We start from the raw sequence: 144,179 nt of genomic DNA, 5'->3' as shown, positions 1-144,179 counted from the left end.
GGTTGTGTTGTCAGAGCCTTCATCAGTCTCAGTTTTGGTAGCAGAACCAGGGTTTAAATTCAACTGGAGCTGTTAAACCCAGCAAGTTTTCATAGCATGTTGGGGGTGAGGACATACAGGGCTATGGGAAATACTCTATCAGAATTTAAGCCTTGGGCAGAACCCTCTGCCACTGTTAGGGCCCTGGACTGAGACCCAGTGAGTAGGGTGGGCCCGGGTCCCCCTACCCCCTGCAGCCAACCCCATCCCTACCTACCTTAGGCCAAGAGGCCTGTGTTTGCCTGAGTTGGGAGACCAGGCAAAGAACTATTGATTGCTCTACCCCACTCAGAGGGTCAGGATACTAGACTGTGGATTGTTGCCTTCCTCAGCCAGGAGGCCAGGCCATAGACAGTTGTGCTGCTCTGCCCTGACCGGAGAACCAGAGCTGTAGCCTGTTAATAGACCCCTCCCCTCCTTTTGTGTGATGTAGTGAGGTGACATGCCCTCCCTCTGAGCCTGATGGGGAGGGATGGCACAGAACCACTACACTTGGTGGAGAATGCAGGCAGCAACCCCACCCCTAAGAAAAGCGGTCAAGCTCAATACTGCAGCCCCATGGTCAACGAGCACCAGGATGGAAGTGGAGAAGCTTATTCAGTGGTTGGCTGAAAGCCAGCAGCAACAGCATGTGGCTCAGCCCCAGCAGCTGCAGCGGCTTGTGCAGCAACTGGGGATGCAGCAGCAGCAGCTGATCTGGGTGCTAGGGGTCCACCATCAGGAACAACAACAGCAGTGCTTCCAGTAGCTGGCATCCCTGCTGTCCCACACCTGTTTCTCCTGCAGCTGCTTCCTAGTATGATATATGGCCACCTTGGCCAGTGCCAGGAGGAGGTTGATGAGGAGATCTTGCAACATCCTGGGGCCACAGATGGGGTGTGCATAAATCAGGAAGTGCAGGGAAGTGTCATCAGAACGTAAGGAGAAGCTTCTGGAGGAGCCAGAAAAGGAGCTGCAACCTCATGCACTCAAGATAGACATGTGCCAGAATCTCCCTCTGAGCGGGGCAGAGGAATGAACAATCTCTAGCCCAGCTTCCTGGCTAGAGCAGACAACAGATAGTCTACAATGGGCTCTGATCCCCTAGGTGGGGCTTAGCAATGAATGGTCCCGCCTGGTCTCCTAGCTCAGGAAGACAGCAGGCAAACATAGGCCTCTTGGTCTAAGATAAGTAGAAGGCCACCCCAGGGTGGGGTTGGTTGCAAGGGGAAGGGAGACTAGGGCCCATCCTACTCCACCAGGTCCCAGGCCAGAGTCATAACAGTAGCAGAGGGTTCTGCCAGTGGGTCAGCAGGAGGCCCACTGAAACATGCTGACCTAGACTCTGACAACCCAACCAGACTATTATCTGGTTTCCCTGGGCCACTTCCTACTACCCCTTCTAACTCTGAGCAGTCTTTAGCACTCAGCCCCTTATACAGCCCAGGTGCCCTTCTCTTAATCAATCAGTTAATAAATCTAGATGTACTGGCCCCAGTTCCCTTTTGAGGGGCCATTAATCCTATGACCACCTTATATAAAACTCTTTCCACAGTAACTTGGATCCCAAAACCTAGTTGCAATTATATGAAGACAAGTGACAAGAATGTCCACAAATTTCTCCAAAAGCTCAAATTCAAATGGCAGAGAACTTGTAGCTCTGAAATTAGGCAAGCTCCCAATATCCAAAGATAGTTTTGTAAACAAAGAGATGATTGCAGCCATTTTTAGCTCTAGTATAAAAGCTGTCTAGTAAGAAGCCAAAAACAGGATAGATGAAAGAAAAAAGTCTAGCTTAAATTTTGTAGAAATGCCAAAATGAGCACTAGGAATTGATGTGGAAATAGCATCTTGTACATCTGAAACAAACATTTCAACAAAGATTTTAAGTAGCAAATTGACCAGTTAAATAAAACAATTTGAAAACATTTGGACAATCTCTGTCTCTTCAGCAGTCATGTATGGTACTAAAAATAAAAAGAAAGAATTGTAAGAAGAAAAAAAGGTGTGCCACAGGACTAGAGAGCCATAGCATTCTGTTCATGAACATTCCTATGAAATTATGCTTTTCCGTTCTCCATAAATAGGGCTGGTTCTGGACAGCAAGAGAACCTCAGGTTACCTCTACCCAGCAATGCAGGGAATGGGAGTAACTTAAATGGGCAGACCTCCCAAAGCCATTCAATCACCAAGTGGGTGCACACCAAAAACTGGCTGCCCATTTGAAAAATTGGGCTTTACTCTCAAACTCATATACATGTGACACATACAAGAATTAGAGATGACTCCTATTACACTACTTTTTAGAGTTAGGGCCACTGCCATTCACTGTACCCACATTTCATACACGTACCCGGATTGCCAGCACGGTTTGGCACACTCATATTGCCAGCCCAGCACAATTCAATTCACTGAAAAATGTATGATGTTTCTTCCCAACATCAGTCTGAAATAATAGGTTTTTCAGTCTTCCTTTGACTGACTTCCTCTGGACATTTCTCACCCTTCCAAAATAAGCCATCAGTGGCAGCTAAGTGGATGGTGAATACTTTTTTGCCCTATCAAAAGGGCTTGTATAAAAATATTGGTCTGTGCAATTATAAATCTGTCCTATATGGCAGGAATGATGTAAATGCATTTAAAGATTGCAAATGCCATGGTCTCTTCTACTGGATAACAAATCCAGGTGTACAAAAAAAGATCCTGTATGATGAGGTCATAATATCGCTGTGTATGTTACTTCTTTGCTAGCTGAATTCTTTCTCCATCTTTCTACTACATTCCAGACAGTATTCAGCCAGCTGCATGTGTCTCCTCTTGGCATGTTGTACAGGATATGGATACACATGAAAATATTGCGCACTTTCCATGGCTCCATCAGAACAATTCCACAACTAGTGCCCAGTCACCATGTCCTGCCTATCTCTCTGTCAGTCTGTCTGTTAATCTGTCTTTGTAGACACTTGTATATAGCACATTACTGCATTATCTGAGCATCCTACAGAAATATATGGGTCCACACTATACTTTGGGTGGAATTTTCAAAAGTGCCTAATGGCCAGATTTTCAAAGGCATTTAGGTGCCTAAAGTTGCAGACAACTTCCTAGTGGGAGTAACTCATCTAACCTGCTTAGGTGATCTTGAAAATCCCTCTGTGTGCCTACGGATGCAGGAAGGCACATATCTGAATCTTAAGGCACCAAAATATCTTTGAAAATATGGCCCTAAGTGACCTAGAAGCACAAATCCTATTTAAAATCAATAGGACGTGTGCTCCTAAATTACTTAGTTGCTTTTGAAAATTCTCTCTCTCTCTCTCTAAACAATGGCAATAGTTTGATTTTCCTGGCTCATTCTAGATCACCTCTGTAGAAATCCCAAGTGGTTGCTCTGTTATTACTCATAGATTTGTGAAGGCTTCCATATAAATCATTTTGAGGAAACACATATGGTGTCACTGATATGCTGTATAGTTTCTCTGCCTTATTTTTACTTATTGTGGGGATTTTATTCACCTCATAAAGCCTCCTAAACTGAAGGGAAAAGATGGAGTATTTTAATCATCACTTACTGTTCGCTTACCAAACACATTATAAATGTCAGCCTTTCTAGTATTTCCATTTTGTCAACTCTCAATGCTGAAGAAACACGCATCAGTTCCCAGCAGCTTAGGACCACCTGGAGCAAATTAGCATCAGAGTGTTTTAACAATTAGATGAGAACTTTTTCAAATAACTAGTGGGATTTGAAACCGAAGACCATCTTGCCAAACCTTTTAAAGTACATGAATTTCTGAAGACTCACCATTTTCTGCACTCCATCATTTCTAGATTTATGAGTAAGTTGGGTGCAATATATCTCAGTCGTTTTGACCAGTAGTGCTGAAAAGTGTCAGTAATCATAATGGTACTGTAAGAAGAGTGCTACCTGTTTGTTGCCAAATTGTGTCTGAACTGAATCAAAGGAAGGGGCGTACCCTTTGCAGGAGGCCACGGGAGTATCCCATCCTAGGGAAATTAGGGCTTGATCCAAAGTCTGTGAAACTTTAATTCAACCTCCTTGTGCATACGTCTGATGACACAGTCTCTAATTACATGATTAACAAGCTATGGTCACCTTGATGCAGAAATTATCAGCGAGGTTCTTTGGACTGTGTTATGTAGGAGGTCAGATTAGATCGTGATAATGGGCACTTCTGTCCTTAAAATCAATTTGTCTGTGATAACATATTTTTTTCCATAGGACCATCACTCTTACCCCCATCTTCTGCACCCTCTCTCTCCTCCTAGCTCTATCTTTTAGTCCCCTCCACCCCAGTCTATGGACCCTGTGCAGGGCCAGCTCCAGGTTTTCTGCCATCTCAAGTGGCAAAAAAAAAAAAAACAAAAAAAAAACGGCGGCAGCGCGATCGTGCCGCTCCACTCTTCAGCGGCAACTCAGCAGCAGGTCCTTTACTCCGAGAGGGACTGAGGGACTTGCCACCAAATTGCTGCCGAAGACCCAGACGTGCTGCCCCAATAGTGGCCAGAGTGCCGCCCCTTGGAATTGGCCACCCCAAGCACCTGCTTCTTTAGCTGGTGCCTGGAGCCAGCCCTGCCCCTGTGCTTCCACCTTGCAGCTAGCGCTTCCCCACTCACATTTGTCTCCATTCTGCGGTGGTTCTCGAAGCATGGGGTACATCCCCTTAAGGATCAGAGAAAAATATTCAGTGGGGGGAGGAAATGCCACACTTGCAGACCTGCTCTGCCCCCCACATGCCAGCTCTGCCTCCAACCACATGCCGCCCCCCAGTCCTGCTCCACCTCCACCCTCACTCCCTCTCCATCCCCAAACCAGCTCCAATCCCAGTTGCAGCTTCACTCCATCCCCAGACCAGATCTTCCCTCACTCCCTTTCTGTCCCCAAACCAGCTCCATCCCCAGCCAACACTCCACTCCGCCCCCTGCCTGGCTCTGCCCTCATTCCCCTTTCTGCCCCCAGACCAGCTCTGTCCACAGCCAATGCTCCACTCCGCCCTCTGCCTGGCTCTTCCCTCATTCCCTTTCTGCCCCCAGACCAGCTCCGTCCCCAGCCAATGCTCCACTCCGCCCTCATTCCCTTTCTGCCCCCAGACCAGCTCTGTCCCCAGCCAACGCTCCACTCTGCCCCCTGCCTGGCTCTGCCCTCATTCCCTTTCTGCCCCCAGACCAGCTCTGTCCCCAGCCAACGCTCCACTCTGCCCCCTGCCTGGCTCTGCCCTCATTCCCCTTCTGCCCCCAGACCAGCTCTGTCCCCAACCAATGCTCCACTCCGCCCTCTGCCTGGCTCTGCCCTCATTCCCTTTCTGCCCCCAGACCAGCTCCGTCCCCAGCCAATGCTCCACTCCACCCTCTGCCTGGCTCCAACCTCATTCCCTTTCTGCCCCCAGACCAGCTCCACCTCTAGCCCCAGCTCCTCCCTCATCCCCTGTTCTGCCTCCAACTCCACCTTCAGCCCAAGCTCCACTACTGAGGAAGCTTTAGTTGTGCAGTAATGGAGGGGGGCGGGCATGGACAGATTCCGTTACTGGCAAGAGAGAGCATGACTGGAAAAGTCTGAGCACCACTGACCTTCTGCATTACAGTAAGGTAGCTTCTTCCTTCACCTCCAGTTGCTTGGGCAGCAGCATGGGGAATATTATGTCCACAGAAGAGAGAGTGTCCCAGTTCTCAGTTCCTGTGCCTGGTGCCACAGTGGCCTCTGGCACATAGAAGAAGCAATTGCAGAGAAAAACCCTTTCAGCCTCTGCAGCCCTGAGGCAGAAAATGCTCATCGGGAGGATGACACATGCACAAGCCAGTTGGCACATAGGTGCTGTGAGGGGATGCAGCATGCTCAGTGCAGACAGAACCTCTGGATAATTTAGCTGCCAATGCCATGCTGTCTGGAATGGCTCACAACTGTGAGTGCCAACCTCATGGCAGACTGTCAAAAAGCAGGGTAGACACTCCAAACTGGTGGTATGTTCTGTAAGTAGATTTCACCAACCCGGTAACAAGTGTGAACTCCTGAAGCACTATACCAGTCTTACTATGGACTCACAGACAGTCCCTTTGGGCACTCCAGTATATCTTACCACTCAGGCAAATTGGACTAAGTGATAGTCAATTGCCATACACCAAAGATCACAAAAGAATCAAGTTCTTTCCAATCTCAAGAGATCAGTCCACTTACCCCAGATTAATTTGTACATCTGATCTCACATGAAAACTAATGCTTGTAGACAATCCTATAGAAAACTAACTAAGGATTTATTAACTAGAAAAAAGAAATAAATGAAATGCATGTTGAAGCCAGTCCAAACACCTTATATCTATACTTTAACCCACACCTCAAAGACTTGAATCAAACTTCTAGTTCCTAAAAGCAGTATTTTGTGTGTGTAGACAGATTGGCAAAATCTGCAAATTTGGCTCTCAACCCAAACTAAAGGCATAGTTTCCTTTTCATTTCTTTTTTAGTTGAAAGATTATTTAACTTAACTAACAATTTTTTCCCCAAAAAAGGAAGTAGATAGGTCACACCAATGGATCACACTTAATGGTATCATTTATAATAATTGTTTCTGAATACTTTGTTTGCTTGCAGTATCTGAACCCCAGGAATGAAGGAAGATTCCTTTGGAACCCTAGAATAAAAATCTCACATTTCAGAGATTAGCAAATAGATAATATATATTTCCCCTCATCCTTTAATTACATTCTCTGAGCTCTTATTTTTTTCCCTCATGTTTTTTTTTGTTGGACATAATTTCTGATAGCCCAGTCTTATGCCATTTATGTGGCTGCAACAGTCTACAATTCTTGTTATAAGTACAAGATCCTAAGGCTGGGTAAATTATACCACCACTGTGTCAGACCATTACTAAGATTCTGGCTACACTATGGACAGTGACACAATGGGTATCCCGGCAGCATAATTAAACCACCGTCAGCAAGCAGCAGTAGCTATGTCGGCAGGAGAGTGTCTCCCGCATAGTGCTGTGCACACTGGTGCTTTTGTCAGCAAAACTTATGTTGATCAGCAGTGTGTTTTTTTCCCACACCTCTGACTGACAAAAGTGCTAGTGTAGACAAAGCCTTAATCTTGGTCAGTAGTTTTGGGACAGGATGACCCTCAGATGTATTTCAAATTATAACACAATAACCTTATTCTGAGAGGTCTGTTTACACTACCCTAAGAAGATAAACGCACTGAAGACTTGAACATAAGCCTGTGGTCGTGTTATCCAGAATTTCATCAGTTAAAATTATTACAATTCAAGATGGGTTGGACCACTTGGGAGGGCCCCAGAGTTCCCTGTAATGATTATACTTCCCTGTAAGACTATCGTGAGGCTGAATCATCCATTACATATGTACCATAGATACTGCAAATGAAAAAGAATGATAAACAAACAGCTACGCCTCTTGGGAAATGATGCCCACTAAATGGCTTTTCCCATTGCTTAGAATAAAAGCATAACTACAGGATTGTTTGGATTAGACAGGCTGCTTGAAATTAATGATTTTTATCACATTTTCAGTCACTCTTTCGGAAAGGCATGGTAGCATCTCACTGAAACTTAGAAGATGGTTTTATGTTTATATTTTAAAGATATATGCCTCACAGAACCTTACAGTGCCACATGCAGACCAGCTTAAGTGCATATACATAGCTAGAATACAATATTTTTTCTCAAAAGAATATCTAATGCAGTACATGACTGTTTCTGTAATTTCTGTTTCCAAAGAAACTTGCAAATAATTTGTATTGGTTTCAATATGCAGTAAATCATCATAAACACAAGACGTCTGACTACAGAAATCCATGGCTTCTGTTACTATACATTTTAAATAGATTTTTAATATTTGAAGGGATTTTTAAACTGCAGTAAATGTTACTCTACATATCCTTTCAGTATTTAATTTTTCTCTTATGACGAATTCACAGAAGTTGTTACTGAGCAATAATTCCTGGGTTTTTATCTCAGTTTATACATTCTAAGCATGCAATAACTGAAGGATGTGAATGCTAAAACATGATATTGTTTTGGTCCATAATTTTGTTGATGTGTTATACTGTGCTACCAAGGGTTTAAGGATCATACCATATGAAATTAAATACTACTTTCACCTTCATTTGTAATATTGAAAGTCTAAACTCATTCTTCTTCTTGACTTTTAGAAATACTGGACTGTGATCTCATGATTTGCCATAGGCCAAGCACATTGGGTCTGATCAATAAAAGGCCAGAAGGCCTCTATGAAAAACAATGGCATGGCAGGAAATGGAACTGGTGATTCAGTTCATGACATTCTTCCTCCAAGTCAGTGTTGAACCAATGTCCCATCATGGCATTAGCTGTCTTAGTGCACCTTGAGACACCAGTGTGAAATGAGATGGGCAGTGGTATAGAGGCAAATGAGATGCTCCAGTTTCCCTCCCAGCCTTGGAACCAGAGCAAGTTAGAGCACCCTCAAGACGGTTCTAACTTGCACCTGGCTTCAGTGGCCTCCAAGGAGCTTTTCTGGCAGTCAGGAATCACTGGAGCACAAAGGGACACTGGCCACACCTCCCTCTTTCAGCTGGCATCTGCAAGTATGATAGAATCATCTATGCCAGTCCTATCATATCTGGGTGTTCCCCTAAAGAAGGCAAGATTAGGGATCATGGTTAAAATATAATATGCAATACACAGAAGATATTATTAAAGTATTAGTAAACCACATGGGAAAATGGCTACCATTAATTAGTTTCAGAGGTGCGCAGACGGGTAGAACTTGCTCACAGGGTTTTTGTGTATATATTTTGTCTACTCATTGTCTGAATTATATTCTGCAGTGCTAGTCTGTGTCAAATTTATCATTACTATTCATACAATATATATTGCCGGGTTTGATACACATATATCCATAGATACTAACTAAATATTGAATTTAAGAGGATAATTCAGAATTGTTTGGCATTTTACTCAACTATCCTAAGTTATTACTAAGATATTTATTATTTATTGTTCTTTGCAAACATTTATAAGGCTGCCTAACCAGGGTATTTGGACACATTTGAAATGGGGGCAGTTCTCATTATATTTCGGTAAAGTTTAAATACATCACTACCCACACCCCCCTCTCGTCCCCTGCTCCCGCACTTCAACTATCAAAAGCAATGATTCAAACAAACCTAGCAGCTTTAAGTTTACACTGGACATGCTCAGAAACTTAATATAGTCACTCCCTCATTAACATTATATCATCGCTTTAAGTGTATTCACTCCCACACTAATAACATAATACCCTTTCTTACATCTTTCGGTGCGCAAAGCACAGCCCTGCTCTTTTCTCAAATATTTCCCTGGAGTGTATGAGGAAGCATAGGTACAGAAAGAATCATGAATCTGTAGACACAGAAGGGATGATTAGCTTTTTTGGTTCACTTTTCAAACATATGGAGCAGTATAAAATCGTGTGTTTATTTAATTTTGTACATACTCAGCACAGATAATATTAACAGCAAGGGGTAGGAATGCAAGCCAAAATAGGGAAAAAACAGCTTAAAGAATATTTAAATAAGTTAGATGTACTCAAGTTGGCAGGACTTGATGAAATTCATCCTAGGGTACATAACGATCTAGCTGAAGCAATCTCAGAACCATTTGCAATTATCTTTAAGAACTCCTGGAGGAAGAGTGATGTCCCAGAGGACTGGACAAGGGCAAACATAGTACCCACTTTTAAAAGGGGGAACAAAGAGGATACCAGGAATTATAGACCAGTCAGCCTAACTTTGAAACCTTGAAAGATACTGGAACAAATTATTAATGAATCAGTTTGTAAGCACCTAGAGGATAATAGGGCTACAAGGAATATCCAGCATGTGTAACGCTGACAGACCCTGGTTGTCAGCGGGATCAAACCAAGGACTTCTGGAACTTAGTGCATGAGCCTCTACAGCCTGAGCTAAAAGCCAGCTGGCTGTTAGCTAGGGCTGTAGAGTGACTTATTTAACTCTCTCTAAGTCGGGGGTTCTCAAACTCGGGGTCAGGACCCCTCGGGGTAGTGAGGTCATTACATGAGGGGTCACTAGGTGTCAACCTCCACCCCAAACCCCCGTTGATGCCAGCATTTATAATGGTGTTAAATATATTTAAAAGTGTGTTTAATTTATTGGGGGAGGGGTTGCACTCAGAGGCTTGCTACGTGAAAGGGGTCACCAGTAAAAAAGTTTGAGACCCACGACTCTAAGTGGTCTCAGTGCCACTAGGTGGGGCAACACACCACACCCAGGAGATGTGTGGGTTACACATGGATATATCAAGAACAAATCATGCCAAACCAACCTAATTTCCTTCTTTGATGGGTTTACTGGCCTAATGGATGAAGCTGTAGACATGATATATCTTGATTTTAGTATGGCTTTTTACACAGTCTCTTGTGACATTCTCATAAGCAAACTTGGGAAATGCAGTCTAGATGAAATTTCTGTAAGGTAGGTACACAACTGCTTGAAAGCATAGTTATCAGTGGTTCACTGTCAAACTGGGGTGATGTAACTAGTGGCATCCCACAGGGGTCAGTTCTGGGCCTGGTACTATTCAATATTTTCACTAATGACTTGGATGAAGTGGCAAGCATGCTTAGAAAATTTGTGGATAATACCAACCTTGGAGAACAGCACTTTGGAGGACAGCATTAAAATTCAAAATAATCTTGACAAGTTGGAGAATCAGTCTGAATGCAACATGGTGACATTCAGTAAAGATAAAAGCAAAGTATTTCACTTAGGAAGGAAAAAAACAAATGTGCAACTACAGGATGGGGAAAAACTAGCTAAGTAGTTTTACTTCTGAAAAGCATCTGTGATTATAGTGGATCACAAATTGAATATGAGTCAACAATGTCAGGCAGTTGTGAAAAAGGCTAATATCATTTTGGGGTGTATTAACAGGAATGTTGCATGCAGGCTGACCAGATAGCAAGTGTGAAAAATTGGAACGGGGGTGGGGGTAATAGGAGCCTGTATAGGAAAATGCCCCAAATATCAGAACTGTTCCTATAAAATCGGGACATCTGGTGACCCTAGTTGCATTTAGGACATGGGAACTAACTTTCCTGCTCTACTTGGCACTGGTAAGACCTCAGCTGGAGTACTGTGTCCAATTCTGGGTTCCACCCTTTAGCAAAGATGTGGACAAATTAGAAAGAGCCTAGAAGTGAGCAACAGAATTGAAAAAAAGTTTAGAAAAACCTGACCTATGAGGAAATGTTAAAAAAACCTGGATATATTTAGTCTTGAGAGAAAAAAAAAAGACTGAGGTGGGACCTGATGCCAGTCTTCAAATAGGACTGTTAGAAAGAGGAGGCTGATCAATTGTTCTTGATGTCCACTGAAGGTAGAACAAGAAGTAATGGGCTTAATCTGCAGCAAGGGAGAATTAGGTAAGATATTAGGCAAAACTTTCTAACTAAAACGATAGTTAAGTATTGGACTAGGTTTCCAAGGGAGGTTGTGGAATCCCCATCATTGGAAACTGGGTTGGACAAATATCTGACAGGGATGGTTCAGCTTTACATGCTCCTGCCTCAGTGCAGGGGGCTGGACTTGATTACTTCTTGAGGTCCCTTTGTGATGTCCTGTGCCTTTAAATATTTGAGCATTCTTCCCCGCCTCAGTGAAATGCATCAGTTTCCTGCTGGTTTCAGTTTTGCTGTGTGAACAATTAACATTTCCACAGCAGGTAGCTGTGCTTAAATGAGCTCCTCTCTGTCTGTATCACCTTCTCTACTGGAACCAGAGAGAACAACTTCCATCCAGAGGTGAAAGTAAGCCAGTACGGTCCGGTACAGAGTACCGGCAAGAGCCAGTACGCCGTGCCAGACCACACCGGATTCGGGTTCCCCACAGCCGCGGGAGCTCCGGGCCCTTTAAATCCCCTCCCAAGCCCGGCTGCCGGAGCTCCGCAGCGGCCGGAGCCCTGAGCCCTTTAATTTGCCCCGGAGCCCCGGGGGCTCCCAGCCACCTCTGCAGCTAGGAGCCCCGAGGTGATTTAAAGGCCCTGGGGCTCCTAGCCACAGCCAGTGCCCCAGGGCCTCTAAATCTTGAAAGGCCCGCCTCTTCCGGTTGTGGCCCCAACCCCCTCAGGACTCCGGCAGTACCGGTAAATCCTGTAAGGTACTTTCACCACTGCTTCCATCCCTACATTTCTATGATTTACATGGAGCTTCATGGAAGTGACTCATTATATAGAGGAATAATGTTCTTATGATGGAGACACTCAGCTTGGACTTAGGAGAGGTGTGTTCAAGGCCTAACTCCTCTATAGAATTCCTATGTGATCTTGGGCAAATCATTTAATCCCTTGGTGACTAATTTTCCCTGTATATCATAGGGATATATTAATATCCCCATTCTCTGTCTTGTCTATTCAGACTGTAACTTCTTTAGGAGAGGGATTGTCTTGCTATGCAGAGGTACAATGCCTGGTATACTGGGGAGCCAATCTTGTTTATGACCTCTAGGCACTACAATAATAATTATTCTTATTTATCTTATAAATAAAAAATATAGAAGTAGTGACAGATACACATGATGAACAGAGGGGTAAATATTGATTGCATCCACAGGAAATCACGCAGTGAAATCAGACATTAAGAATCATGAAAAGCTACAGTTTCAGATGGGTTTCACTAAAGTCATGATTTGCACGCTCCATTTCAAGTAAACTTTTTGCAACCCCCTAATTTTGTTGATACATTTGTGTGTGCGTGTGTGTGTGCGCATGTGCGTGTGTGTGCAAGTGAATTCCAAGCACAAACACTAAGCATTGAATAGCTAAGTACAGTACGTTATTTAGCTAATACTTGAGTCTGTACATTTTGTGGGTGGCAAAAAGCATGGGTTCAAATTCTGGTTACAATAGAAAGGCCATTAAAACTAGTAGAAAAATTCTGAATTTAAAAATTCTTTAACAAATAAAGGGCTTTTTTTTTTTTTTTTGGCCAAAATCTCACAACTCGCTCTCTGGAGGCTAACCTTTTGAAAATGTAGGCTGAGATGTCATATTAGGGTGAAAGTGAGCAAAAAATTACAATGACCATCTTGTGCACAATGCATGAGGACTTACTATGGTCATCTAGACTCTATAAATGACTAAATATAAGGAAAACAAAGAAAACCCTGAGCCCAACTGCGAAGATTATTCATGATGATTTATTCATTTCAGATGTAGCTTCTATATGCACCTACATCAGTCTAACCTGCAAACCTGATGCTTTATTATTTGTATCAGTTCTGCTCATTAAAACAAGGCCAGTGTGAAAGATGCTTTGAAGATAACAAGGAAGAAGAGTCTGCTTATCATGGAGGACTCGTGTGGGCTGCAGAAATGAAAAAGCTACAGAACCTGTCCAGGCTTCAGTCACTTTGAGGAAAACTGGGACAATTGTATCATGGCAAAATGGGACTAAGTGCAAATAAATAAAATACAATACTTTCTTTGTAGTGGAAATACCTTAGAGTGACAAACTGAATCTAACCTTAGTAAATTAGGAATGTTTTGCTCATTAGACAGTTTATAGACATAATACCAAACAGAAGTTAAACAAGGCCTCCTAAAAGAGTAATAGCACACAAAAGAAAGTTGTTAATATTGCTGGCATGCTCTAGGGAAAAAGGTGAGATACTGCACTGGTAACCTGTGCTGTTAATTGAAACATCCTATGCCCTGAAAGCAGAGAAGTTGATATTTGCTATGGATATTGCTCCATCGCTTTGAGTTCTGTTAATGCTTTCTCACCTTTTGAAGCATTAGTGCAGAAGACTCATATCTTCTGTTTGCAATTGTTCCATACAAGATAATGGATATATAATAAAAAAATATTCAGTAAGAAACCTGGCTCAACTGCATGTCTATCAACCACAGGACTCCTTTGGGAGAGGGAAAAACTGTGTGTAAAATGACAGTTAAGAAAAGAAAAGTATGTTTATCTTCTCTGGACAGAAATTTGATAAAACAGCCAAAATGGTTTCATTACACTTAGCTTCAAAGACACACAGTAGCTGGCTGCTTTCAGATTGTTATACTGTTGTACCCATACTGGGTGAAAAAGTCTGATTTTCAAAGGACATGGTGAAGTATTTGAAGCCCAGACTGAATATATTTTCCAAGTTGCATAGTTTAAAGGATTTTTCTGTTTGTCATATTACACTTTGATGATGATGTTTTTAAGTCCATTGATCCAGCAGGAAACAAGCTGGTCGTTTGCAGCAGTGAAATTTCTCCCCACATTACCCCTACCACAGGCCTTACAAAGCTGGTTAGGCTCTCCGAAAGCAGGCTTTGCTTTTCTCTGAGGAATCTGTCTTTGTGCTTGTACAGCCCCCTATTTGAGTAGAATCCCAACACCTGAAAAGTGGTCATGAATTTTGCCTCTCAACACCCCATGTGAGGTAGGGAACTTTTGTTATCTCTGCAGATGGTGAACCAGGGCACAAAGAGAATTCCTGGCATGCCCAAGATCACATAGGAAGTGTGTGATAGAGCCAGGAATTGAACTGCCATCTCCTGAGTCCTAGTGTAGTGCCTTAACTGCAAGATCCTCCTTCCTTTGCATTAGTTACTGGTTACTACCTAGATATTTGATTCGCTGGAGCAAATCTCTGATCCAACAAGGCACTTAATAAAAATTAAGAAACTTTAAACAAAAATGTGTGCACATAGCACCACATTTTCAATAGCGCTCAGGGCCACATTTTCAAGCACTCAGCAGTCATCACTGGGGACACCTTCAGCTTTACTATTATATATTATAAAATAGCTTAACTTAAAAATAATCAGTTAAAACAACATTGCTTTAGATTGAAGCTAATTTACCTTGGAATATAGCAGGTCCTGTGGGGGTATCATAAACTCCCCTGGATGACACACTTACAGTTTCAACCATTCTAGTCTCTGAGTCTCAACCCAGGATCATTTCTTAATTCCCTGAAGCCAAGTGAGGACAAGCAGCAGCCAATATTGTTCAAATGATGAGTTCTTCAGTGCCCAAACTATTCTGGCGTGCTCGTGGAATCCCACTGAAGCAAAGTTGCCTCTGCTGCATACTGGAGCTGTATCTGGCCCTTCCATGGGTCTGGATCTTGAAACATCTAGTACTTCAAGTTCCTGAACCTCACTACTAAAACCATTAACTTCCTGCCTCCTACTGCTCCTGCCTCCTACAGTTCTTATCATACCCAAATTCTGAAGCTTCTGATTTTGATTGATTGCTGAATTGTTCTCGTTCAAACACCCTTCTTAGTTCATGTTGTGTTTCTTTCAGCCCCCACCTCAAATGACAATAAATGCTCCTTTACAGGTATGTTAATTTCTGCTTAAGTAATACAGACTCTTATACTCATAAGGAATAAAGTCCTTTTAAAAACATTTCAGATGAATGTAAGTATATGAAAACATTATATCGCAAATACAATAATCATAAATCATTATTAAAATTATATTTTCCTTAAACCAAAGTTAAATTGCTCAGGACTGCCATCTAGTGACACTAAGGGGTGCATTTGACATACAATCAAACTTCCAAAGCTGCAACAATAACTGTTATAACTATCCTTATAGATAGCATGCACACTTAGCTTTGTGTTTGGAATAAATGTTTGCGGAATGATCCTGTCCTATGATACACAGCACTAACCAAATCTTTCATGGTACATGCCTGTGCAGGGATGGAGCCTTAAGTGTCTTTTGAGGAGTTATTGATGTTGCTTTTTGAAGTGTATTTACTTCTGCAGCATGGTAAAACTGAAACCTGCAAAATCTAGAGTTAAACAACCATTTCTTATTTCAATGTGTAGATATAAAGGCAAAATATGTTTGAGGCCTTAATACCAGGCACATTGGGTATATGACTTTGCCGGAAAATAAAAATTTTAAATATCTTTAAATAATTCAGTAAATTCATAAGCTGGTGGCTTTATATAAACACAAATGTGTTACAGAAATAAACGCATCTGCGAAGTAGATATATATATAACAGACGTGTCAGTAGGGATGATGAGTTATTACTATGTCTTTTTTCTGTTATATGATGCTGTGGGATGTAAAAATAATGCATCTGAATAACAAACTGACAGAAGTAAGGCTGTCACATTTAGGTTTGCCTCCAATATTGCCTGGCATTATAGGAAAATGGAGTTGTCACTTAGTGCCATCTAACTACTGTAATTCATTTTGTTCCGATTTGGGGCCAGATTCTTCAGTGTAGTGGATTGGAGTTATTTTTAATTTATGCTGGTGTAGCTGAATGGCCAGGATATATATGTATGTATGTATGTATGTATGTGTGTGTGTGTGTGTGTGTGTGAGATGAGAGAAACGGGAAAAATCATAGCTAATGCAAATATCTATGTTTGGATACAGTCAATGCTAGGTCACGTCTCTCAAGCCTTATACTAAAACCACAGAGATTAATGCTGTTTCGGTTCTTCTGTTTTTGTCCTTTTCCACAACTCTCCCAGGGACTTTTTGTGCTGGTGAAACTGAATCTTCAAGTGTAGGAAAGGAAAGTAATAAATGTAACTGAAGTTGCCCCTCATGCTTTCCCTTGGAGCTTTCATACAAGACCAAAAGGATGTGAATTCACAACACACTTATCTCATTTTAATGGCCCAGATTTTCTCACCAACATTACCCTCATGGAGAATCCTCTCCCCCCGCCTACTACCCAAGGATCCCATCTTCCCACACAGAATATATTTGGTGGGGAAGAGAGTCCCCTATGGCACCATTCCCTTGCCCTGGATGTCACAGAGTTACCGACAGTGTGACAGAGGAATAGGTGGGGCATAAAGTGTAAGGCTGGGTTGTGCTAATGGAACATGCATTCCCAAGGTCCTCAGAAAAGTCAGCAGAGACTCAGTGCTGCTTGGGGTTTCATTAACAGTTCCACAGCCCTCCGCACTGGGGAAACCTTTACAGAGGTGTGTGTGTCTTGCACAGTGGCAGCTAGGGGAAGGACCAGAAATCTCATGCCATTGGAACTATGTTCTTAGGGTGCCAAGGAGAGCCACATAGGGTTTTGGAGATAGTGGGGAAAGCCCCTGTGATGTATGACAGAATCACTGCCCATTTTTCAAGAGGGAGGGGCAGAACCCATCCTCACCCCTCTCCGGAAGAAAATACTCAAGACAAATTCTATGATGGAATCTTCCCAGATATTTCTTCTCCCATGCATACTTCCATGGCAGGGTGTGACCAGTTCACTTTGATTAGCCACGAACTCATAATAACTTTCCAAATCCCATTCCTTTTCCTCCTATTCCTTCCATTAGAAAGGGACCCAATGAAATCCACCGCCAGCAGCAGCACTCTGGTATTAGCCTGTGATGAACTTTCTCTAGTTCTTATATTAATGAGTCATTTTTGATACTGCTAAATTTCCAGATGTATCCTGCCCTCTTGTGGTACTTTGTTTCATTAATCCTGCATAAGTCCTTAATGATTCTGTAACGGCAGCAGAAGTTTTAAAAATGCATATAGAACCAACTCTAAGCTATATTTGTGTGCACAGGGGAAATGGATCATTGACCATTCCCACTGTCCTTTGAGAACATTGCTTTGAAAGGCTCTGTAAGAGGGAGTAGGCTGTTAGAAACCACATTTTTTTTATTCCTGCCTCCAGGCCCAGCATCTCATCATTTCCATCAACAGCTTCAAACAGGGAAATCCAAAATTGTGAGGATGGCCTTTAAAATAAAAATTAAAACCTTCTTTCTGGCATCTGAAAATCCGCTGTGTTCCAACTTCCACCCAGTCAGAACCTACTTCTCTTGAACATCTACTCTATCTATGAGTCAGGACAGAGAGTCACCTGAAAAAAACTACTGGCATGGACCACAAAACAATGCCGATCTGAGTAAGGTCATACAATCTAGCCCTTCCATGTGAAGTTGAGTGGTATCAACTCTACAACAGTCACAGGACAAAACCATCCTACTGATGCTGGGCAGAATGGCTCAAGATGAACAGCTGCAGCACACAGTGAGCATTCGCTGCTGGTAGAGCTGGGAGAGAAATGGTTTTCCCATCCCACAAAACTTTTCAAGATTTCAAAAATTTTCCCACTGCACATCAGGACAAAAACTTAACACCTTCCAAAGTTTTCCACCAATACACACCCACTCCAGAATAGCCAACAACCCATTGGTTATGCACTCCACTAGGATAATTAAATATTCATTGGGTCAAAGAGCTAAGACAACTGACTCTATAGCCCAGTGGTTAGGGCACTCATTTACGATGTAGGAAACCTAGGGTCAAGTTCCTGCTCCAAATAACATTTATTTATACAAAGTAGAATAGCTCCACCAGGGAAGACTGAAAAAGCACCCACCCCAGAATAGCCAATAGTCTGGTGGTTAGGTCACTGTGACCCAAAGACTTCTTGGCCACAGAGGGCACAGCAGGGCGGTGAAAAAGTTACAGGGATCCTCTGGGTCTTGCATCTACATACTAGTTCACCAAAGGATGTCATGTAAGGTCTGTACTGAAAGCCTGTGTCACACTGGTCCTCATAATCACTGTGAAATGTACATATAAACATGTGTGAGGAGTTATGATTATATACAAAAAATTATGTTCTCTAGGTCTGTGAGCTAGGCAAGTCACCAAAAGGTGATCCACATACTCCTGTCAGGCCAGGGTGGGAGGGTGCTTATCTCTCTTTGGCTTTTCCTGGGCAAATGAAGTACAGTAGAATCTCAGAGTTACAAACACTTCGGAAATGGAGGTTGTACCTTATTCTGTATTGTTTGTTAACTCTGAACAAAACATTATGGTTGTTCTTTCAAAAGTTTATAACCAAACATTAACTTACTACAGCTTTGAAACTTTACTATGCAGAAGAAAAATTCTGCTTTTAACCATATTAATTTAAATGAAACACTCACAGTTTCCTCAGTACAATTTTGACCTATCAATTTCTCTTACAACTCTAGGTTTTTATTTGGCTCAAGTGCATTTTTTGTGAGCATTCTTTCTTCATTTTCACTCCTTTATACCGTTTTGTAAATGTTAGATATTGCATCTTTTTACTGCTCTTTTATTTAGAATTACACTGTTATTCCATACACTTCAGGAGAGTTATTCTGCACTGTGTCCTCTTTATGCATAGCTGATATAAGGTTGGGTAGTGCTTAGGGTTTGATTTTATAGAGGCCCATAATTATTTCTCACTCTCATGTCAAGTATTTCAATGTGTAGTTCATTATTTCAGTCTATTTATCCTTTATTTTGGTATAGAATCATAGAACCACGGGGTTAGAAGGGACCACAAGGCTCATCTTGTCTAACTTCCTGTCAAGATGCAGGATTGGCTACATCTAAACCAGTGATACTCAGACCTCAGTGGTTTAGGAGCCAAATTAACAATCCACTTTAACCAAAAGAGCCACAGTCATGTGAATTCATTGTTTCATTAATTATAGTACAATATATTCAATTTTATACAGTATGACGGGAAATATTTAGTTATATATAATTCTCACAGCAAAATGACTGACCAAGTATTATTATTTTATCAACTTTATAACACAGTAAAAGCACACTGATTGGTTAATCACTTAAATTGGTTAATAATTAAGTCACATAGTGTTTTAATATCATGTGCTGCAAAGAGCCACAGGAGACAAAGAACCATTTGCAGCTCCCGAGCCTCAATTTGAGTATCCCTGGTCTAAACCAGCCAAGACAGATGGCTAACCAGCCTCTTTTTGAAAACCTCCGGTGAAGGAGCTTCCATGACTTGCCTAGGCAGTTTGTTCCATTGTCCTACTGTTCTTACAGTTAAGAAGCTTTTCCTGAGATTTAATCTAAATCTGCTATGCTGTAGTTTGAACCCACTGCCTCCTGTCCTGCCCTATGTGGCAAGAGAGAACATTTTTTCTCCGTCTTTTTAATGGCAGCCTTTCAAGTGTTTGAAGACCTCTATCATGTCCACCCTTAATCTCCTCTTTCCCAAACTAAACATATCCAGCTCCTTCAGCCTTTGTTCATATGGCTTGCATTCCATCCCTTTGATCATCTTTGTGTCTCACCTCTGGATCTTTTCATAGAATCACAGAATATGAGGGTTGGAAGGGACCTCAGGAAGTCTTCTAGTCCAACCCCCGCTCAAAGCAGGACCAATCCCCAACTAAATCATCCCAGCCAAGGCTTTGTCAAGCTGGGCCTTAAAAACTTCTATGGAAGGAGATTCCTCCACCTCCCTAGGTAACCCACTCCAGAGTTTCACTACCCTCCTAAAGAAAAAGTTTTTCCTAATGTCCAACCTAAACCTCACCCACTGCAACTTGAGACCACTGCTCCTTGTTCTGTCATCTGCTACCAATGAGAACTGTCTAGATCCATCCTCTTTGGAACCCCCTTTCAGGTAGTTGAAAGCAGCTATCAAATTCCACCTCATTCTTCTCTTCTGCAGACTAAATAATCCCAGTTCCCTCAGCCTCTCCTCATAAGTCATGTGCTCCAGCCCCCTAATCATTTTTGTTGGCTCCACTGGACTCTTTCCAATTTTTCCACATCCTTTTTGTAGTGTTGGTCCCAAAACTGGACATAGCACTCCAGATGAGGCCTCACCAATGCCGAATAGAGGGGAATGATCACATCCCTCGATCTGCTGGCAATACTCATACAGCCCAAAATGCCGTTAGCCTTCTTGGCAACAAGGGCACGCTGTTGACTCATATCCAACTTCTCGTCCACTGTAACCCCTAGGTCCTTTTCTGCAGAACTGCTGCCTAGCCACTCAGTCCCTAGTCTGTAGCAGTGCATGGGATGCATCCGTCCTAAGTGCAGGACTCTGCACTTGTCCTTGTTGAACCTCATTAGATTCCTTTTGGCCCAATCTTCTAATTTGTCTAGGTCCCTCTGTATCCTATCCCTACCCTCCAACATATATACCACTCCTCCCAGTTTAGTGTCATCTGCAAGCTTGCTGAGGGTGCAGTCCACGCCATCCTCCAGATCATTAATGAAGATATTGAACAAAACCGGCCCCAGGACGGACCCTTGGGGCATGCTGTTGTCTTATTTTCCTCTTTATTTATTTTATACTAGTTTATCTTCATGCATATTTTATGGTAGTATGATTTTTTTTAATCTAACCTTTTTTTTTTTTGGATTTGTAACTCAATGTCCCATTAAAGGTGGTTTCTTGAGCCCCAGCTATGATCTCATTTGGCAGAATGACCAGACTGAATCCCAGAAACTTGTAGCATGTTCATTTTAGCCAGATTTTGGATACTGCATGAGGAGGAGGATCTGAAGGGGCAATAGCGAGTTGGCTAGATTTGATTCATGGTTGAAGTAAGAAGTAGCTACAAGTGGGTGTCACCCTAAGGATAGGATTGAGATGACAAAATTATGGAGAGAAATAAGTATATAAATAACTCTGACCCTTTGCATGGCTCCTTCCATATCAGAATTTCAAAAGGTTAGGTTGAAAACTATAGAGAATTTTAAAAAAGTAATTGTTAACATTACTGCAAATTTTGACTACTGTACAAACTGGAAAAAACAAAACAAAAAAAAAGGGAGGGGAATGTTATAAAATATTTTGAATTTTTTCCCACAAATAATTTGTTTGAAGCTCCAAAAATCTGAGAACTTTTGACCAGCTCAGCTCTTTGCAAACAATAATCAATTGGGACTCACAATACCCCAGGATATAGGTAACCCCAACTATCTGATGGTCTCTGGGGAAATCCAAACATTTTAGGCAATGATGGGAACTGACGAACAGGTTTTAAGTCTGACCTCTCAGAGTTTCATTTCCCCTGGAGCTCACCCTTCAAATCCTGTTTGCTGGCTCCCTTGATAATACATCTTGTGAGATAACTTCTTCAAGGCCACAAGTAGCAAGGCTGTGAGAAGCCCCCTAGCTTGGAGTTCAGCAAAAAGGATCCGCTGCAGCCATCTAGCAATGCTGGTTGTCTCTGCTGGATGAGACTGGAACTGTGCTGTGGGAAGTGTGGAGCACAGTCGAGGCAGGATATATTGGCTTGGGAAGTAAAACCACCACCAAGATGCATAATCACGCTCTGGTTCACCACGTTGGTTTTGTATTAAACCCTTTTTCAAGGGATAAAGAGATTAGGTAATTTACCCAAAATCACAAAGAGAGGAAATCCATGACAGCTGGGAATAGAAATTTTGAAAATCTTGAGAACTAGGGCTGGTCTACACTGGGGGGGTATCGATCTAAGATATGCAACTTCAGCTACGTGAATAGCCTAGCTGAAGTCGAAGTATCTTAGATTGACTTACCTCTGGTCCTTATGGCGCGGGATCGACGTCCGCGGCTCCCCGCGTCAACTCCGCTACAGCCGCTCGCTCCGGTGCAGTTCTGGACTCGACAGGAGCGCGTTCAGGGTTCGATATATCGTGTCTAGATGAGACACGATATATCGATCCCCGAAAAATTGATCGGTACCCGCCGATACGGCGGGTAGTCTGGACATACCCCATGTCTCTTGCTCTAATCACTAGATGATACTGCAGCATAAGATAAGTGAGGATGGGGGAGAGCATGGTCTGGCAGAGAAGAATCATATACAAATATGTGGGCAACACCTGAAATTCACACAGGTAGTATTCTCACAAGTCACCATTTCTGTGTGTTATTAAGGCCTGATTCGAAGCCACTGAAGTCAATGGAAAGATCCCAGTTGATTTTAAATAGACCTTGATCAGGGCTCATAGCCTAAACAAACGCCATAGGAGTTATTGTCACATCACAGCACTGGCTCTCTGATGCCAACCCCTTCCCATCCAACTTCAAATGCAATGCTGCCCCTTCTTAACATAGACGAAAAAAATTTTAAAAGTGTGCAGCGCCTCAAATGTACTTCATTTAAAGAGAGCATGTGACTTAAACCATATTATTTTGTGACACTAAGAAGCAATGTTCACTAATGGCTCATCTGTATTTTTCTTTTAAAAGGTGTCATGTATAGGGTGACCAGACAGCAAGTGGGAAAAATCGGAACGGGGGTGGGGAGTAATAAGAGCCTATATAAGAAAAATACCCAAAAATCAGGACTGTCCCTATAAAATTAGGCCATCCGGTCACCCGAGCCATGTACCACAGCTCTCAGATGCCACAAGTGCCATGTGATGAGTTACCACAGCAACTGCTACTTTGGTAACAAATAGCAGCCTGAAAGCTCTTGTCGTTTGTACATGCTCTTTCATCATTTTCTCCCTAGATTTCCATGTCTGTTATGCATAATCAAAAAGTGGCCACATACTGTACCATATAAGAGGGTCGGGGAGAAGGAATTGGTAAACTTCAGGAAATAGTAAATTGTGTTTACAGCACACGTTCTGTGCTCTCTAAGCTTCCCCCTCTCCATTTCTGCAATCTACATACAAAATAATAAAATGATCTATGCATAAATACAGGTCTGAGAGAATTGTTGCTTTTTTAAAATCTGACTTCAAAGGTTCAAACTCAGATGGAATGATACTATTAAGATATTCATCCATGGCTAGATACCAGTTATAATCAGGGGCATTGTTTGCAGGGGGCAGGGCCGGATTAACTCTCCTGGGGGCCCGGGGCTATTAGATTTTGTGGGGTCCCTGCATACAAGTCTTTTTCCTGGGAGGAAATGTGGGTGCAGGAGGGGATTCTGATCTGGGGCAGGGGGTTAGGGTGGAGGAGGGGGTGCGAGGCGCAGGCTCTGGCTGGGAGGCGCTTACCACAAGTGCCTCCCGGCCGGCAGTGCAGCAAGGCTCAGCCACGCCACTCTTGGAAGCGGCTGGCTGCTAGCACGTCTCTGCACGAGGAAGAAGAAGGGAGCAGGTCTCTGTATGCTGCCCACACCCACAAGCTGTGGGGACAGTGCTGGGGTGGGGGCAGCGTGCAGAGCCACATCCACTCCCCACCCCCTAACCAAGGGCCACAGAGCCATGCCAGCAACCAGCCGATTCCAGGAGCCGTGTGCGGCTATGGCAGGCAGCCTGCCTGAGCGCCCCTTTTAGCAGCCCAGAGATTGCTGCGTGTGATTTATTTTTGCGGGACTCACCCTTGAGCCGGGGCCCTGGGCTGCAGCCCCTAAAGTCCCTGCCTTAATCTGGCCACCTCTCACCCAGACTTCACTGCAAAGATTAAAGGAGCAAAAATGCCATACATTTCTTATTTCTCCTCCAGTATGGTTCTGCTTATTTTCTGTGGCCTGAACTCCTTCTGGCCCCCTTACTGCCAACCACCGCCTGCCTTCCTGGAGCAACTTTAAGCCAACCCCACAAAGCTGAGCTGTCAGTTACAGCAAAAGAAGCATTTCAAATCTTCTGAGTGACAGTCTAGTAAGCTGGAAAATAGCTCTTGTGCATGACCGTTGGAAATGCATTTCCAATGAGAAGGGGTTTTGTTGTTGTTTTGCAAAGTGAGCTTTTCCAATGTCACTTGAAATGGGAGCTACTCCCCATTTCTCACATAAGGCACTAACCAGTCAGATGTGACATTTTAGAGTACTTACAATATGATAGGACTGTTTCAAAGCCACCTGGAGTCAATGGAGTCTCCCGTTGACTTCAATGAGCGTCGGACCAATCTGTACAAACTCCGATTTAAATACTGCAGCTTTGCACCCCACGCTGGGCTGCTGCCACTGCATCGTTTAGCTCAAGGAGCCTGGTTAAGTTACAGTAACCTCCTTGTGCTACCTTATGGATTGCAGCACGGCTTGGAATCTCTCCAGCACTGTGTTGTGGCTCTGCTCCAGGCATGCTCCTGTGTTCCATCACCTGCCCCAACCTGCTCCCCTACATGCGGGCTTCTGAGAGGGTCCTCTGAGGTTAGCCCTATGGCTGCCTTCTGCAGTGCCTATGTAGGAACAATCCTCTCTTGCCAATTCCAGAGCGTTGAGAGACCCTTTATGCTACTCCAGCCCTTCTACCCAGAAGTATCCTCCAGCACCGCAAAGTACATGGATCAGAAAAAGCCTGGCTCCAGGGGATTAGCCTGTGCCTCAGTCTCTCAACTGTTTTTATTTTGTTTTGCTTTGCCATATCAAAAAAAGCCTAGCCCATAAGGGCAAGCGGTTACAGTGAAACATATGCTTGCCCTGGAAGCAAGAGGTTGAGGACTAAGTGCCTCCAGTGCTGCTGAAATGCATATATCTCACTATAACTCCTTGCTGAGGGTGCACTAGTGAGAGCAACACTTGCTCGTATGAAATGTTTTTGCTGGGCATTTAACTGATTGAGGCATTACGAAAATTATATGTACTTTGCGCAGACAATTGTTTTTATTGAGCGTAGGGATACTAAAATGGCAAAAAATATCTCCTGCCTGTGAAATGTACTATGGTGATTACCACTTGGATCTGTTAAAAAAAATTAGTTCTGCTAAATGCAACTTAATATATACACTGCAGGATAGGATCCTAATGTTGTATGGCAGATTTGAGCCTGGCAATCCATTAGACCCCTGTCATGCAGACTTGACCAATAATCATTTTAAATGCCTTTGTATTGATTGATGCAGTGCAGAGAGCAAGCAGAGTTTTTACAAAAGTGGATATTTAAGAGTAGAGGTTCCCTGCAGAAGTTTACCAGTGCTGAAATCAATTGAGGCTAGTCTAAACTGTTAAGGGACTGAAAATGTGGAACCTGATTCAAAGCTCATAGACTCATAGTCTTTAAGGCCAGAAGGTACTATCCTGATCATCTAGGCCAGTGGTGGGCAAACTTTTTGGCCCGAGGGCCACATCAGAGTTGTGAAACGGTATGGAGAGCCGGATAGGGAAGGCTGTACCTCCCCAAACAGCCTGCCTCGCCACCTCCCACTTCCTGCCCCGACTGCCCACCTCAAAACCTACAACCCATCCAACTCCCCTGCTCCTTGTCCCCTAATTGCCCCCTCCCGAGATCCCCACCCCAACCTCAGGCTGCGGGAGAGGGGGAACAGCAAGGGAGCGGTCGGGGCCAGTCGGGAGCTCAGGGGCTGAGTAGGACAGCTCCGCGGGCCGTAGTTTGCCCACCTCCGATCTAGGCTGACCTCCTGCCCATCGCAGGCCAAAGAACCTCACCACTCACTCCTGCAATAGGCTCATAACCACGTCCTCAAATCTTGATTTAAAGACTTCAAGTTACAGAGAATCCATCATTTACTCAAGTTCAAACCAGCAAGTGACCTGTGCCGCACTCTACAGAGAAAGGTGAAACCCCCCCAGAGTCTCTGACTGGGAAAAATTCCTTCTGACCCCACAATATGGCATTGTTAGCCCCTGAGAATATGGGCAAGACTCACCAGCCAGACACCTGGAAGAAATTCTCTATAGTATCTCAGAGCCCACTCCATCTAGTGTCACATCTCCGGCTGTTGGAGATATTCGCTAATAGCCGTTGCAGATAGGCCATATGATATTGCATGCAATGTCATCACACCATCCCCTTCCTAAACTTATCTAGCTCAATCTTTAAACATAGATTGCCAGTGGAAGTGCTGACAGGCTTTGTACCAGAGCTGGCTTTAGGATTTTGCACCCACCACTCCCAGAGCCACAAGAATATTTTTGGCGACTGCTCTGCCCCATTCATTCTCCTCTGCCTGCGAGTAAGTGCATCTCCAAGTATCGATTACTATTACTAAGCAGCAGCCTTCACAGTCCTGTGCTGAATTAAGACTTTTGGGTCCCCGGCACAGGTTTGGCAATTGCCAGAAGTTGGCTCTACCTTTAATGAGATCTGTGCTAATGAACCCTTCTGTACAGAAGTCGACATTTTATCACAGTCTATTATTTGAGCTACAGTAAAAAAGGACCTTTTAGAATGAGGCAACATGGTCTAGAGACTCAGTTTCCCCACTTCTAAAATGGGGATAGCAATACTTTTCCTCTGAGAAGCACTGTGTAGAATAATTCATCAGTGGACCTAACCCTGAAAGCCACACCCACACAGAACTCCCACTGAGTGGACAGGGGAGCTCGGTGAGTGGCAGTTGCTGTCAATGTCAAAGCTCCCACTGACTTAAATGGCACTGGAACAAAGTCATGGTATTCTTATGGGATCAGGCCCTGTGTGTGAGCAGCGCTCCACAGATGGTTCGGCTTGGGCTCACAGTGGATTGTACCAGTGGAATCTGAAGGACAAGGGCCTCTGGTGGAGGAAAGCCCACTTGGAAAGCTTTTGTTGCAGTGTGATGTGCCTGCAGTGACTTCTCTGAAGGGAACCACCCATGGACAAAAACGGACTCAGCTCATCTCCCAGATAGTATCTCGTGGCAGGGCTAAGAAGGAGCCTGAACTAAAATGTAAAGCTATCCTCGCTGTGGTGGAGCCCCTGGGGAAGAGCAGCTGTGCAAATGCTGCATGTCATTCACCAGTGCATGGGTCTCCATTACGGGAAGGATGTGAAATTTGAATCTTTCTGCACCAGCAGGGCTGAATTAAATCCCTGAAATGTTAAGCATCATTATTGTATCAAAGACTGAAACTGTATCCATTTGGAGTGGACGTTAGCAAATTTGCATAAGACCTCATGACAGTAATTGAAAAAGGTTTATCACTTCCTTTTCCATCCCTTGCAGACACATGGTTGAGAAATAAATTCCTGTTTTATACCGTAGGACAAATATTTGTGTAACTGAAATATTCTTATTTTACTCCTTAGAGAAAATATAAGTTGGTTCATTGGACAAAATATTATTTCCCCACATTGACCATAAGGTGGCACTGCAACATAAGCATTTTTTCTAAACTAGGAACCATAATATTTCAAAAACATGACGAAACACAGTCACTCACACAGTACAGCATGTTAATATTAAACATGCCTGTATTAGATTTACATGTTGTATCTACACGAATCACTTTCTGCCACACAGTTTTGTCTTGCCTGTTATAGAAGACTCTTGGCTTAGTTGGAAACTATATTAATTCTTGGCAGGAAGACATTTTCAAAGCTGTAACAACGTCATTGTTTATGTCCTTTATTAAGATGAAGCATATAAGCCTATATACTGGAATCAATAGACAACAATGTATCATCTTCTATGTAAATAAGAAAGTCTGTTTATCTTAGTAAGAGGCTTTTGTTACTGTTGTGTTTTTACTTCATTTTTTCCACCCATCAAAAATTCTTGGATTTAACGCCAAGGATCTTACAGAAAACACATTTTGCATTCTTCTGCCATGTTGCTGAACTATAGTGGAGACAACATTTGGAAATGGCCCTTCCCTTAGTGACTCTGGTACGAGAGTATCTACAGCTTTCCTGATTACTATTATTCAAAAGGAATAAGTGAAAACAGTGGGTGAGACACATGTATTCCATGTTCTTCAGGTGGCAAAGAGCCACTGGCACACTTTGGCGAGCCTTAAAACACACTATACTTAAAATATATACACATTTTAAACAAAAGTATCATTATGGGGTTGCTGGATGGCTCTGTACTAGAGCAAATAGCATTGCTACTTATGCCTTCACCATCTAGTTTACCTCTTAGAATCCAACCCACGTCCAGTGTCCAACAGTTACCATCATTGAATTATTGTCCAGCAGAGGAACAAAGAGTCTTGGGAACTGAACTATCCATCTTCTGACCCATAGAGGGCTTCTTGCCAAGTCAGGCTTCAAGTCCCTGGATAGGCAGCACTGGGAAGCTTGCATGATGCCACCCATACTGTACCTGTTCTCTGGCTAAAAAGAGAGGGTTTGGATCTCAAGACCTGTCAGTATCTTTGAAGAGTACTAATTTACCAAATGCCAGTCTACTGTGAGAGACACTAGTTTGATATTTTCTTTCCAATCCTGAATAAACAGTGGTATCTGCACATAAATGGAAAAGTATCAGAGGGGTAGCGAAGTTAGTCTGGATCTGTAAAAAGCAACAAAGAGTCCTGTGGCACCTTATAGACTAACAGGTGGGTATTCACCCATGAAAGCTTATGCTCCAATACATCTGTTAGTCTATCAGGTGCCACAGGACTCTTTGTTGCTTTTTATAAATGGAAAAGTCCCACTTTACCAACTTGCTCCTGCTGTTTTACCAAGTGATGTCATAATCCTGTATTATGATGCCACAATTTGTCAAACTGTGATGTCACTTTTAGGTGGCACCTGAAGAGATGGGGCAATAAAATCAGCCTCGTTAGAAAGGTCACTTCCATTTTCCTAATGACTACAGTAACCTGAGAAATCAGTAATAATAATTGGCATTTGATAAAGTACACAGTTTGTTGGAGTGCAGCAATACATCTTAAATGCAGTCTTAGGACACCAAATCATGAAGTGCATGATGATAACCTTAAAACATCCTAGCTCTTCTCAGATATTTTTCTTTCTTTTTACATTCAAAAAAGCAGAGATCTAGCCTGTATACATTTAGCAGCACTTCTTTTGAGCACAAGGGAAATCTGATCTTTCCAAATCTTCATCAATCATTTTTTGGAATATATTAGTTTTTTCTTCCTTTTCCATTTTTGAATCAATAACCTTTGTACCAGTTATCAGCTGGCATCCTTCTGATACATTGCTGTACATGATCTGGTTGCGACCCAATAGGTCTCTGGCTGTGGTCCCATTATTGTCCAACCTTGAGTAGGAATCCTCCAACACAAAGTCAGGGTCCAGTGGGAAATAATGCTGGTAAACAGGTAGGATGTATTCTTCTGTACTATGAGTTAGAACTGAGTAATGCCCCAGCATGGTGCTGGGGGCAAAGAAGACTTAATTACAAAGGTTTTGATCATTAAAAGTTAGTCTGTGATTTGGGCTATGCCCCACAGACTGGGGTTGGGGCAGGAAGCCTGGAATGCAGCGTTCCCCAAGGACAGACGACGGCCAGCTGGAATGCAGAAGGAGGCAGGAAGTGACCCAAGGAAGCTGGTGGAGCGGGAGGGCCCGGGTTCCTCTTCCCTCGCCAAGAACTGTGCCCATTCGGTGGAGCTGCTGCCTGGAAACTGATCCCACTAGGTAGAGTTGCCGCCAACAACTGTATCCATTAGGCAAAGCTGCTGTTTGTAGACTGCACCATTAGATGAGATTGTCACCAGAGATGAAACATGGGGTGTAACAGCCACCTGGGGCCCTAACTGTCTCTCACCCACAGTCCCCTTTGCAACCACTGAATTCAATGGGACTAGTCATGTGAGCTAGCGCTGCTCAACATGGATGAATGCTGTACAATCTAGCTCAATGCAATTTGGTCACATTGTCATTCCTGATACAAAGTGCTAACAAAAAGATCTTTAGCATTTAGCATTGGTAAATCTGCACCAGCAGTTCAGGATCTGTGCTATTAACAACTGAATGGAAACCAGTGAAAACGAACCAGTACAATGAACTCCCACAGAAAAATGCTTTTGGTAGTTTTCATCCAACTTTCCTGACTACTAATTCTGGAATACAATAGGGCTGACCACCGTGTAAATAATATTTGTTGAAAATTTAGACCTTATTTCTGTTCACAGAGTGATTGAATCAATTCTGATTTTGGCAAATATGTCAAATATTCATAAGTATTCACTGACTAGTTCTCATGAACAATTATGAATATATGTTTGTAAACTATTTTTCCCTGACCTACAGATGAGCTCTGTGTAAGCTTGGTCTCTTTCACCAATAGAAGTTGATCCAACAGAAGATATTACCTCTCCCAACTTGTCTCTGTAAACTATGAACATTTGCGGTGTGAGAATGGGTCACCTCAATTCCGTGGTATTGTTTCCGCTCCCAGATTGGATGACTGAATCTTTTTAAACAGCAGATTTGCAAATAGTCAATACCCAGTGACGAACTTCTGACATGAATTTTCACATGAATAATCATTTGTGAAATGTTCAGAGCTTGTGAACAAATCTCCACACTATACGTCAGTCAAGGGAATACTGGTAAATAATAAATAATATGACCCCACAGACAGCAATGCAGTGAAGTCAGTACAATTATTTGCAAATATGTTTCTGCATCTGTTTTTTATTATTATTCAGCCAGCTCTACTATGGACACAGGCACAAGAACAAAATGACAGTATCCAAAAGTAAGAGCACGATATACTAGTTGGAACTGGTTCTTTGGACTTTGGTGCATCAGCTTTAGTTGATCCAGTTTGGATTCATTTCAGTGAAGGTATCACCTAGTCCTTGAGAAGAAACTATACTGAACTAAGTGTCTTTATTTGGCTACAATCCACTCTAATTTAAAAAATAAGTCAACTTTACAGTTAGAATATGCTGGGCCAAATTCTGCCTTCAATGAGGTTGTGTGGGTGTAACTGAAAGGTGAATGTAGCTTGCTCCATTGTAAATGAAAAGCATGAAATATTGCACAGCTGAACTTACTTTGGACTAGAGGCATATAAATTGTCCAACCAGGGAAACAAAGAATGTGTGCAACTTCATCAGTTTATCTGTACTTCTCCTAATAGAATGTAAGGCAATATACTGTCATGCATGATACTGTATGGTACTAGTATATGAATTTAGTCATTAGGTTTTAAATGGTTTCAGAAATTCAACATGTTTCTTTATAATGGAAAATTACACAATAATTCATGTAGGGCCTGATCCAAATCCCACAGAAATAAAAGACTTCCACTGATATCACTGGACTTAACATCAGACGCATTATTGGTTTCTTGGGAAAATATGTAGATGAGTGTACTCTACATATGTGCATTTAAATAAGTAAAATTAAAAAAAAATCAAATAGAAACTTGTGTATTTCTGTTATTCTATATTATGCCCAAAAATGTATAGTTTTTTCTTTAACTTAATATTTTCAAATTACTCATTCTTGCATGGAATATGCAATTCTTCTCTTACTACAAACTGTAGCATACTGGAGGGGTTAATTAGATTTGGGAATTACTTAAATGCAGTAATACATTGAAAAGTCACTTGGTTATGTTTTTATACATCAGATTAGTTAATTAACTAAAGTAATAGCATTAATCTGGGTGAACAGATTCTGCACTATGTGCTGATGCGCTGTAGTAATAAAAAATAATTTTGGATTAAATTCAAATAGAGATTTTAATGGCTAATGGATATTTTTTATTACTTTGGAATGAATGAGGGGAGAACATACCTTGAAAGTGATGCCATGAAGAGACCAATGCTAATTATGTATTGTACTGTTTTAGAGAAGATTAAACTTCAAAACCACAGCCAGACAGTGTAAAAGAACTTCTTAATTTCAGTGCTATTTCCATACTGCTCTGTTGCTGCGGGGAAAGAAATGGCAAGAGATTGATAAGCAGGATGTTTTACATTTTCACAAGGAAAATGTGATCTAGCTTCAGTGAAATATCATATGCTAAGGGGAAGAGAACTCTCATCTCATTAGATTTGCTTCTCCTTGGAATGGATAAAAGGTAAATATGTGCACGCAAAAATACACTTTAAAAAATAAAAACTCCTTAAAGCAGTGTATTTGTGGAAGTGAATTTACATATTATGTCTTTTTCCATAAAAAAGCATCATCAAAAAGAACTTGCGCCAGTTTTGTATTAAAAGGCCTATAGAAGTCTCTTAGAATTGCCTTTGTCGTTGGTAACATGGGTCCCAGATTTCGGTCTTCAGGACGTCTAGTGTTTGATGCAGGACTCTTTGTAATTAGAGCTTCTTGTTTCTCACTTATAGGCCCTGCAGTCAAAGAAAATTGTTTTAATGTATTTCTTCCCAAAATGTTAATGTTAAAGAATGTAAATGGCCAAGTAAATAGGTTTGTCAAGAAAAAATTAATGCAATTTTGCTAACAGTGGTTATGTTCCAGAATATTGGTTATGGGTTTAGTTTAGTAAAATAAATTTCAGTTAGATTACATGGAAATACTTAGATTTCCTTTCATATCAATTAATCATCCTAGCAATAAGCAACACAAATCATTTCTAGATGTAGAGACATGTTTTCAGAAAACAAATATGACAGTAAAAATAACCATTAATGTGCATTCTTTGGTAACAATTATTTCATTTTATTTCCTAATTTTTGTTATGTTATGAAGGAGCCACCTGATACCTTTTAGGGTGAAGTTCACCCAGTCAAACAGTGCAGCACTTATATCTGACTTCAGTCCTCTTTAAGAACTTCAGTGGGATATAAGTGGTGTTACGATGACTCTCAGTATAGGAGAAAACTTTACCCCTCCTGAATTGTACTTGTGCACTGCAGGCCTGATTGTGCTAGCACTGACCTCTTTCAATGCAACTTAGATGGGAGGAGCAGGGATCAGGCTCCTTATCTGTTCAATCTGCTAAATCTAATTACCTAGGCTAATATTTGGATTCAACCAGGTTAATGTGCAGCCACATCTCCATCCTCCTCCTCCTCCTACTGTCTAACCAATATCAGGCATTGTTCTGTCTGCCAATGTTGTTCTGACGATTAGCAACAGATGTCTCAGTCAATGACAGTCAAAACATATTCCCCAAGACACTAGAAATGCTGCCTTTTATAATACTCAGATTCTGGATTTGCTGATTTGGCAACAAAACACATCATACCATTGAAGTATTGAACCTGGCTGTTTAGATTGCTCGGGCCAGCTCTTGCTCCTGCTGCAGTCCATCACAAAAACTCCCACTCACATCAACAGAAGTAGGACCAGGCCCTACATGCTTAAACACATGCATGAAGTACCATGTTTCTGATTTTATAACATAGTTATTAATTCTCTGTACACTCTCTTGCACTGTCCTTACTCAGACAAAACTCCCATTGAAAACAATGCATGCTTTGGAGCCAATGGTAATTTTGTTTGAGTTAGGTCAGCACAATCTGCCCCTCTATCAACACTGATTCACATCTTGGATGTTGTCTCTCCATAAGTATTAATAATCCAGAATGTAAGCATGACTTTTGCACTTTACTCAAACCAGCTAGATGATGCCTACCTAAATCCAGAAACTGGAACACCATATGCATGGTGTATTTAACATTGGATGCATGATCCTCTAAGCGGAGAACTAGTATCTGACCCTTGTCGAAAACAGTCAGCCAGTCCAAGAGATACACAACATATAGGCCAACCTGTAGCCTCACCTACAAAAAACAAACCAACAAAAAAGTGGAGTTAATTCATTTATTCTACCTTGTATCAAAATTAATGAATATTCATTCCACTGTTCTCCATGAGAAGGAAAAATCTATTTTGGATTTGATCTAGAAGAAGATTTTTAAAATATGATGCCTAGAAAAAAAGTTTAAACCTTGATCATGTAGCTCTTATGCTGGAGTAGTGCTATTGACTTCAGTGGGGCTACTTACATAGTTAAATCCTTCAGCGTTGGACCCTATATTTGTAAATTATATCTCAATTTAGTAAAGGCCTGAGACCATGTGCTTAGGGCCCTGTCCAGATAAGTGCTGAGCACTCTGACCCGCAACCATTGAACTGAATAGGTATTCATGGAGATATTTAAAGCTAAACATATGTGTAAGTACATTCACCTTAATCAGGGCCAAAAGGCGCAAGGCTAAGCACAATGGTAGCTGAAGGCACTCAGCACCCTTCAGAAATTTCTTACACACTTTATGATGTATTGGGGTTGCAATTTATTCCTCTATCTTATCAAACATGCATTCTGTAAGGACACTTCATACTCACAGCATTTCCAAAGAGAAAATACTTCAATAAAAGCTCTTATGATCAAAATATCTACACCACTCTTCAGCAGTTGGACGATTGCGTAGAATGGGATTAATTGCTATGGCACACGCCTCACTTTTTCAAGCCAATTAGAATGTGAGGAGATAATCTGTTAGCTTTTGCTTTATGAAGAATGATCATCAGATAGTTCGGCCTGGCAGATTCAACCTCACAAATGTCCAGAAGGAAAAGGACACCAACATTATCTTAAAATGAAAATGGTAGAGGACTTGTGTACTATTAAACTATACTCCCATTAGTCAATATTAGTAATTCCCAGAAAACCAAACAGATGCTCAGTTGCTAAAGTTAGGAGCATGGCATAAATACCTAGACAGATTTAGACAGTACACCATCTAACTGTTCAACCGAAGACTTACACTGTAGTATACTGTAGTGGAAAATATGATCGTTCTCTTTTATGTGAAGGGACAAATTTTCAGTCTGGCGTTAACCTGATCTTCACTTTTGTTCAATTTTGCACAATAACAGGCGACAAACATTTAAGGGTGCAGTTTAGGCTTCTTAAAACTCCAAGTTCATGTTTGTGCCTGTGTTTCTTTCTTTTTTACCCGTTCAGACATAGAAACACAAAGGAAGATGTGAAAACCTGCCTTTGATAAAAGAAGCTTGGTACATCTTGGAGTCACATGCAGTATAGAATTGATAAAAGCAAATGACAATGTCTTGTGCTCTTTTAGTTGACTTGAGTAATTACAGTTATGGCCTAAATACTTCTGAAAGAAATCATGTTTTGAATCATAATGGACAGATTAATTTTAATAATCTATAAAACAAACTTCACATCAATAAACAACATGAAGTCATTTGAAAGGAAACACTCTGCTTTCTGAATTGCCAATAAAGCACAGAAGGAACATTAATCCTATCCTCCAACTATTGTTAGATCATTGTTATTAAATTAAAATTCCAAATCAAGAACACAAATGGAATATTTTGGTTTCTACTTTTATGAGATGATGACAAGTAGAGAAACTAATCTATGCAATCTGACTCAATCTATTCAAACTTAAACAGCCAATTTTCCAAAGCAACTGCTGCATATGCACTTTCAAAACTGCACATCTAAATTTTTGGGCACTTAAGTTTTAATGCCTGAGTTTTTGCAAGCCAAACAACTTTTGGTTTGCACTAGGGTAGCTGTTTGCATGTGCAAAACAGTCTTTAGGGGCTCAGATTTAAAAACTGTGATTCAAAAGTTCTCTCAACAAATTCAGTCCTTACTCTTGGCTCAGATGTTATGTGGAATATTTCCTTTCTGAGGAAACAGTTCCCACAGTTTATTAACTCCTTGTATTATTATTATTTATTTGTACCATAGTAGCGTCCAGAGACACAATCATGATCATTATGACCCATTATGACAGGTACTGAACAAACAGAAAATAAAAGACAGTTCCTTTCCCAAAAATCTTACAGTCTAATAATTATTGTGACCTGATACTGGTCTTAGGCTGCGTGTCAGTTACAGGGTAACCTGTAGTAAAATTCCTTATGTACATATTGAATATAACACAAAAATTTAGGGCAAGTATCTCCCCCGCATTACATGCCAAAGCTATAAGCTCTAAATACTTTCTTTTAATTATTAGCCTCACATATGGTAGTATTACAGGATCAGAGCCACATTATGCCATGCACCGTACAATCATACAGCAAATCATCTATGTGTATTCCTCATCTTTATTCCTCTTTCTCCCACCAGGATGGTACTGGGGCAAGTAAGAAACCAGTCTCAGTTTTATAATGTAGGTTGGGATACAGTATTTTATAACATTACTGAGCTTCTATCCAACCAGTGAATTCTGGGATAGAATTAACACTCACTTCATCCAGCAAGAACTTCAAATATAAAGTGCCTCTGTTGCCCAGGATAGTCACCTTCACTTCTCTTGGGACATCTGAAAAATGGCACGATATACAGGCCTGTGTTTTGCCACTGTTGTTCCAAAACAAAATCGTCTTTTCAGGAAAGTTATTTGCTTCCGCCCTATAAATTATGCAATGCAAGTGAGCATTTCCCAAAGAATCCTCCTTGACTGCAGTCTCTTCAATTTTAGTTTGACACCCCTGGCTCCCCTTCCCTTTCTTTGGTTAATACACTTTCTATTGATGGTAAGTGAAGATAAATAGATGAATGCCCCTTCTCTGTACAGAGAGTTACCTATCAGCTGTGGCAATCTCTATGTTACTTGTTTTTCTTGTCTCTTAGGAGTACTTTTTTCTGCTGTAGTCACACAGCTACTGATCTAACATCCACGGTCATAGAAAAAAATCTCTTTCAAAAGAAAGAACAATGAGTTAATTTTCAGAAGTACCTTCTTCAAGGTGCTGTCTAAGAAGAGGAATAAACTGTGGGACAAATGATGCCGGCCTAGGCACCTGGGGAAATACAAGGGGTCTGAGCAAGTGTATTCATGTCACAATTCAACTGCGTTTGTGCAAGGGAGACAGTAGACAAGCACTGCATTACAGTGGTGCAATTCCCAGAGTGGGCTTGACTGGAGATGCTCAGAGCATGATAGTTGGTCGCTGAAGAGGGAGGAGACTGTTGTAGCCAATTATTTTAGTTTTTTGTTCATTTATTGTGTGATGTTATGATTAACCAATAAGTTAGGTCATATATAATCATTGTATAATAAACAGAGTTAAGTTGTAGGATTATAGAAGTATAAGATGGATCAGTAGTTAGAAGTGATAATTACGTATTAGTTATCTAAGTAAGTAGGGCTGAAACACAAGGCCTACAGGCTGAGACCTGTAAGATATCATCTTAGCCATACTAGGCCATAGGCTTAAGAAATGCTCGACATAAGCAAGTGACCAAAGATACTGTGAAAAATTAACAGCAAAAGTAATTTTTTGCTTACAAGATACCCAATAGTCACATTTTTCTAACACATGCCTTAGCTGCAGGGTACACTATGTGCATAAATGCTAATGAGGTTTAGTCAGAATCACATTATAAAAAGAGGGTGTCCAGATTAGGAAAACGGAGCTCCCTATGGGAAAACTCCAGTAGGAACCATCCCTATACTAAGGATCAACTGGCAAGGCAGCCATCAGACCTTAAGAATATCATTAAGGATGTGAGTATAACTATATTTGTAACTTATGCAGACATCTTCATAGAATTTATATATGCATGGGTGTAGCAGGGTGTTGGTGCAAAAGTATCTAATTAGCCCCTGCCCAGTCAGCTCCAATCAAGGGAAGCAGATTGAGGCTGATGAAAAAGGCCTGATGCCAGCCTGAGGAATGGCAACACCTGCTGGCCTGACAATCCAAGAGCTATAAAGGCTGAGAGGGAGCCAGAAGGTCGGGGGCAGCCAGAGAGAAGTCAGTCAGGGAAGGAACTGGAGGCCTCCTAGCTGAAGGCTGACTCTGCCTGTAAAAGCGGTTGAATAATCCTGTAAAGCTTGTAAATAGATAGACACTGGTGGTGGGATAACGGTAGGTAAATAAAGACACGGGTGTTGCACAACCCTGAAGCCTCTCAGCCTTATTGGGGCAGCAAGTGGGTCCCAGGAAGAGGGGTGGGTTGTGAACTCTGTTACAATGGGTAACTGTAACTTAACTTGTAAAACAGACTAGACCTTGTACTTGTAAATGTGGGAGTGGTCCAGATCCTTTGTCGTTATGTGTTCCTAGAGACTCTAAATCTGAAACAAGTAGTAGAGGTGACTTTCACTCTGTTGAGCTTGAAACTGTCGCCATTAGAGCTGAACCCCTGGTGGCGTAATACCACTGTCAGGGAAATCCTGCCCCCACCCCGCCTTAGGCCTAATGAGCAAAGGTATAGAGCAGCAGCTAAGCTTGTTTATCTGTACAAAGGGCATGCGGGGGCAGGAAAATGTGGTCAGGGCCCAAAATAAGGGGAACTGAAGCTGGAGAAGGGAACTAGGCATGCCAAGTTCTGACGGTTGTCTTTGTATAACCAGACCACAGCGAAAAGTGTTAGAACAGTCAAACGGCAGACTTGACAATAACAGGAAAAACCATAAATGGGAAAATTAAATGGTCAGCCTGCTTGTTTTTGATATTATATCCCAATAAGGCAATTAATGTGTGTAACCAGGGTGCTACGTTTTGCGGTTTTAACCTTTATAAGCTTGGTAAGATTTGTAGAAAGCAGAGCAGCCTGCCTCTTATGTGGGGTCATGTTGTCTCTCCCTGCATATATGCTTGTATGAAATAAAGGAGCCTTAGGTTGTCTGATCTAAAATCAACCGTGTGGTCAATTTTCCACACCACCACGTTACAAAATTCACTTTAAATAAAATAAAAGGCGACACTGTCTCTCTTTCAACTTCCATTTCTGAATGATCAGTATAGCAACGCTCAGGAACATGGGGCTTGATTCCCATTCCCAGTACGGGAAAGACTCCCACTGACTTCAAATGGCTTTGATTTGTGCCTATGATCCATGATTTCCTCTGAGGTTACTTTAGTAACTGGAGGAAATGATGAGATGAAATTTACTGCAATCTGGAGAGAGAAGAGGAAAGTGTCCTTCCACCCAAATCAAGAAAATGGGAGGTAAAGGGCTAGATCACAGAGACCTGGTACTTTACAAGTGCATCCCACAGTAAACATGAGATACTGCTATGCATCTCCTGAATATATATATAATATTTGCAAAAAACTCTTTTTTCACCCTCAAACAAAATATAAAAACAAATCAACACTACAAATGTGAATTTTGGAACAATCACACTGAGATTTAGCTCTGTGGTCTTTGCCAATATCTTATGTAATAAAATTCTCCCTTTTCTGCTGTGTACGGCTTTAAAAAAGCGAGAGAGAGCATTTAATCTAGCTATCAATAGCCTTTTCTTGGGGAAAAAAATCCAGCATAAATGATGTATTCTTATGTGCAGTTCGGAAATTGCCTTATCTTTGCCAGAGCTACTTTTTGGATAGGTTTGCAAGTAAAGATTAAACTGTAATCTTTGCTAAATGTGCTCTTCATGCTCCTGCACACAAGAAAGAATGTATTATTACTGTTGGCATTCATCAGGGAACAGACTGAAGGGACAGCTGAGCCAGAACATCAGTTTTTACATGCATGAATATATTTTTATGTAACCAACTTAAAAAAAAAAGGAAGAAAGCTTATTGGTAGTCACAAACTAAGCCACCTCTTGATTATAATTATAATTATTAACAGTTTGACAAGGATTCTGATATTTTAATAATCCAGATAAAATATTCTGTTTTTTAAAGCAAGGAATCAAATGTTATTGGAAATACATACAGGCATGGCATTGTTAAGGGTGTTGTTGTAGACACAGGCTCTCAGTGAGTAATCCAGCATGCAATTTTCAAACAGCTGCAGTGAATCTGCCACTTTTTCATGAAAGTCTTCTGCGGATTTATTCGCACTTGCAAAGTACAGATAATCCGAATACAATCTGTGAATGAAATACAAGTGTAAATTATGAATAAAATTAAAGAAAATCAATTTAAATGATAATGAAAATAAGACCACAACAATACTTGAGAAAATAGGGTGTGACTATAACATTTATTCATTAGCAGCTGATCCAATACCTGTTGAAGTTGATTTCAGCAGGTTTTGACTCAGGCTTTAGGGGACCAATCCTGTGAGTTGCTAAGCATCCTCCACTCTTATTAACGTCAGCATCTAAAAGGATTAGGCCCTAAGTAGTTAGAAGCCAATCCTTTTCTGAAGAGAAATTCTCAAAATGTACCTTTTTGTTTATTCTGTATTAATTATTATTATTCCGTATTATAGTAATGCCTAGAAGCCCCAACCAAAAAGAGTCCCATTGTGCTAGGCACTGAATGTACCATAGTAAAAGACAGATTCTCCCTTAAACAACTTACTGTCTAAACAGACAAGATGGACAAAGAGTGGGAGAAGAAACTGAGGCACAGAAAAGTGGAGTGACTTTTCCAAGACAGCCCATAGGCAAGCTGGAAATAGAAACCAGGTTTCCTGAGTCCTAGTCTACACTGTCTCTCTGTATGCTTGGTATGCAGTGTGGTGAGAAGCTGTATCACGGCACAATCTGTGGTCTCACGCCTGCAGTCTCTCAGGCAAAGTTCCCATTTAGTTCAACAGGAGTTTTGCCTGAGTAAGAACTATAGGACCTATGGTCCACACATACGCAATATCAATAGTATAAGCAACCATGCTGCCCTGTCTTGCTCTGTAGCTATTTACTAGCCATCTCAGCCATACAAATCTGAATTACAGTGCAAATGGCAGGGCACACTCTCATTTCAAATATGAAATATTTGTTCAAATCATTTCAAACATTTATAGTTGCTTAAATATTACAAGACAAAGATGACTTAAATTCTGGTTCATTTGGATGGAAATAAAAATGTAAAATGAAATATTTATTTTATTTATTTTTAATCCCTGGGACTCTGATGAGAATCTCTGGATGTCGACATTATTTTAAACAGAACATAAGGGAAATGCCAGGATGTGACTCAAACAGAAGACAGTGTGTCATCCCTTGAATGAGATATGTAAGTAATTTTCACTTGTTTGGAGCTCATGAGAGATATCCAGAGTCCTGAAAATTCTGCGGCACTTCAGAGCCAATTTCTGCAGCAAGGGTGCGAGTGCATTAGTATTATGAGCCCAAAGAATCCATTCTTGGACACACAATATTAGAGACCCTGAATACACTTCATTCTCCGTAAGAGCATATGTGTACGTAAATCATTATCTAAATATAAAATTGGACTTTATTTCACAGCTATAATGCCAGAGGAACACTGAATCCACTTCGATCTTCAATGCCCTTCCCATTTTTATTAAACCAAAAATATCAAGTTGGCCATAGATTTCCACAGAAGCTTTAAAATACTACTTTTTATTTAGAGAGGTTAGGCTCTGCTTCAGGATAGTGTGTCATATAGACAGAACCTTAATTACTGAACTTTTATGTTTGTTTTTAATTTCATTTTTACATATTCAGAAAATATTACTGAAAACTGTTGAGAAACCGATGATGAGACACTAAGAGCTCTGTGCAACCTTTACTCAAATGAGTGAATATGGACTCATGCAAGTAGCCCTTTTGATTTCAAAGAGTATGTCAACACTGCAGCTGGAAGCGTGCCTCCCAGCCCAATTAGACAGACTTGTGCTCATTCTGCTTGTGCTAGAATGCTAAAAATAGAAGTGTGGACATTGCATGGGCAGCAGCTCAGGCTAGCTTCCTGGGTCCAAGTTCACCCAACACCTTGGATCTGAGCTCTGGTGGCTAGCCCAAGCCATTGCTAATCCCACAACGTCCACATTGCTACTTTTAGTATGCTAGCTGGAGCAGAGCTAGTGCAGGTCTGTCTATCCGGGCTGGGAGGCTCTCGCCTAACTGCATTGTAGACATACATACCCAGTGCTCGCCTAAATAAGAGTTCACCAACATGAATAAGGCTTGCACAATCAGATCCTTACCTAGCAATGTCAGGAGAAAGGACATGATTTGTATTTACTTTAAAATAATAGCCAAGCAAAAGATAACCTGTAGCTGTCTGTAACCAGAGACCCAATTAAGAACCCTGTCCTGTATGGTTTCTAATTTTTGGCCACTTCCCAGCCCAGCAATTCTGTTAGCAGACTGCAGAGAATTTCCATAGAGAAATATAGATCTTGTTTGGAAAATTTAACTGGTAGGCAGTCAGAGCTTTCTGCTATTACATTTCTGCTCCTTGGCAGAATTTCAAGTGTGCATCAGTTCCTCTAGATTTATCTGCAGAAGGGGTCTGGGAATGGGTCTACATTACTTGCATCTTTCTGCTTATGTACTGAAACAAAATTGGTTCTCGTGTGTTGCTGAAGTTAACAATGTTTAATAATATTCTACTACAATAGGAGGGAGGGTTAGAATTTAAAATGATCTTAACAAATTGGAGAATTAATCTGAAAACAATAATATGAAGTTCAATAATGACAAGTGTAAAGTTCTGCACTTAGGAAGGAAAAATTAAATACACAAATACAACATGGAGTATGACTAGTTAGAGGCGGTGGTACTGCAGAAAAGGGACTTTTGGTGGATTACAAATGAGTCAAGTGTGATGCTGCTGTAAAAAAGGTTGTATTAACAGGAGTGCTATATGTAAGACACGGGAAATAACTGTTCTACTCTACTCAGCACTAGTGAGGCCTCAGCTGGAGTGTCCAGACTTGGGCACTAGACTTTCAGAAAGATGTGAACACACTGGAGACAGTCCCAAGGACAGCAATAAAAGTGATAAGAAAACATGACTTATACGGAAATTTTGAAATAATTGGGCTTGTTTAGTCTAGAGAAGACTGAGAATGGATGTATCTTCAAATAGGTAAAAGGTTGTTATAAAAAGGACAGATTAACCATTGTTCATGTCCAAAGGGGGTAGGATGAGAAGTAATCAGTTTAGTTTGCAGCAAGGGAGATTTAAGTTAGATATTAGGAAAAAAACAGGTTAGATACACATCTGCCAGGAATGATCTAGGTATACTTAACTCTGCCTTGACTCAGAGGGATGGACTAGATGGCCTTATTAGGTCTCTTCTTGCCTTACATTTCTGATTGTGCACAGTCATAGACACATTTCAAGCTCTGTTTAAGTACTGCTTATAAAATGTCTCATGGCCACCAATGGATTTAATCCTGTCCTGCTATTTTTGATTATAGGAAATACAGACACTTTTTAAAGTATCAAGCTCCTCAGCCTCTCTACTTCAGAATTATTCTTCTCTTTAAGGAGAAGGCCAAAGAGCTAAAAGTAAGCAATAATTGTAACTGTTTTCAGAATAGCAGCCGTGTTAGTCTGTATCCACAAAAAGAACAGGAGTACTTGTGGCACCTTAGGCCACGTCCAGACTAGGAATTAAAATCGATTTTAGATACGCAACTTCAGCTACGTGAATAACGTAGCTGAAGTCGAATTTCTAAAATCGAGGTACTCACCAGTCTGGACGGCGCTGCATCGATGTCCGCGGCTCTCCGTGTCGATTCCGGAACTCCGTTCGGATTGATGGAGTTCCGGAATCGATGTAAGCGCGCTCGGGGATCGATACACCGCGTCCAGACTAGACGCGATATATCGATCCCCGAGCAATCGATTTTAACCCGCCGATGCCGCGGGTTAGTCTGGACGAGGGCTTAGAGACTAACAAATTTATTTCAGCATGAGCTTTCATGAGCTACAGCTCACTTCTTCGGATGTAACTGTATGATTCTCAAGCGCATTACTCCAATCCAGTCGTGAAAACACCAGGTTTCTTTTAAGGAATGTGTTGACAAGATTCCATCATAAGAAGTGAAGGGAACAGGCTTCTTGCAGGAAAATCCTACTATCCATCCTGAAATGGCTCAATTCCCCCTCCTAGCACCTGAGAGAGAGAACCAAGGCTCTGCATATTTCCCATCCATCTGCACAGGTGAGGTGGGAAATAGCAGTTGAGCAGCCAAATGTTAGAGATGGGTTGTAAGAAAGCCATGAATAAGTAGGGGGGTGGGGGATCTTACTCTCTCACAGGCCTCCACGCAGTCCTGTAGGGTCAGGCCACAACCTGCTCCTAAATAAACTGATTAGTGTAATCTTTTTTTTAAGAAAAATCAGAAGTGTGGTAACTGTCTGAGTACAAGGCACCAGCTCTTAATGTTTGGCTGATGAAAGCAGGCAGGGAAATGTATGCACCTTTAAGCCCCTATTCACTGACAAGAAACAGCCACTAAGTATTTGGCTGCCCCTAATATTTTGCTGCCTTAGGCATCTGTCTGTTCTGGTGTCTATGGAAGATCTGGTTGCAGAGTGGAGGATATGAGAAAAAGATGGGGGAGAAGCTGAGGGTCAGAAACAGCAAAGTTTAGTTAAATGTGGTAGGCATTATGCACACAGCAGTATCTTGTCCTTGCAGAAATACTTATGCGTGTAAAGACCGCTGTTAGCTAATGGCACGTTAACAAAAACCCGAAATAAGGATCAGGCTGGAAGTACTTCTCTCCAGGAGAATAGGATCAGGCTGACAGTTCTTGCCATTCAGGGTATGGGAGAACCGGCACTTGCAGGAGGAACTGAGCCAGCAAGAATCATTTTGAAGATAAGCCATAACTGCAGTTTGTTTAAAATGGTTAATTTTTCTGATAATTTGTTCTAATCATCCAATTTAAAAAACATTATTTTAAAGACCTGCTGACACCTTATGGAAAGCATCTCTCTCTCTCTCCACTCAGCTGCCTACATTTTCTGTATTTTTTTCCATCTGTTTTTCAATTCTAGGGACAGCTGCAGGAAAATAAAATCTTTGTTCATTAGGATTTCAGCTGCTCCTGGTACTTACTGCTCACTTGAAGTCATTATCCTCAATCATAATCTAACACAATTAAATAATGTGGCAATGACCATTATGTCACCCACAAAGGAGTATGAAAAAAGTCAACCTTGACAAAAGCAGGTGCAAATCCTACTGAAGCTAGTGGGACAGTTTCTGATCTCAATTACACTGGGAATCTACACAACTGATGTCACTTCGTTGGCAGCAGACTCAGGCCCTAAATGCAGAATGATTGTATTGAGCCAAAGCCCCCTCGTTGCTAGCCAAAGGACAGAATAAGGGGCTCGTGCACTGAGAGCAGCCCTAAACTGTACTGGCTGTCCAAGGCCCATATGAGCCTTGCAGCAGCTTAAAACAAGCCTGGCCACACCCCTTCCCATAACCCTGACTGCACCAACATATTCCAGAATGTTCTCTGTACCAACAGTCTCTTAATGTAATTGATAGCAGAAGCTGGACCAATGACAGTTGCAGCCATTTATGATAGGGCTAAACGTGCTCCTATGATTTCAGATGAGGCACAAGCAAAAAAGGGCAAATGAAATCCTAAACATACAGAATCTAGTTCCCTGCAAATACAGAGTTAGTGAAATGGAATTCACTTTTTATCTCACCCGTATTACAACTAGCAAAGTGAAACACCCATTATTACAGAAGGTGGTTAAATAATGAGAGAATTGTGGATAATTCACATGAGGGAGGTACTTCAACCAGGTCTCTTGCATAAAATTACCATGTCTTAAACCTTAAGGTCAGGAGGCACATTTAACAGTTGGGAAATGCATTTCCCAGCATAGAGGATAGGAAGAGCAGGTATGGCTCTTTATTGCTGATAAACAGCGAGGGGCCACTCTGGCGGTTGCTGTTCTGTGAATCCCTGATGTCAGGAAAACTAGTCAAGGAGAAACCACAGCAGATGACAATTTGACTGGATGTGTCAGCATCGGGGTGGAGCTCATGTGGCACTTCTGGGTTAAACATTTCAGTGCCAACTCCCACTCTCCTCCACCAGAGAAAGTGGAAGGGATGTGCCCTGCTTTATTATGAAACAAGTTCAGAATGTCTGCCTGGGATGACCTCTTATTAAATATTTATATGTTGATTGATGTAAATCAAAGCAATTTAAATAACTGATTTTAATCATGATTTCAAATCAGCAAGCAGGAAACCTTGATTTAAGTCATGCTTTGCATTTGTACTTTAGTTATTTTTCTAAAGAGAATTTGATTCTTATTGGTTGATACCAATAAACCATACTGATTTGCAATCAAATATAGCCTTCACACTAATTTTGGTGCTTCATTTCGCTAACAAGGAGGATACACACACAGACATATACACCCACACAATTATTTAAGTAGTTATCTCACTTATTTATTCAAATTCCTAAATTTTATATTTTAAATTTGTTATAAAATGGTGAATGATGCATTCTTTATTTGCTAGAAGGTAATTACTTTTTACTTGAGATTTGTGTCAAGTTATATTGAGATGGAAATTCAATTAAATATGCACAACAGCAGCATTTTAGGGTTTTTTATTAAATAAAACTACCATAAAAGTGCTGGATAAATAAGGAAAAAAATTATCTAGAAGCTTATCAAAACATGTTTTGCATTTAAAACTAACTTATTTATTACACAAGAGGAAGTATTAGCAGTAATTAGTGAATTGAACGGATTGTTCTGATTAATATGTCCTTCAAGATGTTAGAACTAGTAGAACTCATCCTCTCACAACTAGTTTTTATTCATATGCTGGGAGAGGGAAGCAAGCATTCCTGCTTTTTCAACTCCCAATTGATTTCTTAACTTTTAATGAACTAGTCATTGAACTCAGCTTGTTGAATAAACTGAAATAAATAAAATATTCTCTCTGCAGCTGCAAAAGAGGTTACTGTTGTGAAAAGCCAGTTCTGCATTTAACTTTGGTTCCAGGTGCTTACCTCGTGGCTTCCACCAGTTCAGTAGTTTGATAATTACTTTATCAACATTGTGCTAGGAACCATGCACTAAACTAGATGTGGAGGAAGGAGGTGATGGGTGAAGACTAGCCCTTTTAAATTTGGCAGCACATGTGTACTGCTTAATATTTTTTATATTTAATTTAAATGACTTTAATCGATTATAATAAGTTTAGGCCTTAGCATTTGTTGTCAATTTCCAATTGAATTTTACTTGAATTGTATTATGTTAGCACTCAAATGTCCCAATGGGGACCCATTGTTCTGGGTGCTACACAAACATACAAGAGACAATTCCTGCCCTGAAGGGCTAGTCTTCACCTATCACCTCCTTCCTCCAGATCTAGTTTAGTATATGGTTCCTAGCACAATGTTGATAAAATAATTATCAGAATTTACAGGACAGGAGAGAAGAGGAGGTTTGTGCTTCCCTCTGTTGATGAACTGGAATTTCACTGCCGAGGTTTATCTCTGACTTAGTTAAAATGGAAGAAAACTCTGCAAGGGTAATTACCCACCTCATAATCACCTAATAACATTTAGCTAGTTCATGTAGATACAGGAACTGATTAAGACATACCCATAGTGCCTATGTCTACACTGCAATTAAACAGGCACAGCTGGCTTATATCACCCAACTCAGGCTCGTGTTTAATTGTGGTGTAGACATTCAGGCTCAGGCTCCCAATTAAACAGCTCCTTAGCCCAAGCCACACAAGCCTGTCAGCTTGCACAGGCCAGCCACAGGTTTTTAATTGCAGTGTAGACATATCCTATGGGGCCAATCCAATGCCAAGTTAATGGCAGTCTTCCCACTGGTTCAATGGGTGTTGGATCAGACCTCAGAGGCACAAGCCTAGTGCCTCAGATCAAGAGTTATGTGATGACATCAGCTGATGATCCTGAAAATGTGACCCAAGTGATATCAGTGCCTGATTCTGTAGACAGCCTTTAATTATAGTTCTGATCTTAAATGGGAGAACTGCCCCATGTATTTTAATGGGTTATTAATTCAGCATTCTGCTGTTCTGGGGGGCTCTGCCAACACTCACCCAGAGGGACAGTATGCATGGGTAGCCCTTGCTGCCACCACCCTATAATGTTTTTCCTGGGGTGACAGCCTGCCCAAACAAACATGTTTGTGGGACCCCACCAACGTAGTGCCTTTTATGTGGGTGAGCCATGGCAGTGTGACAGGGCACACTGGAACCCATGAAGCATGCGTCTAGGGCTGGAATGACTTGGTGCAGCTCTGTTTTGGATAGCCTCTTTAGAATTATGTGCTTCCCCTAACCCCTATTTTTGCAGCCCTCAATATATTGCCTTTATCTTTGACATTACGTATCTGGCCAGATGTGTCTAAATCAGTAGTAAAGGAGAACTAACATCAAAAGTTTTCCAGTGCTATAGAAAATGGAGAAAGTACACCACTGCAGATTCTCGCCACTCACAAGTGGCTGCCATTAGAGGCTGCCCAGAGTCATGGCCCACAACCACAAGCTACAGCATACATTGGAAACTCTGGCCCAAACTGTGCGGTCCTTATAGCACCAATGAAGACTGTCTACACTTTCACTAACCTCTCAGGTCCCCTCACCACTTTCCTGGGCAACTTAGGGACCTTTTACCTGAGACCTTGTCCTTGAAAGATGGTGAAGCCCTAGCCTGCAGATAGTTGAACTGCCCTGAAAATGTATATTTGACAAAATGTGCTGTTGCCATGAAGGGACTGTTAGCAAGAGGAACATCCTGCACAGCTTCACTCTGATTCACAGGGCCTCTGTTCTGTGCTTTTGCTAACCTCTGCACCACACAGAAAATGGGAGCACAATTCATAGAAATCCCCTCTACTGACATCTGCTAGGGCACAGCTGCCCAGAGAAGAGCTAAAACATAAATGGAAAAAAAGGCTGTTTGTATCTAATACACAGGAAAAATAATTCAAGAACAGTTTATCTTCGTAAAAGTTCAACCCCATACCACTGCCAAAATCAGCAAGACCAAGGATGACCTGTTAAGTAAGTATTAGCTATGGAAGTTAAATAAGCCCCAGACATTTTAGCTTAGTACTGTACCAAGTCTTTTCAAGATTTAAAACAAAAACAAAGAAACAAAGAAACTTGTATAATTTGCTTAGTTGGGGGCCATTCCCAATCTTCCTTTTAAATATTCTTTCCCTTTGGAGATGTAAACCCTACTACCCCATTGTTCCTAATTTGAATTGAAGCACTACACAGCGCCAGTTATTTTTTTTCCAAATGTTATTAAAATTGAAAATTCCAAAACACTTGGAACGAAGCCTTAAATATTTACAAAATCTAAAGTTAATTATAAAATCAATAAAGTTCCAGGGGTTTTACAAGTATTAACACTTATACCAGAAAAGAACTAGACCTCAGGCATATAAAACAGTGTAAGTACATTTATTACATCTTTAAAAAAACCACCCTTGTTTCTAGTGAGAAAGAATTCCATGCATTGCTTTATTGCTAACCTTTCAACAGGATCCCTCAGCATGATGATAAGTTTGGCATGGGGCTGGAAAGCATGGATGAAATCCTGGATTAAAAATGGAGGTTCTCCATCAGTACTGTTGTCATAGAAGAAAACCCAGGCATTGTTATCCCACATTGTAGAAGCACTGGCCTCTCCTAGAAATGACAAGTATTTACAATGAGTATCTAATTTTTTTTCTTTACATTGGTACAAAAGATGAAGATCCTGATTGTCAGCTTGTGTAAATCAGTCTGGCTCCATTGACTTTCATGGACTTATGCTGATTTACACTGCCTGAAGATCTGGCCCATGTTACTGCAGAATCAGGAAGCTCTTAGTTAAAGACACTTTCATATAATAACACAAATTATCACTGTCATTATGCTGCACTACTTAAAATGGTTGATGAATATGCAAATATATTTAACTTTAAAAAGGTGTGACCAATTATATAATGAACAGAATTTGTACTCTAGGTGTAGTAGAGCTATTTCCTACTGTCCAGACAGAAAGAATTTATTTCCCATAAAGATTTTCAATTCCACCTTATCTTTAAGGTACTTTCCGACAGTTACTTTTAACACTTCCCTAATTGCAGGGAATGACATCATTTGTAATTGGCCAGCCTGATAAAAAATGTAAAGAACCACTCCAGACAATCAGTATTGCTTAGACCATGAACTGAGGATTTGAGAGATACACAGGCAATGGAAGACAAAAATTAACTGATTTCACAATGAATAATAAAATACAGTTAAAGACCAGATTCTTTAGGTCAAGAAAAACCTTACTCTAAAAGTAGTGTCATTTATCTTAATAGGACTACTCCTAGAGTAGGTTGCTACTCAGTAACTACTCAACTGAGTAAAGGATATCTGAATCTAGCCAATAGTGCAGCATACTGCATCTATCTCTTAAACTGTACTGTCTCCTTCTGCTGAGTAACACTAAAATTCATGAGACAAAACTTGCTTCAACAAAATGTATGTTTTAGTCTTTTCCAAGCTCTCTCTTTTTGCCAGTGTGGGAGGCACTAATTTCTGTTAATGAGTTTTTGAACCAAAAGGGATGAGGAAAAAAAACCCTTGTAATTGATAGTTCTGTGATTTAATCATGTACAAGTACATATATGCAAATATATTCTTATTGTAGGGAATTTTCCTTTTCTCTTTCTTTGCCTCCTCTTCTTCTTTGTATTTGAATCCTCATTTCAGAAAAATCCAATCAAGTTTTTAAATTAAAAAAAAAATTGCCAAAGCCTTCATACTAAATAAGCATTTATCGATTCCTTTAGGCTCCACTTTTACCTATTGTACTTCACTAAAAGAGCCTGGAAGCCATTAGAGACCAGAATTATTTACTGATATTCTTATTGTTACTGTTTTGAAAGGAGAAATTGGGGCTCTCAGTCTAAGACTGGAAGTCCAGAAGATCTTTGGCTTCTCTTTCCAAATCAATCATAAACACCATTACATGACCTTGAGCAGATCATTTGACATGTTAGTTCGGTAGCAGTCAGTTCAGCTCAAAAGCTGGGTAAAGTAGAACCGCAAAAGACTAAATGCAGCATTGGAGCAAAATCCCCACACCAAAACAGGAGTAAGAGTCTGTATTTGTATTACCAGTGCAATGAACAAGATCCAGTGCTGTAAATATGTGTGAAGGCATGTGTGGAATATAAGTCTTGCATGGACTGAATAAGAGCAATGCATTTAGATATATGAGTACTCTGACAGTCCAGATCGGCACAGCTCCACTGAAGACTATGATATTACACCGATTTAAACCAGAGAATTTTCCCCACAGCCTGCAGCCAATTTAAGAGCTGTGTCAGGTCCCAGATGCATTGGACCCAATGTTGTCCTGCTGTGTGGGAAGAGGGCAGGAAGTGAGGAACCCAGACAGACAGTGGGCTCCATCCATCCTATTGCAAAGACGTATTTGGGGGGGCCAAGCAGCTGTCCAGGGCATGGGTGCAGGCACAGGCATGAGTCCATATATTCATGAATCTACCCACCAAGGAAGAAGGGGACATCAGCTACAAAGGCTATAGTAACTGCGACAGAAAGCCTCTGAAAATAATCTGCAGCCTTTCAACTATCTAGCCAGCCAGCTATCCTACAGACATAAGCATGGTCTCTGAACAATTAAGATATTCCTTCTCGTCTACTCCTTTGAAACTCCTCTGCACAACAACCCATATAGGACCAGATTCTGCCATCCTTATCTACAAGAATAAGAATAGTGGAGTCTAGTCCTTACTTTGGCTGCGGATTTGGAACCATGTTTACTTTTGTATACATGTTCTCAGTTCACACACTCAGGAGATTGAACTTTAAGCTAAAGATGTTGTTTTTTGTGCAGTTAATTTAGTATAGCTTGTGTTCGGAACAAAAACAGGATGACTGTGAGGAACTAAAAAGAAAAAGAATTTAATTCCTACCCATTTGACAGTGTCTCTATACACATAATACAGATTTAATATCTGCAAAGAGGGTACCCTATTCAATACATCTTGAATTAATCACTGTTATATCCACTGCATTTATATATCAAATTATCATAGCACAATCAAATATATACTAATTTTTCATATGGATTTAAAGCACCTACTGTATGATTAAACTGCCTACTTTCATTAAAGAATAAATGTACAATGTCCTTATCCTGAGATTAATGGAATAAAATCATGTCATGTTTTCATAAAACATTCTTGTGAATTTATCAGATTAATGATCGTAAATAAAAAAAGTCCTGCTTAGAATGCCTGAAGCTAGAACAGCACTGTACTCTACAGGTCTTCTAAAGATTTAGTGTTTTATTTGCGAAAATATATTACCTAATAAAGATATGACTCAAAGATGGTTAGAATTTGAAAATACTGTTACATGACAAAGTTAAAGGAATGTTTATAGTTTTAATTAAATTTCCCTTTTTAATAATCTGAAGTTTAACAATGCAGCATTCTAAGGAAACCTGATTTTCATACATCATGTAGACTGTCTCTAGACTAGATTGTTTTTTACTGAGGTCATAAAAACTGCTTTAATGAGCATAATAAATTCAGAAATTTTCCTGCAAACTTAATAAGGGCCAAAGTAACCTTAGCTATAAGGGAACTGAGACTAGAGAAAAAACATGAACTCTAGAACTCAAGAGGTAAAGGTACTTAAGAATGTACTCTGCTAATTTAAATTAGTGAACTGGGTTTATCTAAGCCAACGATCGGCAACCTTTCAGAAGTGGTGTGCCGAGTGTTCATTTATTCACTCTAATTTAAGGTTCCGCATGCCAGTTATACATTTTAACATTTTTAGAAGGTCTCTTTCTATAAGTCTATAATATATAACTAAACTATTGTTGTATGTAAAGTAAATAAGGTTTTTAAAATGTTTAAGAAGCTTCATTTAAAATTAAATTAAAATGCAGAGCCCTCCGGACTGGTGGCCAGGACCCGGGCAGTGTGAGTGCCACTGAAAATCAGTTCGTGTGCAGCCTTCTGCACACGTGCCATAGGTTGCCTACCCCTGATAAACATTTCACTTGTGAAAGTATTATAGACTGTAATAAAAGTAGCAGGAATATCTGCAGATGTCCCTGATAGCAGAACTTCACAGGACCAGTACTGCAATCTTGCCAGCCACAGAACATCCATTTAGGTAAAGGAAAGCAACCTGCCTCCAGAGGAAAATAAATAATGCACCTATCTGTAGACAGGGGCCTTACCTGACATCAAATGGCCCTCTGCTATGATTAACTTACTGCGGACATAAGACACTTTGATTAAGCTTATTGTACCATCGCTATAAATGTTATAACTAATTTAGGACCATGGACATATTTTCATAAGTAGTATTTGCAGTACCAATGATGATGTGGTTCATCTTGCTGTGCCCTTTTGTTACATCGCTCTGTAACACACCCTGAATCTGATATGCAGCCAAGTCAAACAGATCAAGGTAATCTTCCACTGGGTAGCGATCACGAAATCCATCCCTCAGACGAATTATTCCTAAAAACAAAACCCTAATGAATAAAAAAGAAGCTAGAAAATAAAACTCAAGAGCCAGATCCACAGTTGGAGTTAATCAGCAAAACTCCATTGACATCAATAAATCTACAGCATTTTACACCAACAAAGGATTAAGCCAAGGAGCATAACATTAAGATAAAAAGGCAATTATAAAGTAGTTGTGATTCAAGATACCAGAATACTAAAATATAAATTCATGCCGAGAGGAAATATTTTAAAGTGCTATGTTTTATAGACCCTGAATGAATAACTTGAACTTTCTTCTAAGTTTAGCTTTTGAAATGAACATAGAGGGCCAGATTCTACTCATTTACACCTGTGTAAACTGGAGTCACTTCACTTTGGATTTACACTGGTGTGCCTGGGAGCAAAATCTGGCCCTGAATCTGTCAATTACACCCACACTTAACAAATCAGAAAATCTGCAAATTAACAACATTGACCGTCTTCCAAATTTGAAGAAAACAGCACCTTTCTGCAATTCTTGGCTTTGATAACAATATTGCCTGAGGGTGAATGGATTTCACAGACACTTTCAAACAAGACGGGAAGGGGGAATTAAAAAATTTGGAGGAGATGTTTTGTTTCTTAATTCTTTTCACCTACCAATCTAATTAACAGTAATAGTAAATTGAACTGGTAACAAAATATCAAGGTATAATTCTATTTTATTCTTTTAGGGTGCATCCAATTTCTATGAAAGCCAGTAACAAAACACTAATTCCCATGCTACTTTTTCCTCTACATGCACCTTGCAGTGTCTCCGGCCCTCATTCTTCATCCCCAGCATCACCAGCCCATCTTAGGTATCCTCTGCTCCTTTTCCCTTTTGTGCCTGTTCTCTCCACTTGTTCCTGATCCTCTTCCCATTTCCCTATTCCCTCTTGTGTATTCCCCCTATTCTCTGCATTCTTGCATCTTACTCTAGAGATTAGTAAGGCCCAGCTCTGAGAAGATGCCCTTGCCTTACTTTGATTTACACATCCTGGCTCTTCAATTGCAAATTATGCCAATTTAGATCTATGGGAGTCTGAGTGAAAGGGAGTTTGTTAATGTAAGGAAATCTAATGTTACAGTTCACCTCTGAATTTGGCCCTTCTTTCCCACATGCACCATCCTGGCAGACACAATCAGATGAGATGCTTTGGCTGGCAAGCCCTACATTTAAACATCTGGAGATTACCCTGCTTCTATTCTCTGTGGAAGGTTCTAGGATCTGAAATTCACTCCCTCCATTGATCTGACAGAATTTGAGCCTATTAACCATCAGGTCATGATATCAGGCTTATCATTTATTTCCAGGCTTTGGCCTGAGGGGCTGACTGTGAAGAATGAATTTGATGTTAATAGATATTTAAGACCAGGAAAGAATGCATTATGATCATCTACTCTGACCTTCTGCTTTGTACAGCCCATAGAATTTCACCCACTGATTCCTGAAGTAGAAGGTATTGTTTCTTTCCTACTACGTCTAATTTGGTGGGGGGAATCTATTTGAGGGTGACATTGTACTTGTGCTATACTATGTGAATCCCAAATTATGACCGTGTACTCAAAATATATGATGAGCACATTTCAGAAATCTAAATATAATAATAAAATTAAATACATTATTTATGGTAACAGACAAGAAAAATTAATGTGGAAAAGGAGATATCTATCCATCCTTTTCTTCATTCATCTTGTTTCCCTGTGTATGTGTGTGAATACACACAAATATAAAATGTGCATGTAAACAGATATAGATACCTCCTTTTCCATGTGTGGGTGGGGTCAATATTTATATGTCTAGCCAGAGAAATGCAGAGAGTCTCCAATCTCCATTCAGCCAAATACTGAAATCCTAACTCAGGTTTTACTCAGTCATCACTCAAGAATATTTATATAAATAAACCATCTGTGGTATATACATAAACATTAAACAAAATATCACAGATGTTATTAGAAGTGAATCAGGAAAGTTGGGCTTTTCTAAGGTCTCGTCTACACTACAATCAAGTTGACACAAAACAGCTTACATCAACCTAACTATGGAAGTTTCTACAATTAATCTCACTCCTGCTGACGTAACTGCCCTGCTATGCCGACTTAATAACTCCACCTCCTTGAGCAGCATATAGTCAAGGTCAATGTAGTTAGGGCAACGCAGTCTTAGTGTAGACACTGTGTTACTTATGTTGATTGTTACTAGCTTTCAGGGGCTGTCCCACAATGCCCCACAATTGATACAAGTGCTCCTGGTGAGGACGTGCAACGCTGACACAAGGAGCAAACTGCAGACATGCACAAGCGATGTAATAACTGCGGTGACTATACGCCAATATATGTTAAGGCAGCTTAATTTTCTAGTGTAGGCATGGCCTAAGTCTGAGCCAACTTTCTACTGAGCTGCTGCTCCACAAATGAAACACTGTTACGTGTTCACTAAGGGCTTCTTTTCCAAGGAGTTTAAAGAAGAAAACAAATAACATCTAAAAAGGGCACATAACCATTTCCCTGTGCAGGATATAGAACTCCAGCAAAATAAAAAGATAAACACATTAGCAGAAAAAAGGATATGCTTTTAAAACAAACTAAGGAATACAATCATAGAATCATAGAAATGTAGGACTGGATAGGACCTTTATACGTCATTTGGTCCTGTCCCCTGCATTGAGGCATAACATAGTACTATGTAGACCATCCCTGGCAGGTGTTTGTCTAACCTGCTCTTAAAAACCACCAATGACAGAGAATCCACAATCTTCCTAAGTAATTTATTCCTGTGCTTAACTACCCTTACATTTAGGAAGTTTTTATAATGTCTAATTTAAATCTCCTTGTCCGCAGTTTAAGCCCATTGCTTCTTGTCCTGTCCTCAGTGGTTACAAAGAACAATTTATTACCCTCCTCTTTATAACAATTTTTAAATACTTGAAGACTTATGGCCCCCCTCAGTCTTCTCTTCTGTAGACTAAATAAAACCAGTTTTTCCCGCATAGGTCACGTTTTCTAGGCCTTTCATCTTTTTTGTTGATCTCTTCTAGATTTTCTTCAATTTAGCTACATCTTTCCTGAAGTGTGGTGCCCAAAGCTGAACAATACACCAGCTGACGCCTTGTCAGTGCTGAGGGAGAATTACTCCTCGTGTCTTGCATGCAACACTCCTGCTAATACATCCTTGAATGATGTTTGTTTTTCTTGCAACAGTATTAAGTTGTTGATTCATATTTAGTTTGTGATCCACTATAACCCCCAGATCTGTTTCTGCAGTACTTCTTCCTATGCAGTCATTTCCCATTTGGTATTTGTGTAGTTGATATTCCTTCCTATGTGGAGTATTCCGCATTTGACCTTATTGAATTTCATCCCATTAAATTCAGACCATGTCTCCAGTTTCTTAAAATCATATAGCATTCTAATCCTGTCCTCTAAAGCACTTACAACCCCTCCCAGCTTAATATCATACACAAACTTTATGAGTGTACTCTCTATGCCATTATCCAAATCACTGATGAAGATAATGGATAGAACTAGACCCAGAACAGATCTGAATGCTCCAAGGAGAGACCCAGAAGGTGAAGCCATGTGAGCTTCTTGCCCTGAAGACAGTCTGCTCCAAGGGAGGAGGCTCCCCACAGTCCTGACTGGCTTTCAATATGCCCTTCCAGGGGGATTGTGAAAAATTGATAATTATTCTCTGACTATGGTTTTCCAGTCAGTTGTGCACTCACCTTATAGTAGGTTCATCTAGGCTATATTTCTCTAGCTTGTTTATGAGAAGGTTGTGACGAAATGGGAATGTTCTTGATGTGTTATGTGAATGCTGAGTGGGGAGTATTGACCTGGGAAGGTTGCAGGGGAGTTGTGCTGGGACGGCCTGCCTTGGGGAAGGGAGCATACCTGAGCATGTAACATGAGAACACAGAAGGGGGGTTGGAGGCCAGGTAACACCTCTGCCCAGGACACCGGACAAAGGCTGGGGGAGGAGACGGGGGGAGGCTGAGTGAGAGGCTGGAGGGAGTTTGGATTGGGAGCTGGCTGGGAAATGGAGAGGGGCGCCCCGACAGGGCTTGGGTTTCCCAATGGGGCTGTGGCCTCCCTAACTAAAGGGGGTCCTGTTGTCTGTACTGGCAAGACCTGTTCTGGACTGTGTTCCTGTCATCTAAATTAAACCCCTGTTTTATTGCCTGGCTAAGAATCATGTCTGACTGCGAAGCGGAGGTGTAGGACCCTCTGGCTTCCCCAGGACCCCGCCTGGGCAGACTCATTGTGGGAAGTGCATGGAGGGGCATATGCTGAATGCTCCAAGGAGAGATCCAGAAGGTGAAGCCATGTGAGCTTCTTGCCCTGAAGACAGTCTGCTCCAAGGGAGGAGGCTCCCCACAGTCCTGACTGGCTTTGTGGGGAGCAGTTCCAGAGCATTGCTCGGGGACTCCGTGACAAAGGTTATGTGAGACAGTACCAAATGCCTTACTAAAGTCAAGATATAACAGTACATCAGCAGTACATCAACTGCTTCCCCCCCCATAGCATACACAAGTCTTGCTACTCTGCCAAAGAAGGATATTAGGTTGGTTTGACATGATTTGTTCTTGACAAATCCATATTAACTGTAGCTTATTACCTTATTTTCTTCTAGGTGCTTGCAAATTGATTGTTTTGATTATTTGCTCGATGATCTTTCTGGGTACTGAAATTAAGATGACTAGTCTATAATTTCCTGAGTTGTCCTTATTCCCTCTTTTTTAGATGGGTACTATATTTGCCCTTTTCCAGTCCTTCGGTATCTCTCCCCTCCTCCACGGATATACTCCTCTATCATTTTATCAAAAGTTAATGGGGGACTTACTTATAACTTGAAAAAGGCATTACTCTCTGAAGAGTTATGCTTCCATTTCAGTAACTGCAGTTCTTTTGAAATGTTAGAATCTATGTTTACTCACCAAATCGCTTCCTTGTCCACCAGTGTGGTTCTTTAATTGCTGAGAATCTAACATCTGGGTGTAACCGGAGCCTGTCATAAAGATCGGTCGTTCCACATTTTGGCTGGCCTATTATGTAGAAATGAGGAAGACAGCGCAGCCGATAGTGCTTATCCTTATAATGATACAAGTGGTTCCAAAATACTTTTTTGAGGTAATCAAATATGGTCCGAAAACGCTTTGAATACAGTGCATATGAGTTTGTTGTGTAAGGATCTGTTGTAGTATTTCCTCTATATTCTTCATACCAACAAGGATTCTTGCTATTTGGAAGGAATTTATTAGGAATTATTGAAAACATCTGCAACGTAAAGAACAATAATTTCAGTCAAGGCAGCAGCAAAGTTTATAATGACAGTTTCTTATTTAACACAATTAGTGGACACAATCCAACCACTATCATCATAATCTTTCTAAATATTTTTCTGGCAATTGCACAGCAGAGATAAAACTCTGCTGTTGACCAAACTGGAGCCAGATCCTGCACAGCTGCATGAGGTGGAGAGAAGGTGCAGAGCTAGATGGAGAAGGGAGAATATTCATACACTCATCAATTTTAAGGCCAGAAGGGACAACTATGATCATCTAGTCTGACTTCCTACGTAACACAAGCCATAGAATTTCACTCAGTAATTCCTACAGTGGAGGAATGCTTCCTCCTAAATCCATAAGCAAATGTGATAAATCCCAGCAATTTATGGTCAAAGCACTGCACTTAAGCAAGAGTCATACAATGCCTCTCAGCATCTCTCTGGAATATGCATCTCTGTACCAACCCAATGGCTGCCGGGACTTTTACAGTCCAGCCCAATTCCTGTCAAAGGCAATGGAAAGGCTTCCAGTGACATCAGTGGGGATTCGCTTAGGTTCTAAAGCAACAACTGAGCCCAGGAATATTTAAGAATAAAACTGAACATATTTTCCATTGTATCACTTAATACCAGAAGTATTTTGGGGGAGGGGGCTGAAGGGAGGGGTTAATGAAGGAAAAGACTGAGGACAAAATCAACATAGTAAAAAACCACCTTCTGCTGTTAGCTGCGTTGGGTCTAACCAGAAGCACTGTATGAGTCTTGCTTAAGTGCTGTACTTCAACTGCAAATTGAGCACCTCTAGCCTCCATTCAGCCAAATCCTGAAATCCTATCTCAAGTTTTACCCAGTCTTCACTCAGAGATAAATCCCATTTCTGACTTTAGTGAAAGACTTCCCAGTTTAGCCCATTGACTTCAATGGGAGCTGAGATGCTCAGCCTTTTCAGGATCAGGCCTCATCTTTATGCTGTGAGCGTAGCTAAACTCTATGAAGCCTGCTGGAATCTGTAGTGCTACTTAAATTTAAGGAATCCTTAAAATAAGCTTTCAAATAATAATAATTAGGAACACCGATTTAGCCAAAGATAAAATAATCAGATGAAATTAACTTCCAGTTCTTAATTCTGAAATACAAGATTTGCATGAGTGATTGAAATGCCAATTACTAGATGTATAGAAAGGCACACTAGTAATCAGTTATTAAGAGAGGCTGTTTTTTATTTATCAGTTAAATGTTTTGGCACATCTGACTAAGTCCTCTGAATTATTTTGAATAAAACGACAAGGAATAAGTTCAATGTAATTGTACTACACATGCAAGATTGTCAGACTTCTTGTCTCAGATGTTCAGACCATTTATATAATCCATCTGTTTTGCCTATGGCTCAAATACAGACCACACACACATAGAGAAACGTGCATGGAATAACAGCAAATTATTGACTAAGGTGAAGATGTGACTTTACGAGACTTGCATGCGGTCATCCCTGCTTTATGGTTCAGAAACGTGGACTACATATGCTAGGCACATCAGGAAACTGAATAGTTTCTACATGAGATGCCTGCACAAGATCCTGAAAATAAAGTGGGAAGACAATATACCAAACACGGAGGTGCTGGAGTGCGCAGACTGACACACTTAGAAATCACTATCCAGAATAAGAGGTTGCAATGGCGTTGTCATGTCAGGAGAACGGGAGAAGACTGTATCCCCAAGAATATTTTGTACGCTGAGATTCAAGATGGCTCTAGAAAGTGGGGTCACCCTTTATGTGGTACCACGATGTGTGCAAAAATGACATGAAGTTGTTCAGCATCAATGTAGAAAGCTGGGAGGAGTGTGAAGAATCCCAGTGCAGAATATCTGGCACTGGGTGCAGCTCAACATGAAGCAGCTTTGATCTAGAGCAGGGATCGGCAACCTTTGGCACGCAGTCCGACAGAGTAAGCACCCTGGCAGGCCGGGCCAGTTTGTTTACCTGCTGCGTCCGCAGGTTCAGCCAATCGCCACTCCCACTGGCTGTGGTTCACCAGCCCAGGACAATGGGGCCGGCAGGAAGTGGTGGCCAGCATATCCCTTGGCCCGCGCCGCTTCCCACAGCCCTCATTGGCCCAGGACTGCGAACTGCAGCCAGTGGGAGCCGCAATTGGCGGAACCTGCGGACGCGGCAGGTAAACAAACTGGCCCGGACCGCCAGGGTGGTTACCCTGGCGAGCTGCGTGCCAAAGGTTGCTGACCCCTGATCTAGAGGATGGAAGCAAAGCAAGAAAGAAGAAAGCAGTGTACTGTAATCTTGGATTACAACTCAGACAACACATGGAACAGTGAAATTTGTAACAAGCTGTGTCACTCTCGTTTTGGGGGTTGTAAGCCATAACTGGATTCATCAAGCACTTGATTAGACCTCTAATGCATACACTATCGTCCAGTGGATCGACAGTTGCATATTACAGATATACAGATAAGTATATCTATATGAAGGGAAGTTGGTGTTCCAGATCCATATCGACTTAAAATAGCTATACTGTTTTACCTCATCTGAGGATCCGGCCCAGAATCCTTGAAATAAACGAACAAACATACATACATCAGTTTCAGAGGGAGTTTAGTTTATACTTACATGCAGTTCTTGTTTCTTCAGGTCTTCTAAATCTGGACGTTGTCTGTTTATAAACTCAATCTTTGAAGTAATAGTGTCAATAATTAATTTAATGCTTGGAAAATCCCTTACATATGAAATATTAATTTTAGAAGGCTGGTAATGGTCTTTCATCTCACTAAGGCTTTCATTGTCCATTAAGTTTGGATTGCCAGTAAAAGCTCCATAATGGAAAGGCGAAGGTATTAGCAATAGGCCATGTTTGGCTCCAGTCAGTATGTATGATGCCATCACTAAAGTCATTATTATCAACCCAAATATCAAGCTGCATAGCTTCCCTTTCCTCAAGCAAAAAAATCCATTCCAGCTTTCATTATGATGAGTCCTTACTTCCAAGACTGCTAGCAAGTTCATCTGCTTACTATCCACATACAAAGGAACTATATTTTCTTGTTTGCACACAGGACACTTCTGGTTAATATGATTAGATCGACGGCATCTGAAACACCGTTTGTGCAAGTCATTTGGTAATAACTGTATACAACAATTAATGCAATGCCTCATATTAGTACCATTAAACTGCTATATTAATGAGCAATGAATAGCCATAAAATATTTCTGATGCATACAAATTATTTTCTGAAAACCTGAAATAATTTAATTCCTTGCATTATGATATATGTTGTAATTAAAAAAAAACAGGTTCAAACCAAAACAGCTAAAATATGCTGAAATTAATATACGGTCTCAGTCACAAATAAAAAACTACAAATAAAAGTATGGTGGACATGTTTCATAAAGATTTGGCTCCTTAAGGGAAATCCCGTAAAATAAAAAGCAACCACAAGTCTTGCTCAATTTTTTCCACTGAACAAAATGAGATGGAAGAAACTTCACTATATAGTGTGAAAATACACAAAAAATAAGAAGACCTCATTGTTCTCTGACGTATTTAGGAGTAAGCAATATATGTAGCCCAGACAGAAGGTGCCTTGGAAAGTCCCATATGCTCTCAAAAAAGGTAGGTTCCAAAATGGAGTGCTGCCTCTGAAAGTTTCATCTACATAAAGGTTGCTTCAATGATCTGTGTTGCATAACCTAAAAAAGCAAAAAACAAAAAATATATATGGATATATGCTAATGAATAAGCCATTACATTAATCAGCTGCAATACAAGTATGATCTATCACTTGAAAACAAATTCTTAGTTAATTTAGCAATCTTAATTGAAAGGTATCTTCCACTTAAAAACAAAATATTATAGTTACAAAATTTAAACACGCTGAAAATTTGGAAACTCAGCTAAAAGTTTCCAATGAACTATCACTCTCCAACCCATAATTAGACGCAGATAGAGAGCCCTTTGCTCACACTCTTGAACTGTTATTCGCACACAAGTTGCACAATTGTCTTCAATAATTGCTCACCAATGTAAATAAACAGTTTGTAATTTGGCCCCTTCTTTGAATACGTGAAGGCCCTTAGGCATTGCAAAGCAAAGTGTTCGGGCACCTAAGGTACCTAGAAAATCATAGGAATAACACTGTGATCCACAAACCTAGGCTACCTGTGGCTACGTCTACACTACAGCATAAAATCGAAATAACTAAAACCGGTTTTATAAAACCGATATTATAAAATCGATTTTATGCATCCACACTAGGGCACATTAATTCGGTAGTGTGCGTCCATGGTCGGAGGCTAGCGTCGATTTCTGGAGCGGTGCACTGTGAGTAGCTACTGTAAAATGATGAGGCCAATAACTTCGATTTCCGTCCACACTAATCTTAAATCGATATAGTAATATCGATTTTAGCGTTACTCCTCTCGTTGGGGAGGAGTACAGAAATCAATTTTAAGAGCCCTTAAAATCGATTTAAAGTGCGTTGTAGTGTGGACGGGTACAGCGTTAAATTGATTTAATGCTGTTTAAATCGATTTAACTGCGTAATGTGGACCAGGCCTGTATGATGACTAGGAAGCGATGGGTGCCTTAGAATATAATTCACAAAAGACAGCATGGTAGAGGGCTCCCTACCTAAAAAAACTAATGGGAGATGCTAATGTGCTAAGGCCACCCCTTTCTCAGAGCTAAGTGCCTAAGTCCAGGCACTTCTGGACTCTAATAGCTACCCATGAATGGGAACTCCTCTCCTGACTTAGGTGCCTACTTCATTTCTTGTAGGAACAAATTAGGTGCCTAACTCACTCCACATGAAACAGCCAGAACTACAGATAGGAGTAGTTTTTCATAGATTCCAAGGCCAAAAGGGACTACTGTGGTTGACCTCTTGTATAACACAGGCCATAGAACTTCCCCCAAAATAATTCCTAGAGTATGTCATTTTGAAAATCGTTCAGTCTTGATTTGCAGGATGTCAGTGACGGAGAATCTGCCATGACTCTTGGTCAACTGTTCCAGCGGTTATTCTCACTGGTAAAAACGTATGCCTTATTTCCAGTCTGAATTTGGCTAGATTCAACTTTCTGCCACTGGATCATACTATGCCTTTCTCTGCTAGAATGAAGAGCACCTTATTAAATATTTGTTTCCCAGGTATAAATCTACAGGCTTAATCCAGTTACACTTTAACCTTCTCTCTGTTAAAATAAACAGATTGAGTTCCTTGAGTTTATCAGTATAAGACACATTTTCTAATCCTTCTGTCTTTTTGTCGTTCTCCTCTGAGCCCTTTCCAATTTACCAACATCCTTTTCTAATTGTAAGCAACAGAACAGGAACAGTATACCAGCAGGGTTTACACCAGCAACATCATGTTGGTGGTGATGACTTAAAAACTTTTAGCCACGGGGTTAGAGTACTCACCCGGGAAGTGGGAACCTAGGTTCAATTCCCCCTTGCCTGGCAGAGGGGAGAAAAGATTTGAACATGGGTCTCCCACCTCTCAAGAGAAGGCTCTAACATCTGAGACTATGGTATATTCTCATGCGGGTTCCCTCAATCTGTCCCGTTGAATCTGTTTCACTGTAGAATAATACTTAAACAGTCACTAGGACAGACGGACATACACACACACAGGTTGGGGCATCCACCTGGGGGGCAGGAAACCCTGGGTCAAATCCCCCTGATCCAATCACTCTTTATTTATCCACAGTGGTACAGCTTCAACAGGATCATAATGAGGGACTTAGGCACCCAAAAAACAGAACTTATTTGCCTAAATCTGGGTTTAGGTATTAAGAAGCATCCTGGATTCCACCCGTTCTGCTCCATGCTCAAGAGTCTAATATGTGAATACCCAACCCTCTTCCTGCTCATGGAAACTGCCTCTGTTATATTCCCAGACCAGAGAGAGCATAAAACAAAAAGCAAAACACACACAACTTGCACAAGCCCTTGTGCTGCTGAGTCCTTTCACAGGACACCCACTGCAACCAGAGCTGTCCCCTTTGACCTCCTCAGCAGACTGTCAATCCTTAAAGGAACAGAGCAGAGGTAAATCTAACCCTGATAGTCCCTTAGGAGTGCCACAAATCCATTTAACCAGGGTGGGGAAGGTGTAATAGAAGCAGTGGTTCAAAAGGTTGGCTAGGGGTGTTTCTGACAGTTTCTTCCAATGCTTCAGGGCCTTCTAAAGACAGAGTGGAGTGTCCAGCTGAGTGAAGGTTGTGGATGTGCTGGCAGTCAAGAGCAAGAACTCAAGATAGGCGCTCTGATAGTTGGATACCTCTGGGATGTTGTGGCAGGCTACAGATGGCCTATGATATACAGAAAAATCACTGAGAAACTTACCATTAGCAGTCAGTTTACATTTTGGAAGAGCACTTTTGCAACACAAAGTAAAACTATTTCCCCATGTTTATTCTCCCCACCCGCCACACACACACACACACACAGTTCCTCATAGCTTCTTGTCAACTGTTGCAAATGGACCATTTTGATTACCATTACAAAAAGTTTCTCTCTCTCCTGCTAGTAATAGCTCACCTTAACTGATCATTCTCATTAGAGTGTGTATGGCACCCACTGTTTCATGTTCTCTGTGTGTATATATATCTTCCTACTGTATTTTCCACTGTCATCCGATGAAGTGGGCTGTAGCCCACGAAAGCTTATGCTCAAATACAGGGCCGTCCTTAGGCATAGGCAGAATAGGCAGCCGCATAGGGCCTCACTCTGCCTAGGGGCACCACTCTGCAGGCAGCCCAGACAGTGTAGAAGCAGGGCTGCTGGGTCCTAGAGAGAGCTGAATGCAGCACAGTCTGAGGAACAGGATTGGCTGCTGGTGTCTCTGGGAAGGGGAGGAGGTAGGGGTTGGGGAAGGAGCTCACCTGTGAGTGTGACTCTTTCCCCCCGGCTGAGGTGAGGTGAGGCAGGCTCTGTGGCTCTGGAACCAGTATCCTTTGTTGTCTCCCATAACATCCATTCTTCTCCCCCCTGCCCCATGGAGCACCCCCTCCTTTCTCCCTCCTCACCAGGAGCACCCCTCTCTCTCTCCTCCCTCCCCTCCATCAGGGCTGGGTTGGGTGAGGTGCTGGAGGATAGGTGAGAGGAGGACGCTGGCTGCCTGCCTGCTGAGGAATGAAAGTGAAAGTAACTCACTTCCTCGGCGGGCAGCCAGGATTGGAATGTCACACAGGGCTTGGCTGGGGTTAGCCAGATGTGTGAAAAATCAGGATGGGGTACAGTGATCAGATATCCCTATTTTATAGGGACAGTTCCAATTTTGGGGTCTTTTTCTTATATAGGCTCCTTTTACCACCCCCCCATCCCTGTCCTGATTTTTCACACTTGCTGTCTGGTCACTCTAGGTGGGGGTAATTGGTGCCTATATAACACAAAGCCCCAAATATCGGGACTGGCCCTATAAAATCAGGACATCTGGATCTGGCCACCCTAGCTGGTGAGCGCCTCTCCCCCGGGCTGGCAGCTGCCAGCGATCCATCTCATCTGGGGGGAAGCTGCACAGGGCAAGATGAGCTGCTGTGGCTCCATGGGTGCCCCGTCCCTGAGATCAGATGCTGTGCTAACTTCACCATGGTCCGTAAGGCTGGTGGTGGTGCCCATTGGTGTGTGATTGGACCTGAGGGTTTGCTGCTGCTGTTGCCACTCTGCACCCCAAGAGGTGGATTTTGGGGTCCTGCAGTTTTCCACCTATCTCCTCCTCTACTGCAGCTGTTGGACCAGCAGGCTGGGAGGTGAGCCAAGCATGAAAGCAGTACTGTGTTGCCATTTAGATTGTCATTTAACAACTTTGTTTGCCAAAAATTCTTACTAACAATCCTGAATCCAATTTCAATATATATATTTTTTAAAATCAATATCTTAGCCAAAAACAGAAAATTAAGTTGTTGACAATTATTAGTGACAGGTTTGGTTTGAGGCAGGGAGTGGGCCAGTTTTCATCAGAGAAACAAAAAATGTTGACTGACTTTCCTATAGCCTGTTACTCCTGATAAGAGCCCTCCAACAATTGTAATATGCTCATCTCCTTACTAGTGTATAAAGCAGGGGTCGGCAACCTACGGCACACGTGTCAAAGGTGGCAGGTGAGCTGATTTTTGATGGTATGCAGCAGCAGGCTGAGCGGCTCAGCCCATCACGGCTCTGGGGTTCCGGCTGCTGCCCTATTGCCAGCTGGGATACCAGCCATCGGCCCCACTTAGCACCTGCTGCTGGCCTGGGGACCCCCAAGGAACCCCAGGCTGGCAGTGGGCTGAGCAGGCCAGCTGAACCACTCAACCTGCTGTCAGCCTGGGGTTCCATTCACTCAGCCGGCAGCGGGCTGAGTGGGCTGGTGGGTGGGCTGAGCAGGGCCGGTGGGGGGTTGAGTGGCTCAGTCTGCTGCCAGTCTGGGGTGCCAGCAGCACTCAGCCTACTGCTACTCCGGAGTTCCAGCTGCCGGCCGCTTGCCAGTCAGGAGCTCAGCTGCCAGCCCCACTCTGCCTCCTGCCAGCCTGGGTGAGCAGAATCCCAGGCTGGCAGCGGGCTGAGGGGGGGTTGGCGGCCGGGATCCTGGCTGGCAGGAGTTGGTGGTCAGAACCCCAGACCAGCAGTGGGCTGAGCAGGGCCTGGGATCCTTGTCTAGGTTTCCAGCCACCAGCTCCACTTAGCCCGCTGCCGGTTTGGGGTTTCATTTACTCAGCTAGCAGTGGCCTGAGCAGGACCGGTGGCCAAGACCTCAGATAATAACAATAGTTTATTTATATAATATAGACATAGAGAGAAACCTTCTACAAACATTAAAATGTATTACTGGCACGAGAAACCTTAAATTACAGTGAACTTGGCACACCACTTCTGAAAGGTTGCCGACCCCTGGAATAGAGTGACCATATGTTGTACTAAGATTCTCCTGCTTTTTTTTTTTCCCCTGTGAGTCAGTATAACTTTTGCCAGCCCAGAAGTTGGGCAGCCAATGTTTTACTTTTTCACAATGTTTTCTCCAACTTTCATAAAGTAAATTCATAGTTAATATGAGTTAAAAAGGCCAGGGACACTTCTTTGTGAAGAATCTGTACAGCAGATCATGCTAGAGCTGTGAAAATGTAAGTTTTTGATGGAACTTTAGAGCCAGTGATTTATCATGTATTTTATCATGGAATGTGCTGCTATTGCTAATGTCTTTCCAAACAAAAATAAGGCACAACAGGACTTCTGTAACATTTCTGTGCTACTTTAATCTAGATGAGATGATTCTGTGCTGACTTCATTTTGGTCACTTTGTGCTTTACCTAGGAGTAAAACTAGGGTTATATTTTCCCACTGTTTGGAAACCCAGCTTATTAAACTGGATAATGCCATTGATCTATTTACAGTATAAAGTTGATATAGAATTGTAACTAACGTTAAGACTGATGCCCATTATACATTTACAACTAAAAAGTGGCTTTGTAAAAATGACATGGGTTTCCAACTCTACTGTGTCTCAGTCTTCGCACTAGCTCAAGTTCACAGGCTCACGGCTATCCTATATTAGCTATTTTAAATAATAATTCTGATAATAACAATAATTTAAACAGTTATTTCTTTAAAAAACACTCTTATAAGTTATGTCCTATTGAAAACGACCTTCTGGGTCACAAAAAAGAAAACGGAAAAATGAAATAGGATTAGCTGTAGAAGCACAGAAGGGTTCTATACTTAAGTTTGTACATCATGAAAACAACGAAGTTGATCAAGATCATTATGTAACTTCCCAAGAAAATTTTTGTGCAGATGAAGCTCAAGAAACGCAAGAACACACAGAACAATCATTTGAAACAGATGCAGACACAAAACAAGAAATTAAAACTGTTGAAACTGTACTAGCATGGGATATAGATGACATTGGCACATGGCCGCAATCTTTAAACAACGAATACCGTGCCATTACACTTGAGAAAGGCCCTGTGAGAATAAAAGGTCTTGAATATCCTAAAGACATTAGAGGTAGGAAATTCACAAAAAACAATTACTACAAAAGACTTTCTAATGGTGAAATTGTCAACAGACGGTGGCTTGTGTACTCTAAATGCAAAGATGCTGTATTTTGTTTCCCATGCAAGATTTTCAATAATTGCAATTTCAAGATAGCAACCATGGGTATTAATGATTGGAAAAATCTTAGTCACATATTACCACAACATGAAAAGGCACAATACCACATTGAAAGTATGCACAAATGGTGTGAGCTGAGTGTAAGGTTAAAAAATCAGACAACTCTTGATGCCCAAAATCAAAGATTGCTGGAGTCAGAAAAGCAGCATTGGCATCATGTTCTTGAATGTCTATTATCTATTGTTGAATATCTATCAACAAACAATCTTGCTTTTAGAGGAAGCGTTGAGAAATTATTCCAGCCCCAAAATGGAAATTTTTTGGGCCTTGTACAACTGCTGGGAAAATTTGACACGGTGATGAGTGAACATCTCCGAAGAGTAACTGAAAATGAAATACATGACCACTATTTGGGACCAAGAATTCAAAATGAACTGATCATGCTAATGAGTAATAAAGAAAGAGAGACAAAATTGTTTCATTGGTTACTTTGGCAAAATATTTTGCCGTAATTCTAGATTGCACTCCGGACATAAGTCATCAAGAACAGATGTCATTAATAGTGAGATTTGTCAACATTAGTGATTCAGCACAGATTACAGTTAAGGAATTGTTTATTACATTTTTAGAAGTACAAGACACTACAGGTTTTGGACTTCTTCAAATTCTCCTTGATGAACTAAAACAAATGGGACTCTCCATAATGAACATTCGAGGACAAGGCTATGATAATGGCGCCAATATGAAAGGATGCATTTCTGGTGTGCAAGCTAGATTGCTGAGAGAAAATCCATGAGCCTTTTTTGTTCCATGTGCATGCCACAGCCTTAATTTGATATTGAGTGATATGGCCAAGTCTTCTGTAGAAGCTATATCTTTTTTTGTTTGCTGCAACGCATTTACGTGCTCTTTTCAGCTTCCACTCAACGATGGCAAATATTCAAAGCACATGTCAATGGTATTACCATTAAGCCTCTATCTGAGACACGCTGGGAAAGCAAGTAGAAAGTGTAAAAACGTTGAGATATCAATCTGAGGAAGTTTATGAAGCATTGGTTGCTATTTCGGAAGAAGCCAGAGATCCAAAAGCTAAAAGTGAAGTCATTGGCCTCTGAAATATCCAGCTTCAAGTTTCTAACATCTGTCGTAATCTGGTATGACATTCTTGTTAAAATCTCAAGTGTAAGCAAAATAATGCAGAGTCCAATGATGCAGCTTGATTCAACACTTACCTTACTAAACAACACACAAGACTTTTTAGTGAAATACAGAGAACATGGATTCAAAGAAGCACAGGTTACAGCAAGAGAGCTTGCACAGGCACTCGGTGTAGAACCAAAATTTCCATATGCGAATGTGACATGAGTTTCAAGGAAAAAACGACAAATGGAATATGAAGGAGCAGAGGAGCCCATAGACGATCCAGAAAAGAAATTTGAGGTTGAATTTTTTAATGTTGTGATGGATAAAGCAGTATCTGCTGTTGATGAAAGGTTTAATACCTTGCAAGTACATCATGAACAGTTTGGATTTTTGTATGACATAACTAAATTCAACGAAATAGGAAAACAAGAGCAACTAATGACGAAGTGCAAGAAACTAGAGAGCCTCCTGAAGCATGGTGATAGTTTTGATTTAAATGGACTTGAACTGTACGAAGAATTGAGTACATTGTCATCAATATTGCCACATGCAAAATCGGTGATGGACATTGTACAGTTTATTCATACCCGCAAACTTGCTGACATATATCCTAATGTGTACATTGCCACTCGTATTCTACTGACAATTCCTGTAACAGTAGCATCAGGAGAACGGAGTTTCTCAAAACTAAAGCTCATTAAAAACTATCTCCGCTCTACAATGAGTCAGGAACGCTTAAGTGGTCTTGCTATTCTTGCAATCGAACAAGACACGACTTTGTCTTTGTCATACGATGACATTATTACTGATTTTGCAGCCAAAAAAGCCAGAAAGATTGCTTTTAATTAAAAACAAATCTTTGTTTCAATACCTCTTCTTATAAATTTCCAATAAAATTTTGATAAATTAAAAAAATATATTATTTGCATCATTCTGTCATATCACAATTTTTTCTACAGTGCTGCTTCTTTAGTGCTAGTCCATCAGCATTACAGTGTGCTTAATTAAGTTAAACTGGTTTTAATAACGTGAATGTGGCAAGTTTTCCAATACTGTAAGCTTATGTTTGTGTTGCTAAGAGCAGATCAGGCACAGGGGCACCAGTTTAATAATCTCGCCTAGGGCACCATAAATCCTAAGGCCAGCCCTGCTCAAATACATTTGTTAGTCTCTAAGGTGCCACAAGTACTCCTGTTCTTTTTGTGGATACAGACTAACACAGCTGCTACTCTGAAACCTAGGAATGTTGTGTTTCTTTAATAAAAATATATATTAGCAGTGTCATTTGAGAGCTAGGGCCCCACCAAAAGCACTTAAGCATGTGCATATCTTTAAGTATGGGAGTTGTCCCACTGAAGTCATGGTTGACGGAGTTCCTTTGATTAGGGTAAAGACTGTATATAGTATCTCATACAAAGACTTCCAAGCACTGAGAAGACTTCAATACCACTACTCACAAACTTAAGTTTACACAGGTGCTTAAGTGTTTATCTAGACTGGGGCCTAAATCATTCTCAGTTAAATACTTCACCATACAGGTGCTCATGTAGAACCAGGGAGCAAAGTCATTAATAACTTCTTTATTTAAAACCACTTTTGTTTGAAATTATCCTATTACAGGAAACATTCAGAGCAGAGAAATCAGAAGTGATAAATCCAAGCATTAGCTTCCCAAAAAGAGTTAGATTCTTTGAACTAAGGTCAGTAACTTAAATTTTTAGTATCATAACTCAAAATCAGATATGCTGATTTGCTTCAAAGTTTTTATTTTATTTATTCATTTAGTTAATATCTTCTTTTAAGCGAGGCTGACCAGATAGCAAGTGTGAAAACTTGGGATGGGGTTGGGGGGGGGGGTAATAGGAGCCTATATAACAAAAAGCCAAAAATATCAGGACTGTCCCTATAAAATTGGGACATCTGGTCACCCTATTTTAAGCTTCCACATAGGAAAAAAAATTAATTTGATTTGTTCTGTTTTCAACAAAGTTCAGAGGGCAGAGGTTTCCAGCATAGAGCTTTTGGGGTAACAAACAAAATATACCAGCCTCCAGTATCTTTAACATCTACTAAGCCTTTGGTTTGGGCAAAGTATGCCGGAAAAGCTTTTAAAATAATTTTGAAAAAAATCAAATATAACAGTGAATATAAGGTGAGAGATATAGCAAAATGATGAAGGAAGCCAAGGAGGAAAACAGCTGGAATGCATCGTTATCAATGGATAATGTTTAATTTTGTTGTTAATATACCAGTAAACTGTGTAAACATCTCTTTACAAAGCGATGGGGACCTTATTGAAGTCCATCCCTTTCCCACAGACTTCAGAAAAAAAGATGCTTATTGATATTTGATTCTTATTTGGAGCTCATTGCAAAGCCTGCTGAAGACATTGGAAAGACTCCCATTGATTTCAAAGGGCTTTGGATCAGGACACTATGCAGTGGAGATGTGGACATTAAAAGAGTTATCACTCTGTAGCATGAGACAATACCAAAATTATTGCTTTGATTAAATATATTTTGATATACAGCATGAAGCCAATTAAGGCTTCACCACTTCTTAAAGAGCTGAAGATTAAAAGCTACTTAAATACTCAGTCCTCCTGCAAAGTGATACCATGACAAGGACGTGCACAACCTGGATATATATACAGTACTTCAAAGTAATCCGATGTTGGGCAAGAACAAAGATGCCTACTTCCAGGGGGTGAATATACTTGGTCTGACCTAAGTGCTATAAGCTGAATACAAAATAACAATTGAAGACCTAATGTCTCTCTACAAATCTCTGCTACTGAAGTATTTCTCCCTAGAGACAGTGTCACCATTCTCAGAAAATGGAATAATGTGACTCACATAAATCAAAAAGTTGCATGCTTAAGTAGGTAAAATGTGATTGATGAAAGAGAAATAGTCTATTTGATTCAATCTGTGACAGTGCTTAAGAAGCATATTTCCTACACAGGATTCTCAAAAAGACTTACACCTCAAGAGCCAAATGGCCTAAACGATGAGCAGTGAGGTCCATCCTGTCCCACAGCGAGCTTGGGGGGCTGTCCTCATTTAGGAGAGTGCAATCTGCTCCCCCTCCATGTGACTTGAGAAACTTTAGTTCTCAAAACACACACACGCACACGCTCACAATGAAAATAATTCTTCAGCTAAGCAAGTAAAATGAGGAGGAAGGGGCATATGAGATGAGAAGTACTGAATGCCTTATGGTCCTGAAATACAAGCAAAACATCCTTATCTTGGTCCCTGTTTTCTATCTCCTTCTTCTTCGCACACATGAAAGGAGATTGCATTTGCTCTGCATTGCTCTATAATTTTCTAAGCCACACTGCATTGCCAAGCATCATGCACCCTTCATATATAGTTTTTATTTCAAAAACAGGCAGTTATGTTCCAAAATAGGAGTTGCAAGGAGAAAATGGAAACTAGAAACTGAACCACAACGGTGGGTTTTGTTGGAGATGAAATAACTTCCCCAGAAATAAAAGAGCATTCTATTTTCTAGTCCCTGCGTGGGCAGCCTCAATATTAACCTGAGCAATAGAAGGATCGTTAGCAAACCATTTATAAAAAAAATTGTAATTGAGAAACCCTGCAGGTTAGATAATTGAATGTCCCTTCCGTGCAAGATCGATAAAGGGCATCCAGTTTCCCCATAAGAATCATATCAAATTATTGCAGATAAAAGCTGAGATAGCAAAGAAGAGATAGCCTGAAGAGTTCAAGAGAACATTAACTTTAATCTAGCAGAGAGAGAGAGAGAGAAACACTAGGTAATTAAATTATTGTTTTAATGAAATTAATCTAAGGCCTTGACTAAGACAGAGAACCTTCTGCCAGCTTTTATGATATCCCTAAAGGCTCAAGACCATCTTCTGACTATTTAAATGGAAATACATTTTTCAAGGAGCCTTAATCAAAATATGAAATAAAACAGATGTTTGGCTATTCATATTTAAGAAAAAATTATTCAATAATATCAGTGTGGCACAGAAAATGTACTAAGGAATCGCTACAATAAAGAGCAACATGTCATCTGCAAATAGGTCCAATTTATAAACAATGTCCCCAATACAGACATGCCTTGGTTAGCTCTGACTTCAACTACTGTGATGGTTTCTCTGGCCTCTCTACTTCCTGACTTGCCATGGTCCATCTATTCAAAAAGATGCTGCTACGATCATCTTCCTTGCCTGCTGCTGCCATCACTACCCTTCTCTAGTTTCTTTTACTATCAAGATCTCTTCCTCACTTTAAAGCCCCTGTACAACTTTTTCTGCCTGACTTCCAAACATTTTTGTTCTCTCTTCTTCCTCCTAATACCTCTGGCTTCCTACATTCCATCTAAGATTCCAGCCTAATTCTTTTGTTTCTTTCTCTCACTATTGCCTTCCTCCATGCTAACCATTATGACCAGGAAACACTCCCTCTGCTGACACATCAAGGAACCACCACATCTTTCAAATCCCAGCGTAATACACTTTTCCCACAAAGCTTATTACTGCTAATCCACCAAGGAAAGAAGGGTCACAGAAAAAAACATTGATGCATTTTAAATCTACATAAATATATACATACACATACATTTATAAAGTGCACATTTTGCACTACTTTAAGATAAGCCTACCTTCTGATCTAGTGCAGTGGTTCTCAGACTAGGGCTGCCGCTTGTTCAGGGAAAGCCCCTGGCGGGCCAGGCCAGTTTGTTTACCTGCTGGGTCCGCAGGTTTGGCTGACTGCAGCTCCCACTCGCCGCAGTTCGCCACTCTAGGTCAATGGGAGCTACAGGAAGGGCGGCCAGGATGTCCCTCAGCCTGCGCCACTTCCTGCAGTCCCTATTGGCCTGGAGCAGCGAACCACCGCCAGTGGGAGCTGCAATCAGCCGAACCTGCAGACCCAGCAGGTAAACAAACCAGCCCGGCCCGACAGGGGCTTTCCCCTGAAAAAGTGGTGGCCCTAGTTTGAGAACCACTGGTCTAGTATATTATTTATTATTACTGAAGTGTCATAATCTACGAGTCCTGGCACTTAAAAATAACAGGTCCCTACCTTGAGGACTCTGAAATCTAACTAAAAATATTGAACAGCAAGGAATGAAATATACAAAGGTTGGAGAAAAGGGTAAGAGAGGACAAAGATGAAAGAGTTGAGATATACTTGCTTTCAAGTATGTTCTTGAAAAATCTATTTTTTTCTGATTTTAAAAGCCTGTATATATTTATCTTAAACAATACAAATTGAAACTCAAAGCATTGTCCAGAAAGAAGTCTATGGTGAAGATCAGTGATGAAAGTAAGTTCTGAAGAGGGTTATATCTACAGTGCAATGAAAGACCCATGGCAGCAAGTCTCAGAGACAGGGTTAACTACCTTGGACTTGTAGTGCTAAAAACAGCAGTGAAGATGTTTGGGCTCAGCTTGGAGCCCAGACTCTGAAATCCAGGGAGAGAAGTGGGTCTCAGAGCCCAGCATCCAGCCGGGACTGAACATCTAGACTGCTGTTTTTAGCTCTGCAGCCATGGGCCCGAATCAGTTGATCTGGACTATAAGACTTGCTTCTACCCGTTTTTTATTGCAGTGTAGACATATACTCTGATATTGCACGTTACGAAGGGTTAGGAGGAGGTTTTTCAGGCATAAGGGCAACATATGAAAACAATAATTAACAGGAACTGTAAAACCCCAAACTCAGAATGATGTTACAGATGAAAAAGTGCACCTTGGGATGAATAAATGATCAAAATAATACTAAATTGTGACTGAAGGGACAGCAGTGGTGTAGTTGAGAAAAGTCTTAGAGCCTTGAATAGACTTGATCTCATCTAACTATAATGATTAACCTATCTAGGTGTAGTCTGCACTTGGATGGTTGACTACAGGATGAAAAACATGGTGTTATTATCGGGTCTTCTGCTCTGGTCATTAATGTAATAAGCTAACACTACTACTACTGATACAACTACTCTACTACATGGCCAGACAACAAAATGTGAGGTAGGTTGGCATGCTGCTGCTAGTACCTTTGAAATTTGCTGTAATTCATTAGTGATGCTTTGCAGAGACCCTCGGAAATCCAGTAAAATCTTCTCAAGATCTTGTTGCAAAAGAAATGTAGGGATAAGAAAACATAGGGATTTAAATTAGCATTAAAATAAACATTTATAAAATATCATGAATTTACATGCTACTTTGAAAATATATATCCTGCAAACCCTTATGCAAGTGTTTAACGTTACCGACATGAGTGGCTTCATTGACCAACAGAATTATTTAAGTAAATAAGTTAAACACATACAGAAGTATTTGAGAGATCAGATCTTTAGCGTAAGACATGTTTCCTGCCTGAAAGAACTTGCAGACTAAATCAGACAAAGCAAAGATGAGGCAAAGCATAACCATTTATGGAAGACGCAGTGAGGAGATATTATGATTAAAGGGGAAAAAAGAGGAATAAAGCATTCCTGGAAGAAATGAGAGTTTTAATGACTGTTCCAAACAGTGGTGCGGGTATGATTATGATGGAAGGCTGAATGACTAGAAAGACCAAATCAGAGACTCAGCAGAATCATAGTACTATATACAAAATCAAGAAGTGTATTCTTGCAAACACATTTAAAAAATCCACAAAAACAAAGAAATATCCTAAAGAAAAACGGAAAACTTTGACTAAAGCAGGTTACAAAAAAATCAAGGCAAGAGATGACCAAGGCACAAAGAGTTTTATCAGCAGAGAGAGAGAAGGTTCCAGGATTACACTAGGATTGTAACCCCAGGCTACGGGAAGGATAGTGGAGTTATCAACAGTTATAGAGAAGGGAGGCAAAGGGGAGGGTTTGAGACAAAAAAAGGTCAATTTTGGCAAGACTAAGTTTCAGATAGTGATGGGGCATCTGAGAGAAAATGTCAGAGCGAGTTTAAAAGAGGTAAGACTGAGCAGAAGAGGAGAGGTCAAGGGTAAGCAAGGCAGATTTGGGAATCTTTAGTGATAGAATACACTGCTCTACAGCCAAAATGCTTCTGAAATAAATGTAGTCCAACTTTACTAATTCTGGGTCACTGAGAATGAAAATGATGCTTAAAATTGTTGATTGGCTCTAGTTTTCAAGATATGCTATTGGGTCAGTATATACGACCCTTGACTTGGGAATGGCAGAGGATAAGTGAGTTATAAAGGGAAGGTATCTTAATTTAAACCAGAAATGACTGAAATACATCTTTGACTGGATCTAAGAATAAATCTATGACTGGGTTTGGACAGTACTTGCTTTTGAGGCAAAACAATGAATAATGCAATCTGAAGCTGGTATTGCATCACACATGATATGAATTGCATCATGTTATTCCTTAGAAGTCATGGATGATGCAATCATAATGAAACTTATATCACTCTGCTGAACAAATTGCCCTATATCAGCTCTAGAAATCATACAGTGTTGTGCTCTCTTATTTGTCAGTGTTTGATTTTGCAAAGGGACACATTTCTGTTTAGTCAAAATGAGCAGAGATGCCTCATACTTGTGTGAACAATGCAGATAACTTCTGCTATGTTTGTGGTGAAGTGACTTTTGCATCACAAAAGTGCAGTATAACCACTATGGTTAAGAAAGCCTATCACCTTTATTTTGGCTGCAAAATTGGAGATCAGGACAAGAGGTGGGCCCCACACATATGCTGCAACACTTGTGCAACAAATCTTCACCAGTGGTTGAACAGGAAAAGGAAATCTATGCCTTTTGCAGTGCCAATGATTTGGAGAGAGCCAACAGATCATACCAGCAATTGTTACTTCTGCATGGTGCCTCCAGTTGGGAAAGGTGTGTCAAAGAAGAAAAAGTGGACTGTGCATTATCCAAACATTCCATCAGCTACACGCCCAGTACCCCACGGAGAAGGACTGCCGGTTCCTGATGCACCAGAATCATTCTCACTTCAGTCAGACGAGGAAGAGGATGAAACTTCTGGTCCTGAACCATCAATATCACAGGACCCACATTTTCTCCCATCCTCCTCCTCTGAACCACACCTCATAACACAAGGTGAACTGAATGACCTTGTCAAGGATTTGGAACTATCCAAGGCAGAGTAAGGCAGAGCTGTTGGGCTCCAGACTACAGCCGTGGAATCTCCTGGCAGGCTGTTAGGGCAAATGGAGCCCATCAATGCTTGCAGACTGTTGCTGGACAGTGACAACAGATGCTCCATTTAAGGAATACAAGAGACAAGCCAAGAAGCGCCGAGTAGACACGGAATAGGACTAAACTATGTACATAATAGTTTTTTGCCTTTTGTTTCATAATAAATTTTATTTATATAACCCTTTTGCTGATTTTTAAAGTGTTACATAAACAGGACAGGTGAAATATTATCATGTAAAGCAACCATTAACACATGAAAAGACCTAGGTTTACAATTTATGATTCAAAATCTACTATCTACACAATATACATAGACATAAAATGTAAAAACTTAAATATCTTAGAAACAGTAGCCAATCAGTTGTTTTAATTGTCATATTTGAATTCAGCACATCAAAATACATAATAAATATCACATTTTATCTCTGAAGCAGACGACTTCTAAAAAATTGTAGACCAGTGATATTGGAGATTGAAACAGATGGGGTCTCCAAGCATGAACAGAGATAAAGAAAGAAGAGGAGGGACCCTGAGGGACACTCAAACATAAGAGGAGAGGGAGGAAGAAGAGCCACCAAAGGAAACATTGATGGAGTGATCAACATTAGGATACAAATAACTATGTGGCATACAGGATGTCTCTTTCCTATACAATATCCATACTAGAGTTAACTACTCTGATTTCAGGAATCCTAGATGTTAATGCAGTGTCAAGTGAATAGCTCTTTAAATCTAGTTCCAGAAAACTCTTCTTAAGCTCTTTTCCTTGTACTCTCAGAAAGACCCCATATTGTGCGTAGCCTAAAAAGAAGGTTAATCAGATGTTATTTTCCAGTCCTTTGTTAAGAGGGGACTTAGAGACTTGTCTTTTGATGCCATTAATTGAACAGATTTAGCTGAGCCGCTGTTATCTGACCCACTCAAGTCCTACACAAGAGGGTATTTGACTGATATTAATTCTCATTCTTTTAAAAAAGAACTGTCAAAACTATACTATCCAACACAGGGTTGTGGGTCTTAGAGAAAGTACAGAAGACTTCCAAGTCCTATGGAATTAATGTCCCTATGTATGTTAATAAAACAACATATTTTAAGTCTGGAGAATTTACTGAATTCTTTTCAAGTGGAGAAACTTTTTATGCAACTCCGAAATAAATATTATGAGCTGGAGGAGAAATAGTGCTAACTGCTTTTTTAATGGCTGAGGAAAATGCTTTAATAGGAAGTTGAAATATGCAAAAAAAAACTAAGCTAATGCCACTGTAAGGTTGAGATTTAATCAAACAAGTAATGAAATTGAGAGTTGAAGTTGTGCATTACAATAGCCTTGTGCAGGAGGTCAGACTAGATGATCATATTGGTCCCTTCTGACCTATGAGTCTATGAGTCTAATAGGGCCTTTTATTACATGATCAATTTGAAGACCCAGCCCTGGGCAACATGAAAGACTACTCAGCAAACAAAAATAAACTGATTTTTTTTATAACTGTTAGATGCATTTTATATTATTACATATTTGTCATGTTCATGTAATGAAATACCCATCTGTAGTGCACACGTAAAAGGCCAGAGGTAATTCTTAAATATAATTCTCTCCTCTTTCCTTGCCAATCAAGGATCTCAAATTTAATTAAATTAATGCCAGAATCTTTCACTACCTCATATAGAAAAAAAAAGTCAGAACAAATATTACAACTAATCTAGCAGCTCCATGTTATACAATAAGCCTTGGACTATTTTCCTTCTGTGACTTCATTATGTTTTCCTACTACATATGGATTCTTTCCTTCACAATATGTATCTTATATTCTGCAATCTAATATTTAGCACTTCCAGTACACAGCCTTGACCACAGATATACTTTCATCTTTTATATTTGCTATATTTCAGGAACAAAAGTAGGATATGACTCAAAGAAGGATGTGAATTTTAACCAGAAGAAAGGCCATGAAACACTGGAGTTAAAAAAACCCACAAAATTGTTTATTTCTATGTCCACAGTTCTAAAACTTCAGCCAGAATATTATTCGATTTATGTAAGGAGCAGTTTGAATATTCTTGAATAATGGCATGTAATTTCCTGCTGTTGAAATTAATGGTACATTATTTATGGTCCTCTCCATACACTGTTTGACAATTGTATATAAACGTATACCAGTCTTAACCTAGTCCACCAGTCTTTGGGATTCAGCATCAAACTTTTGCATTCCCCCTGGCCAGCAAATGGTCCTCTTCATAAAATGAAGGAGGAGCCAAAACTCTAGAACAGTGGTTCCCAAACTTGTTCCGCCACTTGTTCAGGGAAAGCCCCTGGCGGGCTGGGCCAGTTTGTTTACCTGACATGTCCACAGGTTTGGCTGATCGCAGCTCCCAGTGGCCACGGTTCGCTGCTCCAGGCCACTGGGAGCTACTGGAAGTAGCGGCCACCATGTCACTCGGCCCACGCCACTTGCAGCAGCTCCCATTGGCCTGGAGCAGCGATCCGCAGCCACTGGGAGCCGCAATCGGCCGAACCTGCAGACGCGGCAAGTAAACAAACCAGCCCGGCCCACCAGGGGCTTTCCCTGCACAAGCAGCGGAACAAGTTTGGGAACCACTGCTCTAGACAGTAGGAAGCATGGATTGGGTATAAGGAATGATACAGAGGAGCAGAAAGGAGGGGGGGAAAAGAACTAGGTATTTTGAAGACTCACAACCCAATCTCACAGAAGTGTATGGGAATTGCTCCACTCATTTCAGTAGAAGGATCATGCTCAAGAACACATCTGTTGGTAATGGGAGAGCTTTCTCAAATTTCCCTTTCTAGACTGCTTCGCTGGCCTGTCATCCAGGGATGAATTGGGCAGAACAGGTAGCAGATACCAGAGAGACAAATGTGACAGGTACTACTTATCTGAGGCAAGAAGCTAACAATGCATGGCAGATCTGTGTCTAAGAACTTTGAGAGAAAAATAGTAATAATCCTGGAATATCCACCAGCTTCTGCTCCAGAGCTATTTAATGTAACAAAAACTGGCCAGATCAACAATATAAAACAAGTGACATCTTCTATAATTCCTATATTTTTGTATTCTGGTATTTAGAAGGAAGATTACAAGTTCCTATTTTTTAAAATTAAAAATCAGAATAGCTCAAATAATGTCCTTTCCCCTCCCCCACTCCATTTTTTTCCTTCTTCCATAAATGTAAAGGAAGCAGACTACTATAAATATATGGCTACTAAAAATTGCTTTGATATGCTAATAACTAAATCGCTCCTCATCTATATAATGGTAGGAGATAAAAAACAGATGGAGTAGTTCCCATTTTTCAAAACATGATAATATATTTCTTTTATTTCTCAGTTCTCTAGTCCTAATATTTGGTGTTATCTCTTTCATATAACTCTGTAAAATACAGATGTAACTGAAACTTATATGACTTGCATTAGTGTCCTTACCTGAACCCCAAAATTTATACTGACTTCATTATTCTTAAGTAATTTCGACTTTCCTTAGTACCACATGAAAGAGAAGCATGCTTTTAACCTATTTTAAAACATACCAAATATATAGTTGGCCAATCATCAAATGGTATAAATTAGGATAGCTCTTTTGATGTCAATGAAGCTACCTCACTTGACACCTCAAAGTCAGTCTAAATGACGATCTGGCCCCAAGACCTTTTAAGATAGCTCTTTTGATGTCAATGAAGCTACCTCACTTGACACCTCAAAGTCAGTCTAAATGACGATCTGGCCCCAAGACCTTTTAATAAGAACAATCTCTTTTTGTGCATTTTAGGGCCATACACTCACCTGTCACACAAATTTAAAATAAACTAAAATCTAAATATTAAAGACAGAATTGTAGATGCACTCCACTTACAAACACCATGTAGCAGATCTTGTTTAAAATCCAGCCCCAACTTTGTGGCCAGAGATCCCATCAGCAGTGGCAACAATGTAGTGCTGCTGCTGTGTAAGGAAGTGGCCTGGATTTGCATTGAGGATATACAGAGAGTGGGCAACTCAACTGTAGTGGGCTCTTGCTACAGAGTTAGGGGCTTCACAGGACTACTCCAGCCACAGAGTTTAAGTAGTCTCCATGGAATGGTTGAGGAAGGGCTCTGTGGACTTGAGGAAATGATGCCTTGTCCTATCTCCCTGGATCCTGGGCTTGTGCATTAGGTTGAGGATTTGACAGTTGATGTTGTTACTAAAGCTGTTTGGAAAAGGCTCTTTTCCAAGGAAAAGTTTTGATTTTTTTTCAGGAAAAAAATGAAAACTGAAATATTTCCATATGGAAATACTGCCACAGTGCCTCATGTTCCCATTCTCCTCTACAGGACAGGTTCTCTCACCAGACTTCTTCCGTGATGCTCCATGGTCTCTGATCAAGGTGAGATGTCCCTGGCCATGGTACACTGCAGAAGATGTAGTCCAGCTGGGGAGTACTGCCCATAGAAGAGAATGAGGACATTGGGAAACCAAACTACACCTCCATGAAGCACCATGCAAAGTATATGAACAGAAATATTTAGATCTTCAGGCTTTTGGTTTTCTGATGAAAAAAAATCAAAAATTCCAACAGAAAACTGATAGTTCCATGAAAAATTTCCTTGAATCAAAAAAACACTTTTGATGGACAATTTTTTATCAGAACCAGTATTTACATTTTAATCCATAGCTGCATGTTCTAGGCATGATAGGCCTGATCCAACTGTCACTGAAGTGAAGAGAAAGATTCTGACTGACATCAGTGGGAATTAGATTAGGTCCCTTACTTCTTAGCCATACTTAGCCATCAGTATAGTCTGTGTGAGATGTAACATTCCTATTTCAGTCTGCTCAGTAGTTTCTACGGGAACAAATGGCCTCTAATATAATAAACCTAATGCCCTTCTGCAGACCTAAAATATGTTGTTTTATCAATAGTTTCATAATTGTTTAAAGCAATCTGGACAAATGTTTTCAATACCTGCTTGCTTTCCATGACAAATCAGGAAGATTTATGCAATTCCCAATTTGGGCTAGTGTTAACATTTGCTTTGTAAAAGCCTTAAAAGTAAAGCAGACTTAACATATTCCACTCCAGCAACTCAAAAATGCACCTCTTTTTTATTAATATTTTACCATCAAGCTACTGTGAATTCAATGTTGTAAGCAGTTTATAAAAAAGCTGTGGGTAGTCCTAAGTGAAAACACTATCTACAGCTATATCAGGATAAACTCTGTATTAGTGTGAAGGCAAAAAAGGAAGTAAGTTCTTTTTTTTAATTGAGACCTTTGTAACATTTTCAATTGTTTAAAAGAGTTGAATTTCAGTATTCATGCAGAACATCAATAATAATATAATTCCACCTCCCACCCACTGCACTGCATTTCCAATTTACTGGATGCAACCTGGTCCAGGTTAGTAGCAACTTGCCTCATCGTTGTCCGGTGATAATTCAATGGCATTTTTAAAATGAGTTGATGGACTCAGTTCTGCTAACAAGTGTAGTAAGATAAGTGTTAATAAGAAAACCCAGAACACCATCATCACTGGCCCCTTTTAGCTAATGATTTCAGCAGAAAGGGAACAGATTGAATGGGAGTGGACACTGAATTATGTTTTCTCTAGAACAGGTTAAGTCATTTTGGCAAGGCAGTGTGGGGAAATTTACACTAGTACTGCACATGCTGTACTTGCTCAGTGAATAAACATATAAGCAATTAAAAATTACTTTAAAGAGGAAAAACGGGTCGGGGAGAACAGAGGAGAACTAATTCTCCTTCTGCTGGATGATGAACATTTTTGGCTTCTCATGTTAACTTTCTGATAATAATAGGGTTACCATACATCCGGATTATCCTGGACATGCCCAGATTTTGGGGTTTTAAATAGCCGTCCTGGAGGACTTTGTAAAAATCTAAAAAGGCCCAGGATTTCCCTCCCAATGCAGAGCATAGCCTGGCTGATAGAGTAGCCGGACTGGATTGAGCCGCTCGTATCAAGGTCTCCAGCAGCCAGAGCCCCTCCCCTGCAGCCTCATCGCACCGCGCCGGCAGCGCTCGGGGTGGGGGTGGGGAGTGGGAGAGCTGTGCACTCCACAGGGGAGCGTGACAGCGTATCTGCAGCAGCGTGTCTGGCTGGTCTGAGCGGCACAGTAAGGGGGTTGGGGTTTGGAGAAGAGGGAGGGGGTCCCAGGGGGAAGTCAGGGGACAGGGAGCAGGGAGGTTGGATGGGTCGGGGGTTCTGGGAGGGGCCTCTCAGGGGACAGGAGTGTGGAGAGGGGGCAGGGCAGTCAGGGGGGATTGGATGGATCGGGGTTCCTGGGGGGGTCTGGCAGGGGGCAGGGGTGTGGATAGGAGTTGGGGCAGTCAGGGGACAGGTAGGGAGTGGGGTCCTAGGAGGCAGTTAGGGTGGGGGTGGTCCCAGGAGGGGGCAGTCAGGGACAAGGAGAAGGGAGGCTCAGCTAGGGGATGGGGCCCCTGGGGGTGGTTGGGGCAGGAGTCCCGGAGGGGGCGATCAGGGGACAAGGAGTGGGGGGGGGTTGGATGGGTTGGGGGTTCTGTGGGGGGCAGTCAGGGGACGGCAAGTGGGAGGGAGTGGATGGGGACAGGGCTACTCTCCCCCCATGGAGTGTCCTCTTTTTTGAAAAGTTCAAATATGGTAACCCTAGATAATAAACTTTGCCTGAACTCTCAGCTATTTACTTCTGAGTAATCTACTATCTGCGCCTCTCCCAGCTGCAAAAAACTAAACGATATGAGAAATTGTTGATATCTGTAATTTCACCACAAAAACTTCTTGTAATGGTTTTGAGAGCTAACATGACTCATTATGAAGGTCAGCAACCTTCTGCAGGAAACTTATTTCCTCACCTGCTAAAAAAAGTCTCGAAACTCAATCCACAGGGGAAAAAAATACTGTAAAAAAAATGCTTGTCAAATGATTTCCTTAAGGGAAGCACTAACATATTCCTTTTGTCAAAAGCTAGAACATTTGGTAACAGTCAAAAGATTATATACACAGCTTGAATAACAGTTGTTCAAATCTAAACTTGCCATAACTGTTTAAGGCCCCAATCTTTAAGTCTTTAGTAAAGCCGGAAAACTCCTACTGAAGTAAGCAGTTTTGACAGTAATAATGACTTCAGGATTGTTCTCCAACACTTAAAATTTGCCCTACCAGATTGAATCCAAACATGTTCTAATTCCTACTCCTCAGCATACTTATATAAAAAGTGCACACACTGAGCCACATCCTCATTTTGTGCAAACCAGCAAGCTCCACTGAAGTAAATGGATCTACAGCAACTTAAACCAGGCTGAGGATTGAGCCCAGACCTTTTGTGTTTATTTCTTGAAAGAAGCTTGACAATTTTTGAGCCTGGTTCTCTTTTCACTTACACTGGATTTTAGAGCTGGTCAAAATCTGTGGAGGAAGGATCCCCACGATTATATTTTGTTCTGAAATTTCCCATTGAAAATGTTGGTTACAGAGGACATACACATGAAAAAATATTTTAAAAAAAAAAACAAAACTCCATTTTTAAGTGGGAAATATTTTTGGTCAAAAAACATTGCCCAGCTCTAGAGGTTTTACACCTGTGCTTCTCCAATTTACTCCCATGTAGAAATAGACTGTCAATTTCTATATTTTATTTTCAGAATAAAATTATTTCTAGTCAGAAAATACAGCAGAAATCTTGTGTACTGATGGGAATCAGGCCAATGGCTTCTCTGGTATTGACACTGAAGATAAGCCAAGAAAGATTTTAAGGATTGCCTGGCAGCAAGACTCCCTTGATGCTTTGCAATTAGATAAAGAAGTCTAACAAAGAATGAAATTTTACTGAACAGTAATCCTTAACCTATTTTGACAGGTGTTTTAAGACATTTTTTATAATGTGCTAACCACAAGTTGTATAACAAATGAAATTATTCAAAAAAGGACAAACACTGACTAACCATCAGGTGCTAAGACAGTTGTAAAGTTACGATGGAACAGGGAACCTTGGAAATAACTTAAGTACGCAACAGAAAAAGGAACTAGATAAGGATCAGAATGATACATAACAAGAGTAACAAGATCACAACAGCCCCTAAATTACAGGGGAACTAAAATCAGCAGCCGACTGGATGCAAGCTGTCAGAAACTACAGGGAAGGTCTTCCACAGATGTTGGCAATTGTAAGCAAAGATGGCACATAGAGAAGCAAACTGTTTGATTAATAAATCTAATCAGCTTATCGGTGTTCTGTTGTTATTAAACTAAGCCTAACTGGAAAGAACACTCTCACTAAATGTATAATCACAGTTAAAATTCCTATCAGTTCTTGATTTACAAATGATTGATAATTGATTGATTATCTACACAGATAAACACCGTGTTACACCAGAGCATCATCACGCTACATTAAAACCAGCTCCTTAAACAACCATTAGCATTTAGACTACATTGTTATTCATCTGTATTTGGGGTAGATAGATTGTGCGTCTGGCTAACAACAACAAAGACCCACACAAGAGCCTTTCCCAAAACTGAATCCCATTTAATATTCACATCAAAGATTTTAGTAGGGTTTAAATCGGGAAACAGAGCCTTGGGCAAGGGCTCTGCCCTGGAGTGAATTGGACCATAGACTATTTCCAAAGAAAGGAAGGAAGAAAAGAAAAAGGCATTGACAGTTACTTGGCCCATGAATAAATCTCAGATGATGAGAATGCTTTGACATATGTCAATTCAGAGCCCATTGCCAAGCTAGCATACCTGAGTTCTTTACCTCAAAAAACACAAGGTGAAATTCTGTTCCCACTCACACCTGAGGTGTAACAGAGCAGAATTTGGCCTGTAACACCTCATCCTTTCAAACACTTTTAAAAAACATTGTGGCCCCTGATGTGTAACATCTCCAGCCATTCATATTTTAATATAATTTAGTTTCTATGCATATCTCACAGATATTCACTCCAGAAACACTGGCTCACATTTATACTGAATAAGAAACAAATTGTACTGTAATAAAACTTCATCTTTACATGCAGCACAAGGTTTCACAGAAGGAGATGCAAAAAAATGGCCACACTTAGTACAAAGTGTCCAAAATTGTTATGTGTGGCAAAAATTTAATATAGCTTTTCCATTCTCATAGCTACTCTTAGCAAACCTCCCTATGTTGTCCTAGAGGTCATACCACAAAACTAGAGATGGTCTAAAGGATGCATTCCATTTGGATCACAGGCCTGGTCTACACTATGCATTTAAACCGATTTTAGCAGCGTTAAACCGATTTAACGCTGCACCCGTCCACACAACGAGACCCTTTCTATCGATACAAAGGGCTCTTTAAAACGGTTTCTGTACTCCTCCCCGAGGAGAGGAGTAGTGCTGAAATCGGTATTACCATATCGGATTAGGGTTAGTGTGGCCACAAATCGACGGTATTGGCCTCCGGGCAGTATCCTACAGTGCACCATTGTGACCACTCTGGACAGCAATCTGAACTCAGATGCACTGGCCAGGTAGACAGGAAAAGCCCTGCGAACTTTCAAATTTCATTTCCTGTTTGCCCAGCATGGAGCTTTGATCAGCACGGGTGGCGATGCAGTCCCAAATCCAAAAAGAGCTCCAACATGGACCGTGTGAGAGATACTGGATCTGACCACTGTATGGGGAGACAAATCTGTTCTATCAGAGCTCCGTTACAGAAGACGAAATGCCAAAGCATTTGAAAAAAATCTCCAGGCTATGATACAGAGTCCACAGCACAGTGCTGTGTGACAAGCGTAATGGAAAGCCAAAGAATCAAATGGACGCTCATGGAGTGAGGGAGAGGGTACTGAGGACTCCAGCTATCCCACAGTCCCCAGTAGTCTCTGAAAAGTATTTGCATTCTTGGCTGAGCTCCCAATGCCTGTAGGGTCAAACACATTGTCCGGGGTGCTTCAGAGTATAGCTTGTTAATTTATCCCCCTCCCCCCCATGAAAGCAAAGGGGAAAAAATCATTTCTTGACTTTTTTATATGTCACCGTATGTCTACTGCATGCTGCTGGTAGACACGGTGCAGCGGCAGTGAACAGCAGCATCCTCTCCTTTCCCTTCCCTGGTAGCAGACGGTACTGTACAAAAGGACTGATAGCCATCCTTATCATCATCCCATGAGTGCTCCTGGCTGGCCTCAGGTGAGGTCGGTCGGGGGCGCCTGGGTAAAAATAGGAATGACTCCCGGTCATTCCCAGTAGATGGTACAGAATGGCTGGTAACCATCTTCATCATAGCAACTGGGGGCTGAGCTCCTGATGCCCCCTCCCTTTCATGTGTAAAGAAAAGATTCTGTACTGCCTGGACTATAATAGCAGCTGGATGCTGGACTCCTCTCCCTCGCACCGTTTAATGTACTGCTTGGACTATCATAGCAGCTGGAGGCTTCCTCCTCCTCCTTTTATCTCACTAACAAGTCAGTGTTTCTTATTCCTGCATTCTTTATTACTTCATCACACAAATGGGGGGACACTGCAATGGTAGCCCAGGAAGGTTGGGGAAGCAAGGAAGCAACGGGTGGGGTTGTTGCAGGGGTACCCCCCGTGAATGGCATGTAGCGCATCATTTCTGTGGGATCTGACAGGGAGCGGCTGTGCTCTCTGGTACACTGGTTCTGTAGTACACTTGCACCATATTCTAGGTAGGACTGACTCTATTTTTAGATACCATAAAGGAGGAATTGACTCGGGGAGTCATTCCCATTTTTGTCTTTGTGCCCCCGGCCGACTTCAGCCAGGGGCACCCATGACAGCAGCAGACGGTACAGAACAACTGATAACCATCTGCTGTCTTGCAAAGGCAAATGAATGCTGCTGTGTAGCGCTGCAGTACCGCGTATGTTAGCAACATCCAGTAGACATACAGTGACAGTAAAAAAAAGCTGAACTGGCTCCATGGTTGCTGTGCTATGGTGTCTGCCAGGGCAATCCAGGGAAACAGGGAGCAAAATGATTGTCTGCCGTTGGTTTCACGGAGGAAGGAATGAGTGACAACATTTACCCAGAATCACCCGCGACACTGTTTTTGCACCACCATGCATTGAGGTCTCAACCCAGAGTTCCAGTGCGGGAACTATGGGATAGCTACGGGATAGCTACCCACAGTGCAACGCTCCAGAAATCGATGCTAGCCTTGGACCATGGACGCACACCACCGAATTAATGTGCTTATGTGGCCACATGCACTCGACTTTATACAATCTGTTTTACAAAACCAGGTTATCTAAAATCGGAATAATCCCGTAGTGTAGACATACCCGCAGTCAGTCATTCTTTCCTCAAAAAAGCAACTTGGAAACATATTTAAAACCTCAGGTATTCAGAATAAAACTAGAAATCAAAGCAGTGTATGATGGATGCATCCACAATTCATCATTCGCAGTGAGGATTAGGGCCAATCAAGAAATATCACAAACGCTACAAAATACCACTGTTTGTAGTAATTAAGTTCATCCCTAATCAACAGAAAGGATATAGTATTCACTGATGATCCAGAATGACAGCCAGCTTTCCCAGTTAGAGTAAAAGGACCACCTAAAAAGAAACTATACTCACATCAATTTAATTTGCACATTCACTGACATATTACTATTGAGGAATTTTCAAGTTGAGTTCGCCATATTTATTTTTCTTTGGTTATATTACTAAAGGAAAAGAATCGGCTTTTCCCATGATAAGAACAAAAGGAGTCTCCAAAATGCAGGTCCAGTTGGAGCTAAGAGAAATTGTGTGACAAATCCAACCCCTCAGCAATTTATTTTAATTAATTTTAAAAGGGTCTAATAATCAACATGCTTTTCTAAAGAATAAATCACACTATCATCCCATATTAAAAGGAATAAAATAAAGGGGAGATTTAAAGTCTCAGTAAACATGAAAACGGATTCTGTTATGGAGCTCTTCCACTCAGGGTATTTTTGCCATCACAGTCTATGAGGTTTTTGGGTTGGCAGGCAGGAAAGACTATTGTATCTAAATACAGCTCCCCTGTGTCCTGCAGGTATGCTATAGTCTAAAATGAATAATGAGTACTTATCCTGAGAAAACTCCAAAGGCATAGAATTGGTCTAGTATTAACAGAGTTCCCTTATCAAACCCAGACTGTTTTTCATCATGCATTTCTTTCTGACAGCTGAATGTCCCACTTTATTTTCAAGCTTCCAAGTCTCCTTCCTCATCTGAGTTTCTGGACAGATATCACTTATAATCATCTAAAGTAGCTCTTCTGCAGCACCTATTTCAAAAGAGGAGCAGCTTCCTCCTCCCTCATGTAAAACTTAGTTTAGTAGGAAAGATGATGTATTTGTTCCCATACCTTTATCTGAATATAGGGAAATACACCTTCCTTATTTGTTCTGCATGGCTGGGTTGCTTAGGTCTGCAGAAAAATAAAAATGCCAATCAACATTAATGTCCTTGATATTTGCAGCTGACCGCAGCATTCAATATCTGCTATGGGAATCTGGAAAGGATATAGCAACTGTGTCCCCCTCCCTCGCGCCGTGCCACACTGGCTTGCTGCTGGAAAGTTCTACTCATGTTCCTAAATGTTCTTTTTAAGACACATGAAGACTTCTTGAATAATTAGAGCCTAATTTTAAGAAGTTCTGAGCACCCAAAACTACAACTGAAGTCAATGGGAACACCAGATGCTCAGTATCTCTCAATACCAGCCCCCTAGTTTCAAAAAGTTTGGTACCTTTTTCTCTGCAAAAGGAACTGAGAATTTAACTTTGCTTTCAAAGCTATACATGCAGTTCTCATTTGAGACAGATGTAGAACTGGGCGCATATTTAACTGGTTGGGGCCAGACTGTGAGCCCCTTACCTACACTGACAAGCCATTACCCGTAGGACTAGTTCTAGCGACCAACAGGCTCACAATCTGGTCTTTGTTACTATAGTAATCAGCATGATAGAACACTCAAAGTTAGATGGAAAGAGCACTCAGGGGAGAATTTGGCCTTGAATCTTTTTTCGTTTTTAAATCAAGAGAGTGCAAATTACAGCTGTGTCCAGATCCCCTAATTCCCTGGTAATGAGCATGTTGCAACAGCCTAGACAGGCTTCTTGTTCATCCTTTGAGTGAATGTTGTAGAGGCTAGACGCAATCTGGCCCTACAATGTGTAGAGATTAAAAAAAAAAAAAAAAAAGTCTCGAAACAAAAGAAAAGATGCCACTTTCCCTGTCATTACCGCTCCTGAGATGAATGAACATATTTTCCTACTTCTTTTTATGAGTTTACTAAAAGGTCCATCCTTCCTCTCAATTCACAGCAGATGTGAAAACGTAACTATTCGAGCCTTAACTTTTCAATGCCGAAATGTTATAGAAAACAACGGCTTCTTAACTACAGAGGTACATGAGCACAGATCATGATGCAATGTGATCTTCTACGATATACTAAAACTTCACTTAAACTCAAGAATATGATTAATGTAGCAATGCTAATAAAACTGCATATTCACATCTCTATCAAATTAACTTTTTGAATTGCAAACAGGAGATTAATTACAATTCTTCTTAAGTGGCACATTGCTTCCGTAGCCTAATTTTCAATTGATATTCTTGTATCTGCCTGCATCAATCAAGAGTTATTCAAACAGATATGTTCAGATTTCTTGGATCTGTTCAACTAAACTAGACCTACATCCAATCCAACATATTTGTAATATTTTGATTGGATATAAGGTTATTAAAACTCACATTCCAGGAACTTGTTTTGCAAACAAAGATCACATGAATTCAATGCCAGTAAAGCTTTTAAAATATCTCACTGTGAAAAACAAGGGAGAAACAGGAAAATACTGAAGAATTTACATCCTGGGTGCTATGTTGGAGTAAGGGCTTCTGCATTTGGCCTTTAAAGATATAAGGACCTGAACCAGTGAATGTTGAAATTAATGGAAAGACTCCCCTTGACTTCAGTGGGCCCCAAGTGCTTGTAGTTAATTCACTAATACAGCTATAATTTCCACTACACTCTGTTTCCCTTCTTTGTTAACGGCAGAGAAATCCCCTTCATCCAGTCCTCCAGACAATTCCCAGTTATCCACACATCATTACAAATCATCCAAATAAGATCATTACTGCACTTTTTAACAATTCCACAGGCATGTTATCTATCCCTGAAACTTTCTCAGGCTTCATTTTCATAATAGCAAACACCACTTCCTCTCAGAGGATTGATGGCTCCGGCTCCCATGTTCTCTTTTCTGTCATCCTGCATTATGAGTGGCTCTGGTAAGGCATAGGAATTGGCACAATAATTTCTCCACCTGAGTTTAATATCATCAGCAAGAATTCTGCCATCGTGATCTCTTATTATATCTGATCACAGGGAAAACTTTTCAGTGAGAAATCTTACCACTGTGAATATACCTTTTGGATTACTACTCTACTTTAAAATTCTCAAATTCCATACATTTTCGCTTCATATTTGCTCATCTCACCTAGAGTGCCTCTGACTCTGTGTGCTCACTTACATTCTCTCTCATGTTCTTCAATCTCCAAGCCATTCTCTTTCACTCTGTCACTTTTCTGCCAGTTCAAACAGCTTCTCAGTTAACAACGATGCGGTCTGATGCTGACTTTTCAGAAAGCGTGCTTTGGTGGTTTCAACAACAACAGTTTTCATTTTATTCCACAGTTTGTAATCACGTCAGCAAAGTTCTGCTCTATATAATTCAGGATCCCAAGAAATGACAAGTACAAACAGAACTATCACTGCAACAAACTGGTTTCAAGGAGGCTAAGGCATGCATGACCAAATCATGAATACCCATCACATGACTGGAACGCAGAGAGTACAATCACCCATTGATTATGTGCTTTCTTGACTCCTCAAAAGTATTTGATATTGTCCAATATGATTTTGTTGGTAGGATACTGGCAGATATGAAGATTCCAAAGCATCTCACTGAACTCACGACAAGTCTCTACCGCCACCAACAGACCACAGTAAGAACAGGAGTTGGAGACAGCGAGTGAGACAAGAGCATACTTTGTCACCAAGTCAATAAATTCTGCACACGTTAAAGAGAGAGACGAGCCTTGAAAGATTTTGACAAAGTGGAAGGAGTTGGGATTTCTATGGTGGACACCACTTAACCGACCTCAGACATGCCGATAACGTTACATTGTTTATTACAACCACCAATACAACATATATTTGAATCTGTAAAAACAGTTAGTGAGGAACACGGACTACTCCTGACCATGATGAAAACAAAATGCATGTATGTTGACATGACTACCAAAACAGAACGCAAGAAGATATCACAATTAATAGACAAACTTAGAGACAGTGGGTTAATTTAATTATCTGCGATCATATATATCCAAACAAGGAGGCTGTTCCAAAGAAATCAGAAGATGACTAGGAATGGCTCATTCAGCAATGGCCTCCCTTAAGAAAGTATGAAAAAAGTGGTATCTGGAAATGTACAAAGGTGTAACTGGTGAAAAGCCTATTTTTTTTCCATTCGTGGATGAGAATCCTGGAAAGTTAATGCTGCTGAAAAAAAAAACTGAAGTTTTTGAAATGTGCTGGTGAAGACTTTTGCATATCTCCTGGATGGACAAAAAGGTGAATGCTTATGTGAGAAATATTATTGGACGGAAGCAGAACTTGATGCTGGAAATCGACACAAGCTTATGTACTTTAGTCACATTAGGAGTAGAGATGGAAATAACCTAGAGATAGTCATAATGGAAGGCATGGTTGTGCATCGTCATAGGTGTGACTAGCAAGGAGATGGATGAATGGCGTGCAGCAGATCTCTGGTAGATCAGCTGCTGAGTGCTCAAAGTTAGCGATAGATCATAAGGGCTTCTGAAAATTCTGCTGCAATGTCACCGATAGTTAGACATGAATAACTGGATTTACCTACTTAATTTGATTAAAAACTGCTTTTTATACATTGCACAATATTATAGGCTAAAATTCTGCCCTCAGTTACATCCATGCAAAACCACTGAAGTCATAGGTATAACACAGCAGTGTTTGGCCCACTATATTAATAAGCAACGTAAAGGGAAAATGTTAAAGAGTTTTTTAAAAGGTTTATCTTTAGCATCATAGTTTAGAATCAAAGTGCTGTAATTTCATGGCATGAATAATCTTTGGTTGTCTATTTCTCACCCAAATCATTGTAAGAATATTGTACTAGCAGTACTGTGGCAGCACCTTGTTTAGAAACTGGCAACAGTTAAATGTCAGGAGACGTAGCTTCTTTAATAATATACACTTATAGGGAAGAGAGAACACCCTGTACCTTTTTGTCAGTCTTTTATTAATTGGGTAATGAAAAGAGTACAGGAATACACCCATGAAGATGCCAGGTTAAACATGGCTCTAAACCACATGTGACCACAAGACTACTTCAGTTACATCTGCAATAGACACAAGATGGAAGTTAAGCCAATTATGCAGCGATAGTGAGGTTTAATGAGCATGCTAGTAAAACAGAATAAAACTCTCACTGACTGATATCCTGTCTGCAGGATTAAAGATTTAGACTGAACTACTGTTTAACGAAGGTGAATAACAGTAATGGGGATTGGAATATGCTGACCTCAGAAAGGTACAGAAATCAGTCTTCTGGGACAGGAGAGCACAGTTTACGGCAGCTAACTAGCAATGAGTCACACCTTAATATTGCACCAAGAAAAAGTAGTGTTTATCCTCCCCCCTCCCCTTTATTGCACACTGCCAACTTCAGCCAATACTCAGCAACGCGCAGCCTGAACTCAAGGTCAAAGTGTCACATTTCACTCCCTTTGGCTGCACTACGTAAGGGCAAAGAACCATCATGGCAGGTCCCTCAGTCTAGCACTATCTTGAGTGCCAGATTGCCATTCAGCCCTGCTAATTCAGCAATGAGAAGGTGAAGGTGTCTTTAATCTTAAAAATTGAGTAGTCAGTAAATGTTCCTAGTTTGTGCATGACAAAAATCATTCCATTACTCTTCATTACAAGAGACATCAACTCATCTTAGATATTAATTCACTTCTTTTCTACAGAGATATAAAAATGCAGCACAACGTAGCTGAGATTATAGAAAATGTTAACACTAAATGCATCATTCCTTCAGTCACTTTAAAAAGGGATTCATTTCTCTCTACTGATTATCAATATAGGACCATCACTTTGAAAAATTTTGTCTTAAAGGTATTTGCATGGCCCTTGCCAAGCGTTTCTAGCTTTGGCATATTGCAAAATGATGGACATTAAAAAAAAATCACATTATTTTGATTACCATGTTGCTCTTTTTCCACTTCAAGTCTTACATGATTTTACCAGCTGCTATCTCAAGAAAATTTAGAGCTGGAAATTCTTTACATCATCTGAAAATGAAGGCTTTATGCCATCTTTTAAAAGGCATAAAGCATTAATCACTAACTGTAGAGTTTTTGAGTCATCAGCTGCTAACTTAAGGATTCTTTAGATGGATGAATACCATTATGAGTAAAAGGACTAAATGGAATGTGAATAACATAATATCGCCATTGCCTGTTTATTCTGTGCTTTGGTAAAACATGTTTTTTCATACAGCCACATGCTCCACTGAAATAATGCAACAAAAGGCTTTCTACTAGAATTTATTTAATAATACTTTCCACTCTGCAATAAATCAGTGTTCTTGGTATAAAGGGCTGTTTTAAGGTAGATTCTTAATATTGGTATAATGTAGTTGTGACCGGAATCCCAGGGGAGCCAGCTGAGGTCACTCAGTTAGGGTGCACTGCAAAGAACGGGGCAAGCAATTCCCAAAGCTGGTGGATATTCCAATACTTACATTTACCAAGCCAGCACAAAGCAGCTTCTATTATACCTCACTGGTTACTCAGAAGTCAACAACACTATTCCCTTAAAGTAACACAAGCTCAGGCCTCTGCCTAGATACCCAAGTCAAACTGATGAGGATTACTGAAAATCTTATTCATCATATTAAAAAGGTTCTACTAATCCCAAAGGATCGGACACATCACCTCCCAGGTTAATGAATATTCCCGACCTTTCCCAAACACATACTTATAGCCAATTCTTATTAACTAAACTAAAATTTATTAAAAAACGAAGAGAGAGAGAGAGAGATCAGTGTATATACAGACAAGAGTCAATCTTGAGATTCAGGCCTGGTCTACTCTAAGTGTTTAAACCGATTTTAGCAGCGTTAAACCGATTTAACACTGTACCCGTCCACACAACGAGACCCTTTATATCAATATAAAGGGCTCTTTAAATCGGTTTCTGTACTCCTCCCCAAAGAGGACTAGCACTAAAATCGGTATTACCATATCAGATTAGGATTAGTGTGGCCGCAAATCGAAGGTATTGGCCTCCGGGCGGTATCCCACAGTGCTCCACTGTGACCGCTCTGGACAGCAATCTGAACTCAGATGCACTGGCCAGGTAGATAGGAAAAGCCCTGCGAACTTTTGAATTTCATTTCCTGTTTGCCCAGCATGGAGCTCTGATCAGCACGGTTGGCGATGCAGTCCCAAATCCAAAAAGAGCTCCAGCATGGACTGTATGGAAGATACTGGATCTGACCGCTGTATGGGGAGACAAATCTGTTCTATCAGAGCTCCGTTACAGAAGACGAAATGCCAAAGCATTTGAAAAAAATCTCCAGGCTATGATACAGAGTCCACAGCACAGTGCTGCATGCCATGCGTAACGGAAATCCAAAGAATCAAAAGTATGCTCATGGAGGGAGGGAGGGGGAACCGAGGACTCCTGCTATCCCAAGGTCCCTGCAGACTCCGAAAATCATTTGCATTCCTGGCTGAGCTCCCAATGCCTGTAGGGTCAAACACATTGTCCGGGGTGGTTCAGGGTCTATCTCATTAATTTACCCCCCCCCCGTGATAGAAAAGGGGAAAAAATCGTTTCTTGACTTTTTTATATGTGACCCTATGTATACTGCATGCTCCTGGTAGACACGGTGCTGCAGCAGTAAACAGTAGCATCCTCTCTCCTCCCCTCTCTGGTGGCAGATGGTACAGTGCAGTAGGACTGATAGCCATCCTCGTCATGAGCCCATGAGTGCTCCTGGCTGGCCTCAGGCGAGGCCGGCTGGGGGTGCCTGGGTAAAAATAGGAATGATTCCCGGTCATTCCCAGTAGATGGTACAGAACGGCTGGTAACCACCCTCATCATAGCAACTGGGGGCTGAGCTCCTGATGCCCCCTCCCTTTCATGTGTAAAGAAAAGATTTTGTACTGCCTGGACTATAATAGCAGCTGGATGCTGGGCTCCTCTCCCCCACACCGTTAAATGTCCTGCCTGGACTATCATAGCAGCTGGAGGCTTCCTCCTCCTCCTTTTATCTCACTAACAAGTCACTGTTTCTTATTCCTGCATTCTTTATTACTTCATCACACAAATAGGGGGGGGACACTGCCATGGTAGCCCAGGAAGGCTGGGGGAGGAGGGAAGCAACGGGTGGGGTTGTTGCAGGGGCACCCCTCGTGAATGGCAGGCAGCTCATCATTTCTGTGGGATCTGACATGGAGCAGCTGTGCTCTCTGGTTCTCTGGTACACTGGTTCTCTAGCACACTTGCACCACATTCTAGGTAGGACTGACTCTATTTTTAGATACCATAAAGGAGGGATTGACTCGGGGAGTCATTCCCATTTTTGTCTTTGCACTCCTGGCCGACCTCAGCCAGGGGTACCCATGACAGCAGCAGACAGTACAGAAAGACAGATAACCGTCATCTCATTGCCAATTTACAATGGCACAGCAGACAGTACAGAACGACTGATAACCGTCTCTGCTATCATGCAAAGACAAATTAATGCTGCTGTGTAGCGCTGCAGTATCGCCTCTGTCAGCGGCATCCAGTACACATACGATGACAGTGACAAATGCAAAACAGGCTCCATGGTTGCCATGCTATCTGCCAGGGCAATCCAGGGAAAAAGGGCGCGAAATGATTGTCTGCTGTTGCTTTCCCGGAGGAAGGAATGACTGACGACATTTACCCAGAACCACCCGCGACAATGATTTTTGCCCCATCAGCCACTTGGATCTCAATCCAGAATTCCAAGGGGCGGGGTAGTCTGCGGGAACTATGGGATAGCTACGGAATAGCTATCCACAGTGCAATGCTCCAGAAATCAACGCTAGCCTCGGACCATGGACGCACACCGCCGAATTAATGTGCTTAGTGTGGCAGCGTGCACTCGACTTTATACAATGTGTTTTACAAAACCGGTTTATGTAAAATCGGAATAATCCCGTAGTGTAGACGTACCCTCAGATTCATAGCAGAGATGGAGAGCTTTGTAGATGCAAAGAGTCCTTTCAGAAATAGTTCATAGGTTATAGTCCAATGTTTGTATTCAGGGTGGTCCAGTCAGAACTGGGACCTCAGTCCTTGTGGTTTAGGCTTCCCCTGCATGAAGCCTCAAGCAGATCCGAGATACATAGGAGGAGGACCCAAGTCATTTTTTACACAGTTTCAGGCCTTCTTTGACACGTTGAGGTCCCTCTGCAAACAACAGACATTTTCTAAGCATCACCGGTAATTATTCACACAGATCAACATAAGGCAATTGCCTGTTTTTCCACCATTCGCAGTTGATTTGCTATACATTTCAAAGAGAGATGAATACAACAATATCCTATGTTTAGAGATCATTTAAATGTTAAAATGTTCTGTTGATCTCTGAATTAACAGAATACTGCATAGACAGGGACTGTTTGATTACATTGTTGACCTCTACCAATATATATGTAAATACACAAAAACACAAACATTATCTCCCCATACGTTTTTAAGGGTTGAATTTGAGTCATTTATCCTGGAGGATGCTTAACACTTTCTGGTCATGCAGCACAGTAGTATTTGTCTGACTATTCCTAATCCACATGTCTTTTAACAGCCGCCTACCTGATCATTACACTACAACAGGGGTCAGCAACCTTTCAGAAGTGATGTGCTGAGTCTTCATTTATTTACTCTGATTTAAAGTTTTGCGTGCCAGTAATACATTTTAACTTTTTTAGAAGGTGTCTTTCTATAAGTCTATAATATACACTAAACTATTGTTGTATGTAAAGTAAATAAGGCTTTTAAAATGTTTAAGCAGCTTCATTTAAAATTAAATAAAATGCAGAGCCCCCCGTACCGGTGGCCAGGCCCCGGGCAGTGTGAGTGCCACCGAAAATCAACTTGTGTGCTGCTTTTGGCACATGTGCCATAAGTTGCCTACCCCTGCACTACAAGAAAAGGGTTTTTCTCCACATCTTGAATTGATTTCTCTTAATAAATCTCTGTTTGCCTAAACCACACATCTAAATTAGATTTATCTTTATGAATCAAGTATAGTATCTTCTCCAAAGGACATGCGTTAAAAATTGGGTGGAAAAAATGTATCTAGACTATACACGACTACTGTGTACGTATTTTTTTCATGAATAGGGCACTTCATCTTTCATCTACTGCTGAGTGGGTGAAAGGAAACATACACAGCTGCATCCTGAAAAGACAAACTATTAGAGTCTGTCATTAAAGTTTCTTTTAAATTCAAACAAAAATTAGTCTATCAAAACTAATCACTAATAACAAATGACAACTTTATATTTTTTGCTTTAATAATTTTAAAAAGTGTTAACACAAGGTATAAAAATCCATTTAATTAAAACACTAAAAGGATTACACACTCATTCCATAGATAGATAGCTGATTAGTAAATTACAGTCCAAGAATTGGACTAAAGCAAGGTCTAAATATTCATAAGAAATCACAATAGGGAAGCTCCTATTTTGGAATGTAAAAGTAATGTGGCATCACTGGATGAAACCCAAACTGCCCGCAAATAACTTCTGGCTACAACCAGAAGCAAACCTTTCCTATGGAATATGTGGCTTGCAATATCCTAGAGAAAGTGTTTCTATTCCAACAGTCATATGACATTTATTTCCAGCATCTCCTTCCCTATTCAATAACTACTTACCAATGAATCTAAGGCTTGAACTCTACCACTTTTCTCTTATTCTTTAATCCATCCCTTAACAAGTGGAATGACTTTATTGACCACTTTATAAAATACTACTACTCTCAGTTGTTTCCATATGGATATGCTTAGTTTGTGTCACGATTACTGTAGTACTTTTCTATGCGGCTTATGCAAGAACTAAGTGTCACCAACACTGGATATAGTACCTTTGACACATTCATAATTCATAAAAAAGAAATCACAGTTTAAAATCTAATCACTACCTACATCATCCACTTCCACCAACACACACATGCACTACAATATACAACTCACTCTTTCACCAGCCTGTCAGCATTCAGGGTTCTCCAACATAGGACTTAAATCACTATGTATATGTCTACACTGTAGCTGGGAGCAAGCCTCCCAGGCCAGGTAGACAGACTCGCACTAGCAGGGCTCAAGCAGTGTGCTAAAAATAGCAGCGTGACCTTTGTGGCTCAGACTGCAGCTCAGGTTCTCAAGCCCACTCAACCCCCAAGACTTAAGAGCCCAAGCCGAAGCCCAAGCCGCAGCTGCTATTTTTAGTGCAATATCAAACCTTGCCAGCATGAATGTGTCTACTTGTACTGCTCCTAGCTGCAATGTAGACATAACCTATGAGACCTGGTCTATCATACCTATAACTTGGTCAGGGGACCCGGTTATAACACAGCAAAATGTTGTAGCATACATGGGCCCTAACCAGGCCCCAGGAAATAAGTTAAAACTCGGAGAAGCACAGGACAGTCCATACCACAACTGTGTGATAAACTAAGACTCTTGACTTTAACTGTATGTTTAGTACAGACATGTCCTAACCTCAATATAACTGTGTGTGCTTAGTTTCAAACTCCTAACTTTGCATGAGGAAAGAATACAACCAATGATATCTGAATATAAATTATGATGTACATAACGTGGACTGCACATCAAACAAATAAGATAAAAATCTCACACCTTTCCCCATCAAAAATTCACATGGAAAGAAACCAGGAAAAAACATTAATTTTGCGTAATGATTAATGAGCTAAGAAGAATTTGGCATGCATTCTCTCTCACCCTCTCTGCTGAAAAGGCAACCTTTGCCATAGTACAGCAGACAGTGTTAATTTGTAGTCAAGAGCCAAGCCAAAGCAAGAGCTTCAATAGATTTTTATTATTGTTATTTTTCAACAGGTGTTAACCACTTAATTCCTATTGTATTAGATATAGAGACTGGCTCAAACTAAACCCAATCTAAATTATAATGGTTCAACTGTGCTTTTAAGGCCCAGTCTTGCATTGAGGGAGTGGAGAATGCCCCCCCACCGCAAGAAGCAGAATGCTTTCCGAAGCACCATGGGGTGCAAAGGAGCATGCCTGATGCTATGCTTCTTCACGGCATTCTGTCTACTCCTCCAACGTGCTAACTGGTGAGCAGTAGGGAATGGGGCTGTGTCCCTGCCACTCCCTGTTCCCTTTGGGGTGCATCTTATGTCTCATGGGATGCATGGAGAAAGAAGTCACTGTCGGAATGAAGACTGCAATTTTCCCCCAGTATCCCATAGAAGCACAGGACACAAATCTTTCTGCCCTCTACAAACACCACATGCCCTGCAGAGCAGCAGGACACACTCTGGCCCAAAGTGAGCAGAGGAAATGGAATGATCTCCACCACAGGTGCTTATTCTGATCATCCGCTGTAGACATTCAGTTCTGTACAAACATATTAAGACACAGTCTCTTCCCCCCAGAGGTTACAATTGAAATCAGACAGGCACATATAATATGGAGTGTTTTCGTTCGACTAACAGAGAGATCATTTGCTGAAATGTTTCTCACGGGGAAATGTGTTTTAAGGAAAATGGAAAGAAAAAAAGATGATCATATTGTGAGCAGTCAAACATTTACATTTGATAAAATGACCCAAATTCTATCAATTACGGTTGGCAGCTAGCTTCTCCCACAAACACAGGCAAAAACTTGCCTGTTGGTGAGCATTCAGAAACTGAGTAAGCTATGGTTGTTCTGTTGAAAGGATTCCAACTACTAATAAATATAAGATCAATTCTACAACAGTTTACCCGTTTAAGGGCAGCTTGTTTCCAGACATCCCTAAATTTGGTTGTTACATTTTCTTTTGAGATTTTGCTTCAACAGCAACATACCAAAATATATGGAATGGGTTTAGTTTGTTGTAGCCACCCATGATTTCAGTCTCCACCCTATGGCATCAGCATGAGCAATCAAGGCCCACTGTCATCACAGTTTTATGAAAATCATCAGGGACTCTCAAAGATGCAAGGAACTCCCCCTTGGAGAACACAGTTTCACTTCTAATCAATTCCCTCAGCATTCAGTGAAGGAGACATGGGACCCTTTCATGAAATATTCCATAGAGGAGAAACCAACAAAACAACCCCAAAACTCCAGTCCCTGATGCCAGAGGAATTGAGTTAGAACATTTGACTTAAAAGGCTCTATAGAGAACTAAATAAAAATCTCCAGCAAAATTCCAAGCAAATACCACTCAAGATTCTGTAAACCCAAACTTTAGTATTATTAAAGTGTTTAATCCAAGAACCATCTTTGTTTAAAGGAATTCCTAAGTACTGAAATAGATTTACCGACTCTAGCTCACCTTTTTCAATGTACCAATATTATTCATTATGTCCCAAATCAAAGACATAAATCTTTAATTTCATGGGATTTAATTTAATAACTTGTCTTTGGCTGCAAACACATTCTAGGCTCTTAGAAGCACATGAGCGTAGGATGCACCACGAGCATAAAAAAGTATTCAGAGAGAATCGCTCTTGAAATAAAATGCGAAAAATTAGTTGCAGTTTGAAGACTTTTTATGACTTTGTTAATGTACACATGTAACAGGAAAGACAGCAAAATAAAACCTTATCAGAAGTCTCTTAGGCCTGGTCTACACTACAGGGTTAGGTTGAATTTAGCTACATTAGGTCGATTTAAAAATGAATGCGTCCACACAACCAACCCCACTCCATCGACCTAAAGGGCTCTTAAAATTGACTTCTGTACTCCTCCTCGGTCAGGGGAGTAGTGCTAAAATCAACTTTGCTGGGTCAAATTTGGGGTAGTGTGGATGCAAATCAACGGTACTGGCCTCTGGAAGCTATCCCAGAGCACACCATTGTGACCGCTCTGGACAGCACTTTGAACTCCGATGCACTAGCCAGGTACACAGGAAAAGCCGCGGGAACTTTTGAATTTCATTTCCTGTTTGGTCAGCGTGGCGAACTCAGCAGCAGAGATGACCATGCAGTCCCCCCAGAATCGTATCATCTCTGTCCCTGAGGTTATTGCAGATTAGAAGGCAAAAAAAATGCACTCGTGACGACATGATTTCCAAGCTCATGCAGCCCTCCCGCACTGATAGGGCACAGCTTAATGCATGGAGGCATTCAGTGGCAGAGGCCAGGAAAGAATTAAGTGAGCACGAAGAGTGGAGACAGGATATGATGCTGAGGCTAATAGGGAAGTAAACTGACAATATGAAGCGTCTGTTGGGGGAGCAAATGAAATGTCTGTTAGAGCTGCAGGAAAGCCAACAAGAGCACAGACCCCCGCCGCACCCACTGTATAACCGCCTACCCTCTTCCCCATGTTCCAGAACCTCCTCACCCAGACACCCACGAACGCGGGAGGGGCACCCTGCCACTCCACTCCAGAGGATGGCCCAAGCACCAGAAGGCTGTCATTTAAATAGTTTGATTTTTAGTGTGGCTACAATAAGCAATGTGGCCTTGTCCTTCCCTCCACCCCTACCCAGACTACCTTGTCCGTTATCTCTTTTTTGTTTTTTTTTAAATTAATAAAGAAAGAATGCATGGTTTCAAAACAATAGCTATTTTATTTCGAAGGGAGGAGGGTGATTGGCTTACAAGGAATTAAAATCAACAAAGTGGGCGGGTTTGCATCAAGGAGAAACAGACACAACTGTCACACCGAAGCCTGGCCAGTCATGAAACTGGTTTTCAAAACCTCTCTGATGCGCAGCATGCATTGCTGTGCTCTTCTAATTGCCCTGGTGCCAGCCGATTTGCCTCAACCTCCCACCCCATCATAAACATCTCCCCCTTACTCTCACAGATATTATGGAGCACACAGCGAGCAGCAATATCAATGGGAATGTTGGTTGTGCTGAAGTCAGACCAACAGTGCCAGTGAGCTTTTAAACGTCCAAAGGGCCATTCTACCACCATTCTGCACTTGCTCAGCCTATAGTTGAACTGCTCCTTACTACTGTCCAGGCTTCATGAATGGATTCCCCCAAGCTTGTCGCTGGGGAGCAGAGTTGCAGGGGAAGTGATGGAGCCATACACCATGCCCTGGAGGTTGCTAGGAGCCGGGCAGGGAAGACACTCCCAGAACCCCCGGCCAAGCTACATGTCCAGTGAGGACAGTTACCAGTTCTACTGCACCGTCTGCTCCCAGCAGCACCCAGGAGGACCAGTACGGATCCCCCGAGCTAGTCGCTGGGGAGCAGGAGAGCAGAGTTGCAGTGGAAGCGGTGGATGATGACTGTTAGCAGTCCTACTGCACCGTCTGCTGCGAAGGCAAGGAGCTGCTGCTGTGTAGCAATGCCAGCTGCTGCAGGTGTTTGCGTGTCAAATGCTTGGAGGTCCGGGTAGGCCAAGGCAAAGAGCAAGAGCGCTGGAACTGTTACATGTGTCAACCACAGAAGTGCTATGGGGTGCTACAATGCCAACTGGACTGGAATGTACGGTTGCAAAACTTCTTTACCAGCAACAAAGGACAGGAATATGATGCACCTAAAATCTAAAAAGGCCCGCATATTTCCCAGAGTCACTACCCTTGATAACAGAATGTCAGTGATTACACAGGCTACTTGGATCACAGCAGCCCCCATAGTAGACTTGCCCACAACAGCAGCGGTGACGGTGAGCTGAACGGGCTCCATGCTTGCCTTGGTATGGCATCTGCATGGGTAACCCAGGAAAAAAGGCAAGAAATTATTGTCTGTCATTGCTTTCACAGAGGGAACTGACGACATGTACCCCAAACCACCCGCAACAATATTTTTGCCCCATCAGGCATTGGAGCTTAACCCAGAATTCCAATGGGCGGCGGAGACCATGGAAACTGTGGGATAGCTATCCACAGTGCACCGCTCCATGAGTCGACGCTAGCCACAGTAGTGAGGACGTACTCCGCTGACTTAATGTGCTTAGCCTGGACATATACAATCAACTGTACAAAACCGATTTCTAAAAATCAACTTCTACAAAATCAATCTAATTTCATAGTGTAGACATACCCTTAGAGAGACTGGGAGAGTTAGCCTTCCAGTACAGCCTTTATTTTAGAGTACGGTCTCATAAAATATTTTGTGACCCATCAGAAATTTGCCTGAGTTGGTGCCAATATGGTGAGAGGGAATGGACCCCCTGGAGGCTTTTCTTGTGACCACAGCCTCCTGGGCTGTGATGTGGGGGAGGGCAGAAGCAGTGGCCCCTCCCCATCCCTGTTGCTCCTGGATGCACCACTTTGGTGTTGGTTGCTGGGCCACAAGCAGGGGTTAGGCTTTGCCCCCCTCCGGAGACACTTGGGGCACAATGCTGGACGAACAGGCAGCCGGTGAGTTCCCCACCTTCCCGGGATGGAGGGCTCAGGTTTTGGGCTTTAGCCCTGGTGTGCTGGCGGACTCTGGCTGCTGGGCTTCTGGGTCTGGCCACATGGCTTAGAGCTCTGTTCCTGGGCCCCGGTTGTAGGGCTTCAAGCTCCGGCCCCCTTTTGCTCCCCGAGCCACCCACCCACCCCTACTGCCCCTGGTGCCCGCTGCCCCCCACCCCGTCCAGGGCTTAATTTGTCCCCAGACTTGCCAGGGCTGAGTAAATCTGCTGTGAAAAGTGATACTTGTATGTTTGTTAATATCACTTTTCAAAACAGACTCATTAACTAGCAATAAATAAATTACAATGATTTGGACATGTATATGTGCATCTTTATTTGTTTTTCCTAAAACACTTAATTAGCTTTAGGAAAAAGTGTGACGGCAGCCACCAGCATGAGTGGGTGGCCGCACTCTGAAGCCACCAAATAATTTATCCTAAGAACCCCTACGCACATATACATAGTAAGAGACTCTCCCTGCCCCGAAGAGCTTATATTTTAAATTGATGACTCAAAGGGTGAGGGAAAGGAAGTATTATTAATCCTATTTTAGAGGTGGGGAACTAAGATACAGAGAGATTAAGTGTCTTGTCAAAGGTCACAGAAAGCCTGCAGCAGAGCAAGGAACTGAAGCCAGGTCTCCTGTCTTTCAGTTCAACGTCTTAATTGCAAGCTTATTCTTCTCTTTTAAAAAATGTATATCACAGCCAAATAAAGACAACAAAAACAGCTATAAATAAGATATTTGTGTTTTTTCATGCAGACAATGCTAGAAAAAATAAACATGATACAAGTAAGATATATTTACCAGTACTACTAAGAGTCCAGATAATTAGTCACATTGCAGTTCTAGAGATGTTAGAAATATGTTATTTTGGTAAGTGCCTCACAAGAGTAGAGAGGTTTGAAAAAATTGATTCCATGTTGATTTGTTTCATAAGCAATACCACGATGATGCATGTGCCAATGTTTTTATGTGATATAAAGAGCAGCCTTACAGTTACAGAAAAATCTCTTCTGGCATCATGATAAAAGCTCAATTTTTTTTTATACATTTTGCTTTCCTTCCCAGGAATGCTCTTGTCCCTTTGACTATGTATTTTATTGCATAACACAATGACTTTCATAGCCGCCTTACTTAACTGTTAGTTTCAACAGAGGGTCAATATGAAAAACCTTCAAAGCTAGTGGCAGTTGAGCCAATTATAGTCCCAAGTGCCTCTGGCATGCCTCTTCATAAAACTGATCCTTGTAGCCCTTGAGAAACTTTAAAACAAACAAACAAACTTTTCGTGCAACTTTACATAAACAAATCTCAGGGCTGTAAAGGACATTTTCTTTAAAAACAAACAAAACAGAAGCACTTGGGTAGATGAGGAGCTTAAGATAAACAACAGTCTGAGGCCAAATGAAGTTGACAGTGTCTCTTTTACCAAGCTTGTTGAAGCTCTTAGGGATAGCAGCCATTGATGCAGGGATGTTGATGTCCCCACAAACATGCTCCCTTTACCTGCAGAGGCAAGGAGGTAGTTCTTTCCCTCTCCAATTTTCTGTAAATAATAGATATAAATAATTTTAAAAATATATGTTTGCACAAACACCATAGCAAACTACTATGGTTCCCTGTGTGATGAGAATTATAATCTAGACAGAGAGCAAAGAAAACCCCTATTAGACAAAATCTGTATTGGACAAAGTCACTTAGACCTCTACTCTATTAAAAAAATTTAAAAAAGAAAAATGAGCAGCTTTGTCCATAGAGCTCAATAGACTTTCTCAGGCTCAGATGCAATGGAGCTTCATATAGAGCCTAATGCAAGAGCCAATATTTTTGGCACTGCCCCTATGGAACATCCCCAGCTTTTGGAAATCTCCTCTTTCTGCTAATTCAGCTCTTCCCACGTCACTTACACCAGTTTTCTACCACTGTAGCTCCAGTGCACCAGTTCTTTATTTACTCTGCTGTAACTGAGATCAGAATCAAACTCATCGCTGACTTTATAAGACTGACCGAACTGGACATGTTGAGAGAGAAAAAAGGAATCAGATGCTGTCACAGGAAATCCTTGCAGTAGATCAAAGGAAAACATACTATTTCTCTTATATTTGGAGGGGATATGCCAAAACGAGGTATTTTCAGGCTACGGACTGTAACAGCCAAAGTGCTTAATCATTTCTTAATATAGAGGGACTTGGAATGAGGTTAAGCCATTGAAATTTTGCAAAGCAGGGTTTAGTAATATGATAATGATCAGAATCTAGCTACCTCTTTTTACCTTAGCACCTCCAGGCTAAGGCATTCCGGAATGTAATATCATGGTGAGCTGATAACATCAATATGATAAGATTAATACTTCTTTCCCCACCTAAACCACTTTATGCCAGTTTCCCATTGCTTTTATACCACTTACTTCTGCTTACACAGTAGAAAGAGAAAAACAATTCATGTAAATGTCCTAAACCAAGAGGGGAAATGAAATCCTCATGAGGTACTATCAAATTTAATCTACAGTTTTCACCCAGATTTAAATCCTGTCAATCTTTCTACGCTTACAGTATTTACAATCCAAGTGACTACAGTATAAAATTAATCCATAAAAAGAGGTTCAGGAGAGCTGGCCGTTTCTCAATGAGACAGTATTACAGGCACAACAGCAAACTATCCCGATGCAAAGGAAAGATGGGAATAATAGTAAGAGGCCAATATGGCTCCATTAGGAGCTCTTTAATAGACTGAAAATCAAAAAGGAATCCTATAAAAAGTGGAAACATGGATAAATTGCTAAGGAGGAGCACAAAAGAATAGCACAAGAATGCAGGAACAAAATCAGAAAGGCTAAGGCACAAAATGAGTTACACCTAGCAAGGGAGGTAAAAGGGAATAAGATGAGGTTCTTTAAATTCCTTAGGAGCAAGAGAAAGACAAAGGAAAAGCGTAAGTTCCTTACTTACTGGGGAAGGAGAGCCAACAACTGATGACTTCAAGGCAGCTGAGGTTTTTAATATCTATTTTGTGCCACTATTCATTAAAAAGGCCAGCGGTGATCAGATATTCAAACACAACTAATATTAACAAAATTGGGGAAGAAGCACAAGCCAAAATAGGCAAAGAGCAAATTAAAGAAGATTCAGATAAGTAAGATGTATTCAAGTCAGCAGGGCTTGATAAAATCCATACTAGGACACTCAAGGAACTAGCTGAAGCAGTCTTGGAACCATTAGCAAGTATCTTCGAGAACTTACGGTATAGAAGAGGCCCCAGAGGGCTGGAGATGGGTAAATATAATACCATTCTTTAAAAAGGGGGACAAAGAGGACTCTGGGAATTACAGGCCAATTAGTCTACCTGTAATACCTGGAAAGAGAAAGGAACTAATATGACTAAACAATCAATTTATAACCAATGGGGGCTGTGGGAAGGGTAGCCAGCACATCTCTCATCCCATGCCGCTTCCCACAGCCCCCAATGGCCTGGAGCAGCAAACCGCAGCCAGTGGGAGCCGCAATTGGTCGAACCTGCAGGTCGGACGTGGCAGGTAAGCAAACCAGCCCGGCCCACCAGGAGCTTTCCCTGCACAAGCGGTGGCCCAAGTTTGAGAACCACTGCCGTATACAAATCTAAGACAGATGTGACATCCCAGAGGGTGCAACCTGAACCACTGAACTGCTGTGTCACCTTAATTCTCCAGACCAGGGTGTGTCTTACAGTGCTCTGCTAGTGAAAATCAGCCTCTCCAGGCCCTGCTCACACAGTCGTTAGTATGGAAAGGCACATCATGAAAAGTTACACGAATGCTCTCCCAGCCACTTATGAACTATGCACAGGAAAACTCCAGACTGTTCTCTAGTTCCAGACTTGTACTCCGAGAAATATGCATCTCGCACTGCCCAGTTCACTCACTATACAGCCTAAGCTCATAAAAAGTTCATCATTCCATTAAAGGGTAATGAATATGAAACAGCCTTTGTTCACCTGAGTAGAGACTCCCCAGACACATCAACCAAGAACATATTGGTTTAGATAAAACATTAAAACAAGTTTATTAACTAGAGAAAGATAAATTTTAAGTGATTTCTAAGTGATAATGGCATACAGGTCAGAACTGGTTATGAAAAATAAAAAATAAACATGCAAGCTATTTCCTAAACTTTACCAAGACTAATAGTTCTAAAAACAAAACAGGTTGTCTCACCATAAGCTGCAATACATTTCACAGGCTCTCTCCTTCCAGCCTGGGACCACCCATCCCACAGTTCAATGATGGTTTGTCTTCCAAACGCTGTTGTCACTGTGTGTAGAGATGGGGGAGGAGTGGTCATGGGGAAGCCATTGTCTCTTATTTTATAGGCCTCTCCTCTCAGTGAGTAATACCTCCTCTCGCCACCATCCCTCCACGCCCCAGCCAGGGTACAGATAATCAGTGTGTGGTGTACATGAGATATAAAGCATCTTTCAAATGAATGGTAATTTTTTTGCCCGTGCTTTCTGTACATGTAATGTCTGAAGCGTCTTCATGGCTAACAAGCAAGGCCTTACTTTAGAAATAACAAAAGGACTCTAAGGATCTAGTCTGTGGGCCTTCCCCAAACTCACGTTTCAGGAACAAACATGTAGCTAAATGTCATAATGCCATATACAGTTAAGATACACATATGTTAACAAGACAACAATGTTCAGTAAAACATGAGTTTTCAAATGATACCTCAGAAGGCATGCTTTGTACAAAATATATGATAACCATACAAAAGTGGTGAACATGGGGTACAGATAGGGTACAAGGTGTCACAACAGAATCACAGAAATGTAGGGCTGGAAGGGAGTTAAAGAGGTCATCTAGTCCATCCCCTGCACTGAGGCCAGACCAAAGTATACCGAGATGTTTGTCCAACCTGTTCTTAAAACCTCCAATAATGGGGATTCCCAAAATAACCAGTGTCAGTGCTTAATTAGCCTTATAGTTAGAATGTTTTTGCTAATACCTAACCTATATCTCCTCTGCTGCAAAGTAACCCAATTAACACTTCGCCCTTCCCTCGGTGGACACGGAGAACAATTGATCGCTCTCCTGTTATATAGCTCTGACTACATGCATAAGAGGATAACCTTTGTAAAGTGGGGAGAATCAGCCAGGGATGCTGCCCCCACTGTAGGGTGAAGTCATGTCCAAAGAGATGGACTTATTCATGTGTGGAGGAATATGGTGAAATTAGCTTTGTAATGAAAGTACAAAATAAAAACCTCAGAACTGCCCTGCTGACAAACTCCTTGATGTGTGTTCTCAACTAGCCATACCCTCATGCAGGCAGGCACTTACTGTGTAAGTGACTTTTGAGAGGCTAGGTTAGCTTTCTACTTGGCAGAGCAGCCTCTTCTGCTCTTCTTCAAAAAACAGGAAACTACTTTCTCGCAGACATGCTCATATTTGGTGCCTAACAATACTGAGCAAAGTAATTATATACCACTCAAAGAAAGGACAGATACGGTCTCATTTTCACCAGTGCAAATTCAGAGTAACTCTAGTGACTTCAGCTGAGCTAAAACTGATTTACTGAGATGCAACTGAGATTCAAATTTGACTTAAAGATGCCAATATATATCCATTTCTCAGACTAAATATTCTCAGTTTTTGCTGCTATACTTAGTAAGGTACAACGTCTATTCTGCAAAGAATGTAAGTATTTAAAATAGTCTGGTAGTGTGCAAGTGCATGTTTTCCCTTTCTGATAATGGGACTCATTTAACTTAGGTTCACCTTCTCACATCTAGTTTCTTGTTAAAGCTATTTTAAAGCTGGTATAAATAGCCTTGCAAAGTAATTCTAACACTAAATGTCAAAAGTGATTGTGGTTTCATCGTGATTTATTCTTCTATATCCCCAAGGCAGGTCAATCCTCAATGTGAGATACTGAACTGTTTTATAGCATTATTATTTATAAAAATTTCTCATTTTTTTTAACTTCAGGAAAGGTTCCAATGAGACACACACAACCTGGACCAGTAATGCTCAACCTTGACTAACTGCTTTGATATGGAAGAGAGTTGAAAAAAAAAATCACACAGTAATTGTGAAGTGATCTTTGTATTACTGTTCTTTCCCAGTGAAGTTGAGTCATTGTGACCTACCGTTACATATGCAATAAACAGAAAGTCACGACATAAATGTCACCATGTATCTCAGACAATCACTATGTGATTTATTGGCTTTCTAGAGCCCCAATGCCAAATCAGGGTCTGCTGGCATAGATCCATGCTCCTGTGCAGAGTCCAATTGACAACAATGATGCAAGGGTCTAGCTGTTGATCCCAATACACAAAGAGAAGGTTACTTAACCTGTGCAGTAACTCAGGTTCTTCAAGACAGTGGTCCCTGTGGGTGCTTCACTTTAGTTGAACCTGCATCCTCACGCCTGTGATCGGAGAATTTCAATAGCAGTGCCTGTTTTGGTCACACATGTGCTGTCCCCATTTCATGCCACCTCTGTCGGTTATGTAGCGCTGTGTGAACAAACCCCCCTCCATTCCTTTCCTACCACAGAGTCCCTAGCAGAAAAACTTCCAAAGTAGAGGGGAGGAAGGTGGATAATGGAGCAACCACAGAGACAACCATCCCAAAGAACCTCAGTTCCTGCACAGGGTGAGTAACCATATCTTCTTCAAGAGGTCTCCCTGTGGGTGCTCCACTTTAGGTGACTGTAGAACAGTGCTCTTCATTGGATGGAAGGGACTTGGGAGTTGAATTTGTGAAGAATGATAAGACAGTAAGTCCCAGCAGAGCATCTGATGTCGAGTCCTGCTCTATTGCATAGTACTCTGTGAATATATGGGCTGTCGCCCAGGTTGCTCCTTTACAGATGTCCATGATGAGTACATTGTTGAGGAAGGCTATTGGTGTAGAAAACGATCTGGTGGAGTGTGTGTAGATACCTGGTGGGGCTGTAGTTGCTGTTCGTGATGATAAAGGTCAGAGCATCTAAACATTCATTTTGAGAGACTTTGCTTGGTTAGGGCAGCTCCTTTAAATCTTTCTATAACAGAAGAAAATACTTTAGCAACTTTAGTCCTTTCAGCGTAAAATGCTAGTGCCCTTCTGATGTCCAGAGTGTGGAACACTGCTTCTCGTTTGTTCACAAGAGGTTTTGGAAAAAATGAGATGGTGGAGTAGAGACTCAAGTTTCAGGATATAGGTTATGAATATCCTTGAGGAATCATTTAGTGATAGGGCGGGCTGAAGAGACCAGGAGGTCTTTGTGTTTCAGTTCCAAGAGCATCAGCATCTAGGAGAGCACTGTTGATGGTGCCAATGGAATTACAGTGATTCTCGGTGCCAATGATTGAGCACTATGCAACATCAAGGCAGAAGGTGGCGTCACAGACTGTAGCACTGCTCAGTGACTCATGTTTGAGCAGCTCCGAAGGGGCCAAGGAATGGAGGATAAGTTGCCCTTTGCTGCTTCTCTCTGAGCCTGCCCACTTAAGGTCTTTGGCTGTCACGGTACCCATGGTACTGGAGGGTTCCGCCGCCTCAGAGGTAGTTGGCCTCAGTGAGGTCAGTACCAAGAGCCTCTGAAAGTTGGGGGTCGTCTCTTTTTAGCTGATTCCCGGAAAGAAGAGGTCATAGCCCATTTTTTTGCCACTTTTTTGAAGGAGTGGTCTTTCCTCTGTGAGGGTGACGGGGAATGTCTGTCAGATGCCATCACTGGAGACCAGTATCCAGGAGGGGTCCGAGATCCTGGACTGGAAGCTGGGTGCAGAGACTTCTCCATCAAAAGAAGTTTTATCTTAAGACCCCTCGCTATTCTGATGCAAGTCTTAAGATTATGGCAATGAGAGCACTTTTGCGGGATGTGTGTCTCACCGAGATAGCGGAGAAACTGCAACTGTTTGTCAGAGACCAGGATTGACTCCTGTCAAGTTAAGCAAAGTTTAAAACCCAGAGATCCAGGCATGCCACTTAGAATAGTTTCTCCCATGAGGAAGGGTATCTATACTCTGCTAAAGAGTATAATAAGAAATGATACTTAATCTAATAAAAAATTCTTCTAAATATAGAAAAATAAATGAGGAAGAGAAGGGTAGCTAAGCTAACTAACTGGGTTCTAAAATTACGAACTCAAACTCTATATTTTAAGATAAAGGCAAACTCGGAGGCACTGCTGATCGCTCCGTCTCAAGCCAAGGGCGGTAGACAAGGAACTGGTGCGAGGGAGTGGTCACACTGTGCTATATAACCACCAGAGTCAGTGCTAGATGGGGACAGCACAGATGCGACCCAAACAGGCAGTCCTACTGAAATTTTCTGATCACAGGCGCAGGGATGCAGATTCACCTAAAGTGAAGCACCCACAGGGACACTTCTTGAAGAATAATGGGGCCTATTACTCTTCCAGTTTAACAAACTGGTATCCATCCAAGAAACTGCACAATCAGTAGTTCCAAAGAAGACCCCAAAAAACTCTCACATACCTCAGCCACCAAGCCAGACTTGGTTACTTGTGGGATGAGCAGTTATCTATAGTGACTTATATTTGTGGGACTATTAGCATGAGGGGATTTGAGCTGCGGGACTCTCCTGGAAAATCTGTGAGGAATATCTACCAAACTCCTTAGTCATTTGACACTCCTTGGGGTAATGCTATCTAAAGTATAAAACAGTTGAATGATAAAGCTTACAAAAGTAGCAATTGATTAGATATTAGAATCAAAGAAGTCAGAGATGGATAATATCATTAGATCATCCATTTTATATTCATACAAAACGGTATTCTTCAGAGGACATTTACTAGTATTTTGTCCAGTCTAGTTTAAGAACTCCCAAGGAATGAAGCTTCCACCAGTTCCTTTGGGAAGCTACTCCAAAGCCAAGCACATCCCATCGTCTGGTATATTTTCCTAATATTGTGTCTAAATTGTTCCTTTTTTAATTTAATCTCATTTCTAGAAATACCTATACTGCACCACACAAAATAGAGACTCCTCTCCTCCTTGGTGTGAACATCTTCAATTATAGTTATTTAAACCATTGTCATGTCTTGTTTAAATTATAGATGAGTTTAATATTAAATATAAAATCAACCTTTCCTCATACACTCATTTAAATTTTCTAGAACCCAAACAATCTGTTCTAGTTCAGTGCAAAAATTAAACACAATATTCCTGGTCCAATCAACCAGAGCCATGTTGAGACATACTGTTCCTGCTTGCTCCATAAAAGGGATATGCAGCATAAAAATGGCAATAGTGCTGCTGTTTCTTCTGAAGCCATATCACATTACACCTCATGTTTAATTTGCTGTCCATTATCTCTCCTACTTCCTTCAGTATTACCGTTTCCCCATCGTTTCCTTTTCCTAGGTGCATGAGTTTCAAATAATTCTCCTGTTATTTAAGTTTCTGGCTATTTTTCCCCCAGATGTCTTACAGAAACTTGCATTTTTCAAAGGCAAATCTTATTTTGGCAATTTCTGCTCATGTTTCTTATCTCCATGTATTATTTCTTTGGTCTCACAGCTCTTTCCAGTTTGGGATAGATTGGGTCATCACAGTTGTCCAAATTTAACCAAAAGGACTTTAATTAGACTGCATGCTCCTTTGGTAAGGGACCACATCTATGTATTTGTACAGTACCAAGCATAATGGGATACTGATCAAACACATGTAATAAGTAACAATATTAACAAGGCCTCCTGCAATCTTGTTAGCTTTGTTTACCTTATGCGAAGAGTGTGCTTGAGTTATATTTAAAATGATTATTTTCTAAAGGATGAAGATGGAAATCTTTGTTCAATGTATATTTCTTCACACTGAAAACTATGTACAGAGTAAAAATGTCAGCTTTAATGAATTTCTGTTGAAAACGTATGTTGGAGACTATGTCACAGAGAAACAGTATATTTAAAATGCAGACACTGTACAACAAAATACAAATATTTATAAAATTAAGTATGTGCACTATAAATCCAAAGACTTGTAAATTTGCTTATAAAAGACACTCTGTATATACTACACAGTGTCAAATATAGGAGAACATCTGTCATCCAGTAACTGCAAATGCTATGTGGTTTCGAATCACTGGGCCCCATTCTGCAATTCTTAGTCAGCCAAAACGCCAATTGGAAACATCATAATGGTGTTATTTTGAAGTGAACAGGAGTTCCGCTTAACTGAAGCCACAGAATTGGGCCCATGATGCAGTAACTGAGGCTTTTATATTTCAACTTCCTTTTGACCCACCTGCATCTGTTTAATTTTGCACATTTTGGCCCCTGAGCAATTAGAGTCAATGAATTCTTGATCAACTCCCAGAACGTTATTGCTGACCATCTTCATTATCACTGACCACTACAAAAACTAACAGCATTTTTTTTAAGTACATCAGAAGCAGGAAGCCTGCCAAACAATCAGTGGGGCCACTGGACAACCAAAGGCCACTGCAAAGAAGCCAAATTAATTCTTTGCATCAGTCTTCACTGCAGAGAGATTCCCACATCTGAGATATTCTTTTTAGATGACAAATCTGAGGAACCATCCCAGACTGAGGTGTCAATTGAGGTAGGTTTGGAACAAATTGATATATTAAACAGTAATATGTCACCAGGACCAGATGGTATTCACCCAAGGCTTCTGAAGGAACTCAAATATGAAATTGCAAAACTGCTAACTGAGGTACGTAACCTATCACTTAAAGCAGCCTCTGTACCAGATGACTGGAGGATAGCTAATATAACATTAAATTTTAAAAACGGCTCAAGAGGCGGTCCTGGCAATTACAGGCTAGTAAACCTAACTTCAATACCAAGCAAATTGGTTGAAATTCTGGTAAAGAACAGAATTATCAGACATATGGATGAACACAATATGTTGGGGAACTGTCAACATGGTTTTTTAATGCCTCAGCAATTTATTAGAATCCTTTGAGGGTGTCAACAAGCATGAGGACAAGGGTAATCCAGTTGCTATAGGTCCCACTCAAAAGGCTCACAAGCAAAGTAAGCTGTCATGGGATAAGAGGGAAGGTCCTCTCATGGATCAGTAACTGGTTCAAAGATAGGAAACAAAGGGTAGGGATAAATGGTCAGTTTTCAGAATGGAAAGAGGTAAATAGTGGGGTCCCCAAGGATCTACACTAGAATCTGTGCAGTTCAACATATTCATAAATTATCTGGAAAAAAAGGGGTAAACAGTGAGGTGGAAAGTTTGCAGATGAATAGTTAAGTCCAAAACTGACCATAAAGAGTTAACAAGGGATCTCACTAAACTGGGTGACCGGGCAACAAAATGGCAGATGAAATTCACTGTTGATAAATACAAAGTAATTCACACTGGAAAAAATAATCCCAACCATATACACAAAATGATGGGTTCTAAATTAGTTCTTACCACACAAGAAAAAGATCTTGAAGTCATCATAGATCATTCTCTACAACATCTACTCAATGTGGAGCAGCAGTCAAAAAAGCTAACAATGTTAGGAACCATTAGGAAAGGTACAGGTAGTAAGGCAAAAATTTCATAATGCCACTATATAAATCCATGATATGCCCACACTTTGCATACTCTGTGAAGTTCTAGTCACCACATCTCAAAAATATATACATTACAAATGGAAAAAGTATAGAGAAGGGAAACAGAAATTATTGTAAAAAGAACAGGAGTATTTGTGGCACCTTAGAGACTAACACAGCTGCTACTCTGAAACCAAACATTATTGTGTGCAAGTGTGTGGAACAGCTTCCTTTGGAGGAGAGACTAAAAAGATTGGGACTGTTCATCTTAGAAAAGAGATGACTGGGAGGGGGGTGGATATGATAGACATCTATAAAATCATGAATGGTATAGAAAAAGTGAATACGGAAGTGTTATTTCCCCCTTCATATAACACAAGAACCAAGGGTCACCCAATGAAATCAATAGGCAGTAGGTTTAGAACAAACAAAAGGAAGCACTATTTCACACAATGCATAGTCAACTGGTAGTACTCATTGCCAGGGGATGTTGTGAACGCCAAAAGTATAATTTGGTTCAAAAAACAATCAGATAAGTTCATGGAGGATAGGTCCATCAAAGGCTCTTGGCCAGGATGGTCAAGGACATATCTCCATTCTCTAGATGTCCTTACACCTATGACTGCCAGAAGCCGTGACTGGAGGACAGAGGATGGCTCACTCAATAATTGCCATGTTCTATTCATTCCCTCTGAAGCATCTGGCACTGGCCACTGTTGGAAAACAGGATACTGGGCTAGATGGACCATTTGTCTGACCCAACATGACCGTTCTTTTTTTGTTTTACAGACAGAGTCTACTTGGAATTTACATCAGTTTCACTCAACAACTTCTGAAGAGGACACCTCGACTATGTATGAGAAACACTGGGCAGGGGACTCAATAATGTAGCGTTTGTTTTCATTAACATTCACAATACCATTTTTATTAATGTTCACAATAATATCTTGGATCCCTGGCCTCTGGCCACAGTGAAATGAGCGTAACTACACTGTTTCTCTCCTCATCAGTAATCATTATGACTTGGCATCTTAATTCTGTTTGTTCTTGCTAAGAATCATGTGTTAGAAGTTCTCCATCTTATGTGCATTATCTAAACTATCATGAAGGATGGTAGGTTCCTTAAAGCTAGCATTTATAAGCAGTGTTCAACAGCGGCTAGAAACTAGACATAATATAAATGAAATATTCCATGCAAAAGCTACATTAACCCTTTGCCCCTAAAGTGCTATTCATTGCCTACAATGTCTGTGTAATCAAAGACTTGCAGTGCTCTCATTGCACTCAAGTTCCCAGATAGCCTGCCTCTCCTGCTCATTATGTAAAAATCAGATCAAGCAACCAGTCCAGGATCATGATCACATTTTCAGTTATGTGGACAAAACACACGAGTGAAATTGGTCATAAGGACAAATAACTAGTGTGACTGTAAAACATACCCTTAATTAAATAGAAACATTACATTCTGCCATACATACATTAGACTGAATTAACAATCTGTACATAACTGTGCAATACTGTTCAATCTTATGGACATATCACTGGAATCTCTAGACTTCAGGTTGCATGGAGATTTGCACTTTAAAGCACTATTAAAAACTCTCTGTTTCATACTTTAACTGTTGAATTTAATCTCCAATTTTCCCACAATGACCCTTCAGATGACAATGGAATTTTAGTTTTTATTTAATAAAGTATAAAATTTAGTATATTTTTTGTAAAATAAACTAAATTTGGACAGGATATATTTTTAAATGCTCCCTCTTGAAAACTTCCCCATTTCCCCCCATATTTCATTAGGTTCCTCTAGCTAAATAACCAGAGTTCCCATCAAGGAACATGATGGGATTCAAAGTCATTTGTCAGCTGTTCGGGATGAGAGGAAAATGAGTGGACTATGTGGGTGGTGGAGGGATGCACTGAAGACTGAGAAGGGGAACCGATGAGTGTCGTATAAATTGGAGACAAACTTGTATCTATGACAAATTACACCAAAGAATCTGCCCTGGAGTGTTGAATCACTTAACTGCATATTTCTTTGCAGTTTCTGATCTGCAGGCTATAAAGTCTAGTAACCTTAATGTTAATGAATATTCTCATGTGAGAATGTAATGGCACATATTTTAGGTCTGGTTGTTTTCTGCTGAGTTGACGTATCTGTACAAAAGGAGTAAAACATTTGTATGTTCTAACTTCCTAAATCCATATATCATTAAGGCAATTACAAATCATTGGTGTTAGTTTAAATCTAAAGAAAGCACATCTGATATTATTAAAGCTAACAATGCAATTGCAATGGAAACCTAAATACACTGCTAAGTACAAGATCTCCAACTTTGTTTTTTTATTTGATTAATACACAAATGTGAGGAAGCACTAAATAATGCATGGTTTGTTTAAGACATAATAGGCTATGTTTACACCTGTTGTTTCTTAGAGAAATTTTGATAAGATCTCCAGTTATTTTTTAATTTTTGTGTATTATTTTTTCAATGTGGAATGACTAACACTCCATCCACTTAACAAACAGGCCTTAAATATAAATAAATAAATCCTTAGAGAAATGTATGAGTGTTGTTAGGAACATAGATCATCACTAGAAAAAAAACCCTGCATATATACTGCAAATGTAATTTTCAGAAACAGAGGCGTATTTCTCCCCCTTTCACCTCTACTGTCGCCCCCCGCCACCCCCAGTTTCTTCCATATGCTGCCTAGTGGCATCAGTATTAAAAAAAAAATTCCCAATATTTTACAGTATTTACGGTCATTTAAAGGACATTGTGGTTATTGTGGGGGTGGAGATTAAATGACGTGTCAATTGATTTTGAAACTGTCTACGTATGTCAAACTGATTGGTTTTGCAATTGGTTTTGAAATGTCATTTTCAGTCTACCTTGCAGATTTTGTTTCTCAACCAAAAAAAAGTATCTCCAGCTTTGATTATGCTTCAGACATTACTTTTACTTAGGGTATGGCTACACTTACATTTGTGCAGCGCTGGGAGTTACAGCTGTGTTCGTACAGCTGTGTAGGGACAGCGCTGCAGTGTGGCCACACTGACAGCTACCAGCACTGCAGTGTGGCCACATTTGCAGCGCTGTTGGGAGCAGTGCATTGTGGGCAGCTATCCCACAGAGCACCTCGTCCCATTTTGGCGCCGTGGGTTGTGGGAAGGGGACGGAAGGGTGCGGGTCTTTCCGCTTCCTGTTCCAACGCCCCATGGTGCTTTGCTACACATTCCAAGCAGTTTTGCGCCATTGTGAGTCTGCAGCGCGATTTCTGTTACAAATGGAGCCCGAGCTGCTGAGGACCTTGCTGATGAATGTTGCCAGCACATCACGTTTGGCAGTGGAGCTATTCCTTCAGCTCTAAAGTGACAGTGAGGAGTCAGATGATGATATTGATTCGCCTGACGTGCAAGACACTAAATTGCTTGTGGCAGTAACGGACGTGCTCAGCACCGTGGAATGCCGCCTTTGGGCTCAGGAAACGAGCACTGAGTGGTGGGATCACATCGTCCTGCAAGCCTGGGATGACGAGCAGTGGCTGCAGAACTTTTGGATGAAGAAAGCCACTTTCATGGGACTGTGTACTGAGCTCGCCCCGTAGGAGCTGCCCTGCCAGTGGAGAAGCGAGTGGCTATTGCAATCTGGAAGCTGGCAACTCCAGACAGCTACCGATCGGTCGCGAACCAGTTTGGAGTGGGAAAGTCGACCGTTGGAATAGTGTTGATGCAAGTTTGCACGGCCATTAATCGCACCCTGCTAAGAAGAACCGTGACTCTGAGGAACGTGCAGGACATTGTGGATGGCTTTGCACAAATGAGTTTCCCTAACTGTGGAGGGGCGATAGATGGGACGCATATTCCTATTCTGGCACCACCCCACCTGGCATCCGAGCACATTAATCGCAAGGGGTATTTCTCTGTGGTTCTCCAGGCGCTTGTGGATCACCGTGGGCGTTTCACTGACATTTACTCAGGATGGCCTGGAAAGGTGCATGATGCACGCATCTTTCGGAACAGTGCCCTGTTCAGGAAGCTGCTGGCCTGGACTTTTTTCCCCAGACCACAAGATCACAGTAGGGGACGTCGAAATGCCCATTGTGATCCTTGGAGACCCTGCTTACCCCTTAATGGCTTGGCTCATGAAACCGTATACAGGGAAGCTTGACAGGAGCAAGGACCGGTTCAACTACAGGCTGAGCCAGTGCAGAATGACTGTGGAGTGTGCTTTTGGCCATTTAAAGGGTCGCTGGAGATGTCTCTACGGGAAGCTAGATTTGGGGGAAAAGCAGCATCTCCGCTGTTATATCCACGTGCTGTACCCTCCATAATATTTGTGAAGGGAAGGGTGAAACATTTAGTGAGGAATGGACCTCCGAGGTTCGACACCTAGAGGCTGAATTTGCACAGCCAGAGAGCAGGGCTACTAGAGAGGCCCAGCAAAGGGCTTCAAGGATTAGGGATGCCTTAAGGGAGCAATTTGAGGCTGAAAGCCAACAGTAATGTTTGGTGCCTTTGCTGTGCCCGTTTTTCCCTTGGGGTACTGTATTTCTCATTTTCTGCAATAATAAAAAATGTTTTAAAAGCCAAGAAATCATTTATTCAAAATACAGTACATAAAAGGGCAGGGGGGTAGGGTGGTGGACTGTACATTCAGAGGTTTGAATATGTCCTGCTTGGATTGCTGTGCAATGCCTGCTGCACTTCAGGATTAATATGCTGCATCGTGATGGGGGTTGAGTGCATAGGGTAAGAGTTGTAGTTCTCAGGCCTGGTAGGTGAACATACAGGTGTTGGGGGCAGCTGGCGGTGGTAAGAACCAGACTGCTGGAGAAAGGTGTTTTGTGCAAACACTGGGGAACAAGGGAGAGAGCTCTGGGAGGGGTGGGGGTTACCACGGTACTGATCTGCCTGCATGGCTACAAGAGACTGCATACAGTCCGTTTGGCGAGCCAGCTGCTTTGTGCTTTTCTTGGTAGCCAATTCCTTTTTCTTGCTTTGTGTTTGCCTCCACTCATGCATTTTCTCTCTCCAGCCCTGCAGCCTCTTACTGTCTCTGGCGTACTGATTCATAACTGCTTTGATCAAATCTTCTTTTGATTTTCTAGGATTTTTCCTCAAGTTCTGTAGTCTTCGCGCAGGCGGTGATAGGGCTGGAGTATTCAAGGACACTTAAAATAACAGAAATAGAAACATTTAATACAGAGGCTGCATTGTTTATTATCACAGTGAAGGAGTTTGTAGACTATTTGTAGCATCATTTACACATACCAAACATAGCACAGAGAGGCCACGGCAGCGAAGGCATGGCAAGCAATGGGGTGAGTGTTTCTGCCGCGACTTCACCTGGGAAGGGGAACTGCCTGAGGGCTCACTGGGGTTTCTGTGCATTGGGGAAAGCAGAGAGCAGCTACTTGGGGACCTGCACTGAACACTATCCCTACATTTTCAACAGGATTTTCTACTGCCAGATATATCACTGCTGCGTGTTACCTGGGAAGAGAGGGAGGGTCTTCTACAGCAATGTGGATTCCGCCCTGGTCCCTATGCAGCTTGCCTGTGTGCAGCAATGGTCCCCCCACCCCTCGCGGCACAGTGGCGCGGACAAGTTAGCCTGACCACGGTGGCTCTCCCTATAAACTTGCGCAAGCACATTGCCCACGCTCTGGCTGCAACTTTTGAAGAGATTACCGAGGCCGATTACAGAGACATGATAGACCAAATCAATGGGCTATTCCACATTTAGGCATGCATGCAGGCAGCCATAACCCCCACCCTCCTCTCCCAAAACATTTCCATCCCAAAAATAAAATCTGCTTACCGGGAACACGCTCCTCCGCTTCTTCTTCACCAACAAGTTCCAGCTGCTGCGACTGGCTAGCCTCCTCCTGGCTTGAGAAGAGCTCCTGGCTGCATGCCTCCTGGGACTCCGGGGTGTCTCCCTCCACCCCAGTAGCCTCACTCTCGGCTTCCTCTACACCCTCCCCCACTTCTCCCTGCTCTGAACTCTCCATCGTGCTCCTCGGATTGGCAGTGGGGTCACACCCAAGTATGGCATCCAGCTCCTTGTAAAAACGGCAGGTTGTGGGGGCAGCTCCTGAGCGGTGGTTTCCCTCACGGGCTTTGCAATAGGCACTGCGCAGCTCCTTTACTTTTACCCTGCACTGCAACGCGTCCCGTTCATGGCCCCTTAGCAGCAAGGACTTTGATATCTGCCCATAGGTATCATAATTTCTACGGCTGGAGCGCAGCTGTGACTGCACAGCTTCCTCACCCCAAACACTGATGAGGTCCTGCAGCTCAGAAGTGTTCCATGCTGGGGCTCGTTTGGGGCGTGGAGGCATGGTCGCTGATTGATTGAATGATTGATTGCACTCCACACCTGGCTGAGCAAACAGGAAGGGGATTTTTAAAATTCCCGGGACATTTAAAGGGCGGGTCACCTGAGCCCAGGGCAGTGGACTGTGAAACGATGAGCAGAGTGGCTGAAAAGGTATGCTGGGATACCTCCTAATACCCTGGAGGCCAATAACAGCGCTTTTGGTGTCCACACTTGATGACTAGCGCTGCATCACCAGCACTGGAATCGCTACACCCCAGGCAGACCAGGTGTACAGCCAGCGCTCAACCAGGGAGTTGCAGCGCTGGCCGTGCTTTGCAAGTGTGGACACAGAGTGAGTTGCAGCGCTGTAACCCCATCACCAGCGCTGCAACTCTCCAGTGTAGCCATGCCCTTAGTGTTCTGCATTTTCAGTTTCCTTTTTATCAATCCACTCAGTATTTTTGGGGTACTTATTTTTGTTAGACACTAAAGCTTTATGTGATTGTTGTGTCCTGCAGCTCTTACACTGAAGCAGTTCCACAGTGTAAAACACAGAACACATACACAGTGGAGGTCAGAATACCAAACAACATTAACATTGTGCTATGATTGGCTCACAAGGAGATGCTGCCTGCCTAACTCTTTGCATCCGTTTAGTTTGGCACTGAATTTAAACAATCAATCCTCCACAGATAAAGATATGTAATGCCCCCTATCCACCCGGTTACCTCCTTTGGGTGCCAATCTCCTTACGGGTTTGGATGGATGAGCATGGGTTCTTCTGGATCCACACACAGCCAGTCCTGACCTTTCTTTGGCTGGGTCCAGATTACTCCCAAAATGCCTTCTCCCGCCATCAGGGCTCCCAGGAAAGGGCCTCTCACTTGATCAGGCTACCTCTTCTTCCTGGGCTTTCCCTTGTCAATGATGTGACATTGCCCCTTCTTCTGAGCTGGCACACCTACAATCCTTCCCCAAACCTACAGAGGCCCAATTGTTCCACACAGTGTCTCTCCTTTCTTCTCCTCGGTTGCCTTGCAGACTGAGTCTGCCCTTGGTTCCCCCATTCCTACCTGGGACTGTGTGCCTCTCCTGAACTACCAGCACACAGAGCCCCAGGAACCCAGGTAAGCTCCTGGGGTTACAGACAGATAAGATAAAAAGATAAACATGGGGCAAAAACGCAAATCTCTCAAGAAAATCAGTGATTAGAAATTTTCAAGAAAAGTAAAGACAGAAGCGATGCATTGTGCTGCAAATACTGCAGCACTGAAGTCAGTGTTCGCACTGACAGAATAAAAGAGCATGTTGAAAGCCAGCAACACAAGAAGATTAAGGAAAAAAGTGGGCTTTGGGATAAACAGACAATATAAGGAGCTTTCACCAGAGCTTTAATGAAAGAGAGGACATAGCACAACTGTGCGTGCTCTTTGTTTCATCGGACAACCATTCTTAATAGTAGAGGGGCCTCTTGGTTACTGTGCATCAGTAATGTCCAGCAGCAAAAACCCTTCCTAATGCAGACCACCTCACTCGTAAGTATTTGAAAGAAAAAGACAATGCTTTAGTATCTAAACTGATGGAATGAACTGATGGAAATGTGCTGTCTAGTCTGATATTTGATGAGTTTCCTGATGCTTTAGACCGTCCAACTCTTGGCATTTTGTTTTCATTGTTTTTATTTCAAAGCAAATAAACCCACATTGTTTTGTGCTGATATGACAGTCATCCACTCTGCTGACAGACGTTTTCTCAACAGCAATAACTAATTTGGGAAAATGTGGCCAGAACTAACACAGATTCTGCTTCCTACGAGGCTCAGTTTTCCCAGGAGATTAAACTCAATCAGAAACCAGTGCTGCTGCATATTACCTGCTCATCTAACTAACTCTGTACTGTCAGCAGCTACTGCAACGGAAGAAATGAAAGACATGAAATCTTTATCATTGGATTTGGGGCCATTTTCAACCATGCGAACGTTTAACAGTGCAAGATAAGTGCAGAGCCAACTGCCAATTACCCACCCCTGTTGAGTCACATCTGTGGATGAGCTTGTACTTCACTGCCTGTCATGTAAATAACGTGTGGACTATGCTAATGTGTCTCCCAGATCATCCTGAGTTTGTTGGTTTTAAAGTAGAAGCTCTAAAGGGACTGGCAAATCCAAAATAACTGCCAGATTTTAAGCACCAAGGTAATGTTAATTGCTGAAAACTTGGAATCACTGTGTGACATGCAGAAAACACTGGAGTTTTCTCTAACTACTACCCACGTTTGCCAATACAGATGTTTACCGGATCCTAACAACCAAAAGCTCAGCTGAACTGAGCACAAAAGCTGAAGGAGAAACACACAGCGAGAAAACTCATCTGTTTCTGGAAATCTTTCCCACCCCGAAACATGTGAAAACCAAAACAGCGTTCAGAACCTTTAACGTAACACTCATGGAGAAATGGGAAATGACCGTGGCCCATAATCTGAATCCCCAATATCCAAAATATTTTTTTGAACGTCATCCAGATGTTGCACCTTTTCCTCAAGGTGAAATTTACAGCAGACTATGGTCTTTATGTCAGAGTGTTTCAACCATTTGCCACTAAAGAAGTTTCAGATCTGAAAGGGGAATTTACTACATACATGAACTTGCCTAATCCTGACAATGCGAAACTGGATGTCCTGGTTGTCTGTAACAATCATCAAGACACACTTCCTAACCTCAGCAAAGCAGCACAGCATGCTTTGAGCATACCCCCTGGATCTGTTGATGCAGAGTGCGTATTTTCAAAGTTGGACTACCTCCAAGCAGCGAGAGGCTCAACATGAGGGAGGATACTTTGAAGAAAATTATGCGAGTGTACGCTAACCAGGATTTCTGGAAAAAAACTACTACTTCTGAGAGAGACAAAATATACCTTTGTACGTTAAAAAAAAGTTTCAATTATACTGTAGTAAAATGTGTATATTAAAAAAGGTTTTTTTGTTTTCCTTTACACCGTGCCTTCCCCCAATTTTTCCCGGGTTTTTAATTTTTAACCTGATTTCATCCCAGTTTGGAAAGTTTGGAAAGTAAACACTGCAAAAATCTCAGATTTTTTTGTCTTACAAATAAAAAGTGAAAACATGAAACAGTAGTTTTATTTTTAAATTACCAGACTGTCTCAAGCAAACAAATTAAAGGTCTGAGCAGCTTCCAATTTCTATCCTGACGTAATTTTAGGAAAACCTAATGTCAAAAATGAACAGATAAGAAAAACAACAGTAAAATTTGGCTGCACTAAACTGTTTAAGCAAATTGCCTATATTGATTAAATGAACTGAAAAAAGTATCAATAATATATGATGCTTATACACAGTACTAGACGATGCATCTGTAACAAGAGTCATGTTAGTACTTGTGGTGGATTGTCTAATCTAATCACTGTATTTTAGGCACATGAAATAAAAGCATAATGTTGATATTTCAGTTATCTTCTCCTTTGTACACTTTCCAATCATTGTAGTTTTAGCTTAGTAAAGATAATTAAGTCCATTATAGCATCTTCAGGGTACGTCTACACTACAGAATAAATTCGAATTAGCTTAAACCGATTTTATAAAACAGATATTATAAAGTCGACTATGTGCGTCCACACTAGGCACATTAATTCGGTAGTGTGCGTCCGTGGTCCGAGGCTAGCGTCGATTTCTGGAGCGGTGCACTCTAGGTAGCTACTGTAAAAGAATGAGGCCAATAATGTCAATTTGCGTCCACACTAACCCTAAATCGATATAGTAATATCGATTTTAGCGTTACTCCACTCGTTTTGTAGGAGTACAGAAATTGATTTAAAAAGCCCTTTAAATCGATATAAAGAGCAGTGTAGTGTGGACGGGTGCAGCGTTAAATCAATTTAATGCTGTTAAAATTGGTTTAACAGCGTAGTGTGGACCAGGCCTCAGTTATAACAGCACAATTAAAAGTATTTTGTAACGCAAATTTCAACTGGTTAGCCACATTCCTATTATAAACCCTCATGTAAAACATTTTGCATTTGTAACTGGATTGTCTATCACAATTCTTGAACCATAAAATCAATTTGTGGTTGACTTCAGAATACAGCACTGGGCTCCATGTTGACTGAGATTTACAAACACAAGTTTGTTGTTCTGGCTCCCCCAAGCTCCAGTGTCATCAAAAATCTGGTAGCGTTCACTGATCGTTCATACAAGTTGTGCCTTCTTTTCAGCATTTCAATTAATTTTCTTTTTCTTGGCATGTGAAGAGCTAATTGACTACTTTGACTCAATGCCCAAGAGCGTGAGGTGACACCAGCAGCAGAGACTACGAAAGGAGCTCTGATGGCATTAGAGGTGACACCATTTGCATCACTAACACAAACAAAACATTTTAAGACAGTTATACCATAGTATATGGTGAAAATACCAATTTTTATGATTATTGGTTCAAGGAGATGTTCCCTTTTTGGCAAAAATCAAAAATAGTCTATAGTCAGCATTAAGCCTACTACTATTTAATTAGACATTTGTTGACACAAATGAGTAAATGAGGGCATTTTTCAGGTACTCCAAAATATTTACTCTTCATGAGTAATTTCAATGAATACAGGGCTTTGAATCTCAGCCTATAACTTGTTCTTTTGATTACTCTGGTTTGATCAGTAGATGATCATTTTCTGGACACAAAACAAAAGGTGTATGTTTGAGCTGCATCAGATGATAAAAGATCTTCCAGGGCAAATCATTCCAACTGATTCTATTTTAATTACACATTTACAAGCAAACTAAACCAATGTCTGCAAAGCAAGGGTTACAGAATGAAATCTATAGCTGAAGGTTTCATAATTACGTAGACAGTACCATCCTAAAATACTGTCCTGTAAATCTGCAACTCAAACTATGATCCCTGCAGAGCAAGGCTGTAGAATTATGATAAAACAAGGAGTACAACAAAAGGAAGATCACGTGACATCTCCAAAGTTCAGACTGATTCATAGCTTAAAAGAGTGAATCATAATAAGCGGTCACTAAACCTTGACTACATTCTCAATAAATGCATACTATGAAGCAATTTTTAATTGTCAGCCGCTTCCCCTTAAGAAACATCTTTCTTCATCCAAAAATATGCATCACTGAATGACAATACTCATCCACAATTTTATTCAAAGTACGTGCACACTGTGTGAGTTAACTGAAGGAAAATGCTCCAAATAAAAGCTGTTTTACAAATGTCTTCTCCTACAAATCACCGTAAAACTACTGTAATTAGCCAACTGGCAGTTCTCAGGCAAACAGGCATCAACCCAATAGGCAGCCCAGCACAATGACAGCAAAAATTGCACTATTGTAGTAATTATGCTTTTTTTCCAAGGCCTCGCTACAGCTGGCTAACATTTTCACATTTTTAAAAAGTCTAGTACCCCTGATCTGTTTACAGAGTGGAAATGCTGAATAGCTCAGCATCTGCGCTAAATCCCTGAGCATACATATTAAGAAATGACTAACCAAGAATGTATATAAAGAAGAGTAGACAACACACCTTAGCATATTACCTAGTATTTGACCAGAAGGGAGTTTAAACACTTCACTGTTAAGACCTCAGAGGTAGTCCCTGCTCAGTTAAGGATGCTGGTCCTCCTGTCTTTGATACACAGATATTCTGGGCAGTTACTGTCATACTTCACTTTGCAATGGAGGAGAGGGGGAGATAAGTTAAAAGCATTTTGCTGTCACCAGCAGTTGCTACTGAAAATTGTCAGCAAGAACGACCAGCACATGACAAAATCTCTTTTTTTCCTGTACTGAGACTGTGACCAACACAAAGAGCATCAAAACCAACACGGATGGATACCTTCCTCAAAGCAAATAAAACACAAACTCTTTCTAGCAAGAAATCTGATCACACAAATCTACATACCTGCACACAGAAACCCAACTCCCCTACAAGTACCTCTGTGGTCCTCTCTGTTACAGACATAGCCCACAGAGATCCTCCCTAACTCCTGTATATATACATCGCAACATACATTCACATACACACCCCTGTGAGCACACTCTCTCAACCTCCCTATGCATACACACCTTTAACCCCTTCCCCAGCTGATCTTATTACATACTTTATTACAATACATAAAGTAATAGCTAAGCTTATCAAGCTGATCTTAATGTAAAGGTTGAAATATCACAGTATCAGCAAGTCATTACTATAACAAAGCAAAAAAACCCTACCTCATAGCTGTGTGTGGTTTCATGTCCTTAGGGCAGTAAATAGGAAACGCAGATCTCGAAATAGACAATGCAGTAATGAAACAGATATGCAGAAACGTGCAGATGCTTAAGTTAAATGCCTGCTTTACACAGCTCATTGTGTGTGTTCAATAGGCAAAATTCCTGCTCGGCCCTCATAAGTCCTGTGTGTGTGTGGTGAGGCTGCAATGCCTGTTCGGCGCTCCTCAGAGTGTGTGTGTGTCGTGCAGGTACAATACTGCTCTGCGCTCCTCAGAGTGTGTGTGTTGTGCAGGTACAATACCTGCTCTGCAGTTAGTGTGTGTGTGGTGCAGGTAGGATGCTGGGTCTGCACTCAGTGTGTGTGGTGTGTGTGTGGTGCAAGTAGTGCGATGCCTGCTCTAGCACGCCGGGTGCGAGGACAGCGGCAGCCCTTCTGCAGAAGTTCCCCGGCGCCTCCCGTGAGCCAAAACTTGGGGCGCTCCTCTGCTGTTCGCCGAGAAACGCACGTCGGGTCGCTGCCTCCCCGCAATCCCTGAGGCTGCAACTTCTCCAAGCGGAGCCGGCCACAGACGTGAGCCGCTGCCGCCGCATCCCTCCTACCGCCCGCTGCACCTTTCCGAGCTGGCCGGGCTGCAGCCTCCCGCCCCGCTCCGGCGGGCAGAGCGCGGCACGCGGCACTCACCGCCTCTCGCCGGGCTCCGCGCCACACTTCCCCCAGAGGGCGGCGCCCGGCCACGCTCCGCTCCGCCGCGCGGCTCCGCTTTACCTGCTGCCCGCAGCCGCTAGGCGGGACGCTGGGGTGGGTCCGGCCTGCCCCTGCTCGGCGCAGCGACTGGTCTGCAGAGCCGGCTCGCTCCGGCCAGCCAGGCACCGCCGCCCGCCAGTCCCCAGCAGCGGCGGCGAGCCCAGCCGGCGCTGGGGAGCCAGGCAGCAGCGGCCACGTGAAGCTGCGGGCGGCGGCGGCGGCAGGCAGGGGCTTGCCAAGCATGCTGCTGCCGCCGTTCCGCGGGGAAAGGGCGCTACCCCGGCCTGGGCTAGGGCGGAAGTTTGCGCTTGAAGAGGAGCTGCAAAGCCCCGGCTAGCGAGTTGCAGCCCTCGCGTGACCCCCCCCCTCCCTTTGGCCCCGGGCATGGGGTCCTGCATGTGCAGCGCCAGGTGCAATGGGACCCCCCCACTCTGAGCTTATGAGAAGGCTCCCACTCGCCAGCCAGAGAAGCAGCCTGCCTGCAGGAAGCGTCTGCTACGGAGCTGGGGAGGAAGCAGTCTCTGAGGGGCTGCTCCAACCATTGCAGCTGCTGGCCCTTCCACTGGACCTCCTCTCCCCTCCTGCAACATGCACCCACAGCCAACAGAATGTGCTTTCCCACCTGGGCTCCTCTGCCCAGCCCTTTGTACTGTGCTCTTCCCTGGGGCAGACTGAGTGAGGTCAGGAGAAGAATGGTCTGGAATCAGCCCCTTGCCCATCTTTTTCTGGGGGAGGAAGGCCTCAGCCCTACTGCCCCCTCAGCTCCCATCCCCAGCACTGTGCTTGTCCAGGTGAGGCTGGGAAGGCCCCAGTTCCATTGCATTGGCCCACGTCAGCTAGGGAGGACCAGAAGCCTAGCTGCTGCCACCCACCTTAAGTCTAGGGGAGACAAAAAGCAGTATCTGTAGCTCATCCAACCAGTTCTCTTCCTCTCCAGGGTTAGAAAGGTCCCAACCTCACTGCCTGGTCTATGGACCAGAGGGGTAAAACAGCTTTCATTGTCAGATCAGCTTTTATTGCCACTATCTCAGAACCAGGCCTGTCACATTGTCCAGGGGATGGATAGGCCAGGAAGGACCTTCAAACCAGCAGCAACATCAACTCCTGGGGAGGGCTCTATTACCCTTATAAACAGATGGGCCTTTCCCAGAAAATGGGCAGATTCTGGCTGCTTAGAGTGCAGATTAAAACCAACATCTTACATTCTAACTAGAAGCCAGAAAGCTGCCTGAGCAATTTATGGAGCCCAGGTGTGATGTGCTCCTGAGAAGAGGCTCCACTCCCCAAGCAAGCAGCCACCTTTTGCAATTGCTTCCAAATGGAGTTGGATGTAGACTCACACGAAAGGGAACATTGCAATGGTTTAATGTTGAAGTCACAAAAGTACAGATGCTGGTAGCGAGATCTGTGTCCAAACAAAAAGGCTGTATCCCTCCAGTTAAGTGTAGATGGGGTAGGGGGAAGCTATTTTGGCCATAGCTTCTCCTTAGTCAGTATAATCTTTCACAACTTTATTCTCCCAGCCCACCAACATCACCTCTTTTTTATCATTTTTCTCTCACCCATATTCCAGTTTCCATCAAACCCTAACTCAGTTGCTTTTGCTAGTCAGTCAAGATGAAGAGACAAAGCTATGTGTCATCAGCGTACAGAAAATAATTAAACTTCTGCAGCTTAATCTCCCTGCATATTCCTGAAGGCATCAAACCTCACACAGATATAGCACAGCGGCAGAAGATGGAGACAACTCAAATGACAAAAGGCTCTTTGTGCATCTAACAAGAGATAATTCTATCCCTTCTGGCAAATCTTTCCTAAAAAGAAGATTCCTGTGTTCTTATATCAGATAATTTGTAATGTCTTAGAGAAAGCATCCTTGCAATTATGTCCTTTTGAGGGAAGAAAGTCGTCATTTCCCTCATTCTTGAATAGATGAATGACCTTCATTAACATCTTTTAAGACATGTTTAGGTTCAGAGGATGGACAACTTTAGTCCTTTCCTAAATCCTGCCACAAGTACGCCTGTTCTTTTTGCAAATACAGACTAACACGGCTGCTACTCTGAAACCCACAAACTTACTTTCTCTTCGAACATGACCAGCTGACAGAGCAAAACTAACATTAAGGCACCTGCAGTATGATGCTTACACTGGAGAGGGAAAATACAAACTTCATGATAGGATTCACAGCAGCCTGAATGAGAGCTGAATGCCTTCAGCAGCACCAGTCCAATCAGGTAGATTTGCATGCACTCCTAGGATTGGGGCCCCAGAAAAAGGCTTAGCAGCCAATTTAAATTCTGCCTGATGTGAGGAAGAGGAAGATGTCTTACTAGCTTCTGTGGAGATCCCAGATTTATCCATTAAGGCCCACCACATAGAAGAATTTGGGCTCTGTAGGTGCAGCACAATCTCAGCCATCACTAATTTAGTAAAACCAATTATTCTCACCAGTCATGGTGATCAGAATGTTCAAACTCAGATTGGAGCACTCATATTTTGGTTCATGTGCGTTTTTCTCTTCTACTGTGGGCTACATGCTGGGCCAGTCTTATTTGAGCAGCAAAAGAAAAGGAAGTTACGCCCATACCGCTGTGCTTTATAGGGAAAGAAATTTCATAGGGCATAGACCAGAGATTGACAGACTGGATGAGGATGGGATGGTTTTTATATATATATATACACTATATATATATATATATATATATATATATATATATATATATATATATATATATATATATATATATAGTATGTAGGTACATATGCTGGGGAAAAAATAAATGTAGAGAAAACATTATTTTATTCTGCTAAGCAATAAAGGCAAGAATAGCTCTCAGTCCAAAGCCTCCTGCCTTGATTTACAAATCACAATGGAGGAGAGGCTTGTTGCTGGATAATTTTTGCAGTGTAACCAGGCACATTGTCTGTGTTGTAGACAGTAAAGTTTCCTTTAAAAAGTGTTCATCACCCGAAGTTGTGGGGTTGCTGTGAGTCGCATGTGCCTTGCAGAGGCTGCATATTACCATGTAGCCCTTTGCATTTCTTTCCCAACAGTGAATGTGCTCAGTGATTAGCTTTAATGTGCATGTTCAATATTCTTTAATGTTAGAGTTAACATTTCATTTACTTTTAGCTAAGTGCAAAGCTGGTGAATAATACATCCTAGGGATATCTAAATTTGTAGGGGTTTCTTTTGAAGTGAAATCATTTTTGGTATAATAATAAGAGAAACATTCTGCTTTGCATTTTATTATTATGGAATCATCACTGGGAGCCAAGCAGTTTAAGTATTTCAAATAAATGATTATTCACCCACAAGACTAAGTTTAAGTAACTCTAAAGGGCTGATTTAAACTCATAGCTGCCTACAAATTCCTGTGCCACAGCACATATGGCTCTGGGTGTATCAGATAGGCTCATTCCATGTCAGATGTGAATTTCTCCTAACCCTGGGATTAAAAAAAGGTTTAAATAACAGATTCCAATTCACAGTTTACCACGATTAATTTTAAGACATCTCCCTGGGTAAAACACTTGGGTAGATACATGATGAAGCCTGTAATTTTAAAAAGTTACATATTCTTTTTTCCTGTTCTGGGTTGAATATGACCTGCTTATGCCTCAAGGACTCTGAACAGCATTCTGCTTAGCAAGAATTTTGCATACTTATCATATTTTCAGACTTTTTTCTGTCTTTTTTTATTGGTGTTTTAATATCTAAGTCATTGTCATGAAAACAGGATTCATCTGCTCACATGGCTTACTCCCCACAAAAGTCATGGGGCAGATCCTCACCTGGTATAAATTAGCATAGCTCAACTGACTTCAAATTTACACCAACTGAGGATCTGTCCTGTAATCTATTTTGGGGTCTGATTTTGTTCCCATTGAAGTCAATAAGAATTGGATAAATCCTAGGTTCTAATGGTATAGCAAATAGGTACTCCATAATGGTAGTCTTATCACTCCACAAATGTGAATGAATTTATGTTTGCAATACCCCAGTGAGGTAGAGGAGAAAAAATATAAACCTTCTGTGACATAATAAATCACCTCTGTAGCAACTAATTGTGATGTCACAGAACATTATGGCTTCAGGAGGGAAATAAACAGCAGGAGCAAATGAGTTCTTTAAAACCAAGGTCCTGTTTTCACACAGACAAATCCAGTTATTAAAAGAAGGAAGAGAGGAGAGATTTAGGCTGAGTATCAGTAAAGCGGTCTCTGACTAGATTGATTTTCATAAGACATCAGCTTCTGGCCCCTCTTTCTGTAAATATAATACATCGCTAGTTCCCATGTGCACCTTCCCCAGCACACAAAGAATGAAGTCACTTTTCAAACAAGTTTGTTCATATTGCTTGGCTCTGGACAAGTTTATCTGCTGAGAAAAGTTAACAGAAAACTCTTTAGTGATGTTGGTAAAAAGAAGGCATGTAACTGGCAGCATCAGTGTGTGGCATCTAAAGGGGGTTTTACAATTCGTAGTTCCCATTGATATTAATTGGACTTAAGTGTGCACATCTGGAGAAGAAAATAGACCCCTCAGCCTGGCAATTGGCAGTACAGATTTGTCAATTTTAAAATTAAGCTCAGCGTTAGCGCACAGCTTTAATGGGATTCTGATTTTGGGGGTGGGTCTATTGTTCTGTGTGTCTATTACATTGTTAGGGTCTCGATGTTATTCCCACACACATGCATAGAAATTTGAGAGTTTCTGCCTTGTCATTTTGTTCAGGAGATGGAGCTTCAGAAAGAAATTCAGTCTCTCAAACCTGCACTACTCAGGAGATCAACTAAAGGTCTGGCCCATCCATGCTGTGACCTTGTGCTTCTTCATACATCACGTCCCAATCTCACCCCCCCTCAATGGTAGCACTGGCCACTGTCTCACAAAACCTTACTCATGGGATTTTGCTGTAGGATAGGAGGACCAGCATAAATTAACGCAGATAAAGGCAACAATTATTTACACCAAGGAGCCCTTATGGTGTGTGTAGAGAGGAAGGGGAATAATGCCCCCAAAGTATCTGAGTCCTCTGGCCTGTCCCCACCCCACAACACATAGACCCCATTGTCTTTGGAGCCACCTCTGTGGATGGAGGAAAATTGGGGGAGGGGTATATTGTCAATGAGGCTGCACTTGCCCTCCTGAGAGTCCTTGAGTAGTATCTACCTGAACAAGCATGTCACAGCTCATGGAAGCAAAGAGATGACTGGGGGCAAAATAGAGTTACACCTCTACCTGATATAACGCTGTCCTCAAGAGCCAAAAAATCTTACCGCATTATAGGTGAAACCACATTATATCGAACTTGCTATGATCCACCGGAGTGCGCAGCCCCGCCCCCTGGAGCGTTGCTTTACCGCATTATATCCAAATTTGTGTTATATTGGGTCACATTATATAGAGGTGTACTACTAAACAGTAGTTCTTTTCAACAGGTGGAGATCTCTGAATGGGGAATGGGAGTTTTCATGTGGTGGATCCAAAAACTGCAATGTACTGTAAATTAAATTACACTCCAGAGATTCCCACTACACTACTGATCTATACCCTTGAGCAGAAGGTGTGCATGCCCCTGGTGTCCAGCAAAGCTCAGCTTCATGGGGGCACTCACTGCTGCTGCACATAACGTCTCTTTTGGGCAACCAGGGGTTGGGAACAGCAGCAGCCCAATAACCAAGATGATACTCCAGCCCTTAGTCTGAGTTATCAAGCTGGGCGCTGAGGCAGGATTTAGTGCTATGGAAAGGGAAAGGATAGTCTGCTTAATAATCTGTTCTCCCCTTAATACTATTGCACAAGTCTCATTTAAAATAATGGGAGAGAGGTGTGCTGCTGAGGATAAATTGTTGATTTTATTATTGCCATACTCCTGACAGATAGACCACTCACTTCAATTCTGGGGAACAAGAAGATGATCTCTTAAAGCTTGAAAATAGAGTTTGCTGTTTTCCTTACAAAGTTGCCCTTGGGAATGATGCTTATAGGCACAAACTCCTGGACCATACTGGGAGTCCTTTACTTTTTCTGAATTCTCATTGAAAATAATGGGAGTTTTGCCTCAATGAAAACCGAGTGAGAATTGAGTAAACATGTCAGCATTTGGCCTATCTGAAAATACACTCCCAGATTTTAAATGTTCAGATTCAGTTTTTTATTCCTAGTGGTACATCCTTGTAATACCCTTCAAGAAATACTTGAAGGACATAAACATCAATGAGGCAAAGGAATTACTTAGGATATAATTTCCCTTAGTCATTTTTTAGGCAACTTATACATATTTCGTTCCTTTAATCTTTCCTAATAAGTCAATCTCTTCAGTCCCTTAATTATTTTTATTGCTGTTCTATGAATTCCCTTCCATTTGTCTATAGTTCTCTGGTGCCCAGAACTGAATGCAGAATTTTATATGTGATCTCACCACAGCAGCACGGAGAGGGGATATTACTTCCCTGCTACCTTTCTCTATCACCAGTTTAATAACTTATTGGAATCATGGAGAGCAAGAAATTGATTCAAATAGCTGTAAACGGATAGAGGGTTCAGAAATACTGTAATGCTTTTGTGGCACTGCTTACATCAAGAAAAACGTCAAGCCAAGTTTAGCATGCTAATCTACTACAAATGTACAACATTTTAAATGCTTGGGGAAATTAAGGCATTAAAACCTGACTCAAGCACAACCATGTGATTCTCTAAAGGAATATGAATAAAGAGTGACACAATTCAGAAGACAAATGAATAGGGTTCAAATTAGTACTACAAATAGCTCACACATGCACACGTCCTGAGGGTTTCATTACTGCACATTCTATAATTCACAGGTATATGACAGAACAATCAAAGATGACTCAGAACAACAGACCAGCTGGAGTAGAAGGACAAGACTATGTCTATTAGGAACTAGGTCCTGCATTGGGGCTGGGGCAGAGCTGCTCTACCCGAGGAAGAGCACTTGTATCTCAGGATGGCAGAGTTTCCAAGAGTGCAGGGGTGCACACAATGCCTCAGTCTATGTTAGCGTTCAGCATGCCTCCCATGATCTCACTCTCTAAGCACACCTAGCTAACTGGGTAGGGGCAAGCAAGGCCATTGCCTCATCTCCTGCCCAACCTTTTGGGGTGACTAGCACCCCAACAGGCACTTGGAGGGAGCAGTCCCTGTGCAATATGCTCAGTACCCACAGTTAGTCTAATGCCAAAAGAAGAGGTGGGCATGAAACTCAGAATTCTAAGAGAGCTAGAGGGAATTAGAGAACTACTTACCTTCCTAATGAGGAGGAACCCCCATAACAGCGAGACCAAGAAACTTGCAAATATTCTATGAGCCAGCAGCCAGAGGGGTTAAAGCCCTTATTTGCATTGACATGGCAGAAAAGTCTGCAGAAAAGCTCCTGTTAAATGCATAAGTATCATAAGTATTTAATATGGCTGGATCTAGTCACTTTGAAAATAGTCTAAAGGAGGAAATTATGGTCTCATGCTAGATGCTGAAGAATGGAGTGGATCCTTTATCCATGTTGCATTCATATTCTGATAATAGGATATTGGGTTGTCACATTATTTTGCAATTATTTTGAATCTAATTCTTGATTAGGAACCAAGAATCCCTTTCTGCTGCCATTGAAGTCAAATGGTAATAGCACTACTAGTTTCCTCTTACACACATGAGTAGCCCCATTGTCTTCTACTACTTAGATGAGTAAGGAGGGAAGGGCTTTTTTCCCCTCCTTGGAGGCATATAGTTTCTTGTTAACTGCTATAGAATAATCTATTCCACTCTACCTTGAATGGTCCATTAGCATATGTGCTAACTACTTATGCTAAAACAAGGAAGAGTCCTTGTGGCACCTTAGAGACTAACACATTTATTTTCATGTACTTTATATTTATACCTGCTTACTGTATTTTCCACTCCATGCACCTGATGAAGTGGATTATAGGCCACAAAAGCTTATGCCCAAATAAATTTGTTAAGTCTTTATAGTGCGACAAGGACTCCTCATTGTTTTTACTGATACAGACTAACATGGCTATCCCTCTGATACTTATGCTAAGCAATCTGTTCCACTTTGCATTTAGCTGTGAGCCTTGGAGTACCTTTCCCTGAAGAAGAGTTCTGTGTGGCTCAAAAGCTTGTTTCTATCAACAGAAGTTGGTCCAATAAAAGATTCATATACACACACTTCTCTCTAATATCCTGGGAGCGACATGGCTACAACTACACTACATATTCCACTCTGTCATACACGCAAAGAATTTCACCTCCCAGAAACATTACATATGCTAATATATTTCATTGCTGTGCCACAGATAAGGAATTGTAGGTCAGTGGGCCATTTTGTATGCACTTTAGTGCTCAGCATAGCTTTTCTTTTCATGTCATTTATTATTCCTCCCCCAGCTCCTGACTACAAAACACAGTATTTAAAATTTGATCAGTGATGTATCCTAACTTGTCCTTGAATTATACAGGTTTTTTATTTCTCTTTCCTTAACCCCTCTTTTCACCTTAACTATCTCAAGAGAAATCAGAATGAAGCTTATTTTACAAGCTGCATTCCCCTCATACAGTACTTTCCTATCAGTTATCTCTGTTACTCGTCATTCAGAACCTGACCATGTGTTTCTTGCACACTCAAAGCAACCATTTACTTCAATGTGAGCTGTGGATGGTAAAGAAGCACAGATCAGGCCCTTTATATACATACACAATCTCTATCTTTTCAAGTGACTCATAAGAATTATTTATATTCTGGACAAATATTTTCATGCTGCTGGACAAAAATTATGTCTCCTGAAGCCATAAATGAAGATATATTCAACTGTCAAGACCATTTGGTTAATATTGATTCAGCTGCTGTAAGTGCAGTTTATGGAACTTACATTGACTTCACTGGGAATTCTGTACATGAAGGGTGAGATTCATCCCTATGTAAAGAGCAAGCTTAAGGCCTACTCAAAATGGGACTTAAATAGTCTTATGCAGTGCCTCTGTATGGGGTGAATTTTCCCTGGAGCACTTAACGGATCAAGCTCTGTATCATATTCCAGGGGAGTGGGAGTTGCTCACTTTTAGGGTATAAAAATACAGCCATCTGATTTACCAGACACCATATGGAAATGTGGAGATGGAGAACCTCTTGTTTCATAAAAAAAAGAAAGAATAAGAAAATCTCCCTGATACATACAAACTCATCTCTTTCCTGAACCAATAAACAGAATAATCCTCCTCTTTTCTTCTTTTTTCTTTTTTTTTGGCGGGGGAAGCGGGGAGGGAATGGCTAACTCAGCCTTCATCACATAATTGCTTCAGTTTGCAACAGTTTTCAATACATTTTAAAGATAATGATTAAAAATAGGTATCAACATTATCATTTTCAATTACTACTATAGTTGCAATGAAATTCTGGCTTCAGGAATATTAAAAGAAACACTGGAAAATAGACACAAATAAAAGTTTTAGGCCAAATTCACTCCATTGAGAAATAGGCCAGGAAAATAGAGCGTAGGCAATGCAGAACATTTGGGCTAGTGTTCTGTATAAGGGTGAATTTCATGCTAAGTATACAAGTCTTTGTTGTTACCCCATCATCAGTACCTATTTTTCCTGGTATGTTTCTATTCACATGGTAACAATATTGGCATACTTGCATTTGCATGAAGTCTCATTTTACCAGTAACTTCCTGCAGCCTGGTTCCTCAAAAACAGCAGTATAATAGAAGAGCTGCTTCACACAAGCTAATTTCTTGCTGACTCAGATAGTTTGGTGTGGAGCCAATTTCTCCAACCTCTGTGGCTTTGTATTAGAAATTACTGTTGTTGAATAGATCTTTGCTTGTGTCTTACAATATACTCCAAGAGCATCACAAGATTTTTAATACATTTCACTACTTTTTACACGTATAATGCCTTCCTCTGAGATTTAGAAATGTTTTCCTTCTCTTATTCTCACTACTAGTGGTCTTATCAGGGCAGGAAGGAATTTAGAGGTAGTGTCTGTGAGTAACCTTATGCAGCTCATTTAACTTCTCTTTCTCTTCACTTCCTAGTTCACCCATCTGTACAATGGGGGTGATAAATAATAGTCATCATAACAAGCACTTAGTCCCTGACATCACATTTTTGCATTTAAAATATCTATGCTTGACATCAGAAACCTGGAAATATCCTTTGATTGCACTTTCAGTAGTTTGGCTTAACTTCCATATTAGGCTAACAGGGTAGCCTATTTTTGATAGGTCTTCTTCATAATGGATTATGCTATCATAACAGATTATGGAACATACTACTTGAGTGTAATTGCTCATATAAGCTCCATTGAACTAAAATCTCTTATAATAAACCTAAGCAAAAAGCATGCATGCCATTTCACACACTCATAAATCTGAATTTGGCCTTCAGATGAATGTACTGTAAATATTTTGGACATATGCTTAATTCCATTATGTTTTAATATTTTAAGTATTTATTTGGAAATGACATTCTCTTTTGTTTAAAATAGATGTGTGAAGGGGCCTGTGGCAGGGCTCTTTACTCTCTGTTAGGATGGCTCCTTCTGCTGGCTACAATGGGGATTAGCATCATAAGGTCAACGCCCCTTCCCGGGGTTGCATGCTGACTCTCTGCCTTGCTCTCTTGGTATGCAGCCCCATTCGCTCCACAGGCTGCTGCTGCCTCTTCATAACTCAGCCCTCCAGCCAGGTCATTATATGCACTTCTCCTCCTGGAGTACTAAAGTCTTCCTCCAGCAGTCCTAAGCAGTCTTCCCATTCACTGCCTCAGTGGCTGGCAGGGGGACCTAGGTCCACCCGCTACTCCAGTTTTGGCCCAGGGACCCTAGCCAGTAGTCAAGGTCTGTTCCCTCCTGGACCTTACTGCCTTTCCTTATCACCTGTCACTCCTGTCTCTCTAGGTTTGTCAGCCTTCTAACTCTCCCTCCTCCTAGGGAGTACCTGTCTCGGCAGCCTCTAAACTCTCCTCCTCTCTTCCAGGATGTGGCTGTAGACTTTCCCAACAGCCCCCTCACCTGCCAATTTTCTGCCATTATAAGTCCAACCCAGCTCATTCCTCCTCAGCTGGGCCCCCTCAGTCAGGTGATTACTTAGCCACCTGATTCCCTCAGCTGTGACGTTTTGAGTTAATTAGCCCTCCTAACTCCTTCAGGGCAAGTGTGGTGTGAACACCCTACCACAGGGTCTCTAATATCACACCCTTTCCACAAGGCTTCCCCATTTCCCCATGCCTGGACACAGCATTGCAAGGGGTCTTTATCGCTGGTTCCCCCTCACAGCCACCACTTCGGCTTTGCAATGGCCTCTCTCTCTCTGTCTTCTCCCAACCATCTATCTGGGTGCTCCAGGGCTTGGTCCTTTAGCCAAGTCACATAAAAGTTCAGTCTCCCTCTATGGTAACAGAGATCCAACCATAAATTGGAATATTATCCAATTAATAATGTTTTAGCTCCTCTTGGGCTACACTGAAATTCTCCTGCAGAACTTCCACTGTGCTACTTCCCCTAGCAGGTTTTTCCTCACTGCCTTCCCTCCCCAAGGCCTCTAGCAGCTTCCCTTCAGGGCTTTCCCTGCTCCTTGTAGGCCTCAGCTCAAGGATTCCCCACAAAAACCTATACAGATCCCTGGGGGTCTTCAAGGCTGGTTTCCTGAGTCTTTCCCCAAGAGACAGAGCGCTCTCCTTATTCCTTTCTCCTGAGTTTTTCCAAGTTCATAGCTCTATCTAAGTAGTCCTGACTCTGATCCATGGCAGCTGGGATCTCTCCTTATAATTAAGTTCCATCACACCCAGCAGGAATCACTAATGATCATTATATTAACACCTCACCAATGAGGCTGAGGGATAGTTTCTAGGTTGCAGGCAAGGCTGATCCTTAAAGGGCCATCAGCCTGTGACAGGGTGCAATACAAGAAGGGAAATTCTGCTGTTAGATGCAGTGTTACTGTGAGATACATGCAGAGGTACATGATTCATCATCTTTGACTCTGTTGTCTTATAAAAATTAGGACCAAATTCACTATTAGTGTAAGCTGGCACAGTTAAGTCAACAGATTTGTGCCTTCTTATGCCGGTGGTGAATCTGGCCTGCAATGTTTGGACTATACCTCCTATAGCTGTATGTTAGCATACAAATTGCAAGGCAAATTTCTGCATGAAGAAAAGCTGTTAACATAAGAAAACTCAGGGCTTCATAAAACGGTATGTATTGTTGCTGTGGCATGGATAGCATATGTAGATTCTTTTTACTCCTGAATCAAAAAGAAATATTAGCATGACCCATCTACCAAGATTGTTATGGCTCCATTACAAGGCAAGTATTTACATTTTAAAACAACTATACTGGAATAAATTCATCCTTAGTGTAACTCCATTAAATTCAATATTGAAAGGCAATGGAGTTACCCCAGGGAAGAATCTGGCCCAAGGCCAAGAAAAGTTTGCAGTGATCTATCGGTGAATATGCACTGTATCTTTTTCACAAACGCAGAAATTCCTCTCCCCTTGTATTTTCACTTGCAATGCTGGCAGCAAATAGGCAGGGAAAAACAGTTTCCTGTACTATTAGAATATAAAAATCTTCCCAGCTAGTGGCTTTCTATCATATCAAGTTGACTGTTAACTTTATTAGCATTCATTTTCATTTACACTATTGAAAAGTCATTAATGTGATAAGAGTCTTATTATCTTTATAACAATGAGTGTTTATTAAAAGCATGTACAGTGAAAATCAGTACTATGATGCAGCATTGCAAAGTACAGTGCAATGGATCATCTTAGGAAAAATAATATAGATTTCTAGCTCTTTTTTTTTCAACAACTTCACAGAAGAAAAAGCAAGATAACAATGAAGAGCTGAACTTATGTAACAGAATTTGCAAGTGTTTTGAATGGTTATACTGCATGCAGAGAGAGACCTGGAGGAATCATTTCTAGGAGATGATAATTGTCTGCCCTTTTAGCCAGAAACTGTCTAGCTGTTTAGTTTAATTAAAAATGCCACTGCCAATTATTACCTACAAATAACAGAAAAAATTTGAATAATTAATTTTATGGGATAATCTATTCAGTATGCAGTCACAAAACTGGATATGCCTCATCTTATAATCAGTCCACATTTACTGCAGGTGGCAGGTCTCTTATTTTGCGGTTTTTACTTAAACAAAAGTGATCCATAAATGAGGCATGTGAGAAATTCCTAGATTTTGAAATTTGGTTCATCCAGAATCAGGATGAAAAATTGAAATCTCAGAATTTTTCACAAAACAAAATATTCCAAAATATTTCATTTCAACCTTATGAAAACATTTTGCTTGGATAAGGTTGGAATGTTTAGGCTTTTTATGTTATATAACAGTTTATATTATAGATTCTATTATGTTATAACCACAGTCGCCAACTTTCACATGGTAAATAAGCACCCAAACTTTCACAATAAGCCAAAAATCAAGCTTATCCCATTTCAAAACAAGCCAATCCCTAAAAACCCCAACATTCTATGTGACTAGCTCCCCCGAGCATGTGGTGGGCCGGTGTGCACCCCTGA

General features: G+C 41.4%; 1 protein-coding gene across 2 annotated transcripts; it reads right to left on the bottom strand.

The window, feature by feature from the left end:
- Positions 1-27,754: 27,754 nt before the first annotated feature.
- On the bottom strand, positions 27,755-130,462 carry CHST15 (carbohydrate sulfotransferase 15). 2 transcript variants are annotated; one of them, XM_050959478.1, is made up of 8 exons: positions 129,867-130,462; positions 61,391-62,467; positions 58,418-58,757; positions 53,325-53,471; positions 49,458-49,614; positions 39,949-40,105; positions 33,916-34,063; positions 27,755-32,665 (listed from the first exon to the last, which is right to left on the bottom strand). In XM_050959478.1, the coding sequence occupies exons 2-8, from the start codon at positions 61,931-61,933 to the stop codon at positions 32,475-32,477; spliced, it is 1,683 nt and encodes a 560-aa protein (XP_050815435.1). In that variant the 5' UTR covers positions 61,934-62,467; positions 129,867-130,462; the 3' UTR covers positions 27,755-32,474. The 2 variants fall into 2 exon arrangements, with proteins under 2 accessions (XP_050815435.1, XP_050815436.1); XM_050959479.1 differs by lacking the exons at positions 27,755-32,665; positions 33,916-34,063 and adding an exon at positions 35,020-35,233.
- Positions 130,463-144,179: the final 13,717 nt, after the last annotated feature.

The sequence above is a fragment of the Gopherus flavomarginatus genome, chromosome 6, assembly GCF_025201925.1.
Source record: "Gopherus flavomarginatus isolate rGopFla2 chromosome 6, rGopFla2.mat.asm, whole genome shotgun sequence".
NCBI lineage: Eukaryota > Metazoa > Chordata > Testudines > Testudinidae > Gopherus > Gopherus flavomarginatus.
Note: the sequence above shows the minus strand (reverse complement) of the source record. Positions and strands in the feature narration are given on the sequence as shown.

What these genes read in the sequence shown, in the direction of transcription:
- CHST15 (XM_050959478.1), bottom strand. Translation starts at nt 61,933, where the DNA reads ATGAGGCATTGCATTAATTGTTGTATACAGTTATTACCAAATGACTTG. An exon ending in TGAAGAAACAAGAACTGCAT is followed by an intron (nt 58,758 to 61,390) that starts GTAAGTATAAAC and finishes TTTACGTTGCAG; the next exon opens with ATGTTTTCAATAATTCCTAA. An exon ending in GATGAACCACATCATCATTG is followed by an intron (nt 49,615 to 53,324) that starts GTACTGCAAATA and finishes TGTCATTTCTAG; the next exon opens with GAGAGGCCAGTGCTTCTACA.